The sequence below is a fragment of the Lacerta agilis genome, chromosome 16, assembly GCF_009819535.1.
Source record: "Lacerta agilis isolate rLacAgi1 chromosome 16, rLacAgi1.pri, whole genome shotgun sequence".
In the NCBI taxonomy this organism is placed as follows: domain Eukaryota; kingdom Metazoa; phylum Chordata; class Lepidosauria; order Squamata; family Lacertidae; genus Lacerta; species Lacerta agilis.
This window is the reverse complement of record NC_046327.1, coordinates 31,408,744-31,550,841: the sequence shown is the minus strand read 5'-3', so window position 1 is coordinate 31,550,841 and position 142,098 is coordinate 31,408,744. Positions and strand designations below refer to the sequence as shown.

General features: G+C 45.7%; 6 protein-coding genes across 8 annotated transcripts in view; 4 read left to right on the top strand and 2 right to left on the bottom strand.

Annotated features, from left to right (window-relative positions):
* ACP5 (acid phosphatase 5, tartrate resistant) overlaps nt 1–3,030 on the top strand; it is a 9,190-nt gene extending 6,160 nt beyond the window's left edge. Inside the window, exons 4-5 of the mRNA XM_033173585.1 lie at nt 147–492; nt 2,105–3,030. Of these exons, the coding sequence (XP_033029476.1) occupies nt 147–492; nt 2,105–2,347 (589 nt within the window). The 3' untranslated portion in view covers nt 2,348–3,030. The remainder of the gene's footprint in view (nt 1–146; nt 493–2,104) is intronic.
* Nucleotides 3,031–10,043: 7,013 nt separating this feature from the next.
* ELOF1 (elongation factor 1 homolog) lies at nt 10,044–16,745 on the top strand. Its single transcript, XM_033173175.1, has 4 exons — nt 10,044–10,137; nt 11,965–12,086; nt 14,559–14,629; nt 15,061–16,745. Exons 2-4 carry the CDS (start codon nt 11,971–11,973, stop codon nt 15,123–15,125), a joined length of 252 nt encoding a protein of 83 aa, XP_033029066.1. The 5' UTR covers nt 10,044–10,137; nt 11,965–11,970; the 3' UTR covers nt 15,126–16,745.
* A 6,818-nt stretch (nt 16,746–23,563) lies between these two features.
* Nucleotides 23,564–58,040, bottom strand: CNN1 (calponin 1). The gene is made up of 7 exons (XM_033173475.1): nt 57,918–58,040; nt 35,854–35,975; nt 33,311–33,377; nt 32,623–32,760; nt 30,184–30,294; nt 27,571–27,717; nt 23,564–24,172 (listed from the first exon to the last, which is right to left on the bottom strand). Exons 1-7 carry the CDS (start codon nt 57,978–57,980, stop codon nt 23,921–23,923), a joined length of 900 nt encoding a protein of 299 aa, XP_033029366.1. The 5' UTR covers nt 57,981–58,040; the 3' UTR covers nt 23,564–23,920.
* A 17,665-nt stretch (nt 58,041–75,705) lies between these two features.
* Nucleotides 75,706–103,499, bottom strand: LOC117060741 (TLC domain-containing protein 4-like). The gene is made up of 7 exons (XM_033173256.1): nt 103,290–103,499; nt 92,980–93,150; nt 92,356–92,445; nt 84,386–84,444; nt 81,122–81,216; nt 78,571–78,644; nt 75,706–77,381 (listed from the first exon to the last, which is right to left on the bottom strand). The coding sequence occupies exons 2-7, from the start codon at nt 93,132–93,134 to the stop codon at nt 77,090–77,092; spliced, it is 765 nt and encodes a 254-aa protein (XP_033029147.1). The 5' UTR covers nt 93,135–93,150; nt 103,290–103,499; the 3' UTR covers nt 75,706–77,089.
* A 3,454-nt stretch (nt 103,500–106,953) lies between these two features.
* ECSIT (ECSIT signaling integrator) lies at nt 106,954–118,086 on the top strand. Of its 3 annotated transcripts, none has more exons than XM_033173412.1 (8): nt 106,954–107,000; nt 107,902–108,112; nt 109,198–109,615; nt 110,568–110,791; nt 111,968–112,025; nt 114,395–114,543; nt 116,113–116,215; nt 117,576–118,086. In XM_033173412.1, the coding sequence occupies exons 2-8, from the start codon at nt 107,915–107,917 to the stop codon at nt 117,797–117,799; spliced, it is 1,374 nt and encodes a 457-aa protein (XP_033029303.1). In that variant the 5' UTR covers nt 106,954–107,000; nt 107,902–107,914; the 3' UTR covers nt 117,800–118,086. The 3 variants fall into 3 exon arrangements, with proteins under 3 accessions (XP_033029303.1, XP_033029301.1, XP_033029302.1); XM_033173410.1 differs by having other exon boundaries at nt 116,110–116,215; XM_033173411.1 differs by having other exon boundaries at nt 106,974–106,991; nt 116,110–116,215.
* Nucleotides 118,087–121,823: 3,737 nt separating this feature from the next.
* On the top strand, nt 121,824–141,530 carry ZNF653 (zinc finger protein 653). The gene is made up of 9 exons (XM_033173397.1): nt 121,824–122,149; nt 125,771–125,814; nt 129,135–129,344; nt 130,499–131,071; nt 133,165–133,348; nt 134,047–134,158; nt 135,371–135,485; nt 137,165–137,264; nt 141,195–141,530. The coding sequence occupies exons 1-9, from the start codon at nt 121,824–121,826 to the stop codon at nt 141,370–141,372; spliced, it is 1,842 nt and encodes a 613-aa protein (XP_033029288.1). The 3' UTR covers nt 141,373–141,530.
* Nucleotides 141,531–142,098: the final 568 nt, after the last annotated feature.

Below are 142,098 nucleotides of genomic sequence, written 5' to 3'. Positions count from 1 at the left end.
GAGCAGAGAGAGGGAAGTATTTAAACGTTTCCTGATGGTTCCCCCCCCCAAAAAAAATTCACACCCACACACCAGACAGCTGCTTTCATACCCACGGGGGGAAAATATACCTAGGTCCACATATCTCTTCCTCTTTTCGCTACCAGGCATTTCCCCAAAAACTACTACAGGCTGAGGTTCAAAGTGCCCGGCACCAACGCCACCGTTTCCATTGTCATGATAGACACGGTGACCATCTGCGGCAATTCGGATGACTTCCAAAATGAGCAGCCCCAGCACCCACAGGAACTGGGCGCGGCCCGCTCCCAGATGTCCTGGCTCCGCAAACAGCTGGCCAACTCTCAGGATGACTACTTGCTGGTGGCTGGGCACTACCCAGTGTGGTCGGTGGGGAAGCACGGCCCAACCACATGCTTGGTGAAGCAACTGCAGCCGCTGCTGCTGAAATACAAGGCCACAGCCTACTTGTGCGGCCATGATCACAACCTGCAGGTGAGCCAAGGAAGAGAGAGCCCCATCATCCTTGCTTAGAACTTTGCTCTTGCACACTTCCTGTAAAGACGATGCACCTTTTGGTAGATTTGGGCCTGGGTCTTGGGCTTCCTTGGGAAGCGACTGTTTCCCAGCCTCTGTTTCCCATCTGTAAAATGGGAAAGAATAATGAGCTTGCTGCAGGAATTGAGTGAGAAAATACGTGCTAAAACAGCCACAAGTGCTATTGAAAAGAGTGAGAAGGAAGTTCTTACTTCATGAACTGCGACTGTTGGGGTATTGCTCCTGATTTATGGCCTTTCCCCCTTCCTCCAGTTTCTGCCTCATAATGCTATCCCAACACCTGCCTTTTGCTTTTCATTGCACACTGGGAGAGCTGGTAGAAGTGGGGAAGCAGGTGGGCTCTTCACTAACTTCCCATCCCGTGTCTTGTGTCTTGAGAGCCAGTGTGGTGTAGTGGTTAAGAGTGGTAGTCTCGTTATCTGGGGAACCGGGTTCGCGTCTCCACTCCTCCACATACAGCTGCTGGGTTACCTTGAGCTAGTCACACTTCTTTGAAGTCTCTCAGCCCCACTCACCTCACAGAGTGTTTGTTGTGGGGGAGGAAGGGAAAGGAGAATGTTAGCCGCTTTGAGACTCCTTCGGGTAGTGAAAAGTGGGATATCAAATCCAAACTCTTCTTCTTCTTCTTCTTCTTCTTCTTCTTCTTCTTCTTCTTCTTCTTCTTCTTCTTCTTCTTCTCTTCACCAGCACTTCCCTTTGACCCCTGACACTTGCACCATGTGTGCATCTCCTGCTGCCACCTGATGTACCCTTTCCTCAACCTTTCTCGTCTTTTCCATTCCTTTCCTTCTCCCAACTTGGTATGTCTGGCACAGGTAGCTATTCCCTCTGGAGAGGAACTGTGCCATTTGATGTTCTGTGTAGAACTGAGCACTAAAAATAAAGATGTGCCCCTACAGCCCTGTCTCTTCCCATCTGGTAGCGTACCTTGAACATACTTTGTAATCATTATCTTTAATTGATTGATTGATTGAAATCCTATGCCGCTTTTCATTCAAATGAATCCCAAAGCAGCTTACAAACAATAAATAACAATAGCAAAATAGAGCATAATAGAACACCACAAGTACAACATAAATCATATAAGATCATTACAACTATTGCACCCCACTGCCTTTCCTTCTTGGAGCTTCAGCAATACTGAGCTTCTCACAATCGTTCCATGGGCTGGAAGTTGTACCCCTGTCTCTTAAATAAAAGTCTTTCACATATACAGTGGTACCTTGGTTCTCGAACTTAATCTGTTCCAGGAGTCTGTTGGACTCCCAAAACCGTTCGAAAACCAAGGCACGGCTTCCGATTGGCTGCAGGAGCTTCCTGCACACAAGCGGAAGCCGGATCAGACGTTCGGCTTCTGAAAAACGTTCGCAAACGGGAGCCGATTTGTTCGACAACTAAATCGCTCAAGAACCAAGGTACCACTGCAATGTTTTCCCCCACATGCATGGGCGGGGGGATAGCTAGACAACAACATGATGGCTTGAGACACCCAAAAGTTATGCGGTGGGTGATACTGGTTTGAGTCTGTTCCTCCCTCTTTCTTCAACAGTACCTGCAGGACAAAACTGGCTTGGGCTACGTGCTAAGTGGAGCGGGGAACTTCATGGATGACTCCAAGCAACACCTTCACGAGGTCCCTGCTGGATACCTGCGCTTCTTCTATGGCCACGCCTCTTCTCAGGGGGGCTTTGCCTACATTGAGATTAATGGCAAAGAGATGAGCATTACCTACATTGAGGCCAAAGGGAAGTCTCTCTACAAGACCTTGCTGCCCAGGCGGAGACGTTTCTGAAGATGAGACATCAGTCAGCATTGGCCTTGTATTAAATATCCTGGCTTGTAGGGGCACTGTTGGCCTGTCTGACACACACAAACAGAGCACTCCTTCCTCCTAGGGCTGAGAACTGGCATTTGTGGGGAGTGTAGCCATCGAGAGAGCTCTAACATCTCCTGTTTGTGAGGCATTCCTACTCTTCTGCACACCCCAAAAGACCCACCTGTATGAAACCGGTCGTGGGTATGTAGTTCTGTCTTCCTCCCAGTAGAACCTCATCTCTTCTGCATCCAAAGCATTCCTTTCTGAATGCTGCCTCTGAATCTTTGTATGTGGCTCCTGCCCAGATGTTAATAACATACCAGATCCAGAGTCATCACAGGGCTACTTAATCGCCACCTGGCTGGTGGCTACTACGAGCCTTTGAATAGTAAAAGTCATAGGTGTTAATTTTTCGGCATTTCAAAATTTTCAAGAATTGAGGAACAAACCATAGCGGGCAATGGTCAGAGATCTGCTCAGCTTAAATGAAATCCATACCCTTGCTCCTGGCCTTTGTTCCAACCATAGGATGAGGCCTCCATGCAGTCTTGCTATGCCCATTGCAGCTCCCAGAGGGCAAAATGAGAAAGGAAGAATTTAGAATTGCCACTTAACCCACCCCACCCCCAGAGCCTTTACAAGCACAAACACATGAGAGGTAGAAGAACCAGACAACACGAGAGGCCAGCCATAATTCGTTCCTCTCCTAGTACAAAAAGAAGAAAAAGCAGGGACTGTTCCCTCACTTACTATATAGCCCAGGCATAGGCAACCTTCGGCCCTCCAGATGTTTTTGCCTACAACTCCCATGATCCCTAGCTAACAGGACCAGTGGTCAGGGATGATGGGAATTGTAGTCCAAATCATCTGGAGGACCGAAGGTTGCCTATGCCTGATATAGCCTGTTCCTGCAGCATGGTGTCTGTAGCTGCCATGAACTTGCAGAATTATCTCAAGGAAGAATGAACTTTTGACTACTTAAGGTCATCGTTCTGAAACTCTGCTGGCTCATCTGTTTCAGGTGTAAACAGTGGGACTCAGCTAACTGTTTAGGGTTGGGGCTGAAAAATAACTCTCTGAGCAGTACACGGTGAAGCCGGGAAGTGTTTGGATGCAGATGACATTTGGATCTTTCCCCTTTTAACTTTTGAGGTACATGATTCTCCTCTATGCACCTCTTATGTAGAAATTCTGTACCACACAGGTAAGGCTTTGCAGCTGAGGTTTCCTCCTGTAGACAAACATTTCCTGTAGATCGGGAGATGGTGGCGATTAGGAAAGTGTGGGTATGCAGAACACCCAGACTTAAGCTCCTCACTTTAGTAATTTTATTGCCCAGCCCCATGTTCTTTCAAGACAGTGGACTTAATGATTCAGTCATTCATCCTATCCTGGTGAAACAACACTCTTCAAATGAAGAATGCCAGTATTGCTGTGTGTCAAAGGAAGAGGAGCTCTGTCTGCCTTCGAAACAGATTGACTATCAGATGATAAGTCTCTTTTCTGGATTTTTCTTCTGACTCTTCTGTTTTGTATTTGATTCTGCTCCAAACGTTAGTTGCTGTTATGCATTTTAAAGTCATTCACTTGCCAAGATGTTTATTTGCAAGATCAATGATTCTATGCAACCAGGATCCAGTTTTATTCTGTATATGGGCTCCTTAGGTTTGGTTGAAGAAAACATAGAATCTTCTAATGTTTCCTTCTGACTAGCTTTTCAATAAATTACTTTTAATACTTTTGGCTTTCCCCCCACCAAACTGAATTTCCGTAGGGCCTTTGTGAAGAACAGTTTGCGTGCCTAAGTTGTTGGTTTGTTTTTTTTAAAAAAAAGCTCAGAGTACTGTAGTTAATTCCAGATCTACTGGAAAACAGATGCTCCCCCCCCCCAATATCCTTTCACAGAGAAACCAGGACTCTCAGGGCCAGCCCTACTGTTAGGCAAAGTGAGGCAACTGCCTCGGGCAGCAGATGCTTTGGGGGGCAGCAGTAGCAGGGGAATATTATTTCAGCTTTAAAATATGGCAGTATATACAAGATAAATGGAGTCTGTGAATGGAGTACAAAACATGCTGAGGTACCATGACCTAATATTTCACTGTTAACACATAATAAAAGAAAAGTGGTGCCACATCAACATATTTATTTTACTAGACATAACCAGGGAAACATCAATGAGTGGCAAGCATTTTCCCCCACAACAGCGAGTTAGGCCTTTCCCCCTCATTCCTTTATCTCTGCTTTTATACAAACCATGTCTACCCTTTCTGTTTCCAAGGACATAAACCAAAGGGAAAACTGTTATTTTACATTTCAGCCAAATACTGGTGCCAAGAGACAACGGCTGCAGTGCAGGTGGGGGAACGAACAGGTCATAATTTGGCCTTTTAAATCTTTGAGTTTAAACAGACTAACAAAACTGAAGGTTTTCATTTCTGGCACACACTAGGCTAACAGCTTCATTTCTTATTCTTCATGAGCAGGATATATTTTTTTCTCCAGTCGTGAACATTCAGCTTTCATATTTATCAAGACATTCCAGACAGAACCAGGCTCGTTAGACACAGGACCTAATTCACAAATTAACATAAACAAATTCCAAAAGGGGGAGATACGTTATTTTGCTACAGCAACACCCCCCTCCCCAGTTCTGTGGCACTTTAGCATATGAATATTACGTATGTGTGACATAAACACAATAAAACTGTCAATCTTTAGGAGCCACATGACTGCTGTTTTTCCGGTTCAAAAAGAGCCGGAGAGATTAAGCACATAGCTGTCATGGCAGAAGAAGAAGTGAAGAATTTTGCAGTTTATAAAGATAGGTTTTTTTGGGGGGGGGACTTAAAAGAATCCAAGCAGATCCTGCTAGCCCTGGTGCCTCTGTAAGATAATGGTAAGATTGCCCACAGCCACACTGGCCCAAACGTCGTATCTGCATTGCAAAGGCTGTTACACAACTACTCATCCGCTGAAAGGTGGTTGTGTTTCTTCTGAAGCAAGCATGTCCTAAGAGGCAATAAATGTTTCCCCTTCAGAGTTGCAAATTATTGACCATTAAATCTGAATAGCTAAAGATGTGCAGGAACATACAAAGCTGCTTTATACTGAGTCACACCATTGCTCCATGTCTACACCAATTGACAGTGACTCTCCAGGGTATCAGACGGGGGACATTCCCACCCGTACTTGGAAACGCCAGGTCTTAAAATCCTTTGTAAAGGTTGGGTGACAACTGCTGGCTTTTAGGAAAGGACATAACACCATGGCTTTATATTCTGCCTGATCTAATATTTATTTACAGCATTTTTACCCCGCCTCTTCGTTCAAAGAGCTCAGTTTCTCTTCTCCCCATTTTCTCCCCATAACAACTCTGCAGAATTGACCCAGAGAGACCAAGGGTCACCCAGTCAGCTTCATGGGGATTTGAATCTGGGACTCTCCAGTCCTCATCTGATACTCTTAACTAAACCACATTGGTTCTATGACTTCAGTTCTGCAGCACTTGTAAACTTGTTTTTCAGTTTCTGGCTACTCTCAAGAGATACCAAAAAGGAAGAAGTAAGATGTTATCTCTCAGGAGCTGGCTTCTCTTCACCAGAGAAGTGCAAACGTTGAGTCACAAGGTTCTTCACTCCCCGTCTCAAGTTACCGTGTCATTGGGAAATTTGTTTTAAGGTTGCATATGAAAGATGACACAATAAGGGCATAAGCTTAAGTGTGGGGCCAGTAGCCTACAGTTCCCATTTTGGTTTTGCCAGCAGTGCTGGGAGCCTTCCTCAAAAGCTTGTAAGTGGGAACTGGAAACAAATGAGAGAGTGGCTGGTATGGCACAGAGGCAAAGTGTGTGAGAGAAAAACCAGAAATTCCTCAGGTGAAAACTCTGTATCTTAGTCATTAATGCAGGAGATTAGCACCATGTGGCCCAAGTATTTTATTTGAAGTTATCAGCTATAAATTTCTAGTGGGTGCCATATGCATGTGAACCCAGATGGAGCATGTGGGACACTTTCCAAAATGGCTGCAAGATGTGACAGTGAAAAATCCTCCCAGGAGGCCATAAGCCCTAACTATGCAGAATAGAACACCTCATTTCCAAGTGCCCCCCCCCCCAATAACCTCTGATGCAGATTTTTCAAATTTGTCCTATTACATATCATGTAATGGTTAGAAATGCCATCTATAGCATCTATACAATTATGGATTGTAGAGCAAAATAATCCCTTTCTTCAGCACCACCTGCAAACAACAACAACAACCATCAAATAACCCCCAAACCGGCTTCATATCTGAATATAAGATGAGCCCTGCTGGATCCCATTCAACTAGGTTGGCCATATGTGCTAAACGTGCTTCTAAATAAATTATGGATTGTGGAGTAAGCAAAGTAAATGTGATGCGAACACAGACTTGAGTCACAAAATAGGAAAAGCCTTTTGCACCCAGAAACAGGGTAAACATCAAGTACTATCAGAAAAAGACAGTATCAATGCAGGATGTCTGGGAGAATGAGAATGTCTCTGCCTGGAGCTGAAAAGATGAAAATGTTGCCACCAGGCAAGTCTCCATGGGGAGAGTGTTCCACAGATGGAGCAGGGGGAAGGCTGCTGCTAAAGAGGTTTGTTCACTCGTCATCCTCCCAACATCTCCTGGAAGTGCCTCCCAGAGAAGGGTCTTCAGATGATGATGAAGAAGAAGACTTGCTAGTTGCTTCTTACACAAAAATGGTCTCTAAGGGACTTACAACGTATTTACAAGCATAAGCACAGGTAAAAGTATTGTTAAGAAGTTTGCAGGCAAAGCTTCAGTTTTCACGTGTAGCCCTGAAACAACCCCTTTAAAATAAATCTTTCCATGCTTGAGACCTGAAGGCACTCCAGAATCTGGCACCCGAGGGTTAACAAGGACAACAGAGAAATCAAAAGTAAAACTTACTGTACCAAAGAGGAAATTAGCTTATTCAGCAAAACACCACCAGTAAACAGCACACTAACAATAGACTAAGTTCAAAAGAGTTTAGATTGACCTGAAGGGGGAACAAGAACCACTTGCCATAGCAGGGCCGTCTTAAGGAGATCTGCCGCCCTGGCGTGGCGATCCCTCCGGCGCCCCCCACGTGCCGCCTCTCCGCCGCCTCCCTCCCGCGCTTGCCGCCCCTGGGGGGGGTGGGCGAGCGGGGGATGAGGGGCGTGGCGCTGGAGCAGCGCGGGGCTCTGCGCGCCCTTCCAGGGCTTCCATTTCTTTCGCAGAATCGAGAGACGGGAGGGTCGGTGAGTGCGGAGCTGACTCTCTTGCCCTGGCGAGGAAGGACCCGCTTCCCCTCTCCGCCCGCGCCCCGGGCGCGCACACAAGAGCGGGAAGCGGAGAATCGCCAGGTCCGCCGAGTCCTCTGCGCCCGAAGTCTCCTCTTCTTAACGACCTGCTAATTTTATGGAGCTGAGAGTTTGTCGTCCTCTGGGGATTTCCGCTTCCCAGCCCGGTTTGGGTGCTCCCTTGCTCCGCCAGGCCGCTCGGAGGGCGCTGCTGGCGGGCGCTGTCAGTGGGGCTGGAGGGCGGAGGCGCCCTCCAGGTCATTGCGCCCTGGCGCGGTGCGCCACCAGCCCCAATGGACGAGATGGCCCTGTGCCTTAGAAAAAGGTTTCTCAGGGGACAATGGTAGTTTGAATGGTAAATTTTTGAGTGCTTTGGGGAAGTTTTCAGAAGAATGCAGGCGGGTCATTTTGAGGCAATGGCTGAGTGTAAAAGTTCATTTTTGCAATGGGTAGCTGCAGTCTCCCCTCTCACAAAATTGTAAACCCAAGACTTCATGCAAGGGCAGGGCAACTCAGGCCCAGCAACTATTAGACTCAGGGCTATCCAGTGGGGCCCAATTTGATGGAGTGGGGCACAACTTGATTTTTTTTGTAGGGCCCCAATTCACACCCAAAGTCTGCAAAATCTTATCGATATAAATAAAATCCATCTAGATTGCCTTGGTGCAGGGGCCCCCTTAGGAGCGGCCCGTGGGGCCCAAGTTGGCCCAATTGGCTTAAGGTCAGCCCTGATGAGACTGTGTAGGGGTTGGACTGACAAGCCCTGCACCTTCTAGGTCCCTGATGTCACCATTCAGAGTACAGACTCAAGGACTTGTAATGGAAACAAAGGGGGGCACTTATTGGAAAGCAGTTTTGTCACCTCTTCCCCCAAAACCCTGAGACAATGAGCCCAGCCACCTTTTATTCACAGTTGCATAAGCACTACACTACAGCATGGCCTGCACCCAATGTTGTTTTTGTACAATCCTGTTTGTCCTCAGTAACCAAAATATATTATCAACGTATACAAGCAGAAAAGTTGTTTTCCTTCACTTGCAAGGAATCATACAAAACAAAGTGGCACTAATAAAGAAACGTTCCATTGTGGCAACAGAAAGCAAACTAAAAATGCTTTTGCAGTTGATCAAATCTATCCAGCAATATCAAGTTATAGGAAAACTGGTGCTATTAACAGTAATCCTTCTGGTTGGTTAATTGGTTTGGCAACTTCCAGGCACATGATGTGTGATGCTAATTATTTCCCCCAAGAGTTAAATGAGAACTGATCAGAGGCAGCTACTGGAGAGCTATGAGATTCAGGTGAGGGTCAGATGACTTGTCAATCCCAGCAGGTATATAAGAGGACGACCCGGCCTGCCCAGCTCTTTCTATTCCCGTACATTGTCGCCCACGGAGCGCAACTATGCTCAAATTGACAAACAGGCATGTGCCATTCCCTCTGATGCAGATCTGATATATTGATGGGTGGGGGTGGGGTGGGTTTGCACATGTGCCTTCTTTTGTTCACTTCTTTTTATTTCGAGGCAGTGCACACCTATGTTTGTGGAACTGCAAACTGCTTAAGAGCTGCTGTGTCATGCCTGCCTGCGCGATTGTTCAGGCATCCGGCTGGTCGCCAATAGAACGAGGCGGTGGAGATGGACCTTTGTTGGTTTGAATGAACAGATGCAGTTCTAACGTTTCATTCATAACACATCCGGGTCCTTTTGTCGGTCGGCTTGGCGAATGGGTGGTTAGGAATACACACAGAGATATACAAGGGTTTACAGACTGACAGATAATGCGGCTAAACAGCGGGTTCTGTTCTGTATTACTAAAAATCTCCTCCTCTAGGGCGGTAGAGCTGTCCACAGAAATCACCTGGAGAGGGGGGGATCTTGGGATTTAGCATAGCTATGTGACTGCGGAGCATAGACCAGTTCCCCCAAAAATAACAGCTAACGCAGGAGTTCCTGTGCTTTCTAACTCTGCTCTTATTTTGTGAGGGGGATGTGTTTTGGGGATCTTTTTTCCAGTTTATATTCTTTTTTTAAAAAACAAAACACCTCAACCTGCCTTGCCTGCAACAGAAGGCTACTTTCTGCTGTTGTGCACTATGATGTTTTGCTGCAACCAGATATACAGTGCGCCTGTTTTCTGTTTTTGCTTTCCTTTTTCTTCCCCACTCGCCTCCTCAGTCAAAATCACTGAATCTTCCTTTCCATTCTTCCTTCCTTCCTCCTTTCCTTTTTCCACGCAGGCTTTCCCGAAAGGCGCGAACTCCTGTCTTCCAAATCATTAAGCCACGTCGAGCGACTCTACCCTTTTCACTATCTCTACGCCTTCCCAACCTGCCCTTCCTGAATCCGAGAAGCGGGGGGGGGGGAGCGTCGCGTTTCCCTTCCGGGTGGCGCGCCGGAAGTGCTGGTCTCTGTTAGAAACGAGGCCTTGTGGAAGTTGAACCGACCCCAGGTAAGGGGGAAAGGGAAGGTTGCAGGCGGGCCTCCGGTGTGGCGCCCGTAGTGAGCTTCGAGTCGGCGTTAGTTCCGGAAGGGGAGCTGCTTCTGGGCCCTCGAGGGCACGAGGGGAGCGCGGGAGGGAAGAGCAGCACCGCACCGCACCCCGGTCCCGAGTCGCCCGCCGCACCAAGCGCGGCCGGTTGGGCATGTGGGCACCGCTTATCTCGGCCCTCGCCTTGAACTCCTCTGCGGAGCTCTATGACGAGCGTCTCCAGCCCCACTAAGCGGGCAAAACCAGCCCAGCCCTTGGCCTGCTCTGGCTCACTTCTGCGAGATGCTCAGGAAGCAGACCAGCTTTCGAAACTTGGGTGTATAAACTAGGCGCCAAAGACCACCTTAGACCAGTGGTTCCCAACCTTTCCTTGGCATTGCCTCACCTAAGCATCTCTAAAATCCTGGTGCCTCCCCCTCTTGTGACATATAATTTTTTTATTCTTCAGAAAGTAAACTCAAATTCACGTGGAAGGAGCCTAAAAGGCTACTCACTGTTATTAGCACATTCTCGAATTGCCCCCCTTAAAAATCACATTGGGAACCACGGCCTTAAACCAAGGTTATAGTCGCCAGAATGGAATGTCTAGTTGCCATTTGGGGACAAGGCTGAAGTCTTTATTTTATGTGATAGTTCAGAGGACCACCTTGACCTAGATTGAGAGCTTTGGGAACTTAAAAGAAGAAAAGCCGCTCGATGCAGGGACAGTCCACATATTTATTGGCTTATACCAACCTCCCCTCCCCCCCCCTTGCAATGGTGACTGCCCCTTCTCAGGCTGCGCAGAAAAAAGAAAAGCGTTTCAGTTGCAGAAGTTCATTCCTGTTGTGCAGATAAAATATAACTCAATGCATTCCCCAGGACAGGGTACTAGTGTGTGAAAACAGTCTAGATCCAAGGATCCCCAAGCATGCAGCTCCCGGTGGTGGAGATGTTCAGGCGCCATCTTCACTTGTTGCAAGTGGTCGAAAGCCAGGTGCAAAATGTGCCTGGTGCCAGGCTGATTTCAAACACTGTACGCAGCCCTTCACACTTTATAACAGCTCTTCACTGTCCTTTTCAGGCCAAGGTGGCTGTTCAAAGGAGGGGGGGGGAGAAGGTTACAGGTGCCTTTTCAGAGTGCTGTAGTAGTAGTTGTAGTTATTTATACCCCAGTTTTATATGTATTTATACCCCACCTTTCCCCCCTAACCAGGAACTCAAGGGGGCTTACAGGAAAAAAGCAATCATTACGAAACAATTAAAAAATAATAGAATTAAAACTATATATACACGCAGGCATATATACTGTGTGTGTGCGCGTGCGCGCATGCAGTTCATTGCTGGGCACCACTCTGTAGTCAGTCCTGTTTTTGTTCCCTTCTCTTGATTATGGGGTGAGGTGAATGGGGGGGGGCAGTTAAGGAAAGCCCCTCATGTGGTCATGTTTCTGCGTCACCCAGTATGGTTGGCAGGAGAAAGGAGTGAAATCTCATAGAACTGTAGAGTTGGGAGGACCCACAAAGGTCATCTAGTCCAACCCCTCACAATGCAGGAATATTTTGTCCAGTGTTGGTCTTGAACCCATGACCTTGAGATTAAGACCTGCTGCCCTCCAGAGGTTGTTAATCTGCAACTCCCATCAATCCTTGCTAGAATGACTGATGATTGGGGTTTGTGTGTGTTGCCGTTGAAGCATTCTGGAGGGATGAAGTTGGGGAAAACCCTTTGACATGATAAGGGCTTTTGCTGAAGCTTCTTTTCCTGCCCCCCGTTCACATTTGTTTCTCCTTGCTTTGCATGCTATAGGCAAAAATGGGCCGTAGGAAGTCAAAGCGGAAGCCTCCACCCAAGAAGAAGATGACTGGGACACTTGAGACCCAATTTACTTGCCCCTTCTGTAACCATGAGAAATCGTGTGATGTTAAAATGTAAGTTGTGTAAAAACAAGAAGAGTGTGGATTAATGTTGTGCAGCAAACTGAAGCTTAATAGGGTGCAGACGTACATCCTGGCCCTCACAAGGGAAGGTTTAGAAAATAGACATGCAGGAGACATTTCTTTTTAGCTGGGAACAGAGACATTATTAGAACTGGGAATGGAAGAAAGGAAAAATAGCTGGTAGGCCAGCACTTTGCTGGTAGTTCAATCTGCTCATCTTCCATGTGTTACATTGAACACAGTACCACAAACAATGCCTCCAGAGCCAAAATACGAGAAGACTCAAGCTCCTTTGCCACCCCCTCTCCTATATTCAAGGACGTATGAAGAAAGTGTTTGTGGCGGAATTCGAAGGTTTTAAGAGAGAGTGACAATAATTAGAGGATTTTAAAAAATAAACCTAACAGGAACAAGACTGAAGCATTCAGAGCAACAAGTAAATGGTATATTTCAAGGAGTTGGAGAATTCTCAAGTGCACATAAAAAATATCCATTATTCGTTGGTTGTATCTGTATCCTGTATTTCCATGAAAAGGTGACCAAGGCAGCTAACTAATAAATACAATAAAAAAGGAAAAGGAAAAAACAAAAAGGCCAAAAAAAACCCCCCAGAGGTGAGGCTAACTGGGCCTCCTATTAGCAAGGAGTTCAAAATTGTGGGAGCAGCTACCAAGAAAGTCTTTTCTCAAGTTTGTGGGCAAAAGAATTATTAAATAAAAAGGGAATTGTATGAAGAGTACATTATTTTATTCCCCACTAAGCATATCATATTTTAATTGCAGAGGCCAACGTTTCTTCATTTCGAAGTACCGCTCCCAAATATGTCCTTGCTTGCTTTCCTTCATTGTTGGCATTGAAATTATTTTTGTACTAATGCAGGGTGGTGAAAATGGAATATTTATGCTTCTTGTGCTGCCTTGTTGATCTGGCCTTATGTTTTCCCAAGTCCCCAAGCACACGTTCACTGATGCAGAGGGAGCTCACCCCTGCTTTCTGCAAGCATTGGTGTTTCTCCTACTTTCCCAGGGAAAGCGGGATTGGAAAGCCATTTTCATCAGGATGATTCACAAATAGGCATGGTTTGGGTAACATGGTTTGTGAGCCAGATTGGAGCCCTGTGTGGCATAAGATTGGCTCTTGGGCCTAGAGATGTGAAGGCATGGGAAAAACCGGAAAAATTTGGGGGTTTCCCCCCCGTGTTTTTTCCCCTGAAGCCTCCCCCCCCCCCCCGAAAAATTGAAAAAATAAAAAATAGATTATGGCATGTTTTATTTTAACATGATGAATAAAATATTTTAAGGTAAGGGGTTCAAATATTTTATAAATCATTTCTAAAAAATATGTATGGTATATCAGATTATTCTAATTTCTGTGAGGACAAGCAAGTCCTAGGTTACAAACTGAACTCTCCAATGCAAGAACAAGATACATTTCTTCCTTTAGGACAGGCATGCCCAACCTGCGGCCCTCCAGATGTTTTGGCCTACAACTCCCATGATCCCTAGCTAACAGCACCAGTGGTCAGGGATGATGGGAATTGTAGTCCAAAACATCTGGAGGGGTGAAGTTTGGGCATGCCTGCTTTAGGAGGTGCTGTTGTCACCAGATAAGAAAAAGGTTTCGGTTTTGTTTTTGCATGCGTGTGGTATGCATTGGTTCTGTTCCTCTTCACTAGGCCTCAAAGCACTGGAAGAAAATATAGAGCAACAAAAAGGGCCTGAAAGTATATACTTAATTAAAGCTCAGAAAATGATTCTGATTAAATTTCGTGCCCATTCATTGAAACTTAGTTCCACTTCCTTCTTCAGTTCTTTTTATGTGGAGAGGAAATAGGAATAATTGTTACTTTTGGGGTTTTTAAAAAATTGTTTTGTGGAGGGTTTTTTTGTTCCACATAAACTAGTAAACAGCTCAGCAGATTGTTGCTCCATTTGTTACAAATACAAATAAATATTATTTTTAAAGTAAATTCTGTTTGTAATACCGGGTAATTGTTTGGATACACTATATTTTTAATATGCTAGTTGTGATAATTTTATGCCCATTGAAATTGTCCATAGTTATATTTTATGTTTCTAAAGTAACAGAATGACTTTCAATCTGGAAAAGAAAAAAGAAGTGCTAATGTAGCATTTTTTTCAAATTTTCTGAAATTTTCCATCCCCCCACCCGAAAAAAACCAGAAAAAAACCAAGCTTCAAAATTTCCAGAAATTTTACATCTCTACTTGGGCCAGAGATTTCCCCATCCATCCTGTAGGGAAAGATTTGTGGAGGGTACTTCTTATTTTTCTATGTCTCTAACTGAGATGACTGTAGGAATGTTTGTGCCTACCGCTCATTGCATGTGAAACAATATTCCATACCCAAAGTCATATGAATGGACCATCTTTTTCCTCTTTTCTGGCTTTCACTTTCTCACATGCAGGTACTTTTCAGCTGTAATATGTTTTTTGTGTTTCAGGGACAGGGCTCGAAATACGGGTGTGATATCCTGTACCGTGTGTCTGGAAGAATTTCAGACTCCTATAACATGTATCCTTTGAACTTCAATTCAGTTTTATAATATTTTATTCTCTTCCCCCATGTAGACTTGGCTCCTGCTTTCATGCCAGTAATTTGTAACCTAGGGTGTAATGCTTTCTGCTTGGCCTTGGCCTTTACATGTTTTATCTTACCCTGCATAAAGACCTGGAAATAGAGAGTTAGCATCAAAATTGATCAGACATGCTATTCACATACTCATAGCCTTGCCAGAGTGGTTAATCAGCTGAAACACCCCACTACCACAGATACTTGAAATCAGCTAAAGTTCCACTCTTGTACCAGTTTAACTGTGGTTCATAGAAGAAATCACTTGCAAGATTTAGCAGTGTTTCTGAAAAATAAACACATCCAAAACCAATAGTATTTTTAATGGGGGGGGGCACTCATGGTACATTCTTCCTTGACATTTGATCCTAAAGATCTTTCAGAACCAGTGGATGTTTACAGTGACTGGATAGATGCTTGTGAGGCAGCAAATCAATAGCAACTGGAGAGGAACTTGCCAGGAATTCAACAATACTTCTTAATTTGGGAGGGTGGAAGTTACCTGTTACATAATGCATTGGAGGATCCAACAAGTGGCTGGGAAATGTGACTCTTGTGCTGTTTGTTTCTATCCAGTAATCCTGTCCTACATATGAATATTATGGGATTGTACCCCTGGAATTAAGGGACTAAAAACTATAAGTAGGATCTGCGGTTTTGTAAACATACTGAGCATTGGGAATCTTGCTATACAACAATGCATTGGGTGCATTCTTGCCAAGGGCCGCTATTCAATCTCTGTTCACTTCAGTGGGGCTTGTGTGGAAGGAGCATCCATGCAAGCTCCTTTGTCGCTGGATATTCAGAGGTAGTCCTTGGGAAATTGCACACCTTGTTGCCATGGTTGAACAGCGATGCTGAGCAAACAAGAGTATACAGGAGCAGAACATGAAATAATCCCCCATCCTCTGCTTTAGTGACTCACTGAGTAGTAGACTTGGTCACTAAGGAAACATTTCTTTCAGTAGGTTGGTGCCAATTATGTAGGGGTGGCAGTATGTCATCTTTGGGTTCCTGAAACTGCCAGAAGAATTTCTTAGAATTCTTTCCCTACCATCATTTCTTCTTTTTTTCTGGGTGTTTTTGTGCACAGGATTCTTCTTTCCTTTCACAGGAAACAAAGCAAGCTTAGCTCCTGCCCAGCAGTTGAATAGGCAGGAATCTGACCTTACTTCTGACCTTAAGACTATGGGACCATCAACATGATGGGGGGGGGGAAATCACAACTCTTCCTTGATGCTACTGTTTTAAATGGGGACTCTTTATCCCATGAAAGAAGTGTTGCTTTATTTTAAATGACTTATTTAAAAGCCAATTTAGTAGCCAGTGATATTAACTGCGCTGGATGCTCCATAGGACTAGATGTGGGATTTTAATTGTACTTTACTGAGGAGAATTCTGCCTACATCACAGAGATTGTGCCGTCATCGGATTAATAGGTACTGGTGCAATGTACATAGGTGATAATTGAACAGTATATTGTAAAAGATCCTTCCAGTGTGTATGTTTTTTTTGTTTTGCTTTTTGCTTTTTATCCTTCTCACTGTGGTGAGCATGAACTCTGCTTTCCAGAAATGGATCATTTAATTGCCAGTTTGGCTTCCCTTTTCTTATTAGTCTTCCTAATAATAGAGTGCTCACAAAATATAGTGGTTACAGCAGCCACCACATATGATTTACTTTGGAGTGAATGGCGATATGGCAGAGGTTTAATTCTGAATTTGGCAGTCAGTGACAGAGGATTTTGCCCCCTTCTCACCTTGCCTTCCTCACTGTCATGTGGCCTTGAATCAGGAGGCCTTTTTGAGCTGCCTTGGATGGTAAAAGCAGCCTCCAGCTGTACATTCCCAAACAACCACTGCCGCTCTATCAAGTCCCTTGTCTTTTTAGATCTAAGCAGGAATTAATTCCACGGTCTATTGGACAGCAAATTCTTGTGCCCTTGTATGTAAATAATGTCCAAGAAAGCAGGAACCCACTTGTTTTAAATGTATTAGAGGAGCCTCTGCCAGTAACTGAGTAATTATCATCCCCTTTAAATAAAGTCCATAATGGAAAAGCATCTGTTCAGTGTCTTCTGTTACTGCTGGTGTTGTGTTGGGTCCCACGTTAATCTTTTTGGATTGTATGAAGTCAGTGCAGCTTTTTGTGTTAGCTGCTTCTGTGATAGCAACGTTGTGTTTGTCTTCGGTTTTGTAATTGCTGCCCATTTTGAAGAAGACAAGAGTGCCTTAAGATGTGTGCTTGGATACTCTTGGCTGTTGCATCTTCAGTTCCCTGGAAGCTTACATGGGTAAATTACCCTCTCTCAGCCCAGCTCCATTTTACATGGATGCTGTGGGGCTAAAATACCATTCTGAGCTCTGTAGAAGAAAGAAATCAAAGAACCACAAGGTTGAACGACCATTAAGGAAACAGAGCTTTCTGTTGGAGTGGTCATTCCACTAACAGTAATGGTGCAAGCTCACACTGAACTTCCTAGAAGTCTATTTTAATGCAGAACTCTTATATACCTGTCTTGGTCAGGGAGGCAAGTTTTTTTGGGGTGGAGTTCCTTAAGAGCTCCACAGGCAGTGATGAAAGAAAAGACAAGCAGGGAAGGTGAAGCCTAAAAAATATATTATTGGGTTCTCTCCTGTTTGCCTTGGGGAGACCAGCTACTACTCAGGTCCTACTTCTCAGCCAAAGGAAGAGTCGACTGAAGGGCCACTGAAACAAGTTTTAAGGTGGCACCGTGGCCTTCCACCTGGCCTTGAAAGGAATGATGCTCTGTCCACATTTTGACAAGTGGCTAAAGACCACATTTAGTAGCTGACTCAAGCTGAAAGAAAAGCCTTTTCCCATTATTCTCTGTAGCCCTGCATCACTTGGAGAGCACAATTCTTGCTACATCCTATCCTGTCTTTTTGCTGCGCAATACCCAGTCATCTACTCATCTATCGAAGCTGGCCATCACACTTAACTTGTCTGGTAAAGATTATTATGAAATTATTACTTATATCCTGTCCTTTGTAAAGTAGCATGACTTCTTGAAGCTATCTTCCCCCCCCCCCCCATTGACCTCGGCAAAAACGGAGCAAATGGCTGCATTCCAGGCCAAGGCGAGAACATCAGAGTACCAGAATGGAGTGTTTGTGACAAATCAGCTGACTGGGCTTGTTTGCTGTGAGAGATTAGACTGAGTAAATAAAACCTGTTGGGACTTTGCACAGTGTTCTAGGGTAATCAGGGCTCCCAGACAACTAACCCTGTTTTCTCTGTAACCTTTGTACTTTCACAGGGTCACCTTGCTTTTTGAATAAAGGTTGTAGGACATGTGGCATGGAACAGTATGACCAGAGGTCTCAACCACCTTTTTATTTTATGTTTGTCAATTTTTGTGTTTGACTTGTTCTGTTGGAAGCTGTCTTGTCTTAAAGGCGAGGTAGAAACGTGTCAAATATGTATTGGCTATTCACCTATTTGGAGGTCTGCTTGGGGAATCCAATCCATTTTGGATCCAATGGCTATATAATAGAAACTGCTGTAAAATTAACAAAGTACCCTGTAGGTTTCTTTGACATGGAGAAAAGTATTTGGATTTGTTCATGCAAATACAGGTGTTTATGTGCTCCTTGCTAAGTTCAGGTAACTCACAACTTGCACATTCAGCTTCATGCAATTTAAAATAAAATAAAAGGGGGCAGGTGTCCAGGGAAAAAAGACCTTGACAATCCCACCCATCACTGAACCCAATGTGCTTTGACTATACACACTATCCTCAGAATGTAATCTCGTAAATTGTGAGTCGCCTGTATACTGTATTACCTTTTTATCCTTTTAAAGGGTTGCCATGTTTGGTCACTTGCAGCCAGTGGAATGGAGATGGTTGTCTAATGGTCACCAAAGGATCCTGAATAAGCTTCGGAGACATAGAATAAGAGAGGTCCTCTTGTAGATCAGTAACTGGTTAAGAAATAGGAATCAGAGCAGAAATAAATGGACAGTTCTCCCGATGGAGTCAGAAAGTAGAGTTCCCCAAGGGTTCTTATTAGCACCTGTGCTTTTTAATTTGTTAATACATGGTGTAGAGTGAGCAGTGAGGTGGCCACATTTGCTGATGATACCAAATTGCTAAAAGAGCTTAAAACTAAAAGATTGTGAAGAGCTCCAAAAGGATCTCTCCAAACTGGGTGAATGGGCAGTAAAATGGTAAATGCAATTCAATGTAAACAAACTGATGGTGACTGACCAGGAAGAAGGCGTAGGGTTGCAGTGGAAAGCTCAATGAAGATTTTGATCCAGTGTGAAAAAGCTGAATTCCGTGCTAGGGGTCCATTAGGAAAGGGATTGAAAATAACACTGCAAATAACATAATGCCATTAAACACATCTATGGTGTGACCACACTTGGAATACTGTACAGTTTTGGTATCCTCACCTCAAAAATAATATTGTAGAGCTGGAAAAGATTTCAAAGAAGCAAAATTGCCAAGGGAAGAAAAGCAACTCCTCTGTTGATGGCTTACAACATTTGGGGCTTTTCAGTTTAGACAAAAGTTGAATAAGAGGTGTAAAAAGTTGTGTACAATTTGGAGAAAGTGGGTAGAACTTTATCTCCTTCTGCAATACCGGAACTTGGAGCCACCCAATGAAGATTGGATGGAAGGTTCAGGACACGCCATGGAAAGTACTGATGCATAGTTAAACTATGGAACTCACTGCTACTGGGAGGCAGTGATGGCCACCAACTTGGATGGCTTTAAAAAGAGGATTAGAACAATTTGTGGAGGAAAAGGCTATCAAATGGCTACTAGCCACAATGGCTACACTCTGCCTCCACTGTCTGAGATAGTGTGACTCTTAATGGCAGTCGCTGGAAATCACAGGTGTGGGAGGAGCTCTTGTGTTCAGGTTCAGCTTGCAGGCTTCCCATAGGCACCTGGTTGACCACTGGAAACAGGATACTGCACTAAGTGGGCCATTGGCCTGATTCAGCAGGCACTTATGATCTTACACCAACCCATGGACAGCAAATGAAACATAACTTCCCTTATTTTGTATAGTACTTATTTTCTGATACTTGTTTTGATTTTGTCTGTTTCCAGAAGAAGATTCTAAACTGCTCTAGATCTGCACAAAGTATAGCTTGAGCTTACATGCTTTATTTTTTTGCAGCATAGTAATAACCCCTTTTTTGTAGAAATTTGAATTTTCTACTTAAAGCAGAGGCTGCCCATTATTTTCAGGTTTTCTCTAACTACAAAGGCTAGAAACATTTTAAAATGACAGCCCATTTGCCACATGGATTTTTATGCCATTGAATGTGGTACAAATCACTGAATACATTCATAACCATGCAGGCTTATTATCTCTCATTCTGCATCGTCAGCTGACTGTTTTCCATTTGACAGTAGACATTTGCAAAGAAACACAAGCTTTAAACTGAGTTGGAAGAGAGCAGAGTCAAATCTAGTTTAGCACTTTAAAAATTGCCTTTTTTTTTACATGAATTTGCTCGTAGAAGGTCCCCCAGGCTCAATACTCTGCATATACTTGGGTACCAGAGTTTGCAAAGTCCTTTCTGCCTGGAGGTCTTAGAGATTCCCTGTAAGCCAAAATAGGTTATTCTGGACTAGCTAGACCAAGAGCAGTGGTTTTCAACCAGTGTGCCATGGCACCCTGGGGTGCCTTGAATGATGGTTGGGGGTGCCATAGGCAACACTGGCCTCTGTCCCTCTTTCCTTCCCTCCCTCCTCTGATGCACTCTTGCATCTTTGCCTCCCATAGGCTTGTGGGGCTGTTTGTTGCAGCAGCTCTGGCTACAAGCTGCCCAGGGGGTGCCTCCCAGGCCCCTGTGGAGCAGTGTGAGAAGGCACCTCTCTTTGGGGCAGGGGAGCACAGCCCAGAGACCAGGGGCGGCAGCTGCCCGGAGGACCCCCAATGAGAAGGGAAAAGAGAGGAGGCTGAAGGAACCCTCCACAAGGGTGTTTGAAAAAGCATGAGAGGCTACCAGCTCCGCAGGCAAGGGGTGACATAACTGGTCTCCTGAGCCCCACAGGGGCGCCGCAGAAAGAATGTACCTATATACTCGAGTATAAGCCGACCTGAATATAAGCCGAGGCACCTAATTTTCCTACAAAAACCTGGGAAAGCTTATTGACTCGAGTATAAGCCGGTTCACCTTTGCCGCTGTGGAGGAGGAGGAGGAGGAACGAGCAGCCTGAAAGCAGCCCTTTGGGCTGCTCCTTCCTCTTCCTCCTTTGCCGCTGTGGAGCTCACCCCGTCGCGGGGATTCGAACCGCCATTCTTCTGATCGGCAAGCCCTAGGGCTCTGTGGTTTAACCCACAGCGCAATGTTCCCTTGTGTTATACAGAGAAGGCTGGGATCCTGTCCTGTTTAAGCAGGAGCCAGGGAAAGTGAGCACCTGTGGGGTTTTAATACTTCCTTAACTGATAGGCTTTCTGTCTTCTGGGGTCTAAAGTTTGCATTTATGTGAGCAGTTCAGTAATGGAACAAGCTGCCTGGGGAGAGTAAAGAACCGCCGTTCTTGTACGCTTCTTAAGGAATAGTTGACTGGGGTGAGCGGGCGGCGGTGGCATGAGCGGAGAGAAAGGGCTTCTTTCTCCCCGCCCCCCACCAGCCACTTCACTCGAGTATAAGCCGAGGGCAGCTTTTTCAGCGCAAAAAAAATGTGCTGAAAAACTAGGCTTATACTCAAGTATATAAGTAGTTGGTCAAGGGAGCTGTGGACTCAAAAAGGTTGAAAATCTCTGACCAAGGGATAAGGAAGACCTTCGATCATATTAGAAGAAGTGTTTTTTTCCCTTCTTTTTATTGTGCTGCAGTGAAATTTAAAAGTGGTCATTAGCAGAACACAACAAAAAAAAAGTTTCAGAGTGGGTTTTCTGCTCAATATTTAGAGTATCTCTGGCCCCAGTGAGAGAAGCGAGGGGCAGGGGCAGTATTTAAAGACAGAAGCTGCTTTCATTGGCAATATAGACTTTGGCATTTCCCCCAAATGTTGGTTTGTAACAAGTATCTGGTATCACATACTAACTCCAGTGCTAATCAGTGAGCAAGTGTCCCACGCCCCCCGGCTAAACACTAGATTTGCCACCGCAGTTAGTGAAGCCAGAGAGCTTTTTCCTGTTTTAACTTGGATGCCACGCAGGTAGATAAGCACCCCAATCCTTAAGTGAGACTGCTGCTATGTTTGGACAACTCATCTAATTGATTAATCAAATGCTTTGGTCAGAGGAGATCTGTTGGGAAATTGCTTTTAAATGTAAGTGATTATAAATCCCTAGGTGGTGGCAGTGGGCTCCTTATAAGAGCATTCCTCCTTGGTCCTCACACAGGTGGAAGTAAAATAGAAAATTCTTTCCAGTAGCACCTTAGAGACCAACTGAGTTTGTTCTTGGTATGAGCTTTCGTGTGCATGCACACGAAAGCTCATACCAAGAACAAACTCAGTTGGTCTCTAAGGTGCTACTGGAAAGAATTTTCTATTTTGTTTCGACTATGGCAGACCAACACGGCTACCCGCCTGTAACTGGAACAGGTGGAAGTAGTGCTTCTGAGATGGCTCCAGCTATGACACATGCAGGCGTCACTACAAACAGTGAATACTCCCCCCCCCACCCCTTTCAGGGCTACTGTGATATATGCAAATTTATGCAAGTTTAAAATCCATGCAGTTAATCGATTACAGAGTATTGAACTGGATGACAGTGCTATCACAAGCCAAATTGACTTGTGTAAGTAAATTCAGTGGGATTTATTTTGGTCTACGTGTGGTTAGGCTTATCTCAAAACTGGTTTTGGCTTTATAGCAGGTGATTCATTTGTCTTCATTTGAAGCATGTGAATGTTACTGAATAGAAGCATTTTATTTTCAAACATGAATTAGTCCCACAGCACTTCTGACAGCCTTACTGAAGGCTGTTCATGTTCTGTACCTCTGGAATTTTAAATTTATTCTCCAGAAAGTGTGTAAATGCGCTTGCAGTGCATGGAGTTGCTTTGATTTCCGTTATTTACTATGAAATTGGGTGTGTGTGCAGGAGATAAATGAGACTGATGGCAAGGAAGTGGCTTACTTGATAGGAGAACCACTGATAAACAAGAGGCATTCAGGAGGAGGAATGGATAAGTTGCCAAGCATTTCTGGGAAGTTCCAATTTCTGAGCGCTAGAGTGTTTTTGTAGAAGTTGCCTGCATAGTAGAGCTTAGTCAAGGACCATTAGGAATAGAAACTTTCTGTCTCTCTTTTTTAGTGAAGACTAGATTACTGATAACCTGTTAAATTATTTTCCAGATTCTCCCTGAAGATGTAGAAGATGAATGGCCTTGGTTTACAATTGTGTGTAATTCTCACCAAATGACCTCTCACATGAATCTTGGGATAACTTCAGACACTGTGAACATACCCCTTTACCGGTTAGATGCGTCCAACCTCCTCCTACAGTCTCCCTCCGCAGTTCACATACTCTACCTAAATACGTTCCGTTTCCAGGAAGCCAATGGCTGATTCAGTTCACCGGTGCTTTTCTACAAACTATTGGTATTTAGGAAGCAAAAAAACCCTTGCAAAGTAGGAAGGTGGGGGGGGGGGGAGCTTGCCAATTTGCCCCCCTAATCTGATTGTAGACAGAGCAAGGCAGATGATGGGGCTTGTACCAGAGCAGCTTCTGTTATGGTACAAAAAAAGAGTGCAGTAGGCAATATGTTCACCAACAGAAGCTGTGCCTTTGACTGCCTGCTTCTGCCTTGACCCAAAACAGCAGCAGCAGGAGCTGCCACAAGCCACAGGGAAGAGATGACTGATGGCTCTTGTTCAGGAAAGAGAAAAGAGGGAGAAATCAAGAGTGCTCATTGCCTCTCCCAACCCATTAGATTATTATTATTTTTTTACTGTAACATTCCATCCTAGCGGCTTTGAGCCACATCAGTGCATGCTTAAAAGTAGTGGCAGTACGTCATACATTAAATAAAGCGTGAAAGGGATCGAAGTGAAGCTTTTAAGGCTCAGTGGTGGAGACTTGGAGGGGAGACTTGGATTTGGCATGGTTTGAGGAGTCTCTAGTGAGCTGGTTAGCAGTTTGGGGAACCGTCTGGATCTTCTTATATTCCCAGGTGAAAATAGCCACCTGATGGTGGATCTTCTGTTTGGGAAGTGCCCCCCTTTTTTTTCTTTTTCTTTTTTTAAGTGCTGGTGTCTCTGTTCTATGTCCGTCCCATGATTCCTGCTGGCTATTCTGAGTTGTAGAAGTTATGATGGCTGTGGTTGTACTGGTCCTCATCCTCTCCGATCATGGCATAGTGGGGTGTGAGGCAGTACTTGGAGTCGTAGACCTGCCGCGGCAGCCCATACACAGTCATGCCCTGCTGCGATGCCCCTTTGTTGCTGCCCATCTGCAGGGAGATGTTCTGGGTGTCGCAGTGCTCCATGCCCAGGGCGGGCTCAAAAATCTGCCGCTTGGTTCCAGGAGCCGTCATGCCCGCCTAGGGATGGATATGGGTGGAGGAGGAAGGAGAAGAGAGGAAGTGGTGAACTTGGGAGTGTAAAACGTCTTAAGGAGAAGAATGGAAAGCAGAGCTATCTTCGCATGAGGCCCCCTTCATACCCTCTCTGCTGGCACAGTGGTACCTTGGTTCTCGAACAGCCTAGTTCATTAACAACTTGGAAACTGAACTTCGCAAACCCGGAAGTGAGCATTCCGGTTCTTGGATTTTTTTTGGAAGCTGAACGTGTCCTGAGCTTCCGTTTTTAGTGTTGTACTTCCGCTTTTAGAGAGATCAGGCTGATTGGAGCAGTGGGGAGAAGCATCCCAGCTGCTTTGATAAGAAAGAGAGAGAGATCTCGAAAGATCGCTCTGACTGGGGCGGTGGGGAGAAGCGTCCAGACAATGCTCTGAAGCCCAGCTTCTTTGACGTGAGAGGGAGAGGGAGAGAGAGAGAGATCTGGAAAAATCGCTCTGATTGGGGCGGTGGGGAGAAGCATTTTAGGGGTAGTTTTTCAACAGCCTGGAACGTATTAATCCGTTTTGCATTGCATTATATGGGAAAGCGCGCCTTGGTTTTGGAATGTTTTGGTTTTGGAACGGACTTCTGGAACGGATTAATTTCGAGAACCAAGATACCACTGTACTTAGTTCAACTTTATTAGTGCCAATGGGATGCCAAGCAAAAGTTTGGTTTTCCTGTTTGAACATCCCTCATCTTCCTCTCCTTGCATTAAGGCTGAGCTTATTTGCTTTCTAGGACAACAAATGCCTCATATAGCTCTTCTGAGTTTACCTTGATCTTCCAGGGAACCTAAAAGTACTCATGGAACACTTTTGAGATTAGCAGTACCTGCTTTCTGGACTACACTTATGAGGAAAGAACAAGCTAGGACTTGTTTACTGGCTATGGTATCTTCTTGAGATAACTGCCCCCGCCTGGCCTGAAGTTTCTTCAACTTCAGCTCACATGTTTCCGAGGTTGCTGTAAGACAGCATTTCAAAGGAAGGCAACTGGCTCAAAAAGAATCATGGACTCTTTTGGAATGGTTTATCCCGGGTTAAATAACCCAGTACCCAAAACAGCAGCAGCATTGTCTCTTCTTGGCAGAGTACCCTTATTTTTGCATTATGCCTAAAAACCTAGTTGTACAAAAGTGCTTAATGCACAGTAATCTATGAATGGCCCACAAGGGGGTGTTGCTTAGATCCCACAACGGATGCTCCTTGCTCTTGTAGACAGGCAGTTATATATAAATAGAGCCACACGCTCCCAGCTGTTCCCAGAAACTGACTTCTTCTTAACACCGCTGCTGTAGTTCATTACATCTGTGACATTTCTAAGAACAACTGCAGTGTGCCTGTTGTACTTCTGCCATAGTGGGGATAATCTGGTGGTGTTCCACTTGGTGGGTTGAGCATGCAAAAGATGCTGCCTTTCCCAGAGTCATGAGGGTTTTTTGTTTTGTTTTTACAGAGGAGGAGAAGAATGTAACCCAGCAATGCAAAATATCTAATTGGGACCTTGGGCCTGTCTCTTGAGGAATTTACTTACTGTGTCTAAATAGGGACGCGGGTGGCACTGTGGTCTAAACCACAGAGCCTAGGGCTTGCCGATCAGAAGGTCGGCGGTTTGAATCCCCGCGACGGGGTGAGCTCCCATTGCTTGGTCCCAGCTCCTGCCCACCTAGCAGTTCGAAAGCACGTCAAAGTGCAAGTAGATAAATAGGTACCACTCCGGTGGGAAGGTAAACGGCATTTCCGTGCGCTGCTCTGGTTCGCCAGAAGCGACTTAGCCATGCTGGCCACATGGCCCAGAAGCTGTACGCCGGCTCCCCCGACCAGTAAAGCGAGATGAGCACAGCAACCCCAGAGTCGTAAGCGGCAACCTAACGGTCAGGGGTCCCTTTACCGTTACCTTTACTGTGTCTGAGGCTATTTTATCATCTCTTTCAGGTGCCATCAACTTTAGGCCTTGTGGCCACATTTGGAATGTTGAGAGAGTGCTCTGGGTATCACCTTCTCTGCTTCTTCCCATGCTCCCTCAGGACACTTTCCCTTACACCTGACAAAGAAATCACACCCACACCCACAATTTATTTTTCCATGGGGTCTGGGTAGAAGTTAGATCCAGCAGAGTTAAAACATACTCTTAAATTTGGATCCTACCAAAGCCACAATCAAAACAAACCTTCCACTGGAAGATTGCATAGTGTGTGTGTGTGTGTGTGTGTGTGTGTGTGTGTGTGTGTGTCTGTTTATATATGTATATATGCACCACAAAAACATGGCTCCTCATGGATTCTTTTTCCCAAAGAAGGACAACAAAGCCACCAATAAATTGCAGAATACATCAGTTGGTACAGAGGTGACCTGTGATTTGATGGTGGTTTTGAGAATCTCTTACAGATCCATGAGGATTTGTGCCTTGTATCCTTGTGAACCATGGAAGCACAGGGAGGTACTGGATCTGTGATTTTTACAGTGCAGCCAATAGAGACAGATGTGATCTGTGATTTGGTGGTGGGTGGGCTGGGTAAACTCTTGGGGAAAAGATGTCATTTCAAGAGAATACATCTTACTGGATCCAACTTTTGTGAGTGCACCTTCTGGTTGTCTGGCACTACATTCTCCTGATTCCTGCAGCACACACTCTTTTGTCCCCTGGCCAGTTCACCCACTGCACCCTCGGTGGTTCCCTTTTTCTCTTAAAAAGATAAAGGTAAAGGGACCACTGACAGTTAAGTCCAGTTGCGAATGACTCTGGGGTTGTGGCACTCATCTCGCTTTACTGCCAAGAGAATCGACGTTTGTCTGCAGACAGTTTTTCCAGATCATGTGGTCAGCATGACTAAGCCGCTTCTGGCAAAACCAGAGCAGCGCACGGAAACGCCATTTACCTTGCCGCCGGAGCGGTACCTAGTTATCTACTTGCACTTTGACGTGCTTTCGAACTGCTAGGTTGGCAGAAGCTGGGACTGAGCAACGGGAGCTCACCCCATCGTGGGGATTTGAACCGCCAACCTTCCAATCGGCAAGCCCTAGGCTCAGTGGTTTAGACCACAGGGCCACCCGCGTCCCTACCTTTCTCTTAGTTGCTCCAATTCCTAGGGTTCAACTGCCCGGATGCCCTCTGAGCCTTGAGAAGCACATAGAGCTAAAAGAGGGAATGGGAAAGAGTGGCACTCTTTCAGAGAGTCCTTCGGCTCTATGAGCTTTTCAAGGAGGAAAAAACTAAGCTCCCCTTGCCACCTCATGATGAAGGGGGCAGGGGGCAAGGAATGTTGCACAGATACTTCATTGGCACCAGGAGAAGTCCAAGACACCATTGCATGGAGCTGGAATACTAAATAGTCAACACACATATTTTTTCTTGTCGTCCCCCCCTCCATTTCTTACCTGGCTAGCCCCCTTGTTGGTTCCCATCTGTAGACTGATTGTGGCTTGATCTAAAGGTTGGTCTGTGCCCAACTTGGGGTCATAGAGGTGCCGACGTGTGCCATATGCTGTCATGCCCTGCTGGCTGGCAAACTTGTTGGTGCCCATCTGGGAAGCAAAAACAGTGTTGACAGTTACGACTGGTCGTTCTGTCTCCTCCAAGTCTCCCTAGAAGAGTGGTCCCCATTCAACTACCCACAGATGGAAAGCCCCAACCCTACCCTGCCACTTAGACAATGTAGAATTCCATTTATTTCTGGTTCTGTCACAGATTTCATCTAGATTTCAGGAAGATCTTACAGCTGGGGGGGTTCCTGTAATCTGTTCCCATCACATTCCTGTAGATTATGTCTTGAACAGCCTGGCCATATTGCATCTGTAGGCAGTGTAAGGCTTATTTTTTAAATAATAATAATAATAATAATAATAATAATATGATTTTTATTAAATTTTCTGTTTTACAATTTCAGATAAAACATTTTACATACTTAAGATATCAATGACTTCCCTTCATCTCTTTCCATGGTTCATTTTGCATATTTTATATCCCTGCATATTTTACAAAAACTATACCAATTGTATTTCTACTATTACATCCATCAAAACCTTTTTACACTGTTGCATTTGTCTTAATGCTGCCAGCGTTTCCAGCTGTACACAATTATTTCCCATATATTCAATAAATGTTTTGTTCTTCTTGTTCTCTTATTCTGTATGTTAATTCTGCAAGCTGCGCATATTCTGTTGGCAGCTCTGTTGGCAACTAAAGTTGACAGAGTAAGGCTTCTTTTCTTGGGCCTCTGTGGTTCTTAGCCTAGTTTTCTGCTCTCTTTCCTATTTTGGCTAATAACCCTTATTATAACCCCTGTTGGTACCCGTGTTCTGCTATTTTGTGGATTTGACCCTGTTTGAATTCCAGCGGAAATAGTAGATTTAAGAATATCAGTAACATGTTGCAGCTGCCGCTTCACAGCAATTTTGAAAAAGAGGGAAATCCCTTTCCATTTATGCCTTTTTTTAAAAATAGTTGTTGTTGTTTTTAAAAAAAGAAAAACCACACACGCTGCTCAACCATGTTAAAATGATGAAAATCTATTGATGTGAAATTCCAGAAAATTACCTCCAGAAGAGCTACGGAAGTTACATTTTAAGTTCTGCTCCAGTAAACATTGGCAATGTTCACACATAATGTGAAGCCAAAGTGCTTTTGAACCTCCTCAAATCTTTTGTCTCCGTGTGGTTTCGCAACTAAGTCAAGGTGAGCCCCCTCAATGTCGGGCTTCATTTTCTCTAACATGCCTAAACTAAGGGTGCCATATTTCATAAAGTGAAAGTCCGGGGGGTAGGGGGGAAATGTTGTTTTTAGTTTTGCCCAAAGTTTTTGAGCTTTTTCTTTTTTCAAAATCTCAGAAATTAATGAAGTTTTTGAGCTATTTTTAAGGAAATCCACCAATATATACACTTCCAGGCATTTAAGCGATTCCACCCAGGCGCTGTTTGCGATGGCTGAATGCCGGCTACGTCCTGGAAAATCCAGACGTATGGCAACCCTACCGAAACCCCTATTAAAAAGCATCTTTAGTATCACCTTCTGCCTCTAGGTGGCAATGCAGTGCTCATAAGTCAGCTTCCCGTACTGTACATTTGTGCTATCATCTGTGTCTTGGAAATGCTCAAGTTGGATGCAGAGCCGGCCCATCCATAAGGCAGGGTTAAGCAGCTGCCTCAGGCGGCGGAAGTGCAAGAGGCAGCACCTTGCCCCACACACCCTGCTGTCACTGTTTCTGCTGCTGCTGGGACACCCCTCTCTGTCCGAGTTTCAGAGAGAGGGGGGTGTTCCAGGGTGGGGTGGGGTATTTGCAGCAGGAAGCGGCACCATTCCATTTCGCCTCAGGTAGCGAAATGGGACAGGCTATCCCTGGTTGGATGCATTGAATCTGGGAGCCTCTACCTCCCCAAACTCCTGCTACTTCCTGTGACTTGTGGCTGCATCAGATTTTCAGCCAGGGTTGGCATGACCAGTGCCGGATTTACGTATAAGCTAAACAAGCTATAGCTTAGGGCCCCACTCTTTTGGGGGCCCCAAAAAAGTTTAAAGGGGAAAAAAACCTGGATGTACATTTCCAAAATATAAGATAAAAAACAAATAAATTAAAACCTACATACAGCAACAGTGTTTTGTGTTGTGTAGGCTCTTATGATGTACCGGTAAGTACAGGCCTGCTAGCCTGCTCCCTAAAGTATCACCGGTTTGCTCATTTCTATATATAGGGTGCCTACATTCTGCATGGCAACATGTGCAAATGGCTTTAGATACCTACTGTATTAGGTCCATAAATTACCATATAGCATATATTCAACACAAGAAACAGCAACAATTTGTTGTTGACAAAGGACAGCTGGACATATAAAGGGCCCCATTACCTTCAGTAGCTTAGGGCCTCATCAAACCTAAATCCGGCCCTGGGCACGACTACACTAATGATCATTTGGGACACCCTTGCAGTCCATTCATCTTCTGTCGGGGAGAATCCCCTACTGGTTAAATAAGCAGGAAGTTCTGGAGTCACATACCTGCAGCCCGATGATGTTCCGTCCTTCCTTCAGCTTTTCAGGCAGGAATTTGCGCTGCTGTTTCTCAGCGTATTTCACGCCCATGTTCACCTTGATGCCTTTCGTCTTGGCCTGTAGGAAAGCAAGAAGCAGAAGCCCCTTCAAGTTTTGCCCTTGCCCTGTTGTTGTTGTTCAGTCGTGTCTGACTCCTCGTGACCCCATGGACCAGAGCACGCCAGGCACCCCTATCCTCCACTGCCTCCCACAGTTTGGCCAAACTCATGTTAGTAGCTTCGAGAACACTGTCCAACCACCTCATCCTCTGTCCTCCCCTTCTCCTTGTGCCCTCTATCTTTCCCAACATCAGGGTTTTTTCCAGGGAGTCTTCTCTTCTCATGAGGTGGCCAAAGTACTGGAGCCTCAACTTCAGGATCTGCCCTTCCAATGAGCACTCAGGGCTGATTTCTTAAGAATGGATATGTTAGATCTTCTTGCAGTCCATGGGACTCTCAAGAGTCTCCTCCAGCACCATAATTCAAAAGCATCAATTTTTCGGTGATCACCCTTGCCCTGTGCTAATGCCTAAAGGCTAAGATGCAACTTTGTGCTCTCAGGTATATAGCAGAAGCTTCCGCTTTTCCAAGAGTGAGGAGGGCTCTGCTTTGCACTCTAGCTGAGACCAGCAGGCGGCTTTCCTTGCTCAGACATGCCGGGCTTATTGTAGCTTGGATCAGACCGGCCAAGCCTCAGCACTTAATTTTGAAGAGGCTTTTCTTAAAACGAGAGGTGGTCACCTGTCCTAGAATCTCTGTGCCTTAAGTTCTAAGAGGGTGGGAATAGGCTGTGAGTTACAGTGCAGCGGAGGAAAAGCTCACTTTATATCCCAGGACTTAGGATCTTATATTGCAGACACATTCTGTGGCTGAGCCTTGCTGACAAAACACACCACATTTTCCCGTGTATTAGACGAGGTTTTTGGACTCAAAAAAAAAACTGGGGTCGTCCTATACACGGATAGTGGCGTGGGGGGAAGCTGCATGCTGGTTGGCGCACGTTCTAGGGAGCGTTTCCTGCAGCTGCTTGGAGGGGAAGCTGCATGTGCCAGCCAGCTGGTTTGCAGGCACGCAACGCCCCCCCCATGCCGCCGAGGGAGGTGTGCACTCTAGGGAGCGTTTCCTGCAGCGCTGTGGAGGGGAAGCTGTGTACTGCCAGCCAGCTAGTTCGCTGCCTGTGCTCTAGGGAGCTTCCTGCAGGGGAGCGACTGCCCACTTTGCCAACACCCAGCAACGGCCCTCCTGGGGTGATGGCATGTGTGCAATTCCCCCTTAAATAAGCTCGGCAACTTTGGGCCATCTCCCCTCACTTTCTTTAAATTTACTCTCCCAAAATAGGGGGTGTCTTATACATGGGGGCGTCTTATACACGGAAAAGTACGGTAAGCTCTAGATATTGAGATGAGAGTTTCCATTGCCCACCAGCTGTGAGAGAGGAAAATACCGGTCAGCATTGCCCTTTAAGGGAAAGGGTCAAACGCTGAGCAAACTTAACAAGCGCGGGCTAGTGCTCAGCACACAGGTGGCGCTGCTAATTCATGCTGCTGCCATCTAGAGCTGGGAGATATATTAATATATTTTCCAAAACCGGTTTGAAGTCCATATCGTGATATCCATTTCATAGTTTTTGACGTGGCAATGTATTGCGAATCCTGGGGAGTGGGTGTGTGCAAAAATCACAATGTGGGGGAAACCGTGAAGCCAGCCAATGCCTCTACATAGCTCCATCCTCATTTCAGACATTGTGATATATCAGTACAGCCATACCTTGGATCCCGAATGCCCTGGAACTCGGACGTTTTGGCTCCCGGACGCTGTAAACCCGGAAATGATTGTTCTGGTTTGCAAACGTTCTTTTAGAACCAGAATGTCCAATGGGGCTTCCGCGGCTTCTGATTGGTTGTAGGGGCCGCAATTTGGTTCCCAAACGTTTTGGAAGTCGAACGGACTTCCAGAACGGATTCCGTTCGACTTCCAAGTTACAACTGTTATATTGCAATGTTTAGCTGGTGATATATCGCGAAGTTGAAAACCAGCTCTATCCTTATTTCAGACATTGTGATATATCAGTATATCGTGATGTTTAGCTTGTGATATATTGCAATGTTGAAAACCAGATATCCCCCATCCCTACTGCCATCCCATATTGAATCAGAGCCAGTGGCAGTGAGAGCCACAAACTAAGGGTCTCCTATTTGAATCTTATCTTAATGAACTCTCCAGGTGGCCTCAGGCAAGCGACTGTTCTCTTGACTCCATATGCAATATGGGGATGGTGTTGGCTGAAAAAAATTACTGAGGACATCTTTGTGAAACACTTTTTATCACTCTTATTAATTGCTGCTTCATCACCGCTGCTTGCATTTTTACTAGGAAAAGTGGGCAGCTGGGGTCCCAGGCCACTTACCATGCTAGCCAGAGCAATCAGAGTAGACTGGACTTGGGTGTGGTTTGTGTTCTCAAAAAGGTCGTTGGCTTCAAAGCTGTCGTGGGGCTTCACTCCATATTTTGTGATTGCCTTAATGAAGTTGCCAATGTTCTCCAGCTGCAAAAGAGGAGAGCCCATTGAATAATCCGCCGGGTCTTTTCTTACCCTAGCGTGCTTTTTCCAGGAGATGACTGCCTTCCACAAATACCCCATTGGCAATGGACAGTGGCATTGGAGCCGATAGATCTGTGGCCATGCAGATGTTGCTGGAGTCCCAACTCACATCATTCAGGGTCACATATTCCCCTTGTCTGGAGAGAGCACCCTCTTTTTAGCTCAAGCCCTCTCTTTCCCCCACACATGCACATACGCTGCTAAATCAAGGCTAAATCAATGGACAAAAGTCAAAGAGCAAAATGCGACTGGGGCACGTTATTTTGTGTGATCGTGCAGAAGCCTTTTGTGGGAGATAAAGCTGATGACCCTACAGAAAAAGCTTGGCCAAGGAACTCTTAATGCAGAATTTGCTGCCCGGTCCATCATTAAAGTTGAGACTAAGTTTTTTAATCAGTTCATCCTTTTCCACTCCACTTTCCAAAGCAGGATTTGGAGAGGCAAACGTAATGAGGGATACATGGATTAGCAATGAATTAGAGGGAATGTTTACCTGGTGCCAGTTCTGTGTGGACTCGTTCACCTTCCTCACAGATCCAGGTTGGAGTTTGTTAATAAGGCTGAAAGACAGAAATGGGACACAGAAGTTTATTTCTTAAGTGTTGTGTGTGCTGCTCAGTGTAAGGATTACTGAATGTGCCGTGTGTTTCTCCTTCAAGACTTCCCAGTCTGCAAGTCTTTTGATGCAAGAACACCCTGTGTTTTGTTAAGTGATGGAGTGCACCGTTTCTATATACAGGGAACCTCTGTACAGTCATACCTTGTGTGGCGTTCCGCTCTGGTTACGGACTTTCAGCTTACGAACGCGGCAAACCCGGAAGTGTTTACTTCCGGGCTCGCCGCCCGCGCATGCGCAGAAGTGATCTGCGTGCTTCGTGCATGCGCAGACGTGCTCGATCACACTGCACACATGTGCAGAAGAGGCGCTCCAGTTCTTGACTTTTCGGGGTGAGAACGGCACCCCGAAACGGATTAAGTCTGCAACTAGAGGTACCACTGTATAGAAAACAGCTTGTATATGCAGCAGCCCTAAAATGTATTTACATGACAACCAGCGGAAAGAATGCTCCTGGTTATATAGAAACACTGGGGTGATTCCTTATGGTAGAATTGGGTAATGAATACGGATGCTTTTCAGTTTACAACTAGATCCTCTGGATCAGATAAAGGTTTGCATGATCCATTGCTCAAGCTGCAAGGTGATGGTTACAAACATATATATATATACTATACACACACACACACACACACACACACACACACACACACACTATAATAATAATAATAATAATAATAATAATAATAATAAGATGCACAGCAATCCTATTCAATTGCTGTATTATCTTCTGATATGTTCTTATTTAAAACAAGGCAATTAAAATCTCTTACTACTCACAACAAAAACCAGTTGATGATTATTGCTGAATTTCCCCATTTTTAAGTTGTTGTTTTTTCTTTCCAACTATCAAACTATCTTTAGGAGCAAGACAAGTTTTTAAAATGATGCTAGGGGGAAATAAGAGCATGGCAGGTGTTGCTTTAGCCTTCTAAGTTTGAGTGGTGTTGAGCTCATTTGTTAGAGGGGTTTTTAATTTTTTTTAATATTCAAAATGATAAATAGGTAAAGCAGTCTCAAGGAAGGAAGGCAGGAATGAGTCCACCTCTCTGCCAATTGGCTTGGCTGGGGTGGTGAGTAGGATTGCCAAACGGCCAGGGGAAAACACCAACCATCAGCTAGGTTGTTTGACCTCTGGGCTGGTTGCCAGAACATTTTATGTAAAACCTGCCCTGAAAGTTTTTATGACAGCTGCACTTTTTCTGTAAAATCCATCAACATAATTTCTGTTAGTTAGGGTTGCCATACATCCAATTTCCCCCAAGATTCCAATAGTGAAATTTGATATCCCGCTTTTCACTACCTGAAGGAGTCTCAAAGCGGCTTACATTCTCCTTTACCTTCCCTCTCCCACAACAAACACTCTGTGAGGTGAGTGGGGCTGAGAGACTTCAGAGAAGCGTGACTAGCCCAAGGTCACCCAGCAGCTGCATGTGGAGGAGTGGAGACACGAACCCGGTTCCCCATATTACGAGTCTACTGCTCTTAACCACTACACCACACTGGAAGTATTAAGAGGAGGCTCAAATGTGTTTTGCAGAGGCCAGGATATCACAGGTAAACAGAAGGGTTAAAAAAGGGGAGCAACTGGGCAATTGGCACAACTCTGCTGCTTCTGCTATTTGCACACTTTTTGCCGCTTACAGAGGAAGTCAACGCTACATTAAAACAAATGGCCCATCAGTGGAAGCACTTCTGCGTGCCCGACAGAACAGCCTCCCTCTCCTCTTTCCATGTGCTGCTGTGTGGGTGCTCTCGAGCCCCCTGAGCCAATTGGGAGGGTACTGGGGCACACAGGGATGGGGAGCCCCAATGCACTAGTGGAAGTCCTTGTGCCTTTGCACAGGCACTAGTGGAACTAGGGAATCAGCTATACGGAAGCCAAAGCGCACGGAAACGCCATTTACCTTCCCGCCGCAGCAGTACCTATTTATCTACTTGCATGGGCGTGCTTTCAAACTGCCATGTTGGCAGGAGCTGGGACAAAACAACGGGAGCTCACTCCATTGCGGGGATTCGAACCACCGACCTTCCAATCGGCAAGCCCAAGAGGCTCAGTGGTTTAGACCACAGCGCCACCCGCGTCCCAAGATTATAGGGTGTGCTCCACAGGGGCAGCAGATCCCAGTTACCTTAAGCGTGATGGCCTGAGGCAACTGCCCCACCTTGCCTCATGGGTGTGCATTACTCAAACCCACTATGAACTCTCTTAAACTGTTGTCTCTTGCCAGCGTTGGGCACCTTTTTCCTGTAGGTTACATACTGCTTGGTCCTGTCATACATCTTGTCTTATCATAACAACAGCTGTGGGTTCTGGGTGCCAGAGTGTGGGTGGTGATATTCTTTGGTGTCCACCCTTCAAAAAAGCACCCGAGACTCTTGGAGGTTACCAAACATGCCCCCCACCCCTAGCTCCTTACTCGCAAAGGATGACTCCATCTTTCAGACTTTCCATAAAGTTGTCCCCGATGCGCTTCCCGGTCAGCTCCTCAATCCATTGCCGCAGTTCGTGCTCCTTCTGGGGATCGTATTTTTGCGCTAGCTGTAGAAGAACAGAGTATTTTGGAATTAGGTCCAATATCTGGTGAAGCTCCAGTCGCTAAAGTGATGCTAATGTCCAACCTTTCGATCATGTTTGAATCTGCAGATGACAGCAGACCTGGAAAGCCTTTTTTAGCAGAAGGCTGCAATCTCCATTTCAGAGAAGGGCCTGTTAAGGCCCGCAAGAGATTAGGAGAATTAATTGAGGATAAGGCCGTCGATGGCTACTAGTGATGATAGCTACATATTATGTTCAGTATCAAAAGCAGCATACCGGTAGCGCTGAATGCAATAGGGAGTAAACAGCAGCAAGAGAAGACTATCACCCTCACGATTCCTTCTTGGGGGCTTCTCACAGCCAATCTCACAGGTGATCACTGTGGGAAGGAGCAAGGGAGGACCTTGGTAATATGGCACCCGGCGTGAGGCCTAAATTTGACACACCAACAGCCAACCCTTAAGCTGCGTTCCCAAAGCTGGCTAAGCGAGGTGCTTGGCCTTGGGAACGAGGTGCAAGACTCTGGCAGGGTCCTAGAGCCCTCTCAGCTCCTTCTCAAAGCTGGACAAGAGCTAACTAGGCTTTGGGAGGGAAGTGGGAAGGTGCCTTCTTGGCTCGGCAACCTGTGCACTGCCCTAAATCGACCTCTGGAAACAGAATGCTGGACTAGATTTGCCCCCTTTGGTCTAATCCAGCAGGGCCTTTAATGTTCTTAATTGGCCAGAGGTGGCCTCATTGTTTACTCTGAGAATTAAGGTTCATGTACAGCTAAGGAGTAAAGCAATTTGGATCACAATGAAGCATTATGGTCTAGATCTGCTCATTTTCATCACCAAGGAAAGGCAAAATATTTGCACAACATTAACAAATCAATATTGCATGCAATATTACATCCAAATGCACCAATTTCTGCCTTAAATTGTGCTATCTGCACTCTTTAATTCTGAACTTCTTAAGTATGTTCAAGCTAGTTTCCATGTGGCAACAAAGAATTGTGAAACTGAAGCTGCCTTTCATTTCTTTGTTAATTTTTTATATACAGGGATTTCCTGCTAACATGGGGGTTCCATTCATGACCACCGTGTGAGTCGGTCCATTTCATCCCAGTTCACCCCATTCTGCCCCTGTTCCACCTCTCTTTCAGTGCGAAAACAGTGTGCACATCAGCGGTCATGTGCTTGCTGGTCAGGCACAAGTGGGAAGGTGCCTGTAGGCGCGCGTGCGTGCGCGCACACACACATCTTTCAACAATGGGGTGCAAATTGTTTGGTATGTTGGTTGCACTTCTCTTCTTTGGAATGCGTGGAATTTTCAGGGGTGTTTAACCTCATTTGTCTCCTGAGAAATCTCTATGTGGGTCAAGAAGCTACAGTTAGAACTGGATAGGGAACAACTGATTGGTTCAAAATTGGGAAAGGAGTACGACAAGGCTGTATATTGTCTCCCTGCTTATTTAACATATATGCAGAATTCATCATGCAAAAGGCAGGACTGGATGAATCCCAAGCCGGAATTAAGATTGCCAGAAGAAATATCAACAACCTCAGATATGCTGATGACACAACCCTGATGGCAGAAAGTGAGGAGGAATTAAAGAACCTTTTAATGATGGTGAAACAGTAGAGCGCAAAATATGGTCTGAAGCTCAACATCAAAAAAACTAAGATCATGGCCACTGGTCCCATCACCTCCTGGCAAATAGAAGGGGAAGACATGAAGGCAGTGACAGATTTTACTTTCTTGGGCTCCATGATCACTGCAGATGGTGACAGCAGTCACGAAATTAGAAGACGCCTGCTTCTTGGGAGAAAAGCAATGACAAACCTAGACAGCATCTTAAAAAGCAGAGACATCACCTTGCCAACAAAGGTCCGTATAGTTAAAGCTATGGTTTTCCCAGTAGTGATGTACGGAAGTGAGAGCTGGACCATCAAGAAGGCTGATCGCCGAAGAATTGATGCTTTTGAATTAAGGTGCTGGAGGAGACTCTTGAGAGTCCCATGGACTGCAAGAAGATCAAACCTATCCATTCTTAAAGAAATCAGCCCCTGAGGCTCCAATACTTTGGCCACCTCATGAGAAGAGAAGACTCCCTAGAAAAGACCCTGATGTTAGGAAAGATGGAGGGCACAAGGAGAAGGGGACGACAGAGGATGAAATGGTTGGACAGTGTTCTTGAAGCTACCAACATGAGTCTGACCAAACTGCTGGAGGCAGTGGAAGACAGGAGTGCCAGGCGTGCTCTGGTCCTTGGGGTCACGAAGAGTCGGACACGACTAAATGACTAAACAAATATGTGGAACCAGGACAAGGCCAATGATGGAAGTCCAAAAATGTGGTGCCATTACAGGCCCACCCCACCAACAGAGAAGTGGCACCAGCAAGATGTCACAAGATCTTACCCAAATCTCGTGATATCTGGAGAGAGCTCCACAAGTTCTCACTGGAACCTGCCACCGCTGCTTCATGGGTGCCAGCATGTAACTCAGGTAAGGAAGGCTTCAGTGGGGGTAGCACAGCAGCACCTTTTAATTTCACTGCAGGTGGTGAAATAGGGCACCCCACCCCCAGACCAAGTTGTAGAGCTGGAATTAAGAAAGGGCTCTTCTTGTTTTCTTATTAGTTTTGAATGCAAGCTGTCAAAGACCAGATTTGGACATAACAAGTCAGAATTTGTCTTCAACCATGGTTTGATAGGAATGGATTTGCCTCTCTCTGCTGCCCTCATACCACATAGGTCTCTTATTCTGCTCCTTGTGTGTTTGTTCTCTCTTTTCTATACCCTCTCTCTAGTCAGAGTCTTTGTTTAAAAGAAAACCAAGGTTTATTTCTGGCTTGCTGATCATAGTGGGTTGAAACAAGGCAAGGCATAATATAGCTTTTTGAGATGTGCCAGGATGGGAGACTGGGAGCATGTTCATGAGCAAACCACATTTTAAGACAAACCTCACTTCTTGTGATGTACAAACCTGGCCAATATCCTTATTTTCTGCTACCCACCCCTGGTAAAGTATTGTCCCAACGATGTATGCGTAAGATTGCAACCATGGTTATCTTATCATGGGATGTGAGGAGGATGACAATGCCTATTCCACCAAAGGCTTTGGCACTGTGCAAGCATGTACAGATAAGGCTGCAAATTCCACCAAACTTTTTTTTAAAAAAGTTAATGGTAAGTTTGCCAACAACACATTCTGTTTCTGAAGACAACACAGAACAAACTGTTGCAGACCTAATGAATATAGTGTTCAGCGAGCCGAGCAGAGCTTGCAGGAATGTGTAGTGGTGTCCGACAGGGGGATGCTCTGAGAGTGATCATTGATAGCGGATATTACCTGACCTGAATGCCTCTATTTTCAAATGTGTTGGACTGTATGTTAATGCCATGGAAACTTATACCGACCATAGAAAGCAACGAGTCACCAGTGTTTGGGTTTTTATGTACCTCTGGGAAAAGCAACCTTGGCGCCAGCTTGCCTCTTTATTTGGAAATGTGCTTGCAAACCAGGTCCTGGCATTCCTTCTAAGGGCTTTTTCAGCCCCCAAAGCAACTGGGGTCTTGGATTCTACTGGCCCCATGGGAGTGTGCTGCCTGAGTGACAGGAGAAAGCTTCCAGGAGTTTATGATCTGCTGGTTTGTGAAAAAATCCATGACGATATTTCAGCCGCTCTCTGCCAGCCCAAGAGGCCAGATGATTAAGCCATTAAAACCAAAAACGCTGCAGTGACAGTCATCTGTGCTGCCCTTGTAGGATTTTTATTTTTTTAAAAAACAGGCAGGACCACAGGTTTCATCCCTGCTTCATCCTGGCAACCAGCACATGGAGAAATCTCATGCGGTTTCTCTACCTGGTCCCAAAAGGGATTCCAAAGGATGGTCCAAGGGAAGGGAATCCTCCCTCTGCTAAAAAACAAAAAAACAAAACCAGGAATTTGTGGAAGCTAATGTACCAAATGTGCACGCAGAAAAATAAGGTCTTCGTGACCTATTTGTAATATAAGGCCCCCCATTAGGAACCCCCCTCAATCTATTGTGCTGACTCTGCATCCTTCTTATAGTTAGGCTAGATATGGTGCTTCTGGCCGTCAGCTCCTCTTGTCTTTTGGGGTCTCTTCCCACACAGTTTTCGAGTCCTCCACCAAACCCACACAGTTCCTTCTTTGGTGCCTGGGTGAGCTTTACATTCCTTCCCCTTAGAATATGAACCCTATTTCATGGTTATCATGAAATCATCTTTCAATCATCACAGCAAGGGCTCATCACTTGTGCTGTGCCTAGAGAACATGGTTCTGAGCAGTTTTGCGCTTGTCCCAAGCTTTCTCAGCACAGACAGCCTGGGGGGAACCAAATTGCCATTTGTTCCGATTGAGTGATAAAGAGTGATTTTCTCCTGGGGTGGGTGAGAGGGAGAGGGAGATGGAGAGAGAAAGCTGTGAGCTAAGTGTGGATAAGCCCAAATCAATCAATCAATCAATCAATCAATTCTTTATTATGGTCACCGACCAGCACAATAAATTACATCATCAATATTTAATTTTTTTGAAATAAACTAAAATAACTTGTCTGAAAGGGATCAGTCATCCTTTGCTCCTTATTTTATATATTAATTATTTACTATACGCTATAAATTAAAACGAAGCCTGTCTGGCTCTGATCAGGAGCTGATTTGAATGCCTCCTGTATAGGCGCACCGAATTCTGATAGCATTGGTGCAGAATCTTGCCACCATTGTGGTGACCTTTGGGTTAGAGCCTGAGAGGAGCCATTTTATTTGCAGTTCTTCAGATCGTCCAGGTAACTCGTCAAATATCTTTAGGGTAGATTCATTTCGGAGGTCTCTATAAAGGGAGCAACAACAACAACAAAATACATGGACGATGGTCTCTATTTCTCCAGAATTACACGGGCAGAGTCTGTCTTCTAGGGGGATTTGTCTATACTTCCCATATAAAACTGCTGACGGCAGAATGTGGAATCTGGCCAGAGTGAATGCCCTTCTGTGAGATGGTATCTCTAGATGGGTTAGGTAATCAGCTGGAAGTGCCAAATATCTTCGTTCTTCCGGTATTGGAAAAGATGGAACTTTATTTACTGTAGATCATTTTGTCTCTCGGTGTCAATTATCCTCTGTTTGACTATATTTTTGGCTGTATTGTAATCAAAGGAGATGAGGTAAGTTGGGATAAGCCCAAACTTGTCCAAACAGTGGCAGAGGCTTCACCTGTCACAATATAGATTGTATTGGTTTGGTTTGGTCCATCTTAAACCCCAAGAAACTGAGGAAGAGCAACCTGGGTTATATATCCAGATGTAACAAGTGAGTGCTTCTCTCTTTCACGCCAGACTTTCCCACTGCTCAAAATCTTCTCTGAGCTTCTTTTTGGCACATAGTGGGGCGAAGTTTCAAATGCCTGTATTTTCCTTCTCTTTTTTTAATAGGAATTTATTAATTTTTGAAAAAATACAAGAAAAAATAAGCTTACAAAATACAAAACACTACAAAACTAAAATACAAAAACAAAACCTAGCAAAAACAGAAAAAAACATTTATTCAACTATACTTATCTAGTTTATAATCTTATTTTGGGACTTCCTCACGTCCTCTCTTCTGCGTTCATTTCAGATATACTGTAGTAACTTTATAACTTATTTAATTTCCTCTTCCTCCAATATTCTTAATCCTTATCTATCATCATATATCCATAAACTTATTCCTAACAAATTAAACATAACACCATTCTAACTTCTTACATCCTACTTTCACCGTATTTTCCTTCTCACTAGGTTTAATTCAGTGGGAAGAAAGGGGGGCCAGGATTTGTATTAGAAAAGTCTTCTCGTTCCCTCTGTGAATTTTTGATCCAGATTGCAGCTTCCTGCAGCTGCTGTAGGTTACTTTAAAACAACAACAAAACCCACAGTGACTTCAGGGCAAGCATTCCTATGACGTAATCTGATCGAAGCCAGCCAATGCAGCGGCCATCCACAACGATTTTGATTTGGGGAACAGCTCATTCTAATACAGCAATCCAGTGAGGAAAATCTAATACAGTATTTCCTAAGCCCTTCTAGAGATGGCAGGACTCTGAGCATCTGACAACATTCTGTTCTGATGGCTCTCATCCCTTGCTCCTGGCCAGTTGTTGCAAAGGCTGGAGAGATTTGCATTGAATTTTGTGGGGATTTCTGCAGGCTATAGGACTCTCCCAACCTGCTGCTGTTTCACTGCCTCTAGATTTTCCCTCATAAGCTAGCTGTATTGGTTGAGCGCAGGATCCAGTGCTTGACAGAAACAGGAACAAGGGTTGTGTGGGATTTTGTGTAAGAATCCTGTGGCAATGCAGGAATCTCAACGACAGCATCCATGGCAGATGGCCATCCAACCATTAAATATCTAATATATATGTTAAAAGATATGTGCAAATGCAGCCTGAGAATCTTATATCTAACGCTTTAAAAAAAAAAAAAACAATTTCGCATTTTACAGTTGAATCACAAATCTAAATTTGCACATCCAATTTAAAACATCCAGTCCTCATATCTGACTTCCGTTGTTGTAGAGATACTGATGGAAAACATAGACCTCCTGCACCGTTAGCAGCCTCAACTGCCTGTCACTGATTGACTCCCCCCCCCCACGTGTTCTTCCTCGGGTTTTGTTAATTTATATGTTTTGTTGTAAAATGGAAAATGATAAATAAAATTATATTTTAAAAAAGAGAAGAGTGGCTGGAGGAAGGAACCAGTCAAAGCAAGGCTGATCTTCCTTTTCCTGTTTCAATCACTTGCAAGGAGGTGAGGAGGACCCACAACAAAAGTGTGTAGCAGTTTTTTAAAGACTTTAGAAATTGCCTGACCCCTTAGCCCAGGGGTAGGCAACCTAAGGCCCGCGGGCTGGGTGCAGCCCAATTGCCTTCTCAATCTGGCCCATGGACAGTCCGGGAATCACCGTGTTTTAACGTGAGCAGAATGTGTCCTTTTATTTAAAATGCATCTCTGGGTTATTTGTGGGGCATAGGAATTCGTTCATACACACACCCACACCCCGCCAAAAAAATATATAGCCTGGCCCACCACATGGCCTGAGAGATGGTGGACCGGCCCACAGCTGGAAAAGGTTGCTGACCCCTGCCTTAGCCAAAGCCCAAAGGCCACCCAAAAGCATCACAGAAAGAGATTGTCTAGAACAGAAATTTGAGAGTGTGGCTGATAATGTGTGCTGATTGCCTTGTTCTGGGCCGTTCTTTTGAAATGGCAAATAACCGAATTCCTGGAACCATTGTCCCAGACCTCCCCTATTCATACACAAAATATGCTCTTTTGACTGGATTTGAAGGACTCGTAATTGAAAAGAACTATTGGGAAGGGGTTTCCCAAGATGTGTCCTTCAACTGCAGAGACAATATTTGGGATCATTTAAGAGAGTGGTTTCGGGATTGCTCTCTTGTACTGTTTCAAACATGTTGTTTATGTACTTAAGTATGTATGTGGCGCTGTGGGTTAAACCACTGAGCCTAGAGCTTGCCGATCAGAAGGTCGTCGGTTCGAATCCCCGCGACGGGGGGAGCTCCCGTTGCTCGGTCCCTGCTCCTGCCCACCTAGCAGTTCAAAAGCACGTCAAAGTGCAAGTAGATAAATAGGTACCGCTCTGGCAGGAAGTTAAACGCCGTTTCTGTGCGCTGCTCTGGTTCACCAGAAGCGGCTTAGTCATACTGGCCACATGGCCCGGAAGCTGTACGCCGGCTCCCTCGTCCAGTAAAATGAGATGAGCGCTGCAACCCCAGAGTCGGAAACGACTGGACCTAATGGTCAGGGGTCCCTTTACCTTTACCATATGTGTGTTTACCTTGTGCACTTATGAACAGGGCTTTTTTTCAGCCGGAACTCATTTCCGGCACCTCTCAGGTGGGCGCCATTGCAATTCTAAGAGAATGAGGGAGGCATTCTAAGGACACAGCTAGGTAAAGGAAAAGGGACCCCTGACAGTTAAGTCCAGTCATGAATGACTCTGGGGTTGTGGCGCTCATCTCGCTTTACAGGCCGAGGGAGCCGGCGTTTGTCTGCTCTGCAGACAGTTTTTCCGGGTCATGTGGCTAGCATGACTAAGCTGCCTCTGGCAAAACCAGACCAGTGCACGGAAACGCCGTTTACCTTCCCACCACAACTTTACCTATTTATCTACTTGCACTTTGACATGCTTTCGAACTGCTAGGTTGGCAGGAGCTGGGACCGAACAACGGGAGCTCACCCCGTCGCGGGGATTCCAACTGCCAACCTTCCAATCAGCAAGCCCTAGGCTCAGTGGTTTACACCACAGTGCCACCCGCATCCACAACATTTCATTAGGAACACTGACACCAGAGCAGAGCACAGAAACGCCGTTTACCTTCCTGCCAGAGCAGTACCTATTTATCTACTTACACTTTTGGGGTGCTTTCAGACTGCTAGGTTGGCAGGAGCTGGGACCGAGTAACGGGAGCTCACCCCATCGCAGGGATTCGAGCCGCTGACCTTTCTGATCAGCGAGCCCAAGGCTCAGTGGTTTAGACCACAGCTGCAAATAAATGTTTTAAATGTGTTGTAAAGTGCAATATACAAATGTGACACTAGATGGCAACTGTGAGCTATGACAAATTCAATGCATTTTTCAAAATGTTTTTTTTTTAAAGTACTTTCACAGAATTTTTTTAATATGTGTGTAGATTCCACCATGGTGAGTTCCAGCACCTCTTTTTCTAGAAAGATAGCATTGGTTATGAACATTCATTTTTAAAAGGTGAACAGGAATGTGCTCTGAGAGAGAGAAGAGAAAGACTTTTGAGGACATGCAGTGAGTCAGAGGAAGAATTTAACAGAGAGATCAGGGCTGGAATGTCAGCCTAATCTCCTGGCACTGTATCCAGAAAAGGAATTTATAAACCAGAGGTACTACTGATTCCAGGCCCTCATCCTTGGTCCCAGAACCATGCCTTTGCCATTAGGAGCCTGAGCACCTAGACCAGGGGTGACAAACGAAAGTGGACCTTCAGATGTTTCCAACTCCCATCAGCCCCAGACAGCATGGCCAATGGCCAGGGATTATGGGAGCTGCAGTTCAGTAGTGACGTAGGAGCAGCTTTTGCATTCATGGCAAGCAGGCTGCTCAGTTTTGTAAACGGACTGCCTGCGTTGGATCTCTGAGGTGCTCTGATAGCATTGCTCCTCTCCATTCTTGGTACTTGGCAGTCCAGGCTGCAGCTGTGAGAGAGAGGGAGAGAGAGAGAGAGAGAGAGAGAGAAAGAGAGAGAGAGCATTCTTTGGGCCCTCTCTCTGGACGTGAGGCAGCTTCATACCTTCAGCTAGTGCCAGGGAGCTCTGCCAACCCAAACAGGCTGTGTCCCCTCTAGGAGGAATTCACCAAACTTGGGAGAAAAATGGGGGATGTGTCCGTCCCAGATCCGCAAGGATTTATCCCTCTGCTGGGATGTTTCAAAGACATAGTGGGCTAAGCAGGGCTTTTGTGTGGACATTTGGCTAAACACTAAGTGTTAGAAGTGATGTTAAGATTCCCTATTTATTTGTTTTATCTTCTTGGAGGCTAAGCCTTACCAAAACGTAACTCAAAAGCCGTGAGCTGATTGTTACATTTGCAACCAGGGCCTAAAATAATGCAAGTGAGGTGTGTATGGTTTTTTTTTGGGGGGGGGGACCTTTCCCAATACTGATAAGCATCTTCACTGTTTTAATATTTGGTTTGGAACTCTAAAGCATCATGCCTGACCATTTTGTTAATGCTCCCCCCCCCCACTGTACGCTGCTTAAAACCCTACAGCTAGCTGTTCGCAAAACAAATAAGAAAAAAGGTTAAAAAGCATTGCCAAGCATTCTGATTTTTGCACCGTGAGAAGTGGCTTAACTGACTCAAGTGTGTGAGTCAGCAGGAGTTCTTTGTTCCGCAGGCGCAGCTGAGACTGTAAGAGTTCTTCAGGATATATCACATAGGTAGCGTTTTGATGTAATGGCAGGTAACCCAGGTGGCTGCCGGGGTGCACTCAACTAGCTACTTAATAGCTGGAACAAGGAGTACCAACAATGTACAGTATTGTCATTTGTAATGTTTTCCGTATTGAACTGCATAACCGGCATTATGTGGACATTGAGTTTGTGGGAAACTTAGAGCTTGCATGTCCATTCAACAGACTGACGTGTGCACAAGTAATTGTGACATCAATACCATAAAAATAAGTGAACACTATAAGCAGGGGTGCCAACTTGAATAAAATATTGGGGGAGCCAGGTAGCAATGCCCATCCACCTAGGAGTTGGCTCCTACCATAGGGTTGCCATATGTCCAGAATTTCCTGGACATGCCTGGAATACTGCAGTCGAAAGCAGCGTCTGGGCGGAAATCAGAAAAATGTCCGGGGGGAATCCGGACATATGGCAACCCATGTCGGCAGTGTCATTTTGGCCAAATTTTGCTCAACAACTTTTCACATTTTGAAATATGTCAACCCTATCCTATGCACAGCCCATATTAGAACTGCTAGTGGTGGCTGGAGCTCCATTGGGCCTGGTGCCCAATAGTAGGCAGAGGCAACAAATTCTAGTCTTGCCCCCATTGTCCTCTCTTGATACCCGGAAAAACACTTGAGACTAAGGAGGAGAAGCCGACAGGTAGTTGTCATCCCTTGGACCAGTTCCAAGTGAGAAAGGAGGCAGGTGGGAGCCGGCAGAGAGCAGGCTGAAGTTGGTGGGGCAGTGCCCATCATAAAACATACAGATATTGAGGTTAACCCTTTATTCAAAGAAACACCCCTTCCTAGTAGGTCTTGCCCCAACGAAGCAGTTGCAAGGACCAAAGATCCCCGTCTTTCCACTGCTCCCTGTGATGGCCATAGCTGTCAAGTTTCGGATTTGAAAATAAGGGATCAGCAGCCTCACCTATCCCGGGGACAGTCACATGGCAGTGGTGGGCGCAGCCAGAAGCAAAAGTGGGCGGCACTGGTGTGAACGTGTGCAGTAGGCTTACTGTATTTTGGAAACGCTGCCCGTGGGCTACGGCGTCTGTAAGCGCGGGAAATGGCTCCCGCTTGCTTTGAGGCTGCAAGGAGGTGAGGTCTTCCCAGTCCCTGGCCAGCAGGGGGAGGGAGAGGAGCTGCTTCCATGGAAAAAACGGAAATTAAAGGGATATAAAAAAATAAGGGATAGCAGTGGGAAACTGCTTGAAATAAGGGAGATTCCCGGGGAAAACGGGATACTTGACAGCACTGGTGATGGCCTGGAACCCGGGCTCGGACTCGGAGCCGGAAGAGTCGCAGCCTGCACTGGACCCTCCGCCTGGGACATCGGCTGAACCAAGTCTGGGGCCTGATTCTGAGGAGCCTCAGTCTGCACAGCCTCCCCTGCAACAACTCAGCTGAGCCGAGTCTGGGGCCTGAGTCTGCCTTGGTTCCAAGTGCAGGGGATACCTTGTTGCCATCAGCCGGGGTCGTCACCAGCAGCTGGCCCACTGCCGGCTGGGGCTAAGGCGGCTCCTGGATCCTGTAACCCACCGGCGTCTCCTGAGCTGCAGAGACTCAGGGCTGATAGAAGGAAAGACCTGAGTACTCGTAGGAGGAGTGCTCGTCTCCAGGCGAGGCGAGGGAATGAGTCGCCAGGGGATCAGGGCCGTCCGTTACCCCGTTCTATATAAAAAGAAGCCAGACCCCGCCCCGGGTTGTGGAAGCAACATTGTTGGTTGCTAGATCCTGCCAGTGTTCCTGCCTTCGACCTGCCTTGTCTTCCCTGCCTGCACTCCTGACCTGCCTCAGTTCCTGACCTATGTACCTGCTCCTGACCTCACCTGACGCCCTGCCCTGCTCCCAGCTTCAGCTACTTTGGACTGTATCTACCCTGAACCTATGAACCACGGACCGGACTAGGACTTCGCCACTTGGGTAACCCTCGGGACCAGCACACTCCCTAAGTCTCGTCCTTTCACGGGACCTTCCCAAGCAACCTGAGATTTATCCACATTGTCTGTCTTGGGGAAGGACCTCTGGGAGACCAGCGGGGAGGTGAGCTTATTGCAGTGGGGGGGGGAGCAGGGAGACTTCCTGGATTCTTCAGCTACTTGCCTCATCTCTGCCTCTTGACCCTTGCCCTCTCCAGCCTCTGCATCTGCCTCTGATTCTGGACTGCTCTCTGCCACAGACTCTTCCTGCTCACCATACCCTGTTATTTCTTCAGCTTCCGACACCTCTTCCTCCCAGTCTGCTCCCTCTTCTCCCTCTGACCACTCATTGTCGTCCCACCATTACTCCCCTGGAACTGAGCCTTCTACCATTGGGGGCTCCCCTGAGGATACCCTAGCTGGTTTCTCCCATCGCTCCTCTGCATCCAGCCACTCCATGACAGCTAATTTCTCTGACCATAGTTTATGGCCAGCATTACGTGTGAACAAGGTTAACTTGTTCCAAAGCTGAACAAATCCCAGGGGTGTCGAAAACTTTCTACGCCAGAGACTGTTTGGTCTATCCCTGTGCATAGATTGATCAGTGGTGTGTGTTAGTGTACTTCATCCCAGTTCTCCCTCTACATTATCTGGCCTCTTTAGTCCCTTGAAATCTATGGTTTTATGATGTGCTGCAGTTGCAAGAGGTCAGAGGTGAAGGAGAATGACATATTATTAATGAACCAAAAATCTCTTCTAGTATTTGAAGGTAAAAGGTAAAGGACCCTTGGATGGTTAAGTCCAGTCAAAGGTGACTATGGGGTTGTGGCGCTCATCTCGCTTTCAGGCCAAGGGAGCCGCTGTTTGTCCACGGACAGCTTTCCGGGTCATGTGACCAGCATGACTAAACCGCTTCTGGTGCACAGAGGACCGTGACAAGTGCCAGAGCGCACGGAAATGCTGTTTACCTTCCCGCCACAGTGGTATCTATTTATCTACTTGCATTGGCATGCTTTTGAACTAATAGGTTGGCAGGAGCTGGGACAGAGCAACAGGAGCTCACCCCGTCATAGGGATTCAAACTGCCAACCTTCCGATCGGCAAGCCCAAGAGGCTCAGTGGTTTAGACCACAGTGCCACCCATGTCCTTGAAGGTACTAGCAACCTTCAAGAGGCTGAGGGTGCTTTCTCGTGACCTGTTTACTGAGCATTCACTCAGACATGTTTGCAGGGAGGTTAGGCAATGTTGGGGCCATTTAGTGAGCGTTCAGGTTGACATGTTAGCAAAGAGGCTAGACCGTGTTGCATCAAAGCAAGTGTTACCCACACTTTCCTGTCACTTTCCTTATTGCAAACAGTCCAATCTTTTAGAGAAGGACATTTGTTGGGTAAAAGCGCCAGTAGGTGATTGAATCCCACCCCAAAATACTGAAAATTATAATAGTCTGGAACTGCTGCCAATCAGTTTGGGCACCAACTGAAAGCTAACGGGACAAAGCACATTACGTCCTTTGTTTGGAGAGGTGACCTGATTTTTCTGTCATAGGAGCTTTGGACTGATGCACAATGGTTGGCTCAGACAATCAAAACACCAATAATTCGCTGCACTTAGGAGCATCACAGCAGCGCCATCGCTACAGGAGGGGGAAGCTGAGGTTTTTGCCCTGGGTGAAGCCTCCAGAGGGGCATCATTGAGGCTCACAGCCTGTGTGTGTACGCAAATGAAGAGTTTGGATTTGATATCCCGCTTTTCACTACCCGAAGGAGTCTCAAAGTGGCTAACATTCTCCTTTCCCTTCCTCCCCCACAACAAACACTCTGTGAGGTGAGTGGGGCTGAGAGACTTCAAAGAAGTGTGACTAGCCCAAGGTCACCCAGCAGCTGCATGTGGAGGAGCGGGGATGCGAACCCGGTTCACCAGATTACGAGTCTACCACTCTTAACCACTGCACCACACTCGCTCTCAATGCGCATGCAAAGAGGCAAAATGGGTCTTTATTTCAGTGCAAGCTGAAATGAAGCCTAGTTTCACCCCATACCCATAGGCATAGCCAAGGTTGGCCTGGGAGGGGCAGCTGCCCCCCCCAGCAATAAAAAACATAGCTAACTGAGATTCTGCCCCCACCACCAAAAAAGGCCTGCGCCCCCCCCAAAAAAATTCCTGGCTACGCCCAGCCTACATCCCAGAGCTAAGAGGAAAAATTACAGTGAGCACCCAGTCTTGTATGGTTAGGGTCACTTACTTGAGCTGCACATGTAATAGATGCTTAGAACATGGGTCGGCAACCTAAGGCCCGGGGTCCGGGGCCGGCCCAATCGCCTTCTAAATCTGGCCCGCGGACGGTCCGGGTATCAGCGTGTTTTTACATGAGTAGAATGTGTGCTTTTATTTAAAATGCATCTCTGGGTTATTTGTGGGGCATAGGAATTCATTCATTTCCCGCCCCCCTCCAAAATATAGTCTGGCCCCCGCACAAGGTCTGAGGGACAGTAGACCGGCCCCCTGCTGAAAAGGTTTGCTAACCCCCTGGCTTAGAAGGTTCTTTTCTCCGTTTCTGCTTCTTTGCAGCCTGAATGATTTGCGCTGGTTTGCAGAATGCTTATCGGTTCTGATGAGAATGGGCTGGGATTGTAACAGGAACTCTTTGGAAATATTTGGATTGCTAGGCTCTGTGCTATATCCGCTATCCAGGCCCACTTTTGTCCAGGAAACTTTGAAGCAAGTGCTTGGACTACGTAACTTGGATGCAACCATCAGGCCTGGTACTGACAACACAGCAGAAGCAGGAATGCACACGAATGAAGGGAAGTGCTTGCATTAATTCCATCAGAATTCGCCTTGACCAGCCTATAGCAGTTGCTGGATTTTTACCACTTCAGTGAGAGCTAAGCATAAGATGCATGAGTACAGGGCCTTTTGTGTCGTCTCCTAATTTGTCCTTTTCCCCCGCTTGTCTTTCCATCCCTTTCCCCCCACATTCTCTCATGGATGTGTTGTTGCTTATTATCCACTGTTATGGATTTCAGAGGGAACAATGAGAATTTTTTTTATTTGGGACCACAGAAAGCTTACCGGAAAGGCTGCCTAAATATGAGCTGACATATCCACAGCACATATCACCCAGAACAGTACCGTATATATAGCATAACACAGAACAGTAATTTGCATGTTGAATTCTATATGGCAGTTAAAAAATCTCTTCACAAAGATGCATGCATGCTATTCTAGTTTCCCGTTTTCTTATGACTAAAACTTTAGCAAAAAAATGCTCTTTTTAAAAAGTTGCATTTGAAGACATTTGTCGTATCTGTATCTTATTCTTTCCTGGGAGGAAATTACTGCACATGGTTTCTGTTATGTATTGAAGTTCTCACCCTAGGCCACTAGGGGTGTGTGTATATAGTTTCATTCTGCTGCAGTTTTCACTCAGGTCCGCTTATGCAAATGAGGAATTGAAAAGTGACGTTCAGGGATTGGGTAACTACAGAAAGTTGTTACTGTTGCTTTGTAGCTGAGTTCTATATAAGCAGGCTGCTGAGGCCTTCAGCTCACTTCTGTTCCAGCCTGAGAATAAACAAGAGCTGCTTGGAAATCACTGTGTTGTCTGCTGTGTCCACCCACAACGTAACAGTTTCCCTATTTTATCCCTGTTTGATCTTTACAACAACCCTGTGAGGCGGGCTAGGCTGAGAGAAACTGACTGACTGGTTCAAGGTCACTTCATAGCTGAGCAAGGATTGGGTCCTGAGGCACTCTGGGTCGAATCCAGTACCCTCCCCACGAAAACCACATTTGCTTTCTGTCAAACACACACATTTAAAAGGATATGAAAAGTAACGGACTAGACCAGGGGTAGGCAACCTAAGGCCCGGGGGCCAGATGCGGCCCAATTGCCTTTTAAATCCGGCCCACGGATGGTCTGGGAATCAGCGTGTTTTTACATGAGTAGAATGTGTCCTTTTATTTAAAATGAATCTCTGGGTTATTTGTGGGGCATAGGAATTTGTTCATTTCCCCCCCCCCTTTCAAAATATAGTCTGGCCCACCACATGGTTTGAGGGACGGTGGACTGGCCCACGGCTGAAAAAGGTTTCTGACCCCTGGACTAGGCTGTAGCCTGCTTGTGGAGCTGCATTTGAAGAAGTGAAGACAAAACCTTGTGCAGCTTTCTGGCTCTTTCCTTTTGTGCTTAATAATCTGAAGCTATCATAGGATGTTCATGGGACATTGTCTTTACAGGAATCCATTGTCATGGATTACTCTGTGTGTTAATCTCTGCTTCCAACACAAGAAGGCGAAGCAGGATGGGACAATCTCTGTGTACAGCTTCGCAGAAACAAGCAAATAGCTGTAGTCTGTCATGCCCAGAGCAATGCAAATTTTGCCTTGGAAAATGTTTCTCCAGCTTCCCAGACAGAATGCCATGGTAGCTCTCAAGCCTTGTGCTTCTATGAATTGGGTCTGGCGGGACAGAAGAAAGGGATTCCAATCTGCGGTTGTATTCTGAATTAATGCCACTCCATGCAGTTTGTGCCAGTAGCTCCCTGCCCCCAAACAAATTCCAGGCTATGTTTAGGGCTTCTTTCAGGAACTGGAAGTTCCTCAGTAAATGTGGCTGATTTTAGGTTGCCAGTTTGGCAAAGGTAGAACCCCTATTCTAACTTTCTAATGTTTATTCCAATAATACTGGGTTCTTCGTTCTGGCCCTCTGGTTTGCAGAGCAGCTTCCTATGACGTCTCTCTATGCAAAAATTAACATTCTTCCCAATCTCCTTAAGGGAGGAATGTGGGTACAACTCTTACCTCCCTGGCAGATAGAGGTCTCTTGCTTTCACCTGAGAACCAGAACTGCTCTGTACGCCCCCCCCCCAGCAATCCTATGCCCACATTCCAACACAGGTGCTCTCTGTGCACTACAATCACCAATTGGACCCCCAAAATAAGAACCACGTGGATCCCCTGTCTGATATCCTACTGGGAAGGCTACTCACTTTGTTCAGGTCCTAGCCTCTCCTCTCAGTCTCTTCTTTTCCAGGCTAAACATACCCAACTCCCTCAACCATTCCTCATAAGGCTTGGCTTCCAGACCCTCAATCATCTTGGTCAACCTCCTCTGCACACATTCCAGATTGTCAATATCCTTCTTAAACTGTGGCGCCCAGAACTGGACTCAGTACTCCAGATGTGGTCTGACAAAGGCAGAATAGAGAGGTACTATTATATCCCTCGCTCTGGACGCTATACGTCTGTTGATGCAGCCTAAAATAGAAGTGCCGGTAGCTTTTTGTGCTGCTGCATCACACTGTTGACTCATCACACTAAGCTTTGTCGTCTACCAAGACCCCAGACCCCTAGATCCTTTTCACTTGTACTGGTGGCAAGTCAGGTGTCCCCCCACCCAATTTCGTTTACAAAACTAGATTCACTCTCCCCACATCTAGTTCCCACCCATACTGCAAGTGTTTCTATTTAAGTTGGAGGAAAGCTAAAAATATTTGCTTTTGTAACCAAGTTTGCTCTCTGCATCTCACCAATGGTCACCTCTTCATTCTGCTGGAAGAGCTCTGTGCAACTCAAACTTTTGTTCGCAGACTCCCCATATCAGCTGGAAGATGCACAGCGCGTGCTTAGGATGCCAATTGTCTCACTAGAGGGAGGCACTGTGCTGAAAACGCTTTGTTTTCTCATCCATGGCTTTCCAGCAAATGGTAACTGAGTCCCCTCCCTAATATTTGAAGAACTGTGGCTCTCTCTGTTGTCCCTCTGCTAGGACAGAGGAACTGTAACTCTGTCTTTTGTAGGAAACCATTGATGGTTTGCAGGAGCTTGCCTGCCAAATCCTGTCTCCCAGCTTCTCCTTAACAGGTAACTCCCATCCTGCAGGAAAGTTTGTTCTTGTATCGCAATCCTCACTGTTCCAAAAGAACTTTCGATTTTGATGGCTGTGGAGGAGGTCCCTCGGCCTGAGGAATGTGTTTGTTGGGGTGCGTGTTTATGGCAGTGGTGGTGGTCTCCCTCACCTGAGGTCTCGGGGCAGGCATCCTGCCGCTTGCCAGATGCACACCCTGCCAAACTATGCCTTATATAGAACCAGCCTATGAAGAAACCCCAAAACTGACCATATATGGTGAGTCTGTTGCTGCCCAGACTCCCGCAGCAGAGTGCGAAGTGCAGTCCAAGTCGGTAGCTGAAGAATTTAGCTGTGGAAGGAGGAGGAGGGGGAAGAGACCGGCCTTTTGCTGGAGCCAGTGCTCTGGTGAGCCCTGGAGGATGGAGGGTGCAAGCAGAGAAAGCCAGGCCATGTGGCGAACGGGTAGGAAGGTCTGTATAATCGGGGGCAGCCCCAGACATTTCAGGAAGATACGAAGCTCCCTTAAACCCATCGGTCCATCTAGCTCGGCACCGGCAGCGATCCCGCAGTTTCAGACAGGAGACTTTCACAGCCCCACCTGGAGATGCCAGGGTCTGAACCTGGAATCCTTTGCACGCAAACTGAGGGTGCTAAGGAGGCATTCTTGAGCCACAAAACAGCGCCTCAAACTTGCAAAAGCACCATTTGTATCTCACGGACGGGTGCCCCTAAAAAGCTCCCTGTTGTAAATCTGGCCCGGCCCTAAGACTAACGGTCTTTAACACGGCCATGAACAAGAAACTAGCTAAGTTTATGGGAGCAAAAGGAAGATTCTATACATAAAGCACTGCCCCTAAAGCTGTAGGATATTGAAAGGCCCGTGGCGAGCAGAGAGCCAATCCACTTCACAGATTAGCAGGTAGTACAATCCTTGCCAAGCCATGACACAGCGGCCACTGCTAGGGACGGAGATGCCCTTGGCATTCTGTTCTTAAATGTATTTTATTGATATTTTTAAAATAACATGGAATAACAACCACCACATCCAACCCTACTCCCTTCCCACCCAAACAACCCTCCAAACACAGGTTCCTTATGGGAAAACGTTGTTCCAAAGTGTCAGGTGCGAGTGCCATTGTGAATGACTGTCCATTGCATGTGTATGAAAAGGATGCCATGAGTTAATCTTCAGAGTGCCAGCGTCCATACTTTCTAACTCATGCCATTTTGATGACCGAGATGTAAAATCTGAATGGCACCCCCCCTCCCCACTGATTAACATGGGGGCAGGGGCACAATCCAGTGGTAAGTGCTTCTGCATAAGCCTTCTTAAAATGAACAGACGCTGTGTGCGTTCAGTTTTGCTAACCTTGCACAGGAGAAGCTCCTGCTGGAATTTGCCTCATGCAGAATTAGGGAGAACAGGTGGGGTCCCTCACAAAACCCACAAGCCCCATTCCCAGTTCCCCTCTTTTAATCAAACATGCCCCCATGGCTTTCTTTAAAAACCACAGTTAAAGCACCCAACGAAAGCAGTGGCCCAACATGGCCTGTTCCCCATTCTGTCCCCCTTAGTGGTACCCCAGGCCTGTCACCCAAAACTGCTGCCTCTTTGTGCCTCTGGAGAAGAGTCGTCTTTCCCGACTGCTGACACACCTCAAGTGTATACCCTGAGGAGCGTCTCCGCTCCCATCGTTCAGCCCGGACACTGAGTCCAGCTCCGAGGGCCTTCTGGCAGTTCCCTCACTGCGAGAAGCGAGGTTACAGGGAACCAGGCAGAGGGCCTTTTCGGTAGTGGCACCCTCCCTGTGGAATGCCCTCCCATCAGATGTCAAGGAAATGAATAAATGCACAACTTTTGGAAGACATCTAATGACAGCTCTGTATAGGGAAGTTTCTCAGGATAGATGTTTTGTTATGTTTTTAATATTTTGCTGGAAGCCGCCCAGAGTGGCTGGGGAAACCCCGTCAGATGGTTGGCTAATAATAATAATAATAATAATAATAATAATAATAATAATAATAGAAGTTCTGTGACCACCTGCTGGTCAGCTCATATTATGGCAGAACCGCTTATCTCAGGCTGAACCTCCTGGCCTCTGACAGTCTTAAAACACGCAAGGTGCCATTGTTGGAAGAGAATCCTCTCCCCAAGCATTAACTGGTCTGATCCTGGCCCTCAGACAGAATATTTGTGGGGAAGGGGCCTTAAAGATACATTAAGGGTGAGGAGCAGCAGGCATCACAAGCCCAAAGTAAACCAGCCGTAAAAACCTCTCTTTCATCATATGAATTGTCACTGCTGAAGGTGCCACATAATACCCATTTTCCACAGGCATTTAGTGTGTCAGTTTGGAACTCCCTGCCTATTGAGATCAAGCAGGGATCTTCACTGTACAGTTTTCAGCACCTGCTAAAAACACTCTTGTTTAGACAGGCCTCCCCTGGTGCTTAGAAAGCTGAGGTAATTTTAATCTGCTTCAGTATTTTAACTTCAGTGTGTTTTAAAATATGGTTGTGAATTTTTCACAAATTTGTTTCTTTATATTTTTGTAAACCGCTTTTTTACAGTCAAGTGGTGTAAAAATAATAATAATGAAATACCGGTAAGTAAGTAGGATAAGTAATCAGGGTTGCAGTCTCAAATTGTACTTATTTTGGATTAAGTCCCACTATGTTTTGCTCTCACCTACCCTGCAAGGAGAGAAAATGGAAAAGGTCTTTTGCCGAAGGTAGACTCCAAAATCTAGAAACTGTCATTGGTAAAGAGGGACCTCTGGAGAAGGTGTTCCTGTAAGTTCTTCCCATCACGGCTGCTGTGATAGTCTTTTGTCATGAGTGGTTTAGGTGGTGCCAGACCAGGGGATTGGAGTGGGCATTTTCAGATGTGAAACGTAGACTACAATCCTATGCCCATTTACCTGGAAACAGACCTCATTTAATTCAACGGAACTTGTTTCCAGACATGTAGAAGGGAGTGCTGCTAATAGGACTGCAAAAACTCAGGTTACAGATGCTTCTCTTCTGTGTGAACAACAACCAGGCATGAGAGAGACTTCCCATTTGACTGTGAATGCCTTTATCTTACCAACACTTTCTTATCTGTAAAATGGGTAGAACAGTTATCTTCTTCATAAGGAAAAAAACAACCATGATCTAAGGTTGTTAATTATGCTGACCTAACCTGTCCTAGTCTCTTTCTTTTGCCTGGTTCAGGTGTGTGAAACCTTTGGCCCTCTAGATGTTTGCTGAACCACAAATTCCATCAGCCCCAACAAGCATGCCCAAAGGCCAGGGATGATAGGAGCTGGAGTTCAGCAACATCTGGCAGACCAAAGGTTTCCCCACAGCTGGTTAGTCCATCTGTTCTTCAAAAAGGCAATGGAGCAGCTAAGAACGCGAGCAGGGCTGTGGCTGGTTCAAATCTCACTTCGGTCACAAACACAGTAGGCAGCCATAGGCAAACAGCCATTCTCCCTGCCTCAACACCTCCATCTTCAGTGTGGGGAATATAGTACTGCCCTAGTAAGCAGGGCTGTTGCAAGGACTGCAGAGTCCGAGGGAGGGTGAAGGACTTGGGATGTTTGAAATGTGCTATACGAAAGTGAGGCTCTTCGATGCCTGAATTGATGGATCTCCATTGCCCATCATCTGTGGTACTTATCCCACCCTCTGCAGGTAACAGGATTGCCCCAGAGGTCATCATTTGAGTTTGCTTAGAGCCTGCAATTAATTACTTATTGCCATTGTTTCAGAGCGTTTGTTTCCCCCCACCCATGTCCATTTGGGGGGGGGGGATTAAAGAAAAGGAACAGACCACATCAAATAAAAATCCCGAGAACAGAAACAAAACAGAGTTGCCATCTTAAAAGCGGTTTAGGTGTCCGTTTCTGCTAGTCCGTTCCAAAACTTCCCACGGCCTTTTTCCTGAAGCCTTGCGTGGTTTTAATCTTTGCCTCTGCCTTCCTACCTGGACATGTCGTCACATCCGCCCTATTCCCTTCTCCGAGTGAGTAGGTGCCCTGAAACAAAATGCCCTGCTGCCCTGTGCAGTGCTGATGTTATTAGATTTGTAATACAACAGGCAGCAGTCCCACTCCATTAGATTAAGAAGAACCTTACAACTATCAGTGCTAGGACACCCCCCCCTCCAAACCAGGCATTGTAGATGTCCTTACCTTATTCTTGACTTCAGCTGACATGCCATAGGCTGGGCCCCTGATGAAGTGTGTCGCGGACATGTTGCACACGTGCTGTCCTCTGTGCGGCTTGCTCTCTCTGCGTGTGGTTTGGTGCCTTCTTGGTGCACGGCGTGTCTGCCTCTGCGCTGCTTTCCCTGCAACTTTTAAAAACTCTTGGCTCTCTGGCTCTCCCCCTCCTCCTGCCCAAGGGGGAGTCCTTCCATTGGCCAGACAGCATGGCCAATCGCCACCTGCCAGGGATGCTGATGTCAGCCTGTTGGTATTAAGAAATGATGGTGTCATTTTTTCCACCTTGGGGGGCTTGGGGGGCATCCAGTTCTTCTGCTGACTCAATTCCCTGATGGATGCTTTAAATATTTACAGAAGCCCTTGTCACTTCTGAGCATGTGAAAAGAGGGGAAGGATCGGGCTGGCAGAGCATCCCCCTGCCCACAGCTCTCCCTCCCCGGTGGTAGTACAACCTCCTGCCTCTTTTACTCATTAGTTCTGTCCCCTTTTTCAACCTGGCGCTTCTGTGTGGCTCTTTCTCCTTTGCCTCACTCTTCCACTCCCTCCCTTCCAGCATCTTCCCCAAGGAAAGCCTCTGCGCCACTCACTTTTCCTTTTCATGCATCAAAACCCAGAAAGAACAAGCTAGAAAAACAGCCCAGTCATCCAGAGGGCAGCAGCACTTCGCTGCTTGGCCAGGCCTCCCTGACCCTTTCTGCCCCAGCTCCCTTTGCTTTGTCATCTTCTTTGGCTTTTGAGTCCCACCTCGTGTTGCTCTGGTAGCTGGCGTTGCTCCTTTTCCTTTTCGCAAAGAGCTTTTGCAAACTGTCGGCACGAAACGAGAAAAGTTTAGCTCTGTACTTTTTTTTCCCCCCAGAAGCAGCAGCGGCTGCTAAACAGACCTGTCTCAATAAACTCGAGGAATCTAAATAGACAAGAAAGCTTTGCAGAATGAAACTACTGTTCAGAAATCAGGCATGGGAAGGGAACATTAGACTGTACAACTTACCATGATTTGCTGAAGCCACCAAACCTGTACAGACAATGGTGGCAGCTAGCCTGCTGCATTTCAAGGATGAGCAGATTTTGAGATGTTATCCAGAGACCAGAAAGAATATTTAGCAGTGTGCAGCAGGGGAGAAGGACTGTCCCCAAGTTTAATAAACCCTTCTTCATTAAACTATATTAAAGAAAGAACATATTCCCCCCCCCCCAGAATACTGTGTCTCAGTCACATCTTCCTACCAGTTCCCAGTCTCTTGACACGGATGTGAAAAGGCTAACAGAGCAGTTCAGGACAGTTTCGGCCTAAGCAGTTCAGTTGGGCCTCAAGGTTGTCAGATTTGGCATAAACATCAGGTGGGGCAGCTGTTTCCAGCTGTGCTTTGCCTTTTAAAACTCACTGGTGGGAGTTGGGAGAAATCTTGTTGGGGCCTCCCCATGCCACAGGCATCCACAGAGGCAACTTTGGATTCAAGGATAACCATCTGCCACAGCAGACTGGGTTGTGTCTGGACAATCATGGTTTCCCAAGCTCTTGCTGGCTGGGAATCTGCCTTGATGACTTCTAACCTTCACACTACTCCTAAAGCTTTGTCTACCTGTTAGCAAATCTTGTTAAAGAGCCCTAGAGCTTTTTGTCCCGTCCCTCACTTCCTTTGAAGTTCCCGATTCCCAGCTTGTGCTTCTGGAGTGACCTCAAACTTTGACACGGTTGCAAGAGAGTTGAGGTCCTTTGCCAAACAAGTGCAAATAAAGCTGCCCAGCTGCAGCCGCAGCAGCTTTCAATGATCTCATAATTCTCCTCTTCCTTCTTTGTGAACTGAAATCATCATGAACCTGGTTCTGAAGAATACATGACCCATGCTGTCTCCGTAGTTGGGCCAGAGACCAATCTGTGGGTAGAAGGCAACCCGTTCCAGTGTGGACCATGAAAGGGAGAGGGACCATTCCTGCAGGAAGCGATGCTAGAGGGGTGTGATTGCTGGGCAAAATGTTGTCTGAGGCCACTAGTATTGCTCTCTAGCAGAAGGGACTTTTTGTGTTTCAGGGGATCATTGATCAGTGGCGTAGTGTGTGTGGGTGAGAGGGGCAATTGCCCCGGGCACATATTTTTTTTTGGGGGGGGGGAAGCGCATCAGTTTCTCTCTCCCTGCTGAGAAGACCCTTCCCCACCAACATTGCTGCCAGCGCTGCCCAGCCCTGATAGGAACCATTTCCAGATGGGGCGGGCATGACTCTGCTTCCTTTAGGGGGACAGGAAAGGAGGTAGGGAGACCACAGTGGCCTCTGCACCCTGTGCTAGTTCTCGTGCCACTCCTCCTGGGCTGCACAAGCTTCACTGCCGGGCTCTGCGGAGCAGTGTTGCTTCTGCCAGGTGGGTGACATGCATATGTCTGTCTGTGCTCCCCCACCCCTGGCTGCTGGTCCCAGGGCTAGGTTGGTGGTGGTTTGGGGGCATTGGGAGTTGTACGTCACCTTCTTTGCCCCGATCACTGGCAACCCATGATACACCACTGTCGTTGATTGAGCACTTGCTAAAGGGAAGAGAAAGAAGAAACCCCTCGGCAAACAAATAACCAGCCTGGAATTCTTTTGCAAACTTCTGACTTTTCAGTCCTTGTAATGTTACCGTAGGATAAACTCTCACAGTAATTGATACAAGAATTAATAAACAATGAAATATAGTCTTGTTAAAATATTGCAGTGCTTACTGCTGGGCTTACATTTAAACTCCACGAGTTTCTGGGATTTCCTTTTACAAACTCAATAGCCTTCTTTGCATCTGCCAGATTCCATCATCCCTCCTCTTCCAACTGCTGTGAAAGTTTCTGGGATCAGAAACACCCAGAATGATTTACTGTTGCCTATTAATTTATAAAGCATTTTTAGCAGGCAAAATACTTAGTTTGCCACACTTGTAAAGGAGAACTTGGTAGCCAATCTCTTGCCACCACCACCCCCACCCCCATTTTAACCAATACCCAATCTCAATCTCTCACTTGTAAAAACTTAGCACCCTCCCCTTGAAACATGCTTTATGGAGCATCATAAAGTGCTGTTTTATTTGTTCTTCTCAAACTGAGTCATAGTAATTTCAATTTTACAGACAGAGGAACTGAGACCTAAGGCATTCACTGAGGGCATGCATAAAAATCATATAATCTGAAATGAGATTGAAGTCCAGTAGTGCTGAGATTCTTACATTGTAGGGGGTTGGACTAGGTGACCCTCCAACTCAGCAATTCTATGATTCGTCCCCATGCCACATTGGTTCTGAGTTTCTCTGTGGTTTCAAAACTATAGGGTGTTAGGCCCCACACTATAACATGCAAATATTCCCCCCAAGTCACTCAGTGCTTTATTTTCCATCTGTTTGTGAACTGACTTTCATACTCACAAGCACAAGAGGCCCAACACCTGCCTTATGGAAAGTTTTCCTGCTTTGCAGGTTTCAACAAAAGGAATGGGAGCTTTTTTAGTTTAGAAAAATGAATCAAAGAGGTGACATTATGGAGATTTATTAAGCGATGCATGGTTTGGAGAAGATGGAGAGTGAAAGTTCTCTTTTACAACGCTAGAAGTTGCAGTCACCTAATGAAATGTTGTGGACGCGGGTGGCGCTGTGGTGTAAACCACTGAGCCTAGGGCTTGCTGATCGGAAGGTCAGCAGTTCGAATCCCTGCAATGGGGTGAGCTCCCGTTGTTCGGTCCCAGCTCCTGCCAACCTAGCAGTTCGAAAGCGCTTCAAAGTGCAAGTAGATAAATAGGTACAGTTGTGGTGGGAAGGTAAACGGCGTTTCCATGCCCTGCTCTGGTTTCGCCAGAAGCAGCTTAGTCATGCTGGCCACATGACCCGGAAAAACTGTCTGCGGACAAACGTCGGCTCCCTCGGCCAGTCAAGCAAGATGAGCGCCGCAACCCCAGAGTTGTTCGCAACTGGACTTAACTGTCAGGGGTCCTTTACCTTTTTTAATGAAATGTTGTAGCAGCAGATTTGGGACCGTCAAAAGAAAGTTCTTTACACGATGCATGTAATTCAGTGTCACAAGATGTGGCAACCAGTGGCTTTAAAAAAAGATTAAACGAAGTCACAGAAGATGGATCTATCACCTGTGGCATGATATCAAAATGGCGGCTGCAGTGCCAAACAGCATCATACCCTCCAAGTGTCCTGATTTTCCGGAATTATGAAAGCCATTCCGGCTTCTGATTTGGTCCCGGACTGTCCCTATTTCCGCTGCCAGCGCCACAACTACCGAATTCAGTGAGGAGGGTGAGCCAGCACTTCTCCTGTGTGGTGGCGGCAGCAGTGGCGGTTGCGAGGGAGAATCCTGTTGCCTCTCCATGGTCTCTCCATGGCCACTGCAGCTGGCCTCTTCCCTTGGGCAGCTCATAGCAGCCGCTGGAAAGGAGGCAAGGAGGAGGAGGAGAGGCTGCGGCTATCAAAGCCCAGCCCTGACACCCCAGCTCTGAGGGGCAGGCAGAGGGCAGGGCTGCCCTGGATGGGTAGAAAGGGGGAGAAGAGTGGAGCACAAGGGGTTTTGTTGTGTTTTTTTAACAAAAAAAATGTCTTGTCCGTCCATGTCTAATCTTGCCACTTTCTATAATTTATTTGTGTGTATTTTTATTTCTCTAAATCTATCAAAGAATAGCATAAAATAAAACTGGATTAAGGGGTTTTATCAGGACAGTGGAGGGTGTGTGTGCTGTGTCCTATTGTTGTGCGGTGGTGGCACTCACCCTTCTTCTTATAGGAAATGGTCTGTGGGTGGGGGACAAAAATGTGGGGGGTTGAGGAGGGACAGTTGGAGGGGCAGTGAGAAATGTTCCTATTTTCATCTGAAGAATGTTGGAGGGTAAAAAGTTAAAGGTAAACGTAAAGGACCCCTGGATGGTTAAATCCCGTCAAAGGCGACTATGGGGTTGTGGTGCTCATTTCGCTTTCAGGTTGAGGGAGCTGGCATTTGTCCACAGACAGATTTCCGAGTCATGTGAGCAGCATGACTAAACTGCTTCTGGTGCAACGGAACACTGGGACAGATACCAGAGCGTGTGGAAACACCATTTACTTTCCCGCCTCAAAGGTACCTATTTATCTGCTTGCACTGGTGTGCTTTCGAACTGCTAAGTTGGCAGGAGCTGGGACAGAGCAATGGGAGCTCACGCTCCATCGTGGGGATTTGAACTGCCGACCTTCCGATCGGCAAGCCCAAGAGGCTCAGTGGTTTAGACCACAGCACCACCCGCACCCCATGTTGGAGGGTATGCAACATGGAGAGTATATTGCTTTCTCGTGCTGCTTGCGGACCTCTGGGGAATCTCTGGGTGCCCTGCTCTTGGAAACAGAATGCTGGATTGGGTCGGTCTGACCCAACAGAGCTCTTACTACATTCCTGTGTGCTTAAAAGTCTCCTCTTCTAGTTCAGCAGCGTGGTGAGAGAATTAGGAAATCACATTAAACCAACCACAGAGCTGCAACAGAAAGGCAGTAAGCGTGGACGACACAGTAGATCTGGAGAACCATGCTAGGTCCAACTTTTCTTTAACAACAAAAATAAATCACACCTCAAATGCATGTTAAATTTAGCTGTAGTTCTCTGCCTTGACTCAGAGATCCCCCTTTCCACCTGCTGATGCGGACGATACTGAATCAGAGATTTGAAAAAAAAACTACTTATTCAGTGTTTCCCAATGCTTTGCAGACTTGTGACACACAGCGTAGACATTTGGCCTTTTATCTCACAGGGCTTTGTCAGCAGACAAAGTCACCTTGAACAGCAGCTGCCAGGCAAATATCCCCCGCTGCCTATTGTCACCGCTGACTGACAGGATCCACCGTTGCTTCTTACTACTGAAGTAATTTTCCTTTTCTTGCTTCCTTTAAAGTGACTTAAAAATTAATTCTGATGTCACACTGCATTTTATCATTGTATATTTTTATGAAGACAAATTGAAGATGGAAGTCTGAGGGGACACACTTTGCTCTGTCAATAACACTATTCATTTATGGATTTTGCTAGTTGGCTAAAGCAAAGGACTGTGGAGCTTTGTTCCTTCATCAAGTTCCCAAAACTGAGAATATTTTATGCAAAGGCTTATATTCTGTGGAAAGGTGATGCTGAGGGTTCAAATCTATCCCTTGAAAACAGGGGTGTCTGCCAGCCCTGCTGCTACCTTCTCCCATTTGCCATCTCCCTGTGATTTCTTCACTTTCACATTCAGAGAAAACGGGACCGCTGGATCAGTCTTTCCACACACACAAAAATCTTCCTTGGCTGAAGGGGGGGAAATGGCCCCCCACAAGATGTTGTTTATTTGGAATTGCAAAATTGAAAATTTAATTAAAATTATTTTAAAAAAATATTTTTTTTTTATAAAAAACTTCCCTATATTCCCTGTAGTGATGTTTGGAAGTGAGAGCTGGACCGTAAAGAAGGCTGATCGCCGAAGAATTGATGCTTTTGAATTATGGTGCTGGAGGAGACTCCTGAGAGTGCCATGGACTGCAAGAAGATCAAACCTATCCATTCTGAAGGAAATCAGCCCCGAGTGCTCACTGGAAGGACAGATCCTGAAGCTGAGGCTCCAGTACTTTGGCCACGTCATGTGAAGAGAAGATTCCCTGAAAAGACCCTGATGTTGGGAAAGATGGAGGGCACAAGGAGAAGGGGATGACAGAGGACGAGATGGTTGGACAGTGTTCTCGAAGCTACCTACATGAGTTTGGCCAAACTGCGGGAGGCAGCGGAAGACTGGAGTGCCTGGCATGCTCTGGTCCATGGGGTCACAAAGAGTCAGACATGACTAAACGACTAAACAACAAAAATACAGGGCTGCCTTCAGATGTATTCTAAAAGCCAGATTGTTCCTTATTACCTTGACATCTGATGGGAGGGCATTCCACAGGGCAGGTGCAACTACCGAGAAGTGCTTGTGTTTACCTTTCCTGGCTATTCCACAATTCAGCTTTATTGGATAACCCCTAGTTTTACAAGGGAGATCCAATTTCTTCAAGACATATATAATTTTATTCACCTGTATTGTGTCCCCAATTACTCACCGCTTTTCTACGCTAAAAAGTCCCATAGGGAAGTTGATACACCCAACCGTTTTGGTTGCCCCTTTCCAGGTCTACCACACCTTTCTGAGGTGTGACCAGGACTGTACACAGTGTTTCAAGTATGGGTGGGCTGCAAAAGTAGATTTGTATAATAGCATTGTGACATTGGTGTTTTTATTTTCAGTAGCTTTCCTGGTGATCCGCAGCAGGGAATTTGCCTTTTCCACAGCAGCTGCAGACTCACTCATTTGTCTTTTAGTACCAACTAGGGATGCAGCAAATGTTTTTTTTTTTGGGGGGGGACATATCATTCACTCTCAATTTCCCCTTAGAAAACTGTGCCTAATGGTTACCTGTCCCTTGGGTGCTGTTGCAGGGCGCAACCCACCAGGAATATTTCTTGATCTCATTGAAATCCAGCTCTTGCTCAAGTCTGGTTCACTTGGCTGCTGCTTTCACAGCTGAGGTTCCCAATGGACTAAATTCAGAAATATGAATGAACTAAATTCAGAAATATGAAAGACAGTGACAGCTGGCTCTGAAGTCTGAATAAGGCTAAAATATTGGGGAGGAGGGTGATTCTTCCCCCATATACACATATACAGTACCAGATCCCAAAATCTGGCAAAGTGGCTATCGTGCGGGAAAACCCTAAAACGTATTCCCACATCTAACATTATTTTAGAGTAAAAAAACCTAGTCTTTTACATGGAAAAGTACAGTATATCACGAAGCATAGGGTGACTTACAACAACAACAAAATAATCATAGCATAAAGGTAAAGGGACTCCTGACAGTTAGGTCCAGTCGTGGACGACGCTGGGGTTGTGGTGCTCATCTCATTTTATTGGCCGAGGGAGCCGGCGTACAGCTTCCGGGTCATGTGGCCGGCATGACTAAGCTGCTTCTGGTGAACCAGAGCAGCGCATGGAAATGCCGTTTACCTTACTGCCGGAGCAGTACCTATTTATCTACTTGCACTTTGACGTGCTTTCAAACTGCTAGGTTGGCGGGAGCAGGGACCGAGCAACAGGAGCTCACCCCGTCACAGGGATACGAACAGCCGCCCTTCTGATCAGCAAGCCCTAGGCTCATTGGTTTACACCACAGCGCCACCCGCATCCCATAATCATAGCATAGCAGCCGCTTAAATAAAATGACAACATTGACCAAGATTCCCTTTGCGCAGAATTGAGCATTTTGTAGGGGCTTTTCCCTATTTGCTGAAAGTTTTAAAGGAGCAGAAGCTGTCGGCCACCCCCATTTCCCAGGGTTCTGGCCTTGGCAGGCTCCCTTCCTCCCATAGCAGCTCTCAAGAGGTGGAACAGGAACACCAGAACAACTCGCCAACTCTCTCCCTAAGTCCTCAGCCATTTTTACATTTAAAAGTGGTGGGGATTGGGAGAACCGATCATGGATTTTGGCCCATAACCAGCCATATTTGGGGATTTGGGGTATGTACTGCAGGACAAGAATTCACCCTACCCCAAAATCAAACATTTTTGTTCTTTTTTATTATGAATTTTCTTTTATTATAACAAATTGCAAATAACGATTATCCAATTTTACATTTTCCAATTCCCCCCCCCCCCCGTGACTTCCCTCATCTTCCCTTTCTGGTTTGTTACATTGTTGTCTTCTGCATATTAATATACTTTAAATGTTACTACATTGTCTTCCTTCATATTTTACTTGAATAAAGTTGTGAATGTTTATTCAAAACCTGCCAATGAGTCCATTTCTTTTTGTTGTTTCTGTAGGTAAGTTGTAAAAGTTGTAAAAGGTTGTAAGTTGTAAAAGGTTCCCATTTTTTTTAAAAAAGTATCTACTGTCCTTTTCATGTAATTTATCTGTTAACTTTGCTAATTCTGCACACTTAATCAGTTTTTCTTGCCATTGTTCTTTCGTTGGTACTTCTTGTTGGTACCAACTTGAGCTAGTAGATTCTTGCCACTGTTGCAGCATACATAAATATTTTCCATTTTTCTTTCGGCAATTCTTAGCCTGAAATGCCTAGCAAAAAAGCTTTTGGATTGTTTTTTATTGTCATTTTAAACATTTTTTTCAGTTCATTGTATATCATTTCCCAAAAGTTTTTAACAATTTTGCATTCCCACCACATATGATAAAATGTGCCTTCCTTTTCTTTACATTTCCAGCAGCTTTTTGACCCTGTTCTGTACATTTTTGCCATTTTTGCCAGTGTAATATACCATCCACACATCATTTTCATGTAATTCTCTTTCAGCAATATGCAGTCCGTGAATATTAAACATTTTTATTCTTGATTAGGTTTCAAATCCCTTTTTGCTATCATTCATCTCTCCATGTAGTTTAGATGTAATCAAAATGGATCTCCAGCTTCACATGAGTTTACTGCCACCGCCACCCCCCAAATGGGAACAGCATGCTAGAACCACAAGGGCGCCAGGTGGGAGGTGATGCTCAAACAACACCTGCAGCTTCCAGCTGTGTGTCAATGTTGCAGAGGATGCTGGGTCATCCCAGAGCAACGTGACGATGGATACTGAGCCCCAGCACCATTGCAAGACATTGTGGGGTGCACCCCTTGGATTGCCTTCTTCTTCTTCTTCTTCTTCTTCTTCTTCTTCTTCTTCTTCTTCTTCTTCTTCTTCTTCTTCTTCTTCTTCTTCTTCAGCATCCCTAAACACATTCCTGCCCCAATGAACCATTTGAGTTGCTTGTGCAACCGTGCCAGGCACTGATTGTACAGCTTTCAGAAAGCTGCAATGTTGGAGCAAATTGGATGGAGGTGGTTTTTCTCACAAGCTGTTTTCCCCCCTGCTTTAAAGGCTTCTCAAGGACACTGGTCTTGCGTTGCCTACCCATGTGCCTGCATGTGGATAGTCGTCACCGCTACCCTAGCAAAGCTGGGCTAGTAAAATCTAAGACCTCTGGTTCAAAGTCCCCTCCCTCACAACTTTTATTATAGAGCAAAGAACTGAATGCAGGAATCCTGCCGCAACTCCACTCCCAGAGCAGGCAATGAAACAGAGCGTTGTCTCCCTGCCCCTTGCTCTAACTGCTAGCTCCCACACCCCTTATCAGTTCTACTGAAGGTTTTTTTAAAAAAACTATGCAAGTCTGAAAGTTACTGGCACACAGCAGAGGGAGGGTGGCGGCTTTCATTTATCTCCGCGCTGCTATAACTAATGAGCCAAACTTCTGGCTGTAGCGGATTGATTCCTGCTCTTTACTTGCCTTATAAGTCCAGCCTCCTTCCTCTCCTGCTTTGCTTTTTGTCCCCCCCCCTCCCCTTTCCCTCGGCTGTCCATAAATCTGGTAACAATCAGAAGCGAGCAGCAGTGGGCCAGTGAGGCAGTGCAGGCCGGAATGAGGGAGAGGGGAGTGCGAGAGGCTGTGAGGGTGCCAGGTTCCACAGTGCTTTTATAAACATGTTTGCCTTAAGCCAAGCGGTGAACATTTTCAGACTTTATATGGGAAAGGAGCAGAGAAACGGGACCTTTCAGGATCCGTGGGGCTCCCAGTCTAAGGAGGGTCGGGGCATCCTATCTGAAGCCCCACCCCTTTGCTATTCCTCCTCAGGTAGGAGTTGGCAGATGCTGTGAGTGGCAGTGGACACACAAACACACACACACACACACACACACACACACACACACACTTTGAGTGCCACCCCTGCTCATATTTTTCAGGCTGTCTGTTTACCTAACCATGAACTAGAGATATGAGAGGCTCGTTGGTATTTGTGCTGAGGCACAGGTGACCTTTTCTACAATCTTTAGCAATTAGCCCTCAAAGAATCCTCCTGAGAGTTGAGAAAAGAGCCCTCTCTCCTCTGAACCCCAAAATGGTCCACTAGGTAGCCTTGGGCACACTGCTTGTCATCTCTCCTCAAGTGAGCTGCTGCTACCACCTAACCCTCGGCCTCCGGTAAGAGCTGTTTGACCGTGGAACAGATTCCCTCAGGAGGTTGTGGAATCTGCCGCCGACATGCATGCCACTTCCGGCCCCGGAAGGGGGGCAGAACAGGCTTACACATGCAAAGACCCAGAACGCAATCCCTGCAGAAATGGGGAGTTGCCTGTATAACATAGAAAGCAGGCAGCTTTGAGAATTCAACAAAGTAAAAAGGCCCAGTCTGGCAAGGTCACTTTTCTCTTGCTGGAAACTGGGGGTGGGGAAAACCTGAAGGGCAACCAATCAAGGACCCGAACCAATGGATTCAAGGTACAAGAAAGGAGATTCTGACTAAACATCAGTATGAACTTTCTGAAAGTAAGAAAGTTTCTGTTTGACAGTGGAATGGACTCCCTTGGAAGGTGGTGGACTCTCCTTCCTTGGAGGTTTTTAAGCACAGGATCACTGCAGATGGTGACAGCAGTCATGAAATTAAAAGACGCCTCCTTCTTGGGAGGAAAGCAATGACAAACCTAGACAGCATCTTAAAAAGCAGAGACACCGCCTTGCCGACAAAGGTCCATATAGTTAAAGCTATGGTTTCCCCAGTAGTAATGTATGGAAGTGAGAGCTGGACCATAAAGAAAACTGATCGCCAAAGAATTGATGCTTTTGAATTATGGTGCTGGAGGAGACTCTTGAGAGTCCCATGGACTGCAAAAAGATCAAACCTATCAATTCTCAAAGAAATCAGCCCTGAGTGCTCACTGGAAGGACAGATCCTGAAGTTGAGGCTCCAGTACTTTGGCCACCTCATGAGAAGAGAAGACTCCCTGGAAAAGACCTGATGTTGGGAAAGATGGAGGGCACAAGGAGAAGGGGACGACAGAGGATGAGATGGCTGGACAGTGTTCTCAAAGCGACTAGCATGAGTTTGGCCAAACTGCCGGGGGCAGTGAAAGATAGGTGTGCCTGGCGTGCTCTGGTCCATGGGGTCACGAAGAGTCGGGCACGACTGAACAACTGAAGAACAACAACAAGCACAGGTTGGAGGGCCACCTGTTATTGATGTTTCAGTTGAGATTCCTGCATTACAGGGGGCTGGACTAGATGACAATTGGGGTCCCTTCCTATTCTGTGATTCTATGATTCTTGTTGCAGTCAATGAAAGGCATGCTTATTAAAAATTAAGGTGGCTGGGTTAAGCAGGTATGGAACAAGTTCTTGGTAACAAAGGTGCCATGGGTATTGTTGCTACAGAAACTGTGTCACACACTTGCATCACATTTAGATGACTTTCTACCTAGACACTTACACATGCTGAGCTTCTTTTAAGGATGCGCTCTATGAAAACGAATGGACACATTATATTCAAGGCCAGAGTGTGAGGATCAACCAGCATTGAGTAAATGGTTACTATGGGACGCAACGATATCCAGAACAGTGCAAAGTTAATACCTTCAGAATTAGCCAAAGCTATTTGAGTTGCACCCAAGTAGCAAGTGATCAAAGGCACATAAACTTAAAGTACACTATCTATGTGTGTTCACTCCTTACAGAACGAAGATAGAGATGACGTATAGATCTGACTGCACACTGTCATCTGCAGGGCAAGGCTACAGCTTTCTCCCAATGTCCAGTGAATGGAGCTAGTGAACCACAAACTTGCATGCCTGTTGGAGAACACATTTTGTGTTCCACTTGCATGCCAAATGGTCTCCTTTATTACATTTGCCATGTAATGCTGTGTAGTACATGTTGATTCAACAGTAAGTTACAGTGTGTTCTGCAAAGGATTGCAATCTATGCACAGACAATTTGCTCCTCATTTATGCAATTCAAAGTCTTTGCCTATATATTCTATAGTGAAAAGTTGGAGAAACAAAAGTGCAACGTGTCTGAATTTAAGGGCAGCTTCTGGTTCTCTGGGGATCTTACAGTAAAAAAGGGGGGCAAATGAAACAAAATGATAAGTACTAAGTAAACCTTTACTATACTAACTCTTCACATGTGTTGATAAACTCACTAATAAACTTAGAATGGCACAAGGTAGAAAATGAAAGGGCTCCTTTATGATAGAGTGGTACTGTTTTATTACATAAACTGTGAATAATGTTTATAAAGGACTTCATATAAACATTTTTGGCTGGTTTGACTATTTTTATGTTATCTTTTGCAGACCTCTAGGACCTGGATATGTGAAGTGAACTTGAACCGATGCACACTTTCTCAGAGAAGGTGGCGGGGTAATTTTGTTGGTTTGTTTGCTTCCATTTTCAAATTCTATATTCATATTGTTCTGTACTATAGTAACCAAATAAAATATAATTAAAAACAAACAAACAAGGTAAACCTAAACAACGTTTTTGGGGGGAAGTAAGGCGTGATCCAAGTCACATGGCCATTTTTAAGGAAGAAAATTCACCAGAAGGTAATAATTTTCAGGATGTGGGAGCTCACCCCATAGAGAGGTGTTCATAAGATCACTTCACCATGTGAAAACCGAGGAGAAAAAGTCACAGCAGGGTGACAATTGTGTAACTCTCACCCAATGAAATTGGTAAGAGCACATGGCTTCCTGTTTAAGACCCAAGATTCTGTCCTAGTCATCTCCAGTTAAAGAAGTTGAGGTAGCCAAGCTAAAAGAACTGCTACCCAGCCAAGAAGGCATTAATCCATCAGACCAAGAGCTTAATGAAGTACAAGACATGCCCTTACGACTTAGCTGTGGCCGGACTGGGCCCAACAATCTTTCAAACGAGCCCTTTGGTGAGCTTAATTTCAGGTGGCCTATGTGGTTTGTTTCACATGTGGTACGAAAAGTTCAAAATGTGTCAATATCTCAGGAACACAGCACATATTTTATATCTATGGCAACCTCTGGTCCAGAAAGGCTAACAACAACAACAAAAATCTTTGCCGGAGATTTTGGCAAGGCACTGTCAGTAGACTGTAGTGTGGTAAATGTGCCATTGGTCCGTCCTTGATGTCTAGGCAAGTTTGCATTGTTCCACAATGTGGCATCCACATAGTTAACACCAGTAGCTTTCAAAGCTCATTGTGTCACTTGGCACATGCAGCCACACCAATTCCTGAGGGAGCCTCTGAGAGTTTAATTTTTCCTGATGATGTGAGGCTAGGATGCGTGGAGGCTGAATCAGAGCTCCCTCCTCTCTCCTGCCCCCCCCCCCCGCCGAGTGCTGTATCTTAACTAAGAATGAGCATTTCCATTTATAGAACCCTAGTGGCTGGGCTGACGTCACCGCCCCATGGGCTTGGTAAACACTGTGTGTGTGTGTGTGTGTGTGTGTGTGTGTGTTTGTGTGTGTGTGTGTGTGTGTTGCTTCGTAGACTAGAGAACAGAACTGCTACTGGGTTGCTACTGCAGCATCCCACTTGGCAGGGCTGTGGCTGATGTTTAGTGCTCCAAAAGATGTGGCATCCATGGCTCATGGGTAGAGATGGATGAGGAGTGAGATCATTGCTTAGAGATCTCCCATGTAAAGGGAAGGGAACCCACAGGGCTGCCCTAGAAGCAAGAAGTCCCAGCTGGTTCAGCCTGGGAGACTGTTCTGTTCCTTTGCACTTCTGCGAGTGGCAGCAGACAGGCCTGTGTGCAAGAGCAGAGCATGATGAAAAGGTTATGACAGCATGAGGTAGGCTAGGCTGACCTGAGTAATCCAGGGGTGTAGCTGAGAAGTGCCAAATGTGCTATCCGGATTGTTAAGGTATGCAAAACACACCAACCGCCCTGTGTCCAAGCATTATTATCATTATTATTATTAAGCTTTTCCTGCAGAAACCTGTTCTTTAAAGCTGAATTGGAGCAAACATCAATTTGCAAGTCCATTGCCATGTTGCTTTCCAAGGGAAGATCCATGATTGGGCAGCACTAAAAATTTCTGGGTCAACTGTATTTTTACAAAACAAAATAAAAAATAAAAAATTCCTTCCAGTAACACCTTAGAGACCAACTAAGTTTGTTCTTGGTATGAGCTTTCGTGTGCATGCACACGAAAGCTCATACCAAGAACAAACTTAGTTGGTCTCCAAGGTGCTACTGGAAGGAGTTTTTTTATTTTTACTATGGAAGACCAACACGGCTACCTACCTGTAACTGTATTTTTACAACCAGACATAAACCAGTAAGAAACGTTAGGTCTCTGACTGGTTCCAGGACAGCATTTCCTGAAGGACAATGAGATTGTGTGAAGCACTCTGAACAATCAAGTACCATATAAATCAGGGGTGCCAATTTGAATAAAATATTGGGGGAGGACATGTAAACCCCACCCCGCAAGATCAATCATGTGACACAGCAAACATACACCACCTGAATGGCAATGCCCATCAACTTTGGGGTGGCGGTCCTCTCAAATATTTTATGGGGAGGGGGGCAAAGGGAACTCAGTCCCAAGGAGTTGGCTCCTCTGATATAAATGTAGTTGCTGCTGTTACTTATGCAGAACTTTTAGCTGAATGACTCCATCGCTCAAAAGCTTTGCCAGCTACTCAGACATAAAGCGTCGTTAGCGAAAGCTATCCCTTTTCTTCCTTTGTATATTATCCACTCTAGGAATCAACTTGGCCAGATACTGCATCTACCTACAGGTAGGTAGCCGTGTTGGTCTGCCATAGTCATAGCAAAATAAAATAAAAAATTCCTGTCTGGTGACTTCCGTTTCAGTGTATCTGAAGAAGTGTGCATGCACACGAAAGCTCATACCAAGAACAAACTTAGTTGGTCTCTAAGGTGCTACTGGAAGGAATTTTTTATTTTATTTTGTTTTGCATCTAGCTGTTTGTTTTGTTTTAAGACAGGGGTGAGCAACCTTTTTCAGCCGTGGGCCGGTCCACTGTCCCTCAGACCATGTGGTAGGCCGGACAATAATTTGAAAAATAAAAATGAACTAACTCCTATGCCCCACAAATAACCCAGAGATGGATTTTAAATAAAAGCACACATTCTACTCATGTCAAAACATCAGACAGGCCCCACAAATAAGCCAGAGATGCATTTTAAATAAAAGGACACATTCTACTCATGTAAAAACACGCTGATTCCCGGACTGTCTGCAGGACAGATTGAGAAGGCGATTGGGCCGATCCAGCCCCTGGGCCTTAGGTTGCCTACCCCTGGTTTAAGAGCTATTCCTTTTGTTCCTAGTTGCTTCTGACCATATACCCTTCCGCCACCCAGTTTCTAATCCATTTGTAGACACCTCTCTCAATAGAAGCAGCTGTATACATTTTTAAGTGCAGTCTTCCAGCTGCGCAGGAGGCCAGGCTGGGCCTGTTGTTCTTGGGTCCCGGACACATTTGATCTGAGGTCATCTCAGCTTCCCAGTTATTTCGATGTCCATGGCTCACTACATCAGGTGTATTACTTGAGAAACACAGGGGGAAGCACAGTGGGAAGACGACTTCAAGGTCGAGCTATCCATATACGGTACAGACGTCTCTGCCAATAACATGCCTAAACTAAGGTTGCCGTATTTAAAAAAGTGAAAATCCAGACACAAAAGTTGTTGAGCTTTTTAAAAAGTTTTGTCCAAAGTTTTGTTTGAGAGCCAGCGTGGTGTAGTGGTTAAGAGCGGTAGACTCGTAATCTGGGGAACCGGGTTCGCGTCTCCACTCCTCCACATGCAGCTGCTGGGTGACCTTGGGCTAGTCACACTTCTCTGAAGTCTCTCAGCCCCACTCACCTCACAGAGTGTTTGTTGTGGGGGAGGAAGGGAAAGGAGAATGTTAGCCGCTTTGAGACTCCTTCGGGTAGTGAAAAGCGGGATATCAAATCCAGACTCTTCTTCTTCTTCTTGAGCTTGGGGGTGCCATACATCCAGATTTGCCCAGACATTAAAGTGTTTTCCACCCAGGCACTGTTTCCAATAGCCAAATCCTGGCTATGTCCAGGAAATTTCAGATGTATTGCAGCCCTAACATCCACCAAATGCAACACACAAACACGCATACACACAGAGACAAGAATTAGTAGAGGAAACAAAAATTTAATAAATTAATCTTATTTATTATCTTAATGCTCACTGATTCCAGTTAATAAATGGAGGTTAGAAAATTAAAAAATGCTGCATAGTTGAGGATTAAACCATCTGAACAGCAGAGAAAATCAACAACAGAATTTCCACTGCTTGTATTTGTGGCATAAATTTGTTCACAGTGAAATGATGTATGCCGGCAGCTGTACCCTTACCACAAACTGGAGGGTACTTTTCCAGGGTGATGCCGAGTGCTCGGCGAAGCATTTTAAGGCACAGATTTGGGAACAATGCTTTAACAAGCTTCTTAAAAATTCGCTTGCTCTCCTAGCAGCCAGGTAGAGGAATGGTAGAAGTTGACCCAGAGCATATAAATTCTTATTGAAGTCTACCCCAAGACGTTAAGCACCTGGTGTTGGTATATTTGGTCCAGCACAACCTTAGAGGCACAGTCCCCAAGGAAAGTCTCCTGTGCAAACCCACATAAATTAATGGGGGCTCCATTTCAGCTGGTTTAGCACAGGTAAACTTCCTGCCCCCCCCCCTTAGAGATGGAATAACTGTTCTGGCTAGTGGTGTGTGTTTGTGTGTGTGTGTTGGGGCAGGGGCAGGGGAAGATTCAGCACCAGAGCACAAGTAAGGAAGTAATAGCATCAGTGCAGAGAACCTTGCAAACAGAATGCTAAACCCTTGACAACTTGTTGTAAGCACTGTATCATCAGAATGTGTGTGCAGGGGGGCAGGAGAGAAGCAACTGTACTTCTGCTGTTGGTCCTTAAGGTGATTCAAAGATACAAGCCACACGGAAACCCACCTGGGCCATTCTCACCGTTACATCTTAATTTCACTATGAGTGACCACAGAGGAATGGGACACATCTATTTCCCATGTTCAGCAGCAATGTGACGCTCACAACACAAGATCTCCACAGCTGGGGCCTTGCTGTCACAGTTTGCCATGCACACAATGCGGGGGTTTTTTGGGGGGGGGGGGAGGGGGGTCATGAGCCTGATCCAGCAAGCTCTTCTTATGTTCACATGTGACACATGACATTACCAGTGAGTGCTCATGACTTTTAGGAAGCCATAATCCAAACTGCTGCACTCAATATTACGACTGACGTGCAACAGAATATTGCAGTATTGTGCTGGAATTGATGCAATTTTCCCCTTAAGAGGGATGCTGCCTCAAGGAGAGATGCCTGGGTTCAGAACGGAAGCCAACACCTGTCGGGGTAGTTCTTGTGGAAGGTAACTGGGTCCGCCCCGCCTGCCCCCAACAAGCTCACAGTTTGCTTTGATCTAGTTCTGCTCAGGCCTTTTTGTGTCAACCTCTTTGCTTTCGAGCTCTCAGAACAAAAGCGAGCACAGCCAAGAGTGTCATGGTTATGCCCAAGTGAAGAGTTATGAAGCCTTGTTTTGCTGAGGACAGCGTTCTGAGGAGCCTGGTATGAAGGAATGTCAAGTTCCACCCAAACCTGGTACAGTGGAAACACCTTTTTCCAAACACTGTCTTCCAGTATTTACTGCTGCCATCCAAGCACTGAAAATCCTCCATTTTCAGTGCCTCGCTTGACAGTTTCCTCCTCTATGCATTCAGCCTATTTCATTCTCCCAACATACTTCTATAAAAGAACCAGGAGCCATTGGGCAAAGTGGCAGAACGGTTTCCATTCATCCCTTCTCTCTTCCTCCAAAGTATCCCTCCAACAGAACCAGGCCCCTCTACCCTGGAGGCAATGGTGCATATTTTTCCTTGACATATAGCTGAAACAGGGCAATGAGCTGTTTAGACGCACTGTCACAGTCTAAGCCCGAAGCCACAAAAACCAGGCAACTGCTGGTCCAGCTATATCTCTCCACACCCACCCATGTGAGCCAAAGGATATTCCTGGGCTTCACACACACACAGAGAGAGAGTTTAAACTATACATTTAAAAACATGTTAGATGCCCAGAGAGTCCATCCCCAAATCTGAGATGGATGTTGTTCTCCAGTTGCTCATTCTGTTCAGGGTGGCCAAGATGACGGAAGAAAAAACAAACAAATGCTCCAGATGTGTGGATCCAGGGTTGTCTGCCTGGGCCAAGGGGATGGTCAGAAGCAGTTCCTATGGCTACTGGCTTCTAAGAGTATTAGAAAGGGGAGTATCCAGCGTGGTCCAGAAGTACTTAAGAGTCTCTGTGTTCCTGACCAAGTACTGCCCCGTTCTCAACATCCTCATGTTGCCTTGCGAGACATGGACCGGCAGACGGCTCGGTAGAAGCCCCGGGTGATGCGATACATCCAGACCATATTGAGTACTTCCAAGGCTAGGCTGGGCCCGATCCAGGCCAGCTGTACACCCAGGCCCAGGCGCTCATACTCAGGAGTCCCATACCAGGAGTAGACTTGCATGTAATAGCTGGGGATGACGGCAATCCGCACCACAAAGAAGACCACCATCATGGCCAGGCCGTTGGCCAAGACGACCCAGGAAGAGCGTGGCCAGCCAACTGCATCCAGGAACCACCTGAGGTAAAGCAAAAGTATTGTGTCAAGTGTGTGTGTGTGTGTGTGTGTGTGTGTGTGTGTGTGTGTATAACACCCGGGGGGGGGGGCTGCCCTGGAAGATGCCACCCCTTCCTTCCACCTCTTAGAATAAAGCAAAACCACCGACCTCTAGTGAGGTATGGGGAACCAAGCATTCAGCAGCATTAAATCAGCCATGGTTCTCCCAGATAGAACGATGTAGCAGTTTCTTGAGAAGTGAGCTTTGAATGGGGTCAGTGCTATGAATTCAAGGGGTTGCCCTCTGCATCCCTTGTTAAGCTTCACTGGTTGGTGGAACACAGGGCCACCCATGGTAATTCCTCTAGGATTAAGGGATCGGGGTGAGCTGAGCTTCCTTAGTGGTGGCCATGCAAAGGACTTAAGATGTTGACTGGAATAATAATAATAATAATAATAATAATAATAATAATAATAATAATAATAATTTATTCCCCGGCCGCTGGGCAGCTCCCAACAGAATATTAAAACCACAATAAAACTTCAAGCATTAAAAACTTCCCTGAACAGGGTTGCCTTCAGATGTCTTCTAAAAGTCAGGTAGTTGTTTATTTCCTTGACATCTGATGGGAAGGCGTTCCACAGGGAGGGTGCCACTACAGTGGTGCCTCGCTAGACGAAAAACTCGCTAGACGAACGGCATTCGCTAGCGGAAGGCTGCCCCTCAGGACGAAAAAGTCAATGGGGCTGCCTCGCAAGACGGAAAAAAAAAAATTTCGGCGCGAAAACCTCCGCGCTGCATTGTTGCTTCGCTAGACGAAAAATTCGCTCTACGAAGACACTCATAGAACGAATTATTTTCATCTAGCGGGGCACCACTGTACCGAGAAGGCCCTCTGCCTGGTTCCCTGTAACCTCATTTCTCGCAGGGAGGGAACCGCCAGAAGTCCCTCGGAGCTGGACCTCAGTGTCCGGGCTGAACGATGGGGGTGGATACGCTCCTTCAGGTATGCTGGGCCGAGGCCGTTTAGGAAGTGAGGGGCTTTACTGTGTCTCTTTGTGAGGAGCCTGGAGAACAGCTGCTTTCCACAAGCCTGTTCCTTTTGCTATGAAAGGATATGCAGACCCACATTATCGAATGGATGTCACAGGTTTGTGAAGGAGCCCCTGAAACCATAAAAACCCCTGACTTACACCACCAGAAAACTCACCGCAGGTTCACGAAGGGCGTGGAGAGTTCCGAGAGGAGACGGAAATTGGCAAAGTAGGGCAGCACCCCACGGCTCTATGGGGACAGAAAGAGAAACCCTGAGATGCTGGCCTCACTGTTCCCCAAGACAGTGCCAAAGGCCTCGCTTTTTCCAGTGCCAAAAGATTCAGGCAGCTCTCAGGTACCAAGCAGAGAGCCCAACCTCCCTTTCTCTCAACAGCAAGGAAGCCAAGCAGAGAAAGTGTTAGAGAGCAGCAGAGTAGAATACCAGTACAGCCAGACTCCTTGGTGCCAGCCACGCCTTGGTCGCTGGGCTTTTCCATCCTGAATGATGCAAAACAATTTCAATGTCCGTCCATCCATCCATCCATCCAACAGGACCCTGCCAAACCTGTGCAATAGAAGCTGGTCTGCAATACCTGCTCCTTTGTTTTGTGTTCCAAATACGTGAACTGTAGCAGTTCAGCAACACGACTAGCATGCAATACGTGAGCAACTTTACTGGGCTGGGTTGCAAATCCATCCAAGCAGGTCCCTTACAAATGCCTAATTGCATGTCAGAAGACAGGCACAATCTCATGGGTCCTTTTCCTGCTCAATCCCCCTTGAAACGAATTGAGAATTTCAGGGACGTCTGTTTCAGGAGGATTATTGCTCTAGCTGACTCCATTTGCTATGAAGGAGCAGGCTGGGCTGTGCACAGGAGAATGACCACAGGGAATTCAAGAGTTAATGCTTTCAGGAAAGAGAAAGAGCCAGAAAGGGCAAGGTAACCAGCAGTGGGGGCAGGAGACCTCAGATGTGGGCTGAAATTATATTAATCTGGGGTAAATGGCGTTGGGGCCTGACCACCCTCTAAACCCATTTACTAGTAACACAAACTCTGCTACTGATTGTGAAAAAACCTCCATTTCATTTACCAGGACTAGCTTCCAAGTATGAGAAGATTGCAGCATAGCCTCATCCATGAGAGATGGTGGGCTCTTCTTCCCACTGAATTCACAGGAGTTGCTTCCATGTAAGTGTGCAAAGGATTGCTGTTACGTTAACCTCAAGGCTCAATGTGATGTCAACGTTTTCTTATCATTTTGAATCCAACATGCGATTGTTGTGTTTTAACAGTTTTAATTTTATGCTTTATAATTGTTTGTTCTACTGCATATTTTAAGCAAGCATGATTCAACATTATTGTGCATTTTAATAATGGACTGATTTTATAGTTGCAAAGTGCTCAGAAGCCATTTTGGCATATAAGCAGCATGTAAATAAATCTAGAAGGCAGCCTATGTTATAATGGCCATTTTGCAGATGAGGTAAGGAGTCGTGAGGAAACACTACTTCCTCCAAGGTTGCTAAATTAATCAATGGCTGAGCAGGACAAGCACAACTTAGAAGCACAAATGGATTCCTTCACCTCCTCATTCGAGATATGATAGGCGACCAGTGTCTACACTTTCCGGAAACAGTTGGCGATATTTCTCTTCTGGTTTTATCAGCTGAATTAATGGGTCTTCCCCACGAGTGTTAAGGCTTTTAGTCTTGTTTTAAATGTGCTTGTTGTTTTTGAGTTTTTCATTATCTCATGTGTAAATCGCCTTAAGACTGTGGTTAGGAAGCTGATTAATAAATTAACTGTGGTGATGGCGGTTATTTCTGGCGAGGGGAAAATAATTCCACCATTTCACAAAGAGCTCAGTGATGGAATAAAAAGTTAAACCCAGATTAAAAAAAAAAAAAACCTTTTACATTCCCCTCTCCTCTTTAATGTGACATACCAATGCTACTTCTCATTATGCTTCCAAAATGTCTGTCCCTCTCCCTTCCTAGCACATCTTGTTCTCTCAACCAAGGATGAATAACTTGTAGCCCTCCAGATGTTGATGGACTCCGGTTGTCCTTAGTCCCACCCAGCTTGACTGAAGGTCAGGAATTATGGGAGTTGTAGTTCAACCATGCCTGGAGGGCCACAGGTTCGCCATTCCTGTTCTAGACTGTGAACCCACAGGCAGGGACTGTCTTCATTTCCATACAACACCTTTTTAGGCTGCAATCCTGAACACACAAATTAGCAGGTCAATCCCATTTAACTTAACGGGACTTATTTCTAAGTAATCATGCTTATGGTTGTTCCCCATGGCATGTGCTCTCTGTCTCTCTCTCTCTTAAAAAAAAAAAAAACCATTTTAAAAGTTCCTGGAGCATGGGAATGAAAAGTAAATCAGGAGTTCTCAGACATATGGAAGTTCTATTTCTCAGCCAACTGATCATTGGAAGCGGAGAGGGGAAAATTTCAGTCTGTGCTATGCTAATTCTCTTCATTTTCCCTGGTCCAGATTTCAGACCATGTCCTTTTTTGCCCTGATGACAGCCGGTTTCTGTGGACTGGGATGAAGCGAGGCAGCAATGAAAGCTGTAGAAGAGCAGAGTGAAGCAAAGGGATTGAAGAAGAATGGGGTTTTTTTCTTCTTTTTGAAAGAGAAACAAGAATGAAGAATAAGAGGAAACCTCTCCCCCTCCCTCCTCCCCAATAGCTAAAGGACTCTGGAACTAACCAACACGTATCCATAAGCGTATAGCGCTGCCAAGTGGTGGCAAACGAAAAGGGAATCTCCCAATGTCCTCCAGTACCGCACTAGCAGCAACAGATCTAGAATTCAGAACACAACACAACATACGCACAAGGACGGTTTACTGGGAGATGAGCAGGCAGGAAACAAGGTTTAAGCATGGCTAGTTAACAGAGCAAGGCCGACATGTTTCCACCCCTGACCCCGTGATTCTTCTTTTAACAGCCAACCTGCAGGCAGAGATTTAAAAGGTGAAGATTTAAATGGGGTAGGAAAAAAAGGTTTAAAAGGTCAAGGACTCCTGGACGGTTAAGTCCAGTCAAAGGTGACTATGGGGTTGTGGCGCTCATCTCGCTTTCAGGCTGAAGGAGCCGGTGTTTGTCCACAGACAGCTTTCCAGGTCATGTGCCCAGCATACAATGGCTGAAAATGTAGTGAAAGATTTACTGGAACACTCTTCTAAAACGCCAATGTTCCTTCAACTAAGCCATATGATAAATGGAGCCATGTATAGAACATATTACTGAATACATAATATAAGATAAAATGTTCACGCAACTGAACCATTCAGCAGTAGGTTGGGTATTCTTCAAAGATGTACATCTTTGAAGAATTCTACCATCATTTCACCATCAACTATTTGTGAACTTTTTGGTGGCATTAAGATTTTGTTGCCATACCCAACCTACTGCTGAATGGTTCAGTTGCGTGAACATTTTATCTTATATTATGTATTCAGTAAAATGTTCTATACATGGCTCCATTTATCATGTGGCTTAGTTGAAGGAACATTGGCGTTTTAGAAGAGTGTTCCAGTAAACCTTTCACTACATTTTCAGCCATTGTGTGGTGGTTTGTTGTTTATGGTCATATTATCGCCACAGTGATACTTTATGTTGTTCATGTGGCCAGCATGACTAAACCGCTTCTGGTGCAACGGGACACCGTGACGGAAGCCAGAGCGCACGGAAACGCCATTGAGCTTCCCACCGCAGCAGTACCTATTTATCTGCTTGCACTGGCGTGCTTTTGAACTGCTAAGTTGGCAGGAGCTGGGACAGAGCAACGGGAGCTCATCCCGTCGTGGGGATTCGAACCCACCGGCTAGTAGCTTTATGTCCATCTGCCAGCAGTGGCACAGGAGAGTGTTGGCAGTCTGGGCCCCAATGTCAACTACTCAGAAGCATTCAACAATACAACCATTAAAAAAAATTGCACACACAAAAACCATTACACTATCTTTACATTGAGACATTTACCTCCCCCCCTCCCCCCCTCACACATTTCCTACCGCTGACGAAATCTAGAAACCTTATATCAGGGGTGGCCAACCCCCAAGTGACTGCGAGATACTCACAGAGTTAAAAACTGGCAGTCAAAGTTGTTGAGCTTTTCTTTAGGAACAAAAGCCCTGTTTTTTAGGTTTCAGGTGAAAGAGTTGTTGAGCTCTTTTTTAGGAAGCAGGAAAGCCCTGTTTTTTTGGGGAGGAGGAAGAAAATCTTGACCTGTTGGGGGGAGCCAGTGATCTACCAGTGATCTACCACAGATGTCCAGTGATCTACTGGTAGATCACGATCTACCTGTTGGACGTGCCTGCCTTATATAGTCCCCATCACATCATAATAATCCTTTGAAATACAGAGGGTGTTTCAGCCTTCTTCCAGAACTGAGCGTGGATCCCAGTATTTGGGATGAGCTTTCCTCATCCCGAATAACTCCAAGAACTTTGCATCGTCCCCACTATATGCTCCTCTGCCCTAGGGGCCTGCTTCACCCTGGATCACAGTTTTCCAGCAGCTATGCCTTTTCTCTAATGACCTTGACAAAAACCGGAATGTGAATTTCTGCAAATTAAGCCTCTCAGAATGCCATAAACAACATATTGGTTGGTTTTTTGTTTTTGTTTTAATTGGCTAACAAACCCCTTCCCACTGCATCCACTTATTATTATTATTATTATTATTATTATTATTATTATTATTATTATACCAAATGTGGATAATTTTGGTTACTTATAAAAATTATAAATAATTTTATTATTTATACCCCGCCCATCTGGCTGGGTTTCCCCAGCCACTCTGGACAGCTTCTAGCAGAATATAAAAACATATTGAAACCTCAAAATGTCAAAAACCTTCCCGCTAAAATGTTTTAAAATGTCATTGGGTTAAATACATACTTTATCTCAATATACACATTTCTAAATAGATGTTATCCTAAAAGACACATTTTTAATATGCCGTGGCATGTTTCTAGGTAAGGACTGAATTGCAAAACTCAGAGAAGTGCAAAATCAGAAAGATTGTTGCATTCTGATCTGGACTGGGAAGTGTGGATTGGGTCTGCAATGGAATTCAGAGGAACTCTGCGCTACATGATAATTTTTGTGTGTTATTGGATTGACATAACTTGTGATTTCCATAGTTTTGTCTGAAGGCACACGAGGCCATCATTCACTTCCTGGATGAGAGATCACTTGGGAACTGCATGTTTGCCACCTTGGGAAGAAGGATATGGATGCAAGTAGGTAAATAAAAACTTTACCAATGGGTAACTGAGAAGAGTGAGAGTGAATTGATGGAGGCTGCAAGAGACTCCCTGGCAGAAGAAGTGGGGCTTCAAATTCACTTCTCACAGAAATAAATTGCTGGATGAAATTCACCAACCGGCAGCAAAAAAGAAAATGCTCTGCTGTACATCGCAAGTGATTGTGTACTTTTTTTTTAATTATTTAGACACTTTTTATTTCACTTTTGCACCTAAAAGCTGCTCAAAATCACTTACAGTGAAGCTACAGATAATCACAATAAATAAAAACAATAGATAAACAGTACAACAACAAAATAAGAAACATAAAACAAGCAAACGGCAGCAGATAACACACACCAGTGTTTTTTTTTCCTACACAGCCTCAGCTGCAAAGCTTTTCTTCTTTCTGGGCAGTCCAAACTTCCCTTTCACTATGAGATGGGAAGTGGGGAAGCACAATCTCCTGTGTTTTGTTTTAGGGTGATTCTTTGGGGCGCAATCCACTGGGAATGCCTCAGTATAGAAGCACCTTTCCTGTTCACTTTAATGGGTCTTGGGTCAGGGCGAGATATCCCCAGTGGCATCTGATGGCAGCAGGCCAAGGAATAGAAAGGGAAACTGTGGCTGTGGTGAGGGGAATGGCAAGCTTCCCCATAAAACTTCTCCTCCCAGCCTTGGCCTTTCTAGCCTGCCCAATGAAATGGGGGACATGATACTTACCATACAGCAAGTATCCACACGTGACAGCTATGTTCAGCTTGACGAGCCACGGGTCTCCCCTGCAAAGAATGAAAGAGTGGAAGAATGATTAGAGGTGAGGGATCTGCTTCTGGGAGACGGATCTACCCTACTTCAATAGGTGCCAGTTTCTTTCTTTCATGGTGTTAGATGGAAAAGACCTCCCTCCTGACTCTGTAAGAGAGGTTGGGCAAAATTTGACTGTCTGCTACAATGCACTGTGGGTGTATCCAGATCAGCAGTCTTTCATACCGTCTGCTTGCAGAAAACACACACGAGGCCTTTGCTTTGCTCCATCACCATGAAACATCTTCAGGTCTTTCTTTCTTTCTTGCCATGCTTTTGTATTTTACATGTTTGGTTTAGACTAGTGATTACAAACAACTAGCTGGGATTGGTAAACTATGACCCTATATACCAGGGGTTGCCAACTTGTGCCTGAAAAGGCTTTCACTGGTGCCCCAGACTCTTGAGCTTTCATTTTTTTAAGAAGAATGTCTCTAGTCCTACCCCCCACCCCCGTGAAGAAAGTTATGAGGCAAAATGTGCAGGCACCTTCTTAGAAATTTCATTCGAATAAGAATGAATGTTGAGTCGCTACCTTCAATATTTTTCCTGGTACTGAGGAATGCTCCCTGTTCCATAAACAGCATCAGCATCTCTCTCTCTCTCTCTCTCTCTCTCTCTCTCTCTCTCTGTGTGTGTGTGTGTGTGTGTGTGTAAAACCAATATTGTGCGAACTCCACAATCAAGACCAGCAGGACATAGGTGACTTCCCATGGAAAGTGTAAGGTTGTTAGGGGTGACTTTATCTTTAACACTGAGGTCCTCCTCTGAGGGTCTTCTGCTGGTTCCTTCCCTGTGAGAAGCAAAGTTACAGGGAACCAGGAAAAGGGCCTTCTCGGTGGTGATGCCCGCCCTGTGCAACGCCCTCCCACCAGATGTCAAGGAAATAAACAACTATCTGACTTTTAGAGAACATCTGAAGGCAGCCCTATTTGGGGAAGCTTTTAAGGCTTGATGTTTTTATTATGTTTTTAGATATGCTGTAAGCCGCCCAGAGTGGCTAGGGAAACCCTAGGGCAGGGTATTAATTAATAAATAACAACAACAATGTGTTATGCTGTGCTCCCCATGGCAGCCATTTTGTATTATGGCAAATCCTCTCCCCACAGAGCTCTCTCAAAATCTGAAATGCACTCACTGTTCCAAAAATGTTGGTGACTAGTGCTCTATATAGTGTCGAGCTACAGCATTTCCCCTCATCCCTCACCATCTGCCATGCTGGTAAGGACTGATGGGACTTGCAGTCCATCACCTTCTGGAGGGGCATAGGATCCCCCTCTCTAGATGAGAAAGGCGTTTGCCTTTCTAGGGAATACATATAAGAGCAGGAGTGGAAAAGGGGTTAAGTGGCTGACCCTAGGCTGTCCAATAAACAGAGGGGGGAGGAGCTAGGGGCAGCTGAAGGAGTCAGTTAGAGTTAGAGAGCGGAGAGTTAAGGTAGTTGATGAAGAGCTGTTGATCGAGGGAGTTGGTTGGTGGGTGGTGGTTGATTGTGAGGGTTGGTGGTGAGGTATAGTGGTGAGCGTAGGCAGGGTTGTAACCATTATCTTAAGTTGTTGAAGTTTTTAAATAAACACTTATTATTTTGTTTAAAATTGCACCCTGACTGTGAAAGTTATTACCAGGGAGGGGATCCTGGTTGGTGGCAGCGAAGCGCGTGGTGGCACAGGGATCAATAGTCCGTCAAACGACCGGGGACCCTGTGTGATCGCCACAAAACTGGCGGCAGCGGCGGGATAAGATCAATACGCCGGCAGGAGACATCAATAAGCCCGTGGAGGGATATTGAAATCGTTGTGCCTGTTCACCACAAAATTGGCAGAAGCAGCTGGGGTTAAACAATACACCTGGAAGGGGAAGGGTAAATCTGTGAAGTGATAACCTAGCCCGGGGGGTGTAGTTGTGGTTACCCAAGGACGCTGCAAGGCTAAGATAACAAAAGGAGAAAAGAGAGCTCACAAATCTGTTCTGGCAGGGGGTTTTGACTTGGGGTCTGAGGAAGTAAGCTTAACGGGTAGAGAGAAGACCCATAGCAGAACTTTGAGACCCGAGTCTGGAGAAACCTAGCCAGGGGGAACAGTGCTGAGAGGAGATTTCTCTTATTTTGTTAATTTAACTGTCAATCCTCAATCACACAATATGCCACCTAAAAAGACAAAGAACCCTGTGAGGGAACCAGCTCAAGATAGCTCTGAAGGGGAGGAAAATGGGAATCCTCTGAGGGAAGAGCAGAGCTTAGAAGATGTCACTAATATTTTACCTGAGGCGAGAGAGCCACAAGTTTCTATAGAATTAGAAAAGTGGAAACTAGAACAACAATATAAATTTGAATTAGAAAAAGTTAAGGCTGAACAAGAATTAGAAAAAGAGAGAATTCGAGCTGAGAGGGAAAGTGAGAGCGAAAGAATGCAATTTCAGTTGGAAATGAAGAAACTAGAATTAGCAGCAATGGAGAACCAAAACAATAGTAATAACGCCAGTAGTCAAACAACAGGGAAGGTAGATTTAAAGCGATTCCCTGAGTTCAAGGAGAAAGATAGCCCAGAGGCTTTTCTGATATCATTTGAGAGAGCCTGTAAAGATTTCCAAGTGAAGGATGAGGAGAAAATGGTGATCTTAAGGGCTAGAATTAGTGGGGTACTGGCAGAAATATACGCCCAAATGACAGAAGAACAGTCAACAGATTTTGAGATGTTTAAACAATTAATTTATACGAGGTTTGGAATTACCTCAGAACAACTAAGAAAAAAATTCAGGAGTGTGACAAAGTTGAGAGAAGAAACGTATGCTCAGTTGGGGGCAAAAATTACAAATTACCTCAAAAAATGGTTAGAGCAGGAGGGTGCGGATTCAATTCAAAAAATCAGAGAGGTTATTGCGTTGGAGCAATTTTATGCCACCATAACTGGGGAGCTGAAATATCTTGTAAAGGAAAGAAGTCCTAAAACCATTCAGGAGGCAGCAACCATAGCTGACCAAATTAATGAAATTAGGGACCATGGATTTGATAGTCCAAAATTTGGCGGGAAATTGTGGGGGAACCCCAGAAACCAATTTCAATATGCTAAAGGAAGCTCTTCTCCGGCAATGAAAAAGGGAAACATACCACAGTCAAAAAGCCCAAGTGACGTGGGCCAAACTAACACCCATACCTCTGAGGTAAAAGAAAATAAATCTAATTATACTGGGGGAAGAGATATGAGGTGCTGGTCGTGCAACAAACTGGGCCACAGAAGCTTTGAATGTAAGACTGGTGAACAAGTTAAATCTGGGAGCACAAACACTCAAAAACACTCTTATTGTATCCACTCAGTAGGGCAGGGTGAGGCTAAGCAGGTTGCCACGGAAACCGAAGCTCTAGCTAGGCCTGAGACAGAGGAGATTCCTGAGGCCTCAGTAATACACTGTTACTTGATTAAACAGAATGATTTGCTCTTGAGAAATTCTGGAGAAAATATTTGGATTGAAAAGAAACAATATCTAGGGTTAAAAGATACCGGATCCCAAATCACGATTGTTCATCCTGAGGTAATCAGTCCCGATAAAGTAATTCCAGGAAAAACTATAGAAATAAAAGGAATCGCCAAAGAGCCAGTTAGACTCCAAATGGCTGAGGTAAACATTAAGTTACATGACTGGAGTGGAAAGTGGCAAGTGGCCATTTCAGAGGAAATCCCCACTGCGGTGCTTATCGGTTGGGATCTCCTGGAGCATGTACAGAGTGCGTTTGTTATTACCCGCTCCAAGGGGGGCCAACTGTCAACTGATACTGAGGGAAGCGAAACAGTTGCCAATGAGGGCAGGACTCAGAGTCCTCAAGTTGAAACTTTGAGTGAGCCAGGCTTCCTAATACCTTTTAAAACTACTCAAAAGACTAATTTCTCTCAGGAACAAAAGAATGACATAGGACTAAACAGCTGTTTTGAGGCAGCAAAATCTACTGTTCCATTAACCCCTGATTGCCCAGAGAGGTTCTGCCTAGAGGAGGGGCTGTTATATCGTGAAGCCCTTAGCACACCTTATAAAGGGGGAGGAGGAAACTGCAGGCAACTAGTGGTTCCTCACATGTACCGAGAAACTATCATGAAGCAAGCCCATAATAGTATTTTTGGGGCACATATGGGGATAACTCGGACCAAACGAAGAGTGGCACAAAATTTCTATTGGCCAGGCATGGGGAAGCAAATTAGAATGTATTGCCAAGCCTGTGAGATTTGCCAAAGGCAGGGATCAGGTCAGGACAAAACCAAGGCAAAACTGTGTCCTTTACCTGTAATCTCCACACCATTCCAGAGGTTAGGACCCTTGCCTAGAGCGACCAAAAAGGGGAATGAAATGCAACTAGCCTGGGAGGAACCATCCCAAATCGTGTCCAAAATAAATAATGCAAACTACCTTATCCAGCAGGGGGATGAGGGGCGCAAGGTAGTTCACGTAAACATGATTAAGCCTTACCAGAAAACTGAAAGCTGGGCTCTCTGTGCTATCCGAGAGGACCCAGAAGAAGCAGAAATACCATGCTGGGAGGGGAGAGGGGAGCAAGAATGTAATATACAAGAAGTTAAGCTAGCCCCTACCTTAACCCATTCACAGCAGGAGGAAATAAGAAACATCCCACAAAAATTTAAAACGATTTTCAGTAATACTCCAAGACTAGCAAAAGGGGTAGTCCAACACATTGACACCGGGATTGCAAAGTCTTGTGATTTCATATTTGTTATGCCGTATGATGAACAGAGTCAGATGTGGTCGCAATGCAAAGCCAGAGCCAATGCTCCATATAACCACATCATAATGGAATATGAAAAATACATTCACATGGGCATTAATCCAAAGAAGATTGTGATGGGTGTTCCATGGTATGGCTATGATTATACCTGTCTAGATTCAATTAAGGCCCATGTTTGTTCAATTGCAAACGTTCCTTTCCGAGGGGCTCCATGCAGTGACATGGCAGGACGTCAGCGCCCATATAAAGTAAACATTGATCTAGTAAACAGTTTTATTTCCGGGATCCTGTGGGATGAGGAACAGAAAGCCCCATATTTAGAATGCAAGGTCTTTATATTTGACATTGGGGGGCAGGCCTGGAAAGTTTATGACTGGTCACATATTACCACAGTGGTGATTTTTGGAAAATATGACCCAGAGCTTATGGGTTACGTCCCTTCAAGAGGAGTCAGAGTTGTTTTAAAAAGTGACCTATCTGTGAGATCAGTTAGAACAGCTATTCAAAGTTATGATAAGACATTCATCAGTTGGAAATATAGAAAGGAAAACATACTGAAAGTTATAGTTGCCAGGGTGTCCCATCAACTTTCTATGAAAGTGAAAGTGTTTCCTACACTAGAGATTGTGTGGTGGGAAGTTGGGTACCCTGCTGCTCATACAATACAAATAAATGCCCAAGATGAACGTGGTTACACAGCATTAACGTGGCCACCACGTCAAAGACATAAAAAAGTCGTCTTCAAATTGTTTGAAGTGGGAACTGATAATTCAATACAGATCAAAGATGGACTGACAGCAAGGGAGATTGCTAACAGCAATAGGCAATCAGAGCTTTTTAATCTACTTTCATTAAGTAAACCCATGTGTCCAAAAAGCTTCAGCAAGCTGACTAAAAAAGCAGCTTTCCACAAACTTCTGAAAGCAGTTCCCAATGAATTAAAAAGCCAGACAACTAGTTCTAATGCAGTTTTTGAGGACTTGGATACGTTTGCACAAGGCATCGAGCTTCAACACTTAACAGAGATCCTGAAGGAGAGAGAGGGTGATCCAAGAGAGCTTTTGACCCTGAGAAACAAAGACTCTACACAGATTGGAATCCACAATCGTTACAGACGCATCGACTGCAGGGATCGAAGTGGGACTGTGTCGTATGGAGAAGGAAGACAACTCGCATCCCATCACGTGTGGCAGAGAAAAGACTGGTGCCCAGAGAAAGACACTTCTTGTGGCGGTTAAGGACAATAAGGAGCGTGAAAGGATCCTGGACATCATTGCAGATGCCTTATCACGAAGACCCGAAGACAAAGATTAAAATGGACAGTTACACATTTTCTTGAAGTTAACTAAAGGTTTAATATTGCATGATCTATTGTATATAATGTGGGAAAAAACAATTATTCAGCCAGCATAAGAGGAGGAGTTAAGGTTAGTAAACTTAGAAAAATGTTTGTTTGAATTAAGGTGTCACGCAGTTTGATCAGGAGTATAACTCTGTCCAGTTATCCCTCCTGAATCAAACTTATTTAAGGGGGGAGGTATGTGGCGTTTGCCTTTCTAGGGAATACATATAAGAGCAGGAGTGGAAAAGGGGTTAAGTGGCTGACCCTAGGCTGTCCAATAAACAGAGGGGGGAGGAGCTAGGGGCAGCTGAAGGAGTCAGTTAGAGTTAGAGAGCGGAGAGTTAAGGTAGTTGATGAAGAGCTGTTGATCGAGGGAGTTGGTTGGTGGGTGGTGGTTGATTGTGAGGGTTGGTGGTGAGGTATAGTGGTGAGCGTAGGCAGGGTTGTAACCATTATCTTAAGTTGTTGAAGTTTTTAAATAAACACTTATTATTTTGTTTAAAATTGCACCCTGACTGTGAAAGTTATTACCAGGGAGGGGATCCTGGTTGGTGGCAGCGAAGCGCGTGGTGGCACAGGGATCAATAGTCCGTCAAACGACCGGGGACCCTGTGTGATCGCCACAGTAAGCCGCCCAGAGTGGCTAGGGAAACCCTAGGGCAGGGTATTAATTAATAAATAACAACAACAATGTGTTATGCTGTGCTCCCCATGGCAGCCATTTTGTATTATGGCAAATCCTCTCCCCACAGAGCTCTCTCAAAATCTGAAATGCACTCACTGTTCCAAAAATGTTGGTGACTAGTGCTCTATATAGTGTCGAGCTACAGCATTTCCCCTCATCCCTCACCATCTGCCATGCTGGTAAGGACTGATGGGACTTGCAGTCCATCACCTTCTGGAGGGGCATAGGATCCCCCTCTCTAGATGAAAAGGAGGCTGTGTCTCCAGCAGTCTCTCTCCCCCTCCCCCATTCATTGTTGTTGAAACTGTGTAAAACACACCCATGGGTCTTTAAGATTTCCCCTCACATATTACAACTGGATTGGTGTAAACTAGACAATAGGAGCTAGTTGCTTCTGTGGGAGAAAGAACAAAAAAGAGAGAAGTTGTAACAAGGTAGGAGCAAAACCTGGTCTTTCCCCAAGCACTGACAACCCTGATGCCCGTGACTGTGGTCTCACAACCCTCAGGTTGAGGGCTGGTCTGGATACAGCCTTATATTACCACAAAGACGTACACGGCTAATATCCCACATGTAGCTGGTGAATGTAAGACTGAATGTAAGCTGACAGTGGGCTGCTGCGTGCTCCAAGACGGTGAAGTCGACTAGTCAGGGTCACATATGTGTTGGTGGGAAAGGAACAGAAATGCCGGGGTGCTGAGCTTTAGGGATTCACTTAGCCAGCCCCACTCAGGAGCAATGTGAGGCTAACTGAAAGAAAGGCATGGATATGTGCATTGCAAGCAGAGTGGGAGGGAGGGGGATATGGCTTGGGCAGCAACATAAACACCTCTTTAGGCCCAGTGCCAGCCCTGGCCCAGAATCTGTGCCCGCCCCCTCCCGCAATCCTAAATCTCAAGGAACACAAGGGGCTATTCTTCCCCGACACAAAACAAGCCTTCATGCCTTCCTAGCACAATGTGTCCCACCAAGCTCACATGCACCAGTTCTTCCTCCTTCTCCTTCTCTCTCTCTCTCTCTCTCTCTCTCTCTCTGGGGAGGGCAGACTGACAAATCTACACATGCAAGCCTGGACAGCAAAGTGGTCAGAGGAAGCGTGCGAGCGAGCCAGGAGGGCCTTTCCCTCTTACCAGATAGGGTTGGCATTTACAGCATCGTCAAACCAAAGGATGCAGAGGCAGAAGAGCCCGACTATCACAGCATGGAGGGTGGAGACACATCTAGGGAGGAGGATAGGACAGGGTTACCCCATGACTGCAGTGCTCGTGTCATATCCCCTCCCCCCCGGCATGTGCACTCATGTACACATTCACATCTCTTTCCTGCAAAGCAAGCGATGCTCCAAGGCTTCTCACATGCTAAGGGGGCGGGTGGGTTCAGGGCCGTCTTACCCATAGGGCTCTAGGGGCGCAGGGCACCCGGGTGCTGGGCTCTCAGGGGCGCCTGGCTGAGAGTCCGGGGCCCGAGAGTCTGGGGAACAGCGTACCCGTCGGTCGGAGTGCCACAGCGGGCTCTTCTGCTGTGGGCGAGTTCGGGGGCGACCGAGCCAGTGAGATGCTGAGGTGGCCGGCCGGCTCCGCCCTCCTGCGTGCCTGGGACTGGGCAACCTGGAGGGGGGGTGGATCTTTGCACCCCGGCGCCACATAGGCTTAAGACAGCCCTGCTGGGGGTTCTTCCGCTGAACTGGCTGAGAGTGTGAGAGAGAGCTGCAAGACTCTCTGCATCCCCTCCCCGCACCACTTAAGATACTATACCTGGAATTCCATTCGTTCTGCTTGACTGATGGAAGGGTGGAATATCTGGAACTCAGCGAAAATGATAACTGTGGGCTGACAGCGGAGAAGAAGAATTGGAAGGCCACAAAGCTGCCAGCCACTATACAGTAGCCCATGCGGGTAGAGTCCTCCATTGGTTCTCAGCAACACCTGCAAGAAGATGAACGTGTATGGTGTGTATGTGTGTGTGGAGAGTTTGGGGGGCTACAAATTCACTAGAATCATACTTCGGAGGAAATAATATCTGCACTTGACACTAACTTTGACCATGATCTTGACACTGAATAAAAGCTTATTAAGTAGTTACAGAATCAATACAAGTACTTTATTACGGTCGACGACCAGCACACACACACACACACACACACACACACACACAAAAAGACACATACAGAATCAATAATAAATGCAATTTAAAATTGATCTGAGATTTGATCTAAAAGGGGTTGGCCGTATTAAAATTAAAGTACCATATATACTTGAGTATAAGCCTAGTTTTTCAGCACACTTTTTGTGCTTTAAAAGCTGCCCTCGGCTTATACTCAAGTCAACCATTCCTTAAGAAGTGTACAAGAACGGCGGTTCTTTACTCTCCCCAGGCAGCTTGTTCCATTCCTGAACTGCTCACATAAATGCAAACTTTAGACCCCAGAAGGCAGAAAGCCTATCAGTTAAGGAAGTATTAAAACCTCACAGGTGCTCACTTTCCCTGGCTCCTGCTTAAACAGGACAGGATCCCAGCCTTCTCTGTATAACACAAGGGAACATTGCACTGTGAGTTAAACCACAGAGTCCTAGGGCTTGCTGATCAGAAGAATGGCGGTTCGAAACCCTGCGATGGGGTGAGCTCCACAGCAGCAAAGGAGGAAGAGGAAGGAGCAGCCCAAAGGGCTGCTTTGGGCTGCTCGTTCCTCCTCTACCACAGTGGCAAAGGTGAACCGGCTTATACTTGAGTCAATAAGCTTTCCCACATTTTTGTAGGGAAATTAGGTGCCTCGGCTTATATTTGGGTCGACTTATACTCGAGTATATACGGTACATTAAAGTTAATAATTATTGCTTTAAAAGAATAAATTTAGAAATTAATTAAAAGAATCAGCAATTCAGATTATTATAATACTTAAATCGAAAGAAGGATCAGGAGCCACCTAATTGTGCGGACCGAAGCTTAATAGCGACAGCACAGAACTTTGCCACCGCAGCTGTGACCTTAGGGTTGGCATCTGAGAGGAGCCAATGAGTATAGAGTTCTTCGGGACATCCAGGAGACTCACATAATAGCGGAGAGATAAGTTCATTCCACAAAGCCCTATAAAAGCAGCAACGGAGAAGCATGTGGTCTGTAGTCTCTACTTCTCCGGAGTCGCATGGACAGAGTCTTCTTGGCCTTTTGGCTAAGATCAAGTGTAATCATAGAATTGTAAAGAAAAGGTAAAGGACCCCTGGATGTTTAAGCTCAGTCATAGGCAGCTATGGTGTGCGGCACTCATCTCACTTTTCAGGCTGAGGTATCAGGCGTTTGTCCACAGACAGCTTTCTGGGTCACGTGGCCAGCATGACTAAACCGCTTCTGGCACAAGGAGACACTGTGACAGAAGCCAGAGCGCACGGAAACACCGTTTACCTTCCCGCCACAGAATTAGAAGGGACCCTAAGGATCATCTAGTCAAACCCCCTGCAATGCAGGAATATGCAGCTGTCCCATAAGGGGATCAAACCTGAAACCTTAGCATTATCAGGACCACACCAAATGAGCTATCCAGGATTAACTGACCCATCCAGGAGTCTGCCGAGGCCCAGTAAATTGACAAGTGGTTTGCCAAAAAAGAAAGGAAGGAAAAAGGTTTGAGAACTGCTACACTAGGGGCAGGTAGCAGGAGAAGTATTTTTGGTCTCAAAGCCGCATAGCAAAAGGCACTGAACTGCTGCCTGGGTTAACCAATAAGCTGAAACTGACACGGGGACAAAATAGAAGAAGACGCCTTCACCCCAGTATGGCTCCCCTTTATCACACACACAGCCCAACAAGGCAATGACAAAAACCCACCAACAGCATACAAATCAATAAGGCTAACCTGATCCAAAACACCCACCCACCCCACTCACACATGAAAACAAAGACCACCACAGCCAACCACAAATGAACAACCAAAACCTCTCTCACCACCAAAGGAACACAAGCAAACAGCAGAGAACCTGCACAAGCAACGCTGACATCAAACCCTGCATACTGTATATTCTGGCGTATAAGACTACTTTTTAATCCAGGAAAATCTTCTTAAAAGACGGGGGTCGTCTTATACGCCGGGTGGAGAATCTGCGGTCGAGTATATCTCAAACTCTATATTTTAACTGGAAAAGTTGGGGGTCGTCTTATACGCCCAGTTGTCTTATACGCCGGAAAATACGGTATATTAAGTAAAATAGAAACATCGTCACCCCACCCCACCTCCACCTACCTTTTCCCCCCCCGTCCACCTCTTCCCCCCTTTTTTCTTCCCAATGTCTCAACAAATGAAACTGATTTGTAAAAATGTAACATGGGAAAAATATATACGAGAGAGACATTGCACATTGTTTCGCAAATCAAGAAAATATTTAATAAAAATACATTAAAAAATAACAAAAAAACTGCTGCCTGGGTTGAGAGCAGTAAAGGGTCGATTACACACAGCCCAGTCTCTCCAGTTTACTCTGCCATAGGCAATATTGCAAATGACTCATAGTCTCAAGCTTAATGATGCAGCCACAGATATGGAGCCGGTCCTAGTCCGTCCCATGGATCTGCAATTTTTGCGAATTGCAAGGCAGGAACATTTGGTTATATGCTTTGCTATGGCACATATATTCCCACTGTAAGAACAGGTTGGGAGTGCCCACTACTGGGCTGACAATTCACTGCATGGACCAAGTGGCGATGGTGGGGAACAAGTTAAGTCTCTGATATATGGGGCAAAGTTAGGCTTGGCCAGTGCGTCATAACACCATAAGGATCAAGCGGCTGCATATGGTGTAAAATGCACGATATAAAATATAGGAAGCACAAGTAGCACAACTATGTGGCAGCTTAGGAGGGATCGGGTGTGTTATCTAAAGGAATTGCAAGAAGTATGCCAAAGGGATAAGCTTCACTCCATCTCCCACAGGGGTTTATGTACCCGGGACAATCTAAGCAGCAAGTGACAGGCGAAACTTTCAGAGGTGGGAAGATGTCCTGAAGACCCCCCACGTAGAGAATATAGGTAAGATAGCTGGTGACCTCCAATTGGACGAGGGGTTCAAAACGCTGGCAGAAAGAAGTAAAAGGGGAATCAGGCAAGACAAGAGGGGTCCGTAAAACTAATGAGATTAAGAAGACCAGGCAAGAAAAGAGCCTCTAAAACAGGCACCCCCAAACTCAGCCCTCCAGATGTTTTGGGACTACAACTCCCACCATCCCTAGCTAACAGGACCAGTGGTCAGGAAAGCTGGGAACAGTATTCACAAAACATCTGGAGGGCTGAGTTTGGGCGTGCCTACTCTAAAATGTAAAGGAGGAAGATCCGGGGCAAAATGGTTGGAGAAAAGGAAAACAGGATATTTCTTAATATCCAAAATGCAGAGTTTGGGTGGGAAGACCTAAAAATGGAGAAGAACAGTAATTTTGGTTAGCAAGAATCAGCCACGTTAAAATGCATAGAAAACAAACCTGTTGCGTCGAGAGCAGCTGGCAAGGGTCAGGAGACTTTCTCAGCTGCGCAAGAACAGGAGCAGATGAAGTGAAATATACTGTGGAAGTGAGCTTGGGCTTAGGATAAGTGAGGTGAAGGGAGCTAAGAGAGGGAGGAGCGAAGGAGTGAAGGGGAGAGGGGGCTGAAAAACTGAAGGAAGAGGCAAAGGAAAGGAAGGAGAGATGAAGGAGGGGATAAGAGGCAAAAGGTTCCAGAACTGACTGAATAAGAGAGACGAGAAGGCTGATGGAGAGGTGGAAGAAAGTTGCCTCCAGGCTGCTACTATTTAGCAGAAAAGAGTCAAATGCATACTGGAAATTTAGGTTTGCATAATTAAAGTGGCTTAAAGCAAATCCAAAAAACAACAAAAAAACACACAGGCTTCATGCAGTTAGGAAATTGATGGCAAAATGCACTAAAAAGTGTATGTTCATGACTGACGGATGGGAAGACCTTTGTGCAAACAGATTTGGGTGAATGCTCGATAAAGAACTGACATTATACAACACCCGTGTAAGTAAATCGGGTTGAATGCTCAATAAAAAGATTGTCTGGAGCAGCCCTTCTTTTCACAAGATCAAGAGTGTCACAATGCAGAGAGAATTTGGCCAAAGGTAGCTGCTGAAAGAAGTTGTGTGGAAAGAGAATCTGGGGGTACCAGGCTGGGTGGTCAACACGAATGTAGAAACTCCCAAGGAGGAAGAGAGACAGGAGTATTATCCGAGACAAAAAGGTGATTCTCTCAGAACGAGAGAGAAATGAGGAGACAGGACTAAGGGGTCAGCAGACAATAGCTTCAAGAGGATGGGAGCAAATAAAGAATTTTCACAGAAGGAAAATAATATGTTAACATATATGTGTGTGTGTAGGAAGGAGACTAGGGCAGGCATCCCCAAACCCGGCCCTCCAGCTGTTTTGGGACTACAATTCACATCATCCCTGACCACTGGTCCTGTTAGCTAGGGATGATGGGAGTTGTAGTCCCAAAACAGCTGGAGGGCCAAGTTTGGGGGTGCCTGGACTAGGGCAATTGGGAGTCCAACTACCAAGTTGGGGGGGGTGGGTAGGAGAGCTGAAAATAATGCAAATATATTTCTCATTCAGCAACCAATGTGCCCCTTTGGTAGGACATGAAACCAAAGGGGTGCATTGGTTGGCAGGCATGATTTTTTTTCAGCTCTCCTACCCCAAATATAGAGCTCTGTGTGTTGGAAGGAAAAGTTGATGATGATGAAAGTTTAGCCAGCTAGAGGCAGAGAAGCAGCCTGATGGCTACTAAGTGCCCTCCAGTAGCTGAACGCATTAACTTGTTTTACCATCTCTGGCCAGGCTGTTAAATCAAGCTTGCTAGGCAGAGAGAGAAATCCTATCAAATAAGAGCAACTTTTTAGAGAGCATGCTGCCCCATACCAACTTGTCTGTCTCAGAACTCACATTCGTTCCAAAGGAATCTAGAGCACATGATCAGTCCATGCACAGCACACGCCAGGTATCTGCAATCGCACCGCTATTCCTTATCAACCAAAAATGTGGCATGGAATACACCCAATATTCCCCTGCAGCTCCACACAGCAGAATTAAATTGGTAGTGTGGTAGTCATGTTGTCCTTCCAAAAAGCATGCCCATCAAATAAGGGCAAGAGTGTTCCTCTCAATGGATTGGCCCAGGTCTCCCTCTCTCCTATCTGGCTCCTACATTTGGCAGTTCTCTATAGCTTGGTGTCAGACCATTAGCTTGCCTAGTCCAGTCCACTACTTTTCTCTCCAAGGTACTGGGGTCTTCCCCAACTCTGCTGTTGGAGCTCCTTTAAGTGGAGATGTACAAGGTGCTATGGCACGTATATAATGCAGAGGCGCACCCCAAATCATATGGAAGCTAAAGCCTATAGGAAGAATGCTTCATGTGAATGAAATATGAGTGTCAGAGTGCGCAGTCCTGAGCTAGATGACTAAGGCAGCTCCCTATGCTCATATGGCAAGTGTATTTGAGAACAGCAAAACACTTGCCAGGTGTTCAAAAACACATGCTCATGTTGGAAACCAGAGGAACATGAAACTGCCTTGAAACCAACGTTTGTGTTGTTGCAGCATGAGGAAAAGGGCACCTGCTCTTGATTCACAGACTTCCAATGGGTGCAGGATTTCTAAACACGCCCCCCAACGTCCACGTATGCAGAGGTCACACAACTGCACCTGGTCTCTGCAAACTTCTCAAGGGCATCTTGCACAGAGATCTGGATGCAGAGCAGAAATGTGTTTGGCTGGCTTTATTTCTATGTTTGCTGGTCTGGACTGAATTGTTTGATCAAGGTGCATCCTGTTCAAAGCCCAGATTCCAGGAAGGAGTTGTAAAGGCCTGCCACAGGACAGGGCAGCTGGAGATTAAGGCTGCAACCTTATGCACATTTAAACAGTGACTACTCACAAGTCCCATTGGTTTCACTGACGTTTATTCCCATACTAGAGGATTGCACCCTTAAAGGTAAAAGGCAAAGGGACCCCTGACCATTAGGTCCAGTCGTGTTCGACTCTGGAGCTGCGGTGCTCATCTCACATTACTGGTCGAAGGAGCCGGCATACAGCTTCTGGGTCATGTGGCCGGCATGACTAAGCTGCTTCTGGCGAACCAGAGCAGTGCACGGAAACGCCATTTACCTTCCCGCCGGAGTGGTACCTATTTATCTACTTGCACTTTTGACCCTTACTTGTTAGCAACTCTCATTTAATTCAGTGGGGCTGACATCTGAATAAACGGACCCATGATTAGCTTGTACAGCTACTTTACGACAAATCCGTGAGTGTGGTCACAAGAAAAAACAACCTTGAACTGGTTCCAAAACAGTACAACAAGGTGTGCTGTTGACTACCCAACACATGTCTGTTCAACCTTTCTCTGACTGCCCCCTCATTGAAAAAAAAGTCAAGCAAGACCAACAGCTTCTCTAGGAAATCTGTTCTGAACTGAACCCAAACCAACCTCCTTGTGATTCATGGCCATTGCTGCTGTTCACATAAGGAATGGCTGTTCCCCTCTCTTCTTTCTGAAATCCTTTAAAATATTTCTGAAAAAAACAGCCTAATCTTGCCCTCTTAATCTTCTTTCCTCCAGGCTAAACATCCAGAGTGCCTTTGGTCCTTCTTCCACAGCAGGGCTGGCATCAAGGGTTGGAACTGCTGGACTCCTTCAGAGGCTCATGCCTGGACCAAGGCTTCACTGCCATTCCCAAGGTATTCCATCCTGCTGCTGTTGCTCCTTCTTGCTGCCCGTTCCCCTGCCCTCATTGAGTGAATAGGCAGTGATGGATAAATGGATGGATGGACAGACAGACAGACAGTAGTAGTAGCAACAGCAGCAACCTCCACTCAGCTTGCCTTCTTCCTCTGGCTTGCTGCGCTGAATTGACACGAAGAGGACAAATGAATGGGTACTGGCAGCAACTACCAGGTGGCTCCACTGAGGAACATCTTGCTCAAGGGCCCCTCAAAACCTGAAGCCGCTACTCTTCCATAGGATTTGTCTTCTGACTCAATTATTCTCAAAATGCTCTCTTGCAAGACGTGCATCTTCCACCTGTGGTTCTCTGAACTGAAGACCCCTCCCAGTCAGTTTGTGGGTCACACCAGAAGTGGCACTGGAGTTCCAAGGTTAGAATGCTCAAAGTTTTTAAAAAATAAAATAAAAAAGCAGTTGGGGAGTGCTAATCCAGAGTAGGGACCACAGGGGAAAGGGGTGCAACCTTATGAACATGTCATTCGACCCAACTGGACAGACGTACAGGCACACAAGTGAACTGCTCTGCAGCAAAGAGCACACAGTGTGCAAAAGGTTCTTGCTTTAATCCCTGGCATCTGAGGTGATGGCATAGCTTCATACAAGGCAGTTTCTTAACTAATTTGCCAGCATCCTGCTTCGAGTTGTGTTGCTAGCACTGAATTTTGCAACAGATTCGTTCTGCTTCCCAAATAATTGCAATGAGGCTCATACAAGTTGACCACCACCACCACCTACGCATCTCCCAAAAGGTTTTGCAGTTTTCTCTCTTTACCCGACACCCTCTGTGTGCAAAACACGTCTTCTACCACTAAGCCATGGGTATCTATACCCCTGAATTTGAGCGGAGGAAATTGGTGTAGTGCTATGGCAATCATTCCATCAATAGAAGCTTTTTCAGCTTGCCGTACGAAATTATCCTCTCTCTTAGCTCTGTGTGCTGTTTTTTTTTGGGGGGGGGGGTCTCCCGACACACACACCCCAAGCCAATTTAGAGGAGCACAGGGGGAGAAGAGGAGAGAAAGCCCCACTGTGCCAGCAGAATTTCTTGCATGAGCTTCCACTAGTTAACAGTGTTTCTCAAATTTGGTTCTCCAGCTGTTGTTGAACTACAACTCCCATCACGCCTAGCCAGCAGGACCAGTGGTCAGGGATGACAGGAGTTGTAGTCCAACAACCATTTAAGCAAGTGTGACACTAGTCAAGCCCAAGGGATATGACAGGGCCATTCTTATGCATATTACACCACATATGCAGGTCCCTATGTCCTGGGGTGGTTTTGCTGTGATCAATTGAGATGCGGAGCCATGCAGTTCCAAGAGACAAGCGGGATTGTGAGCATGCCTCTATGCCATATCCAAGCCCGCATGCCTTCCAGCTGCTGTTCAGGTGTGCCATAAACCCCTGCATTAAGATTTTTCACAGGTGAGGGCCTGCTTTGCATACCACCTTCCCATGAAATAAAATCTAGTTTTAACTGAAGTACTGGTCCAACTACTTAATGGTGTAAACTGCTGCTGGTTTTTTTTTTTTAATCTGTTTTATCTGAATTGCTCAGCTCAGCCATGCACTGTTTCTAGGTTGCTGTGTTTTTTTTTTAATGGTTTGCTAATTGCTTTCAGTTATATTTTATGGTTTTAAATGTTTATCTAAGCCACTATGGGAGAGCTTTGCCATCAAAGGCGGCAGTATATAGATATTGCAACAGAAATAAATAAATAAAAGCAAAGCACACCTGTTTTGGCTATGGCACTTCAACTGAGGAATTCTCTCCTTCAGTACCACAGCACATGCCAAGCTCTCGGCTCTCTAGTCAAAGAAACGCAGGAAGTAGGGTTGGGGGGAAACTGATGTGCAAGGTTTCAGAGAGCTGCCGCCAATCGAGGTAGAATTCTTAGCATTGTAGACAACGGCCTGACTCAGCAGAAGGTAATTTTTTACCATCACAGTACCTATCACCTAATAACCTTTGGAATTTCTTCCAGTCTTACAGGTCTCAGATGAAAGTTTTAACCTGTGCGATTTGCCTTCGTATGTACACTTCAACAGGTCGGCTTAAACTTGTTCAATCGTCGACATACAGTCCATTTCTGTGCATGCCCCAGCCCAGAAGTAAATCCCACTGAATTAAAAGGCTCTTACTCCCAGGAAATTGTGTCTAGGACCACAGCTTAAAGCAGGCATGTCCAAAGTCCGTTTCGGGGGCCTAAGCTCAAGAAAGGTCAACAACTTTGGCCCTTTGGTCGGCCCCCACAGCCCTTCACTTCATCAAATCTGGCCCTCTTTGAAACAAGTTTGGACACCGCTGGTTAAAGCTAAATATGTAGGTTTAAAACCTACACATGCTGCTGGCTGTTACAAAGCAAGTTATCTTATTTACATTTCCAAAGGATTCCACATATACTGTATAGGGGAAAGCATGTTCCACCATACAACTGCAGCAGTAAAGTTATATTTTTTCCTAGAAAATATACTCCCTGTGCCTCTACTATATAGGACTTTACTTGCTGGAATTGCTCTGTTAATGATGCTCTGAAACACACATGCAGGCAAAACATACTCGGGGCTTCTCCCGCCCTCTTTGAGGCTGCGGATCCCTTTGCCACGAGACGCGTCTCCCTCTTGCCACGTATTTGCCACATAGATAGTAATTCGCCCCCAAGGTCCCAGTTCACTAGAAAGGTCGAGGCGCAAATTCTCCGGCTTCTATTCATTCAAACGGGATGGGGAGGTTAGGAGATATTATCGCGGAACCAGAGAAACATGCCCCCGGGCCGGTGACAGATCGTTAACTGGACCCCCTAAGAGGAGTGTGCTGGATCAAGCCAATGGCGCCCACCTAATCCAGCATCCTGTTCTCACAGTGGCCAACCAGATGCCCATTTTGGGAAACCAGCGAACAAGATCCGAACACGAGAGACCCTTCCCGCGGTTTCCAGCAACTGGTATTCAGAAGCACAGCTGCCCCTGTGCCTCCAGCTGTGGAGGAGGCGGAGCACACAGGCCCCCCGCCAAACCAGCCACCGTGGCCACCGGTAGCCCTCGACAGCCTTCTCCTCCACGGAAATGCACAGCATGTCGCTGCAGCGCTTTGGCTTCCTTGCGCAATAGCGAGAGAACAAAATGTCCTTCGCTTTAGGGGAAAGGGGACTCTGCTTCAGCCTGGATTCCCCGCTAAACGCTGCCCATTCGAAGCGGGACCTTGGCGACGCCTCATCCCCAAAGCAGGACGGTTGGCGACGGACGGAGCCTCTCCAAAAGCCGCCTCTTCTCCTGCCCTGCCGGGGTGAACAGCTCGCGGGACCCACCTGACACCCAGCCGAGCCCCTCCAGCTCCCGCTTGCCCGACGTCCGAGCTTCAGTCCGGCCGCTTGCAGCTCCCCGCCTGCCGGGATCTCGCGCCTCAGCCTCCGGCGCCGCCGCCGCCACGCGCAAAGGCGCACGCACCTCCCTCCGGCCGCGCCTGCTGCTTTGCGCAGGGACACCGAGACGCCCGCGACGCGGCGGGGGCCCCAGGCAGGCGACACTCCCCCCCCCCGCGGTTCCTCCTCCTCCTCCTCCAGCCGGACCACAGGAGGCCGGCGCCGCCCCCCGCCCCCGGCCTCCTCCAATCGGTGGCCTCCGTGCCGCCCTCGCTCCCGCCCAGATCCGCCCCGCAGACGCCGCGAAGGGGCGTGGGAAGCGGGCAGACCAAAGCGAGCGGGGGCGTGAGGTTGTTGCACCCGGCCGGGCGCGCGGTGCCACGAACCCGGAGAGAAAGCCGCTCCGAGGCCAGCCAAGTCAATCAGCTACGGCTGGTGTTGTTTTATTTTACTTTACCAGCAAATAAGCCTCCCCACGCAGCTTGTTAGTAGTAAATCCACAGCATGAGTACCAATTATTATTATTTTTAAATTTTATTTATACTTTTCAGGTTTATACATTTCACTAATTTTACAATCATTTGAACATTTCAAAACTTGACTTCCTTCCCCCTCTTACTGCGGTTCCTTAAATTTATTTTTTAATATCTTCTGCATATTCAAGTTAGCTTAATTTGCTCACTTATTCATCTATGTACTTTAAATAGTCTTTTCAAACTGCCAGTAATCCTGCCCATGTTATCTGATTACAATGTATTTGTAAATATTCAATAAACCATTTCCATTATTTTATATCAAAGGTTGTTATCTTGATTTCTTATTCTTCTAGTAAGTTTTACCATTTCTGCATATTTCATAATCTTTTATATCCATTCTTCCTTTACTGGGACCTCTGCTTCTTTCTGTTTTTGGGCAATCAACATTCTTGCCGCTGTACATGAATAAGTTTCTATACAGTTTCGGTAGTTCTGTCCCTATAATTCCCAAAAGGAAGGCTTTGGGTTTGCTTGTTTGTTGGTTGGTTGTTCAAATGATAAAATGATATATAATGAATTGAAATGATAGATAATGAATGTGAAAGGATGCTTAAAATAGCATAAGTAGCAATTATAAGGAACGGGCTTAAGAAATACAGCAAACAGCTTGGCTCCCAATCTGCTTGCATTGCAATGCGTTGCCCTCTCGTACCTAGACAATGTCCCTCGGGCATTTATCTATCTATCTATTTATTTACATACTAAATTACCTTTCCACCAAGAAGCTCAAGGTGGCAGACATATTCCTTCTCCTGCTCCTCCCCATTTTATCCTCAAGGCAACCCTGTGAGGTACTTTGGGCTAAGAAGTGACAGGCCCAAGGTCACCCAGGAAGCTCCCCTGGGGCTGAGCGGATTTGAACCCAGGTCTCTCTCCATAGCTGTCAAGTTTCGGATTTGAAAATAAGGGATGAACACCCTCACCTGTCTCAGGTACAGTCCATGCTGTGGTACAGGCCCCAGGCTACAAATTAATTTACACCAGGCTCCACACCATCATCTTCCCCCACATTCATATGTGGGATTTGACTGGAGTAACACATGAGTGGAAAGGTTCGCAGTTCCACAAACATAGGTGTGCACTGCCTCGAAATAAAAAGAAGTGAACAAAAGAAGGCTCACTAAGGGGGCATTGCTAAAAAAATGTCAACTTTGTAACCAGAGGTTCAACTGAATAGAATCTGAATCACATGTACCACAAGGCCTATGCAGCCTCAACTTAAAGTGGCTCCCGGTCTGGCTTTCTACAGGCCCCAACTGACTGCACAAACCACATAGGCATTTTCCACTATGTGGAATACCATAGACTCCTCACAGCGGCTAGATTAAATGTCCTCGAATCTGCAGTATTGTGGGGAAGGTATAGGGGAGTCCCATACGCCCAGAGAACTTGTCATTGTGCCCTGGGAGAGGTAGAGTCCACTGAACATATTCTCCTGAGCTGTCCTTTCTATACAGATTTCAGGCAAAATCTTATATCCCCACTTAGCTCTCTATCCAGACAGGTTTTATATTTGTTGAATAATGTTACGGGAAAAACAGCTTCCTTGGTGGCCAAATTTCTTTTTCTAGCTCTTAAGCGTCGTAAGACTAAAATTGATTGCATTGACATGGGTTTATCTGTATAGCTTCATGTTAGTGCTGGCTATGTTTTATTCTAAAGTTCCTCTAGATGTTTTAATTTTGTATGGATAAATGTATTTTTTTCTGACTGACGGTCGAATAAAAAGAATGATGATGATGATAACAAATTAAAAAATTGTCCAGTAGCACCTTAAAGACCAACTAAGTTTGTTCTTGGTATGAGCTTTCATGTGCATGCACACTTCTTCAGATACCACTGATACCAAGAACAAACTTAGTTGGTCTCTTAAGGTGCTACTGGACAATTTTTTATTTTTTAATATATTTGTATTGCCCTTTATTCCTGGGGTAGATCTTCAGTCACCCCTTCTTCCCTAGTGCTGCTGGTGATGGTGGTAGGGTCAATATTGTGGTTCACCTCAGGTGCCAAAATGTATTGGGCCAGCCCTGCCTCAATGGCCAAAATAACAAATGAGAGAAAGGAGAGGTCCTTTTTTTTAAAGACCCTTTTCGGGAGAAGTGTTTTATATCATACAAAGTTGGATTTTGGGGTGTCAGCTTGTAACCCTAGTTGGGTTTATAAAACTTACATACGCTCAACAATGTTGCAAAAGAGACTAGCTGGCTTGGAGAACTTGAACATACCTTAGGAAGGAAAAACAAAATCAAAAATTCTTTCCAGTAGCACCTTAGAGACCAACTGAGTTTGTTCTTGGTATGAGCTTTCCTGTGCATGCACACTTCTTCAGATACTCAGTTGGTCTCTAAGGTGCTACTGGAAAGAATTTTTGATTTTGTTTTGACTATGGCAGACCAACACGGCTACCCACCTGTAACTGGAACTTAGGAAGGAAGGTACACACCTGAAGGAATCGGTGACAAAATTTGCAAAAGGAAACGCCCGCAAAGCGAGATTTTGATGTGCTTGGCTTGAAATCAGAACTTTTCAGAGACTTTACATTTTAACACTAACATTCGCAAGATTGCTCCAAACGATTGCGCGCGAAAACGTGTTGTTGTTTTTTATATTTGAGAAAGGGAATAAAAGATCGTTGCATTACTTGTGATTGCGCAATTTAAAATAAGTGGAGAGCTTTCCAGTTTCGTGCAGGATACCTGCTTTAAGAAATTGAAGTTAGCCATTTTTTGGGGTGGTGGTGGGGGGGAGAAGTTCGTGTGCGTGCAAATAGGTAGCTTGGACTAGGGCACAAAATAAGCCTGGCACCAGCACTGGGAACTTCTTCCCTCATCGCTAACCCAGCATTGCATGCACCTTGCGGGAAAAGCGCAGGGGTATCTTGCCGCAGCTGAATTGGGACCCCTTCGGGTTGCGGCGCGCGGGGCAGCATCGCCAATCGCGCAGGTCCTAAGGAACCCCAGATTTCGCCGCTCGCTCCCTCGCTAGCCTCTGATGCGACGCGAACCAGCCGCTTCGTTCAGGGAGGAGCTTGAGGCCCCGCCCTCTCCTGCTGATTGGGCAGCTTGCGAAGGCTACGTCACGCGGGGAGGTTTCAAGATGGCGCTGCCCGGTAAGGGAGGTCAGTTGTGAGTGAGGGACTACTGGGTAGGGGGGTGGCTCCGGGGAAGGAGAACGCTGGAAGCTCCGAATAGTTGACAGCCGTGGCGGTTATCCCCATAGATTATGTCCTATCATGTCATTACAGGGTTGTTGTTTTGAAGTAATGTGTGAATGTCAGACACGTGGTTGTGATCACGTGTGTTGCAGGGGGATTCGTATGTGGCAGCCCTCCCGCAGAAACTGACCTCAAGTCTCAATACCCCGATTTTTAAAATGAGAATAGTGGTTGATTGCCTTGCACAAGTGAAGACCAGCCTTTCTCAACCTTGGGGTCCTCCAAGTGGTTTTGGGCTACCAACTCCCATCATCCCCAGATAGCAGGATAGTCAGGGATGGTGGGAGCTGTCATCCAACGACACATGGGGAACCCAAAGCTGTGGGAGACCCAGTTTAGACTGACCTGTAAGTGGAAGGGTAATGATAACGGTAGGAGCTATTTAACTGTCTTTGAATATGCCTGTCCGCTGGGTTGCTTCCTCATATTATCAAACTTGGTCTGTGAATGTCCTGTGGCTCCTCTCGGGAGGGGAGGCAGTAAGGTAAATACCAGTAAATAAATAAATTGCCCCAGTTAGCTTTGAATAATGGATATAGTACACTAATGAATTCTAGCTGTCTTCTAGCAAGGTGCCTAACATATCAAGCTACCTACACGTGGCTTGTTTAAAGAGGGGTGCATATCAGATGGGAAAGTTTTGTACATGTTGGGGGCTGGCATGCTGTCATAACAGAATGTAGTCTAGCTCTGACTGTAACTGTGGTAAATGAGAGTAAAAGAAAGTTTATATCCCAGTAACTTTCTTATACTACGATCTCTGACACTGAGCAGATTTCTGTCCTTCCCAAACTCTGTGTTTCAGGTGTAGCTGATGGATGTGGGCTGTAGCCTTTTGTCAGAAGCAGCATTTTGCTGTGTTTTGCTACCCAGTTCGGGAAAGACAGGCCGCCGCCATGAACTGCTTGTGGACATTACTGCTGGCCCAGAAGCTCTCTGCTGGAAGGGGCACTCTGCTGATGAAGGCTACTTCTAAGAGGGATCTTCGCCAGCTGCTGAGAAGTGACTGTCTCCAGGTAAAAGTGTATTTCAGCAGTTCTCTTTTGCCTTCTTGAAGGTATACTTCAGATTCACAGAAATCTGTGCCTGTTCCTAGGTTCAGGGTTAATATGTTTTGGGTCTGATACCTGTCATTCTGTGAAGTTTCCTGACTCCTAACTCTTTGGACTTATCCACGCTTCCCTTTTGTCCACGCTTTCTAGACACAGGTCTGCACTTTTAAACTCAGATTTTTTTCTGCCCTGGAGGTTTCCCCACTAAAACCCGCTCTTTAAAGCTGAAGCACAACAAACAGCAATGCAGGTTTACTGCGGATTGCTGCTTGCTCTGATTCAGTGGTAAAGAGTGGGTTTTCACAGGGAAGGTTCCAGAGCAAACAAACAAACAAAGCACCCAGGCATGGAAACTTAAGTGTGAATCGTGCCTGGAAAGCAGGGTGGATAAAAATCAATGATTTCAATCAATCAATCAGATTTTTAAAAAAATTTAAATTGGCTTTTTAAAATAAAATGCTTTTCGAGGGACAATCTTTCTAAAGATAGTTTTCTATTTAAATTACATTATAGTCCAAAGGCAATTCATCAGGAAATAATGATTTTTTAAAAAAGTTTTTCATGTGTGCTAAAACTCAGTCTAAGGTTTGTGTTTTGTTTTTTTAAAAATCATTTAACCACATCAGTTAGCAAACATGGATACATGTGCTATAATGTTATTGTTTTAGTTAAATAAATGTTTTAAATTGTTATTAAGGAAATGATTATTTTTCTCCTTCCAATAAAATACAGCTGAAAAGTTGTCCAAATATAAACAGTTAACTTATTACACCTCACAATAGTTTCATAATTATCTGTCAATGTATTTCTAATAGTATAACCAAATCAGTAATTTTTTATATAACTGTAAAAACTACTCTGAAAATTTATTATTCCAAAAATGAAACCTTCATCTGGCTGTAAATATTAAGATTATACCCGCAAGAATGAGTCTTTCTGTAAAAAAGAGATTTAAATCAAATCTTACTGACTAAATCAAATCCACCCTGCTAGAAAGAATGGAGGAAAGGTAAGTGTGGCTAAGCCCTTTGTTTGTTTCTCTTTCTTAGAACTCCAGAATGGGTACTGTCAGGCGCATCCAGGTAAGCACAGCACTTGGCACTACCACCCCTCCAAAGGGCGATGGAGACAATGACAAAGAATCCACCCAACGAGCCTTGGTGACTGTTGAAGATATCTTTGAGAGCACCACTGTAGCTGCAAAGACTAAAGCCACGTTTCAGGAAGCTGTGGACATCTTCTGCAAGCGGGACATTCGCCACAGGGGTCATGTGGAATTCATCTATGCAGCGCTGAAGAAGATGCCAGAGTATGGGGTAGAGAAGGACATTAACGTCTATAACAAAATCTTGGATGTCTTCCCCAAGGAAGTATTTGTGCCTCGCAATTTCATCCAGAGGATGTTCAATCACTACCCTCGGCAACAGGAGTGTGGTGTCCAGGTGCTTGAGCAGATGGAGACCTATGGTAGGCATGCAAGAGGGTCAGTCGTTTCCAAGGGGTGTGTTTGTGCTGTGATCAGCGTTTGAGACTCCTAGGAGTTAGCTGAAGAACACAGCAATAGTTTTGCGCTGCAGGAATCTTAAATATTGTCAACATGTAATGGGAAGGGAGCTATTAGTGAAGCGATATACATGTATACATTCTGTATTTATGATGAATAATTATGCACATCTCAAAGCTACCCTTTACTGGTCCTATAAAAGAAACAGTTATTTCATCTAGTTTCTTGTTGTTACTCCTGACAATTATCTGGTTAGCAAATCAGTATTAATTTTGGTAGTACTTGGATTTTATTTATTTCTGTTTGATACCGTGAATGACCTTGAGGGCTTAATGGTGGGGAAATGGGATACAAATCGTGGAAAGGTCAGGGGTGGTGAGGACATATAAGTCCCTTAAATGGTGAAAGGATGGACCTTTCCATCAGCCTAGGGTGATCATAAATATTTTCAAAATGCCGCATAGGTTTTCTAAATAATCAGCAGAGCCTGCTGAACTAGTGTCAAACATTGCCATCCGAACAAACATAGCTGGAGAACTTAGCAGAGAGATTTTCCTTCACTTCAAAGAGTCCCATCTTTTTACTTTGGAGGGATTATGGATAACATAGTGTGATGGTATGGAAACCACACATGGCCCAGTGTAATTCTTTATAGTGTTAATGTGTGGAACTGGAACATTGTGGGGCGAGAGTGGTGGGGAAGTGGCACTTGTGTCTCATAGTGAGCTCTGAAGGACCAAGCAGTATAGAGATGTGCCCTAAAGCTGCAGCTTCACCAGTTAAAATGTTCCCCCACTGAATCGCTAAGTATAGCCTCCAGTCCGAGGTCCAGACACTTGGGAGTCATATTTAGTGAGTGGGGGAAGGAGATCCTGCCACACTCATCACAGGCTTGTCGTTCCTCCTGCTCTGAAGGTATCATGCCGAACAAGGAGACAAAGTTTCTGCTCCTCCGGATCTTTGGGGACAAGAGCCACCCTGTGAGGAAATACCAGAGGCTCATGTACTGGTTTCCTAAATTCAAGCACGTCAACCCTCACCCAGTTCCAAATCCTCTGCCAAAGGACCCAGTAGACCTGGCAAGGCTGGGCCTGCAGAGAATTGCAGCTGACCTGAGTGGCAAGGTTACCGTATATCAGGTAGGTTGAGGCACTCTGAGATCCTGGCAGTGCAAGAGATCCTCTGCTCTGCAGCCTGAAATGATGATAGCATTGCGAGGGAAGAACGGAAAGCTGTATCAGCTCATCTCATTCCAGCACTGGTGCCTTTGGATGAGGTGCCCCTACAATTGTGTGCCAGCGCTTCCGAATTCTGTAATAAGAAAACACAGAATCTTGCGAGTAGGGATCCTGGCGTTTTGTAATAAGTACATCCCCATCTCTTTCTGTGCAGCTGGATTCCTCAAACTCGGGCAGACCATTGGCATTTGTGGTGTACCAGGCTAATAATGCAAGTCCAGCCCTTTGGGCACTAAATTTGAAAAAAATAAATAAATTCAGGAAGCATTTGCAAAACGTGTCTTGGCGAAGGAGTCTATGTCTTGTTTCTCCCTCCCGGGGGGAAAAATTGCTGTGTGTCTGCATCACATTGAAACCAGTGAGACTTGAGCATGTTATTTCAAAAGGGTTCGTTAGGCTTTTTCTAGTTTACACCTTTTATTTGAAGCACGCTGGGGTTGTGTGAGAATGTTTATGGTTTCATTTTTTTAAAAAAAAAGTTCCTTGTCAGTCTGCTTACAAAGGGATAAGGAAAGCAATGCAGCCTGTATTCCTCTTCCCCTGATTTCTTAGTGAGAAATAAACCTGCTCCATTCAATGAGTGTCAAGAAACTGAAGTCTTAGGCACCATTTTTTTTTAATGTTAAATTTAATTATATAGCTCTGTATTTTATTCTGGGAACCGCCCTGGGATCTCTTGATGAGGGGCGGTATATAAATTAAATTTTTATTTTATTTTATTTTTAAACACATTGGATGACTTGTGTTTTTAGGTTTTCCTGTTTCGTACTGACTTGGAAGCTTCACCCACTCTGCTGATATTTCCGCATCCCCAACCGCAAAATACCTGGCTGTAATCCTGCTGGATTGGCGGTGGAATTCCCCCCCCCCCAATTGACTGCAGAATTGGAAGTTTTAAAAATGTCTCTGTTAATTTAGAACTTGTAAACTTGGGGTTTGGCTGTTAAACACTTGATTTGTTAGAGCAGTGATGGCAGACTGTTTGTATAATTCCTGGTTTCGGGGGGGGGGGGCGTGGCGTTCTTGGCTTGGGGAGGAAATGGCCAATTAATAATAAAGCTATCTTGATGTTTTCAGCTGCCCCATTCGGAGATTTTGGACTCTGGAAAAACAATTGACCACCCGCATATTGTAGGTACTTAACCCCTTTGCATTATTCCTTTATGTTGAGTGGATAATCGTTGTGTTCTGGAGCTGAAGGGAGCAGGCAAGCTATAAAGGAGGCAGAAATGGAGGCACTCATAGGGCTATGGTATGCTTCGGTTGAATTGGGTTGCGAAGAGCAGGTGTTTCTGGTGTGAATTATGCTACCCTAAACTTTAACTCGGGACGCGGGTGGCGCTGTGGGTTAAACCACAGAGCCTAGGGCTTGCTGATCAGAAGGTCGGCGGTTCGAATCCCCGCGACGGGGTGAGCTCCCGTTGCTCGGTCCCAGCTCCTGCCCACCCAGCAGTTCGAAAGCATGTCAAAAGTGCAAGTAGATAAATAGGTACTGCTCCGGCGGGAAGGTAAACGGCGTTTCCGTGTGCTGCTCTTGTTCACCAGAAGCAGCTTTGTCATGCTGGCCACATGACCCAGAAGCTGTACGCTGGCTCCCTTGGCCAGGAAAGTGACACGAGCGCTGCAACCCCAGAGTCGGACACGACTGGACCTAATGGTCAGGGGTCCCTTTACCTTTTTAATCCTTAACTCAGAATGGAACAAAGGGTGGCCCAGCCAAAGTGTTGCCTGTTGTCTTCGTACAGACTCTCACTTGACTCCTTGGGCTGTGTGATATCCTTTTATGCACTGAGTGACTTCTGTATCTTGAAGGGCATGAAATTCCAAAGCTTGGGAGGGTAATAAATCAACTTTAGAATTGTCATTATTTATTTCATTTCTGTACCACTTTGTAGTTTAAAAAAATCTCGTAGCAGTTTGCAACCTACATTAAAACATGAAATAAAAAAAATCCAGAATAAAACATTACTGAAGAAAGTCAAGTGTACATTCAAAGCAACATAATTTTAACAGGAAACTAAAATATTATCTTAAAGATTTCAAAATAAAACATTACAGAAGTCAACTACAGAATGCACATTTAATGCTGCAAAGTTAACAAAAAAATTATCTTAAACATTTCAAAAGAAAACATTATCAAAGGAAATCAAATATAAAATGCACATTTAAAACAGCATAATTAGCAAGAGAATAAAGTATTATCATAAGCATAGAACGTAGCTGCTGCTGTTGCTGCCATTCCTGCCAATGGAGGTCCAAGGTTGATGGTGTCTGTGGAAGCTCAGGCTCAGTGACCTGAGAGACAGTCAAGAGCAGGGGTCAGCAACCTTTTTCAGCCGTGGGCCGGTCCACTGTCCCTCAGACCTTGTGGTGGGCTGGACTATTTTTTTGGGGGGGGGGAATGAACGAATTCCTATGCCCCACAAATAATCCAGAGATGCATTTTAAATAAAAGGACACATTCTACTCATGTAAAAACACGCTGATTCCTGGAACGTCCGCAGGCTGGATTGATAAGGTGATTGGGCCGCATCCGGCCCCCGGGCCTTAGGTTGCCTACCCCTGGTCAAGAGGGTCTCTGGCCTCTTCAGCAACCTCAGCGTTTGTAGCTGGAGTCAGGGCCACATCCTCCCAGACCAGGTGGGAAAAGGCCAACAAGGCAGGGAGCAGGCATTCAAGATGGTCATTATCATCATTTACATGCATCCCATGTCTCCACTTCTTACTGCTATGACATTGGACAACTTAACACTTGGGGAAATCCTTCTAAGCCTTCTAGCTATCTCAGCGACCTCTCTTCTCCCACTGAACTAGGAACAAAAACCCAAGTGAATACAAAATTCTGTGTGATGGCAAAAGCGGTGTGTGTTTTTAAAATTAGTTTTTATTGGGTTTTTTGTGTTACAAAGCAAACAGATAAACAGGGAACAGAGCCTCTGTTGTCTCCACTTTCAATTCATAGGCTTTTTCACAGTTTGTTTACGTTTGGTGAGAGACATTTTTGTCATAGACATCTTACAGTTGGGGGGGAGAGATGGGGGTATTGTTCTTTCATCCTATTGCAAAAGTGCTGTGTTAAGGAGGGGGGGGGGAATCAAGTTTACAAAATTTCTTCAAACTACAATACTTGGCCTACCAGAATACTTTAGTAACAGTAAGCATGGTAAAGAGCCACGAAGGGAGGGATGGGCCCAGTGTTTGGTTATTGGTGGAAATAGTTTTAAGAGTCTTGGGTGTAGAAATCCCATCCTTTGACCTGTAGGAGTCCTGCCCAAGTTCTTTGGCTTCTGCTTCCATCTCCCTGCTTTCCATTCTTCATCAGAAACAAAAAAAAGCCACGTGGTGACTCTTTGTTATTGTTCAGTTCATAACCAGATGTGCATAGCGGACCCACCTTTCCCTCCAGTGAAACCATGTCCTTTTCAAGCATTATTTTTGATATGACTGTGATACGTAACCATTGGTTTATAACCTTTTCCTTTATCTATACTTTGCCCCTTCTAGGAATCCAGAGCCCTGACCAGCAATCGCTCCTGGCTCAGCACAATACAGACAGGCCTGTTTTTGTTGAAGGCCCCTTCCGCTTGTGGCTTAAGGAGACGTGTGTTTATTACTATGTGCTCAGGGCAGAGCTCTTGCCTCAAGAAGAAAGGGTAAATGGCCTGTCCTTTCTCCCAACTTCCCCTTTGAAGGCCTGTTGGAGGACCTATAAGATCACTATGCTGAAGTGCTTCAGCAGAAAAGGAACTTGCCTTGGGAAAACAGAGTTGGGATAGTACTGTTTGTATGTCAGACCTCACCTGGAATACTATGTCCAGTTCTGGGCACCACAGTTCAAGAAGGATACGGACAAGCTGGAACGTGTCCAGAGGAGGGCAACCAAAATGGTCAAAGGCCTGGAAACGATGCCTTATGAGGAACGGCTTAGGGAGCTGGGCATGTTTAGCCTGGAGAAGAGAAGGTTAAGGGGGGATATGATAGCCATGTTCAAATATATAAAAGGATGTCATATAGAGGAGGGAGAAAGGTTGTTTTCTGCTGCTCCAGAGAAGCGGACATGGAGCAATGGATTCAAACTACAAGAAAGAAGATTCCACCTAAACATTAGGAAGAACTTCCTGACAGTAAGAGCTGTTCGACAGTGGAATTTGCTGCCAAGGAGTGTGGTGGAGTCTCCTTCTTTGGAGGTCTTTAAGTGGAGGCTTGACAGCCATCTGTCAGGAATGCTTTGATGGTGTTTCTTGCTTGGCAGGGGGTTGGACTGGATGGCCCTTGTGGTCTCTTCCAACTCTATGATTCTATGATTCTATGTTGTTTCTTGGGGAGAGATGGTGATATGTCTGTGGGTTGGGGAGGTTGGTGATTCAGAGCATTTAAAATGGCTAATATATTCCTAGTGCTTTAGACTTTCTGCAACTTAGAAAGGATTTAAGAAATGGTTGTAATCTCACTCGAGGCAGCTTTAAAGGAAACTGGGTATTGGGTGCTTTTGCTGAATTTAAGGAACCAGACAAGATAGTCAGTGGGACTTTTCAGAAATGGAACACAACATTAAACAAATACTGTATTAAGTCTAGTCCTGCTTAATCAGCCATCTCTACATTTGTGTTCACTGCATGGTGGAATGTGCATTGAATATGCACTGCAGCAACTACAGCCAAAAGTGTTAGTGCATATAGCAGCAGGAAGGAACAGAAAGCTGGGCATCCAGAGAAATCTTTGCTGTGTGGGGAAAAGAGGGTTTCAACTTGCAGGAGCAGAGGAGTAACAAGGAGCCTGACTTTGCAAACTTAGTTTAACAAGGAAAAATCTTGTGATCTAGAGAAAGCAAATGGGGAGTTGCTGCTTGCTTAATGCAGGAACATCCACTCTCCTCATAATACAGAATACTGAGAGGGCATATTTGAGGAGTTAGACAGGTTTCAGAAAGGACAGTTCAAGCACTGCCAGTCGGTAAGGTTTGGGCTGGGCAAGCTGACCATTGGAAGTGAATGAGAACGAAACATATCACTCTTAAACTGCACTGTAGTATCCTCAGAAGCATCTGCTGTGCATGGATATGGTATACACAAGTAGGCCTGATCCTGCTCTTCTAGGGAATATGTCTTGTTGGGGTGTGGGTGCTAATTCGAAACGCCAGGGCTAGTGTTCTTTGCAGCTAGGTCATTTTGTTGGCTATGAAAGTAATACAGTCTCTCTCTCCCTGCTTCTTTTCACAGAAGGAAGAAGTGATTGACCCAGAAAGGAATTTCTACTACCCTATGCACCTAGATATTGATCTGGAACGGGATCTTTGGGATGACTACGAATTTGACATAGATGAAGGTAGTTGTTGTAGTTTTTGTGGGTATTCTTTTTTATCTTTAATGTGGCAGAAGCGCTCCAGGGTAACAGGAGACAATCTGGGCCATTCCGTAAGAATTTGCCCTGCTGGATCAAACCAGAAGCTCGTCTGTTCACACAGTGACTTAATGAGATGCTTACTGGAAGCCTATAAGCAGGGCATGAGTGCAACACCACTCTTCCTACTTGTGAGTCCTTGCAACTGGTATTCAGTGGCATACTACCTGCAACACCATCGGGGCGTAGCAAGGGGGGTGGGGTGGGGGGCCGCCCGGGTTTCCATAATGGAGGGGGTGACACATTATCAAGGAACAATTATTTTTTGGGGAAAAAATTTGATTTTTTTTAAATATGCCTGCTCTGAAGGTCTTATCTTACTGTACTAGGGATTATATAGCTATATATGAAATTTCATGCATATCGGTTAATATCTTGACCCTCCTCCATCAAAACAGCTGTTCACTTGGCTGTTTTCCTATGTCATGAAGGCTGAAATTTCAGTTCAGAGAACACTTACTGTTCCCAAGCCTAACCCTGTGGAAAGCCATCTAATTAGACTTTGAGAGGTTTTTAGGAGGTAATTTAATTATTGTTTGATTTTATACCAATGTTATGTATCTGGTGTTAGCCACCCTGAGCCCGACTTCGGCCGGGGAGGGCGGGATATAAAAAATAGGTTTTTTATTATTACTTATTATTCCTTTGTAAGAAAATATGAAATAACATAAAACCATTTTTGCAGGGGGGGATTAATGGGGGGTTGACAAGAAATTTCGCACCGGGTACCACCTGACCTTCCCATGCCTCGGGTGGGGGGTGACAAAAATTTTTTTGCCCCCGGATACCAATTTACCTTGCTACGCCCCGGAACACCATCACGACTAGCTGTGCTTTCCATGAATTTGTCTAATGGACACCTTTAGCTTATGTTTCCGACATCCTCTGAGCTCATCTATCTTGGAACATGGTGTTGATTGGGACGTTGTAGACTTGAAAACAGGAGCTACTGCTAGCCGTGCAAATTCCTCCCTTTTGTGCACAGGAGTATTCTGTTGAAGTTGCTCAACTGCTAATCTATGTTGGCTCAGATGAAAAGATGGGGTCAAATTCCACACAGACTCCCATGCACGTGGCACTGCAGGAGGCTACAGTCTTTGATTGGGCAGCGGCTGGATAAAGAACAGACCTAGGGATGTTTGGATTCTCAAGTCTGGTTGCTGAGTGGGGCTTCTCATTCTACACAATGTATGCAAGATCACTGCTGAGATTCTTTGCTTTCACTTCTTTTTTTTTCTTTTGCTGTTTCAAATTAATGACGCTGTTCTTTGTGTTTTCCCTGTAGTTGAAGAGGGCCCTGTATTTGCCATGTGTATGGCAGGGGCAGGAGACCAGGCCACCTTGGCCAAGTGGATTGTGGGTCTTCAGAAAACAAACCCAGTTTTGCGTCAGACGCCGGTTGTGTTCCGTCTCACCCCTGGGCCCCGGGAGCTACAGTCAGGCACCAACTTGGATGACGATAGTGAAGAGGAGATGGCGGAAGCTCAACGCCTCAACAGGGATCTTTGAGCACGTGTTTTAGTTTTCAACAGAGGTCTTTAATTTATTGAGTATAACTTCATGCTTGTGCTTTGAATCCCAGGATGCTAGTGCAATCATTCCTACAAATGATCGGAGGAATTTTGGGTTCAGTCTTGATTGCTTGGTTGCAACCTCTTCTCTCAGCTGCAACACTTAACACAGAACATCTGTGGACAGAGTTGACAGCTTTGTTATAGCAGCAGCAGAGGAATGTTGCACCTCCTTTTGGACAGCTTCCTCCCCCAGATAAACTTTCAGATCAAGAATGCATACTTCTAAAAATCACTGCTGTCCTTTCAGTTGTCTGAGAGGCTGCAGTGAACTTCCCTATGTTCCCTTCTGTGGCGTTTTCTTTTTAGAAATCCACTTTCCTTGAGTTCTTCCTGATGGTTTCGTAGCAGCGTTTTCAGTGACAGAGCCTCCATTCTTTGACTACAGTTCTTCACTTCCTTATCACTGCAGCCCTGGCGGTTAGAGGAACTGAGTTTTTCTTCCTTTCATTGACCTGATGCTGGAATTAGAAGGTTTGGTACTCAATGAGTATTTGCCTGAACAGTTGGTCAGTGGTAAGGATAAAAAGTATGTGGGTTGTTTTTCCTGATGTGATGCTGCTTTTGTACCTCCCTCCCTCCCAGCACCACTGTCTTTGTGTAATATATGCTAGCATTAAAAAGAAAGTCAAATGTCATGTGTGTGTAGAATTTAATTTAAATTTCTAATACAGGTATCACTCCCACTTAATGCGGGGGCTATGTTCTGGGCCCCAGCACACGTAAGTGAAATCGCGAAAAGTGGGGAGCACCCTCTAAAAAGTCTGTAAACACTCATTTTTTCCTGCTCTCCTGCTGTCTCTCTTCAACTAGAGTTGAAGCTCTGGGGCCAGATAGAGGTGGCATGGCTGCACTACCCTGCATGTTGGCTGTTTGACAGGGATGCTGAGCAGCCTAAACAAAGCCCTGCTGTGTCTCAGGTCTTTTCTGGACTTCCTCTGCCCTTACTGAGCTCCGGGGAGGGTCTGCTCGTGAGTCACGAGGACTCCCCCACTCTCTCCTGCCATTTCCTGGTATGATTCTATTTGTTTTATTATTTCCCAGCACCTCACTTACACACGGTCCTGCGTGAGTGGAATGTGTGTAAATGCCTGTACAGTCGTACCTTGGAAGTCAAACGGAGTCCGTTCGAGTTCCAAAACGTTCAGAAACCAAATTGTGGCTTCTGATTGGCTGCAGGATGCTCCTGCAGCCAATCAATCAATCAATCAATTTATTTATTGCATTAGCCCTATGGCCATAGCACATAGTAATAGACCACGCAGTAGCCTGACACGATTATGCAAAGAATACAACAGATACAGTTAAAACAATTGGAGGTAAAATCGTACTGGATAAAACAAAATTAAAAGCACTAGCAGGCGTGACGACAATGTCTATGTTGGGAATATACATAAGACTAAGGCTAAGGAAGTTGGCCAAAAAGGTGGTCCTGAGTTTCAGGGCCTATAATATGTAGATGGCCACTCCACGTGAAACCAAGGGGTTGGTAGATATTTCATGCGGTCATCGTCCCTGGCGATAGTCGGCGGGATTAGAGGGAGAAGCCTAGATCTTATTGAGGCATATAGTGGGCAGTAGAGGAAGAAGTGAATAAAGTCCTCTATCTTTCCATTGTTGCATGGGCAGAGTCGAAGATCCAGAGGGGTATTGGAAAATACACCCTGTAGGAATGCTGTGGGAATGGCATGAAATCGAGCCAGTGTAAAGGCCCTTCTTAGCGTAGGATTTATCAGATCACTCAGATAGTGGGCCAGAGATCTAACTGCCTTCACGCGAGGGAACCACGTGGAGAGTCTGGCCGCATTAGATAGTTCCCTGCAGCCAATCAGAAGCCACGCCGGACGTCTGGCTTCCCAAAATCATTCGAAACTGGAAACACTCACTTCCAGGTTTCAATCATTCGGGAGCTGATTTGTTCGGGAGCCCAAGGCATTCGAGATCCAAGGTACGACTGTAGTTGTTAGTTGAGCAAGGCTTTTGACCACAAGCAAGTGACCCTAATACAGAGTCACTTCCGTTTCAGTTTTCAGAAAACTCCACAATATGGAGTAAGAATAGTGGAAGAGACCCTAGGGATCAATGAACAAGAAGCCACACAAGTAAAAACCCCATTGTAAAGCAGCAGCTCCAGCCCCAGGAGAGGAAAGGACATTAATTTAATATTCAACTGGATAAAAGTCAGATGTAGACCTTAAGCTTTTATATGAGCATGGATGTCAATTGTGATTTATTACTTTATTTAATCAAATGTATATATCGCTTGATTGTAGAAAAACCTCCCAAGATGTTTACAAAAAGAATAAAACAAGAATATTTTCAGTAAAAACAGTTTAAAATAGCTATTTAAAACATTCATAAATGGATAATTTGTGGATCCTGCGGACTGAGGCAGTCGTCTCACTTTACCCCGCGGGTAGGCATCTCCTCAGCAGCCCCATCCCCTTAATGCAACCTCTTGGCAAATAGGAGGCATTGCTGGTCTCCCCCAACCCTTGTTCCCAATGGAGCTCTTCATTCACTCCTTCCCTGGCTGGGAGGTGCCATTTTGTGGTTCAGGAGCAAAAAATGTCTTGTGCTGGCTCTGATTCTTTATATTCTTCCACCCTCGTTGACCTGTGTTTGCAGCGCTAGGGCACAAAAACAGCCCTCACACCTTATGGAGATTGCAGAATTTACAACAGCTGTTGCAAACATTCTGTAGTCTGGAAATATCATTAAAAATTCAATTTTCACAGGAAAACGAGACCCATCAAAACTTCTCGTTTTGCAGGCCCGGGGGGGGGAGGTGTGGCAGGAGAGGAGGAGGGCAATTATAAAGTAGCAGTGTTGATTTAAAACCCCAGATACAATTACAAGGAAATAGTAAAGATAAAGGTACCCCTGACCTTTAGGTCCAGTCGCGGATGACTCTGGGGTTCCGCGCTCATCTCGCTCTATAGGCTGAGGGAGCTGGCGTTTGTCCGCAGACAGCTTCCAGGTCATGTGGCCAACATGACTAAGCCACTTCTGGCGAATCAGAGCAGTGCACGGAAACACCGTTTACCTTCCCTCCAGTGCGGTACCTATTTATCTACTTGCACTTTGAGGTGCTTTCGAACTGCTAGGTTGGCAGGAGCTGGGACCCAGCAACAGGAGCTCACCCCGTCACAGGGATTCGAACCGCCGACCTTCCGATCGGCAAGTCCTAGGCTCAGTGGTTTAGACCACAGCACCACCCGCGTCCCGTCTACAAGGAAATACTTGGATACAATTATAAAAGTAGAGATAGGGTAAATTCAGGAAATAGGGTAATGGGCATTGCAAGGAAGAAAGAAAAATGCTTTATTTGACAGAAAGCGGGGAAGGGATTCGAAGGAGGGGAATAACAGGAGAAACGAATTAAAAGGAGAGCAGACTAAAAGGCAAAATTGAGGAAAAGGTTCATAGGTCTCTTAGGTCATCTTCATTTGGTTTATTTGGTCTTGGTTTTCAGCTTCTTTAGCTATTTTTCTACATCAGTGTTCAATGTTACAAATCAAGCACGGCTATGAGTTGTTTCTTTTCCAATGTATTTCTTTTCAATAAAAGAATAGGTAGGTGAGAGCAATTCCTCCCCCCCAAAAAAGTGTGGCCCAAAAAAAGTTTTGAGAACCATTGCCCTAATGTTTAAAAAGGCAGCAAACTGCTGACCATGATAGTTTAAAAAATAACAAGCCTTGACACGCACACAGATTCGAAATCCAGCTGCTATTTTCATTTTCCTGGTTTTTGTTGTGACTACTAAATACCCCACCTTTCCTCCTGGTGGGACTCAAGGCGGCTTACATACTGTACGGATTAACTTCCCGCCCATTTCTCCGCCTCCGTTTGGGAACCCGGAAGCGGAAGAGTTTGAGCGGTTGGTCGCCTTGGCGCCAACGCCATCAAAACGCGCCGAAGCCCGCTCCATGACAACGGGGCTCCTTAGCTACCGGACAGAGATGAACGACTCTGAGCCTGGCCCGGCCACAGGCGAGGAGGGTGGCGGCAGTGGCAGGGAACCCGAGGAGAAAGAGGAGGAAACCGCTGCCGGAGATGGAGAAGCGGCACAGGGTGGCCGGAAGGCTCGGGGTAGGCCGAGGCTCACCGAATCCGACCGAGCCCAGCGGCGCCTCGAGTCCCGGAAGAAATATGATGTGCGGCGGGTCTACCTGGGCGAGTCCCATGGGCCCTGGTTGAACCTGAGGCAGCGCAGCGGCTGGAGCGATGCCAAGCAGGCCGCTTACTTGCTGGGACTGGAACGGGAGCGGCAGACCGGGCTCCGCGGGTGAGAAGTGGCGGGGAGAGTGGGGCGCGGGGTTCCATCACCCACTGGGCAGCTGGCAGCAGGGGCATCTGCCGTTGCTCCTGCTGTGATGTGACACCATTAAATGCTGGTGGAAGGTGGCCTGTCTCTCTCTCTACCGTATTTTTTCGTGTATAACACGCCCCGGTGTATAAGCCGCCCCCTATTTTTACGGGCTCCAATTTAAGAAATCCCCTCCATTCACTATCTGTGTATAAGACGACCCACAGTTTTTCACATAATTTTTAAGTAAAAAACCCCCCTAGTCTTATACACAGAAAAGTACGGTAATAATTTTTATTTATTTTCAATTACAGTCCAATAATATCCTCATTATAACAATGGCAAATACAGTTACTAATACAAATCGTTCAAATACCAAATTATATCATTTAGGTGCCCCTCCCCCACGTGCTAGATTTGATGGCTTGACAATTTTATTTATTTCTGCGTTCCAAAATCTTATTCATTACATTCCAGTCAAAATAATAATCCCTTATGCAACCGCTGCAATATTAATAACTTCTATTCGTGTGGACACATTAAATGATTTATAGAACTGCGAGTGAGGGAAGGTGGCTGTTCTCAGTCTGCTCCAAGGAGCTCATCCTCTCTCTTTCTCACATTCTTTCTGAGGGGAGGAATGTGGGTATTTAGATATTTATTTCACCTCACATTCTACACAAGGGGGGGGGGATGTGAGCCTGCCATTTTTTTCCTTTACGAGGGACTCGAGGCAGGATACAGGTTAAAATAAGAACAGGTAAAACATAGAAAAATAGCCTCCAAACTTTTTTTTAAATGTTAATATATGCATGCAATCTATTACATCATCAAATTAGGGTGTATGGGGAGGGATAGTACACCTTGAAGGGGGGGGACACACGTTGTGCTCCTTCTGCGGTAGTTTGTCCACCTTTGGTCCCCACCTTCCACTCGGCTCTTACCTGTGGCTGCCAGAAGCTATCAGCATGTGACAGCAGCCACACTGTGGGAGATGGCTTCAACTGGCTGGCTAAACCAGGTGAGGGTAGCCAATGGGCCTCAATCCCTGAGTTATGCACTTCCACTGCATGTGAAGACGGCTTCAGCAGATGGCGCGGATGAAACCAAGAGTGGGGCCCGTGCTCAAAAAGGTGGTTTCTGCACATGCTGTAGATGGGCGTGAGGGAAAGATGGGACTCGTCAACCTGGGAAGGCAGCCCATCTAGGAGAAAGAAAACTCTGATGCTAAGGCTCCGCTGCCTTGCGAGATGTCTTCAAGAGAAGGAAAGGCTAAGGTATGAACACAGAGTGGAGTCCCCAAGACAGTTGGCTGGCGCCTTGTATGCCTACTTCCGGCAACTTCTGCCACCAACTGGTGCTCTGCTTTTCTTTGGACCACACCAGCAAGGCCAAGAGGGAGCTCTTGTCGTCCGGGTAGCCTAGGACCTCCGTACACACACCCCTGGCCACCTTGATGTTGCTAACGCCACAGTTTGACTCCCGCCACCCAGGTGCACTCCATTGTCTCTCGAGACAGACGGATGCCAACATGAACAATTAAAACCTTGCAGGAGATGGTATTTCTGAGTAAATGTGCTTGGAATCACAGTCATGTACCTTTGAAGGGATAGGCAAAGAGCATATATGGAGGAGTTACCAGGGGCGTTTCTAGCCCCTTGGCTGCCCGGGGCGGGAAGCCAAGAGGCACCTCTGGGGGTGGGGTATCGCGGCGTGTGCGTGCGTCATGATGCCATGACACACGTGCAAGCGTGACACCCTGCTGCCGGGGATGCCGGGCGGCGGCTCCTGCCTCCACAGGGGGAAAAAAGGGAAGCATAGCGGGCGCTTAAGCACGCCCGCTTTGCTTCCCCCCCCTTTTCCCTTTCGGCCGCTTCTTTCGGCACTGGCTGGGCTGCGGCTCCGCAGCCCAGCCAGCGCCGAAAGATGCTGAAAGGGGAGAAAAAAGGAAGAAAAGCGGGCGTTTGAACGCACCTGCTTTGCTTCCTTTTTTCTCCCCTTTCGGCCGCTTCTTTTGGCACGAGGGGCGGGCCAGCGAGGAGGGGGCATCACGCTTGTCGGCGGCATGACGCCTCCTCCTCGTTGGCCCGCCCCTCGCACCGAAAAAAGCCGCTGGGAGGGGGGGAAGGGAAGCAAAGCAGGCGCCTGCTTTGTCTCCCACTTTCCTCCTTCCAGCAGCTTTTTTTCTGCGAGAGGGGTGGGCCAGCGAGGAGGGGGTGTCATGCCAGCGACAAGTGTGACGCCCCCTCCTCACTGACCCGGCCCTTGGGCAAAAAAAAAAGCCACTGGAAGGGGGGAAAGGCGGCATGCCCCCATTCGGGGTCCGCCCGGCAGGACGGGGTACGGGGGACAGCTAAAGTGTCACCCCCCTCCCCTGGAACCCGTGCCCGCCCCCCCTTGCTCCACCCCTGGGGGTTACTCTTCTGCTTGCTACTCAAACTAGGAATATTGATATCAAACTTCTGTTTAACCATAGCTAGTGACTTCATATATACTGGACAGGTGGTGAGGATAAGATGAAATTCATTAATGGTCTTGGAGCGAATTCTGAAGTGATGAGGGCAGCTTTTTCAATATCCGTTTGGTTCCACAGTCAAGTTATCACAATAGCATAAAGGTAAAAGTAAAGGGACCCCGCGGACAGCTTCTGGGTCATGTGGCCGGCATGACTAAGCTGCTTCTGGCAAACCAGAGCAGCACACGGAAACACCATTTACCTTCCCGCCAGAGCAGTACCTATTTATCTACTTGCACTTCATGCTTTCAAACTGCTAGGTTGGCAGGAGCAGGGACCGAGCAACGGGAGCTCACCCCGTCGTGGGGATTCGAACCGCCGACCTTCTGATCGGCAAGCCCTAGGCTCTGTGGTTTAACCCACAGCGCCACGTGCATCCCAATAGCATAGTGAACACTATTAGAGAAAGATCTAACAGAATCAACACAGGCAATTGCCTAATGTAAAACTTTTTTTAAAATCTCAAAATTTTCGGAAATCTCAAACAGAAAGCTTGAGACAGCCGCTGTATTTCTCTGCATTAAGAGACCAGAAATCATATTTCATAGTCTTCATCTGAGCTTAGATGTTAAGAGGTCATAATTATGATTAAGAAATCAATGCATTTGTTGGTGTTCTTGATGGGATCCTCCGTTTCCCAGTGGTAGTGATTTCTGTGGCTGAGGAAACATGATTAAGATGATTGAATTTTTTTGTACTTTAGCTCTTGACTTCCTGAGAGGGACTGAAGAGCAAAATGCTGATCTGACTCTTATCCTGCAGGGAGGGGTTACTGGCTTGTTTTTGGTTTATTGTGTATTTTGTGTTCTCATTTTGTATTTTTATGTTGTAAACTGCCTTGTGGCCTTTGGATGAAGGGCAATATACCAATTTAATTAATAAATAAACTCTATCTATCTATCTATCTATCTATCTATCTATCTATCTATCTATCTATCATCTTCAGAGTCTCAGTTATTTATCTTGCTTGGGACCATTTGAAAATCATCTCCTTTGGATTAGGCTTTCTTTTAACAAACAAATAATAGTATCCACTTCTAAGATTCTGAGTGCATGTTGTGATAGGCTATTACCTTTTCTTTCAGGAAGCTTTGGGAGCAGATGCCTTATGAGCCACAAAGGAAGAAAAGTATGTAAATATGTTTGTTGTGGTGTGTTTTGCTTGCTCTGTTACATTGGCTGAATTGTTTTCTGAGCAAAGAACAGGAACGAATGACTGCAGCCATGTCTAGCTCACTGTTTGGAGCCCATGCTACCTGCTGGTCAAGGGTGTCTGGTGACAGGTTGAGACTTGAGGATTATAAACCTTGGAAGTCCTGAGCAGGGAAATGGAGCTTGTTCAGCACAAGTGTGTGCCAATGTCAGAAGCTAGTGAATTGCAGTGAGTTCTTACTTTCCGTTACTTGTTACTGCAGTAAACTCTGCAAATGACAGATACAATACTGTATTCCAGAAAGAAATCAAAAAATGAATTCTGATAGTATTTCTTAATAGAGTAAAATTTCACCGAACCAGCATAGAATCATGTTTTCCATGCGCTTGCAGATTCCTCTATTGGCTGGTGCTCAATGAAGTTTTACTCACCCGTTGAAATTAATGAACACGTGTGAGTAGGTTCACTAATTTCAGTAGGTCTACATAGAATATTTCCCATTGATATATGGCTTCCAGTTTTCAAAAATAAAATAAAAATTCAGAATCCCCCCACTTTTAACCAAATTGCATTTGTTAATTTTGTTAAGCAATGCTGTTTATATTTCCCATAAAGTTATGTTTTTGCTGGGATGTTAGCATTTCCCATAATCTCTGTTTTTGCTCACTGAACTCAAAACCCCAAACATGTATCCTTCTTGGCTTTAAGGTCCTTTACATGATCCAATAAAAGAACCCAAGGAGTTGGATGGTATATTATAATCAATAATCCACCTTGCTCTATAACATTTGTCCACCTCTGTTTAATAGCATAAAGTTGACACTGAGATAGAAATACAGTAGCTACACCTTCAGTGTGTAATGCCCCCTTCTGTTTAACTGTTCCTGCTTGTAGCAGGGGTGTACCCAGGATCAAAACTAGGGGTGGGGGTGGGCAAGCCATGGTCGTTCAGGTTGTGACATTTCAGCATGGAAAGGCGAATGAAACCAAAATTTTAGGAAAATTATATATAATTATAGCAGTGCTTTATTACTGTAGTTATTACAATTATTTGCTTGAATTTTTTTAAAAAATTTTATTCTAGTTAGTTACATGTCTTATACCAGGGGTGGCATAGAAAAAATCAGAGCAGTTCACAACAATTGTATGTAAAGTCATAGAATAAAAACTGTATAAAAATGTTAAAATCAGAAATCAGCCAACTATTGCGGAAATATATATTTAACAGTAGGCCTACATTGGCCTGACAGATTAGAAAGGTTTTCTGCAGACATTTAAAAATTGAAACAGAATGTGCCTGGTTTGAATCTTCTCTGATTATAGTAGATGATGGCTGTATACAAATTTCAAAATTTATTTGAGGCGAGTATGCTGACAAATATCTCTTTATATTTTGCATTAATTAAGATGTCTAATGTTAGAGAGGCAAATGCCAAGCTGACATAGATAGAAAATGTGGAACATTAACCGATGTTCTAATCCTAAAATTGTGTGGTTCTTCTTTCTTTAAAAACAAAAACATAAAAAAAATTCTAATGCTGTGAAACGGCCTTAGAAAATTGTGTGATTTGAGAAATGCTGCATTAGACCTTTTATTTGCCCTAAAGATAGCTTGGCACATTGTTCTCATGCTTCAAAATTACCATGGGAACCAAAAGGAGTAGGTATTTCGTTTATTCATTTACGAAAGCTTGAAGTCTGTATTCTAGACCTGTGAGTTGCTTGCCAATAGTTAACTGTGGGGTGGTAGATGTTCTCTGTAGAATGTTTTGGGCCAAAGAAAGGGCTGACAGCAAAATGGGTTATTATTGAGAGAAGTGCTGATATCCAGAGTTTGGCAGGATGATAAAGTATTTATCTTTCTGTTAAAGGTAGGGATGACTTGTTAATCAGGCCATGACATGTGGCTCCTTCTGTCAAATGTTGCAGCCTTCAAGGAATTTCTCTCATTCCCATTAAGTTTGTGTAGCCTTCAGACAGAGATGGCCACAGGAAGTATTTCACAGAGGATTCACGTTTGTAACTAGAAATGTGCAACTAGAGATGTGCACTCCAATATATTGTTGAGGTGCTTGTCTTGCTTTACAGTCTTACCTTGGTTTTTGAGCAGCTTAGTTCCTGAACGTTTTGGCTCCCGAACGTCGCAAACCCAGAAGTGACCGTTCCTTCCAGTTTGCGAACTGTTTTTGGAAGCCAAACATCCGACGGGGCTTCCGCGGCTTCTTGTAGCCAATCAGAAGCCGCGATTTGGTTTTTGAACGTTTTGGAAGTTGAATGGACTTCCGGAACGGATTCCATTCGACTTCCAAGGTACGACTCTACTTGTTGCTCCAAGACTACCAATGTTGCAAGGGAGACCAGGGAGCGTATCTTGGCTTAGCCGCTGCCGCCGCCTGCGATATGGAAATATCTCACAGAGGTGCCTGTATGGTACCCCACATTTTATTGTCATTAACAGTGCAGCCTGTGGTATGGTAATAAACTGGTATTTTGATGTGGTGTTCAGTTATATTACTTTAAAAGCTTCATGTTCAAGAGGTGAGCATGTAAGTCTCAGTATCTTTGAAGTTAATTTATTTGAACTAAAATGACTTTGTTAGGGCTCCTTACTGCCTTCCTTGAACATAAAATGAATGAGTTACAGGTAGGTAGCTGTGTTGGTCTGCCATAGTCAAAACAAAATAAAAAATAAAAAAACTAAGTTTGTTCTTGGTATGAGCTTTCGTGTGCATGCACACTTCTTCAGATACACTGAAACAGAAGTCACCAGACCCTTATATATAGTGAGAGAGTGGGGAGGGGTATTACTCAGAAGGGTGGTGGGAATGGGTGATTGGCTGATAGTGTGGAAAACCTCTCACCTTTAGCCATCTCACCCCTTGCCTTTTCCTGTAAGACCAATTGCAGTCATTAACAGTCGTCAACAGGTTTTCCACACTATCAGCCAATCCCCCATTCCCACCACCCTTCTGAGTAATACCCCTCCTCACTCTCTCATTATATATAAGGGTCTGGTGACTTCTGTTTCAGTGTATCTGAAGAAGTGTGCATGCACACGAAAGCTCATACCAAGAACAAACTTAGTCGGTCTCTAAGGTGCTACTGGAAGGAATTTTTTTATTTTTTATTTTGTTATAAAATGAATGAGTATTTAATAAATATTACGTGGGTGACTGCTGGATTCTTTCTTCAGGGGCTGGTGTCGTATGCTTATTATTTCGATTGTTTGAAGGGACCTTCTGTTCTCTGCTTCTCAAACTTACGTTCTCCTCCTCCTCCCTAACCCATATCATAAGGAAGAAGGCGGAATGTGAACTGCCTGAAGAACATTGTAATCTGGTACGAAGACCACAGAAACCGCTGTCCCTATGAGCCCCATCTTTCAGGGCTGGACACCACCTTTGAGATGTACACAACAGCTGTTTGGCAGTGTGAAGCCGGACACTGCTGTTTCCAGGACCTGCGCTCGCCTCTTAAGCCACTCAGTGAGAATGAGTGTGACAATGGTGAGTTTTTGAGATATCTGACACCTTCTGCTGTGACCTAAAGGCTACTAGCTGCACTCATGGGGGAAAAAAAACAAATTTCTACTAATCACTGCCATATACAGTACAGCCAACTGTTTTTAATTGTGGAATTCCAAAAGTATTTCAAATGTGGCAGCACCAGGGGTTTTTTTTTATTTCAGTGAGTTTTCAATGAAGATTGCGAAAAGTGTTTTCTGACTGTATTGGCTGCTTTATTAGCTATTTGACTCCTGGTGGAACAGCCAGGGCCAGATATAGGTTTGATTAGGCCCTAAGCTACTGAAGATAATGGGGCCCTTTATATGTCCAGCTGTCCTTTGTCAACAACAAATTGTCACTGTTTTTTGGTGTTGAATATATACTATATGGTAATTGTTGGACCTAATAGGTATCTAAAGCCATTTGCACATGTTGCCATGCAGAATGTAGGCACCCTATATATAGAAATGAGCAAATCAGTGATATTTTAGGGAGCCAGCTAGCAGGCAGGGCCCATTACTTACATCATAGGAGCCTACACAACACAAAACCCTGTTGCTGTATGTAGGTTTTATTTTATTTGTTTTTATCGTATATTTTGCGAATGCACATCCAGTTTTTTTTCCCTTTAAATTTTTTGGGGGCCCCCAAGAGAGTGGGGCCCTAAGCTATAGATTGTTTAGCTTATACGTAAATCTGGCCATGGGTACAGCATCCAAAACAGAGTATTGTTTGTATTCTTCTTGGAGTAAAGCATTGGTTGGGAACATAGGATGGAGATAGTTGCACCCCAGTCACCTTTCAGGGAGATTAGTTTTTTGTTCGTTTGGGCGAGTATTGGTTGCAGGGGGGAAAGGCAAGAATATGCATGCATACTGATGGGGTTTTGGTCCCACAATGTCTAGAATTGCCAAGGTACTGCATCTGTGTGAAGAGGGTTAGGCCTTTCCAGAAAAGGTGAGTGTGAGAGCAACTGTAGCTAGGGTATTAAAAATAGAAGTACTTGTTATACTTTCTTGTATGTTACAGAATTGTGGGCAATGCTGTCAATGGAGAGAAGGCTAATGGGGAACTTAGCGTCCGAGTTTGTCCTGCTTTGGTGGCTATTGAAGAAACCCCCTTCTAATTTTCCTGTTCTCGTTTTACCACTGCAGCTGGAAGCTCCGGGAATTCTGGTGAGAGCTCCAGCTCTGAGGCAGAAGAGCAGCCAGAGAGCCAGAAGGCCAAGCCCCAGGTGCAGCAGCCATCAGAAAATAAGGAGGGTGAAAGTGCCAGCGGGCGTATCACTCAGGATGGCACCCACAATCCATCTGAGCACCATATTGAGAACCTGGCAGCAGAGCAGGCTTCTGGCGTGTGCCACAATCCACCCCTCAGTGGCCCACAGACCATGGAAACTGTGGCATGCGTACCAGTGTCCGTGCAGATGAGTTCGGGCCATGGGACTCCTTTTGAGAATGTGACTCAAGAGACACTTAGTGAAGTGGTGGCTAGCTGCCCTGTGCAAGATGTGATGCTGGGCTCACAGGTAATCATCATTGCTGGGCCTGGCTATGATGCCCTCACAGCCGAGGGAATCCAGCTGAACGTCACCAGCACAGGAGGAGAGGAGCTGCCCTGTGCCATGATTGAAGGTGTGGCAGCTTATGCTCAGACGGAGCCTGAGAATGGACAGCCCAGTAGCATGGAGGCCCTGGAAAGCGTGGAATACATCGAAACAAAAAAAGGTAGTTTCTGCCAGCCGCCTGTTCTTGAGTGGGCCAGGTGTTGCCAGAAGGTGCATTTCCACTAAACTGCCTAGATGTGACCTGGTGTGGGAGTGGCAGTTCCTGCTGTGGGTGAGGGAGGGCAGGATTCTCTCCCAGCCATTCACCTCCAAAACCACACAAAATATATTCTAAGTGCTCTGCTTTTTATGCTTATGAATCTGTCTCCTGGATCTTCCCAACAAGTCTCCCCTTTTAGCTCTGCTGCTGCTGCTGCTTCCTTCTGTAATTAAGTTTTGTAAGAGGCAAACCTTACAAACCTTAGTTCAATACTTCGCTCTCCCTCGTAGCGATTCTACAAAAGCAGAGTAACAAAGCCCATGGTTTTACAGCTATGGCATGAGAAGCCTAGTTCGTCTCTAGGAGCTGGATTACAAAGTAGCCTGAAACGACGTCTTCTGTGTCCCCTGACCCCCCGATGCTGTGCTGGCGCCGGAAGATGCAACTCCCCCTCTGATTGCCTCTGGCTGGTGTTGGTGGGTCTCTGCCCAGCATCCCTGACCCTCGGCTCCTCCTCCTCTTCCGCAGGAGAGAGCTCTGGCGATGGGCTTTGAGAGGTGTCGGATGACAGCAGTGGCTGGGGCTCCCTGTACCTGAGCAAGACCTCCTCTCGAGAAGGTTCCCTACCCTGATCCTTCCCACTAGCAGGATCACCTTCCCCGCGAGGAGTACTCCCGCCCTGGCTCTCTTCACGAGTAGGACCCCCCCCGGGGGGGCTCTCCTTGCGAGGAGAAGGCAAATCCCTGACAGGAGGCATACAGTAGCCTGAAATATTATGTCCAAACTTAAATAGATCATCTGAACAGTAGCACATGAAAATAGGAAGGTATGTGTTTTAACAACTAATCCAGAATGCGGCTGCTAGACTGGTGATTGGGAGCGGCTGCCGAGACCACATAACACTGGTCTTGAAAGACCTATATTAGCTCCCAGTACGTTTCTGAGCACAATTCAAAGTTTTGGTGCTGACCTAAATGGCCTCGGTCCTGTATACCTGAAGAAGTGTCTCTACCTCCATCTTTCTGCCCGGACACTTAGGTCCAGCTCCGAGGGCCTTCTGGCGGTTCCCTCACAGCGAGAAGTGAGCTTACAGAGAACCAGGCATAGGGCCTTCTTGGTAGTGGTGCCCGTCCTGTGGAATGCCCTCCCTTCAGATGTCAAAGAGATAAACAACTACCTGACATTTAAAAGACATCTGAAGGCAGCCCTGTTTAGGGAAGTTTTTAATGACTGATGTTTTAAAGTACAGTGGTGCCTCGCAAGACGAAATCAATTCGTTCCACGAGTCGTTTCGTATTGCGAAAATTTCGTCTTGCGAAGCACGGTTTCCAATAGGAATGCATTGAAATTTAATTCCCATAGGAATGCATTGAAATTTTCGTCTTGCGAAGCATGACCATAGAAAAATTCGTCTTGCGAGTCACCTAAAAAAACACAAAACTCTTTCGTCTAGCGAGTTTTTTGTTGCGCGAGGCATTCGTCTTGCGAGGTACCACTGTATTTTTAATCTTTTGTTGGAAGCCCCCCTGAGTGGCTGGGGAAATCCAGCCAGATGGGCGGGGTATAAATAATAAATGATGATGATGGATTTGTGTGTCTTATCCCTCAAGCATACCTATGTTTGCCACTTGTGCCCCAAAAGCAGAAAACAGCCAACCTTTGCAAAGCTTCTTTATCTAGACTTCTTGAGGCCACAGGTGTGACAGTGTGAGTGGTTATTTGAAGTAAGGTCTCATGCAAAAAAAGGAGGTGTGTACTTTTGGAGTGGGCATGTGGTAGTTGTTCCTTTCTGCTTTCCACCATTGGGCCCCTCCAGCCTCTAGGCCAACCCCAGAAAACTGCTCACAACGCCAATGAGCTTCTGGCCTGTTTAGAATTTTGTTGCCATTCCTGCCCAAAGATTCCTGGAAGGAGTGCATTTTAAGCATGACTGGCCCTTGGCTAGCTCCTCTATTTGCCCACCCCCCACCCCCCGGCTCTGTATAACCTCTGGAATCTCCAGGCAAAGGGCTCCAGCATTCAGAATTGTAATGTTGTTTTGTGATTGCCGACAGAAAACGAGGAGCTGCTTGAGCTCAAAAAGGAGGAGCCGCAGCCCCCGACAGAAATAAAGACACCCTGTGACCCAGAGCCAGCCCCTGAGAGTGGGGGGCTGGAACCAGAGTCTGAACCTGAGGAGGAGACAGATGGCAACAACATGTCCTCCGTTATCTATGAGATTCCAAAGGAACCTGAAAAGTGAGTGAGCAGCAGCAGAGGATTGTGGCCGTTGTGTTCAAGGGGAGGGAGTGGCTCTGGCTCCTGGACTCTGCTTCTCCCGGGAAAGTAGATTGTGGGAAATGCATTTCTTCTGTCTCTTAAAGTGTTGTGCATGCAGTTGTGCCAACCTTTGGGAATCCTGCTTACCTCCCCAGTATTGCTACTCATTGTTTGGATGTTTAATGTGAATATTTAATATTTTGCCATGTCACCACTGCAAAAACTCTGTCTGTGTGGTTTAATTATTACACTTAACAAACGTGTGGATTTACCTTTTCAATTAGATTAAGCTGGTTAAGGTGGTTATGGCGAAATGGAGAGAGAAGAAGCTGTATCATTTGAAGGAGCTCTATACTTGATTTTTTCCCACCCAAGCCCTTCCTTGGTCCACTTGCCACTTGTTTCTGGATTGTTTGCATTTTCATACTCTTCTTCGCATCTATGAAATTGAAGTTTTCAGGATTTGGGAAATTCACTTTGTTCTATGATGCATAGGAGAAGGTCCCTGAATTTGAGGGACCTACATCTATATGTAGAGCACAGTGTGATATATAGGTAGGAATTGGCTCTGAAGTTTCTGATTTCAGTTTGGTCTCCTGGGATGCAAGGGCAAAAGATACAGCGGTTATGGGTCCTTGCAGGCAGCCTTAATTCTATTTTTCTTCCTTTAGGAGGAGGAGGAGGAGGAGGGAAAGGAGCCATGTGATGGATGCAGATGGCATGCTGGAGGTGTTCCATTGTCCCTATGAAGGATGCACCCAGGTCTATGTAGCACTTAGTAGTTTCCAGGTACAGGCCCCACCCCTGCATTTTATTCTGTTCCAAGTTGGAGAGGGTGGCAAATAGCAGAAGTAGCAGAGTTGTGCCAATTGCCCAGTTGCTTCCCTTTTTTAACCCTTCTGTTTACCTGTGATATCCTGGCCTCTGCAAAACACATTTAAGCCCCTTGAGCTTCCTCTTAATACTTCCAGTGTGGTGTAGTGGTTAGGAGTGGTAGACTCGTAATCTGGTGAACCGGGTTCGCATCTCCGCTCCTCCACACGCAGGAGCAGGGGCGTAGCAAGGGGGGCAGGGGGCGGTCCGCCCCGAGTTCCAGGGGAGGGGGGTGACACTTTGGATGTCCCCCCGCCCCGCAGGGTGGGCCCCGAACAGGGGCATGTCGCCTTTTCCCCCTTCCAGTGGCTGTTTTTCGGCGCGAGGGGTGAGCCAGCGAGGAGGGGGCGTCAAGCTTGTCACTGGCATGACACCCCCTCCTCGCTGGCCCACCCCCCCCCCGCCCAAAAAAACTGCTGGGAGGGGGGAAAGGGAAGCAGAGCAAGCGCTTTCCGCCGTTTTTTTTGGCTGGGGGGCGGGCCAGCGGTTTTTTTTGGTGGGGGTGGGCCAGCGAGGAGGGCGTGTCATGCCAGTGACAAGCGTGACGGCCCCTCCTCGCTGGCCCGCCCCCCGCCAAAAAAAGCCGGGGAAAGGGGGAAATTCCCCCTTTCCGCGACATCCACATGCGTCGTGCCCCTCCCACGGGGGGTGCCTCTGCATCGCCGCCGCCCCCAGCAGCACAGAGGCTTGCTACGCCCCTGCTCTGAAGTCTCTCAGCCCCACTGACCTCACAGAGTGTTTGTTGTGTTGGAGGGAAGGGAAAGGAGAATGTTAGCCGCTTTGAGACTCCTTCGGGTAGTGATAAAGCGGGATATCAAATCCAAACTCCTCCTCCTCCTCCTCCTCCTCCTCCTCCTCCTCCTCCTCCTCCTCCTCTTCTTCTTCCTCTTCCTCTCCCCTCCAACAAAGGACTTGTAGGTCCTGAGCATAATGTTTTATGGACTTGATGGGGCATAATAAATGATGAGGCCCTTTTCTCCAGGCCCACTCGCTAGCTTGTAAGCCAGCGAAGGCTCTGAGTGACAAGGAGGATTATTCTAATTTAGTTTAGGATTCATCTCTTTGTAAGAGCTTCCCAGTATTGTATCTTCAAGGAGCCGTGTTCATCCCATCTCTTTCTTTGCACAGAACCATGTTAACCTTGTTCACCGAAAAGGAAAGACGAAGGTGTGTCCCCACCCAGGTTGTGGCAAGAAGTTCTACCTGCCCAACCATCTCCAGAGGCACATGATAATTCACTCAGGTATGTTGCTAGTTCCAAGGGCTCCTTGGATGTGATGCAGCTATAAGGCAAGGCTCTCTGCTTCTGTATCCTGCCTCAGAGGAGTTCTTACTCCTGTCAGCACATAACCACAGTCTTCCATAAATTGATGTAGTTGGGTACATGTGACATCCCAAGCTTGCTCCTCCCGTACTTGCGATATCCTTTAAATCAAAGTCTGTAAGGCGTCTCACATATAGAGTGCTAGAGATGCTGTGACCTTAATGGCAGAGCGTGCGGTCTCAGCATTACTTAGCACTGCACTTGCCGTTGGGACCAGCGCCTTTTCAAGTTCCCCTAGGTGCTCATCGTATATTGCTCCTTGTCTGCTGTCTCCTACACTGTGCTACTCTTTGCCCCATCCCCTACGGGTCCTGGCAAATTGGGTCTTGTCTGTGACATATAACAGGGTTACCAGACGTCCCCGGTTCCTGGGGACAGTCCCCGGATTCACCAATCTGTCCCTGGGATGTCCCCGGATTTTAATTAATGTCACCTGATTTATGCCTGGGGACTTCCGGCGAGGCAACATGGCAGCGAGCAGCACCGGAGGTCCTGGCCACTTCAAAGTTTCAGCCAGCCAATTCGCGGGGGGGGGGGGGTGTATTTATTTATTTATTTCCTTGATCAACGCTCACCCCGAACTTGCGCAGAGAGCCCACGGCGCTCTTCTGCTGCGGGCAGGGGCATAGCTAGGTAAATTGGTACCCGGGGGCAAAAAATTTTTTGTCAACCCCCCCCCCCCAAGGCATGGGAAGGTCAGGTGGTACCCGGTGCGGATAATTTCTTGTCAACTCCCCCATTGACCCCTCCCCCGCAAAAATGGTTTTATGTTATTTCATATTTTCTTACAAAGGAATAATAACAAGTAATAATAATAAAAACCATTTTATTTATATCCCGCCCTCCCCGGCCAAAGTCGGGCTCAGGGTGGCTAACACCAGATACATGACATTGGTATAAAATCAAACAATAATTAAATTACCTCCTAAAAACCTCTCAAAGTCTAATTAGATGGCTTTCCACAGGGTTAGGGTTGGGAACAGTAAGTGAAGACCAGCGAGTGCCTTTACTCGATCTCTCTCCCTGCCCCCCAACCTCTTTTCTTTGGCGTTTGTGCGTTTGTAGATGCGCTTCTCTGCCTGCCTTGTGTCGAGGTGCACGCCCGACAACTTTGGGGTTCCCCCCCCCTAAAAAATGGTTGAGAACTCTGGGCAACCTTTTTCTAAAACAACAAAGCATGAAATTTAATTGATGATAATAATAAAGTGTCCCCGGATTCCTTGAAAAAAAAAAATCTGGTAGCCATAACATATAAGCATGTCACTCTCTTTACCATACAATCTCACAGTGGGTTACAACAATCTAATATACAGTTATAAAGACAGATAACACCATCCAGTGTTTCTCAAACTTGGGTCACCAGCTGTTGTTGGACTACAACTCCCATCATCCCTGACCATGGATCCTGCCAGTTTGGGATGATCCAACAACAGCTGAATGTTTGAGAAACATTGGCTGAAGTATTGAAAAGTTCCCAATTGAAGGAACACTAAAAATTCAGCAAGAGATGGGTGCTGCCTGCTCAACCAAGGACCTTGTGGGAGGCAATAGGTCCCAGGTCCCCAGGCTGTACTGACCTGTTCCTTTCCTTCTTATAGGAGTCCGTGAATTTACCTGTGAGACCTGTGGGAAATCCTTCAAGCGGAAGAACCACCTGGACGTCCATCGCCGAACACACACAGGAGAGACACCTCTTCAGTGAGTGACCTGGAGTGGGGGCATGAATAGAAAGCTGGGATGAGCCTTTCTCTAGCGCCTGACCATTAGGGTGAGGTCTCCGGCATCTGCTTGCTTTTGCCTTCCTTGGGAGTGGTGGGAAGCTTGGTAAAATAGATCGTGGGGGCAGTGTTTGCTTTTTGTGTTCTCCCGGCCCTGACTAACTTAATAGACTACAGATGAAAGATAGGGCTGATGATCCATTAACTCTTAAAGAGAAGAGAAGAAAGAGCTTGCTTTTTAAATGACTTGGGTTTACAGAGTGGCATGTCTGGCCCAGTGAAGAAGAGTTTGAAGAGTTTGGATCTGATATCCCGCTTTATCACTACCCAAAGGAGCCTCAGAGCGGCTAACATTCTCCTTTTCCCTTCCTCCTCCACAACAAACACTCTGTGAGGTGAGTGGGGCTGAGAGACTTCAAAGAAGTGTGACTAGCCCAAGGTCACCCAGCAGCTGCATGTGGAGGAGTGGAGACGCGAACCCGGTTCACCTGATTATGAGTCTACCGCTCTTAACCACTACACCACACTGGCTCTCATCTGAGGGGATGGGGGCGAGTAGCAGCAGCTGTGTAGTGGTCTCACAGCACCACAAGTGTGGTTATGCAGCAACACAGCATTCTACCGAGATAAAGGGCTTGAAGGGCCAGAGTAAATCCTAACAAGGTGGGGAACGGAGCATTGTTGCAAGATGGGTTGGAGTTTCTGGTCCCTTGTAGAGGACATTCATGAGATTTTAAAATAAAAGAATATTTCAGTTGTGCCTTGGTTCATGAACACCTTGCGACTCCAACGTTTTGGCTCCTGAACGCCGCAAACCTGGAAGTGAGTGTTCTGGTTTGCGAACGTTCTTTGGAACCCAAAAGTCCGATGCGGCTTCTGATTGAGTGCAGGACGTTCCTGCAGCCAATTGGAAACCGTGGGTTGGTTTTCAAACATTTTCGAAAGTCAAACGGACTTCCGGAATGGATTCCATTCGAGAACCAAGGTACAGGGGTGTAGGAAGGGGGTGGGGGGTGGGGGCTGTGTGCCCCGGGTGCCATCATGGAGGCGGTGACAAATTATCAAGGAACAATTACTGCCCTACGAGGGCGGTTCATAAAAAAACATTTTTAAAAAAATGTCTGCTCCAAAGGTCTTATCTTACTACACTAGGGATTATATAGCTATATTTGAAATTTCATACATATCAGATAATATCTTGACCCTCCATAAAAATAACTGTTTACCTGGCTGTTTTCATATGTTGTGAAGGCTGAACTTTAAATTGAGTGGAGCCAAAACACAATCCATCCTGTAGATTTAAGTATATGTCCACAGTCGCCTACTTGTTATCAGAGGCCCAGAATCCGCATTCCTTTGTAAGAAAATATGAAATAATGTAAAACCATTTTTGCAGGCAAAAAAAATCAATCAATCAATCAATCAATGGGGGGGGGGTGACAAGAAATTTTCCACACCGGGTACCACCTGACCTTCCTACGCCTCTGCCAAGGTACGACTGTATTGCTAAATGAAACCTGAGCGAACCACGTAATCGTTATTACAGTATCTTTTGGTATTAATAATTTATTGAAAGAATTTCAATTATAAAGAAATAAAGCGATACAGAGAAAAGAAAAGAAGTGAGGCGGGGAATGAGCAAAAATGTGTAGAAAGAAACAATATACAAAGATAAAATTTAATATAGTCCCATACATTCTTATATAAATAGACCTGATGTTATTATCCTAATACATATGTAGATATTAATAGCCTACTACATTTTTTTATAAATTCGTTCCAAATGTTGTCATATTTACACAAACTAAGTTTGCATCTATAAGTACAGTGGTGCCTCTGGTTAAGAACGTAATTCTTTCCGGAGGTCTGTTCTTAACCTGAAACTGTTCTTAACCTGAGGTACCACTTTAGCTAATGGGGCTTCCCGCTGCTGCCGCCGCGCTGCTGCTGCCCAATTTCTGTTCTCATCCTGAAGCAAAGTTCTTAACCCGAGGTACTATTTCTGGGTTAGCGGAGTCTGTAACCTGAAGCGTCTGTAACCTGAAGCGTCTGTAACCCAAGGTACCACTGTAGTTTGTTCATAAATTGTGAGTGTTGTTGCATTGTCAATCCACTGACAGAAGGGGATCATATCTTTTTTCTTCCAGTTCATCAGTATCAGTCTCCTGGCCACCATTAGGGCAAATAGAATCTATTTTTGTTGTCCCATTGTTAATTTCCATACAGCAGGTGTATAGTTCAAAAAAAAAATCTACGCTGAAAGTTTTAGCTTTTCCTGCACAGTCATAGTTATGCAGTTCAGTATTTTCTTAGTAAGTATAGAACACTTTGCAGTCGTACCTTTGTTGTCAAACAGAATCCATTCCGGAAGTCCGTTTGACTTCCGAAAACGTTCAACAACCAAGGCGTGGCTTCCGATTGGCTGCAGGAGCTTCCTGTATGCAGCCAGAAGCCGCGTCGGACGTTCGGCTTCCAAAGAACGTTCACAAACCGAAACACATACTTCCGGGTTTGCGGCGTTTGGGAGCCAAAACATTCAACTCATAAGGCATTCAGCTTCCAAGGTATGACTGTACAAGCGTATGTTTCAAGGAGACATTGTCCTTACCATATATAGAGATATACAAGCCTAATGGAGTCCAATAGATTATCATTATTACATTACACGGGCAACGCATTGTAATTATATTCAGAAAATGTGCCTTAAGTGCCTGATTGAGGGGAGGCTTGCAGTTCTATCACATGGCCTTCTACGAAGGGCAGTGCTAGCTAAAATCTGGGGCTGGATTTAAGCAATGAATTAACCTGAATGGCTGTTTCCTTTCAACCTGGTTAAGAACGTAACGTTAAAGGTGCCTTGGAGAGGCAGCACAGAACGGTCTCTGGGTATGATAACAGTCCCTCCTCTTGATGGAAACTGCTGGCAAAAGCTCCCTCTTGTGGACATGGCTCCCCCTTTGGCCTCTAGGCCAAAGCAAACAAGATGAATTTTAACAGGGAGAAATGTAAAGTACTACACTTGGGCAAAAAAAATGAAAGGCACAAATACAGGATGGGTGACACCTGGCTTGAGAGCAGTACATGTGAAAAGGATCTAGCAGTCTTGGTAGACCATAAACTTGACATGAGTCAACAGTGTGATGCAGCAGCTAAAAAAGCCAATGCAATTCTGGGCTGCATCAATAGGAGTATAGCATCTAGATCAAGGGAAGTAATAGTACCACTGTATTCCGCTCTGGTCAGACCTCCCCTGGAATACTGTGTCCAGTTCTGGGCACCGCAGTTCAAGAAGGATACTGACAAGCTGGAACGTGTCCAGAGGAGGGCAACCAAAATGGTCAAAGGCCTGGAAATGATGTCTTATGAGAAACGGCTTAGGGAGCTGGGTATGTTTAGCCTGGAGAAGAGAAGGTTAAGGGGGGATATGATAGCCATGTTCAAATATATAAAAGGATGTCATATAGAGGAGGGAGAAAGGTTGTTTTCTGCTGCTCTAGAGAAGTGGACACGGGGCAATGGATTCAAACTACAAGAAAGAAGATTCCACCTAAACATTAGGAAGAACTTCCTGACAGTAAGAGCTGTTCGATAGTGTGGTGGAGTCTCCTTCTTTGGAGGTCTTTAAGCGGAGGCTTGACAGCCATCTGTCAGGAATGCTTTGATGGTGTTTCCTGCTTGGCAGGGGGTTGGACTGGATGGCCCTTGTGGTCTCTTCCAACTCTATGATTTTATACATCTGAAGTCAGACACAGTAACTGGTTGACACCCATTCTCTGATTTTTAAGGGTGCTATGTGCATGCAGTGTGAAAGTTTGGCAGCAAGCAGTGGTGGCATATTGCCTTGCCTGTGGGCTCTCTGCTGCTGCCATGTTCCTAAATGCAGCGAGGTGATGATGGCTTCTCTCTACAGGTGTGAGATCTGTGGATACCAATGCCGGCAGCGAGCTTCTCTCAACTGGCACATGAAGAAACATACCTCAGAAGCCCAGTACAACTTTACTTGCGAGCACTGCGGAAAGTGCTTTGAGAAATTATATAGTGTCAAGTTCCACAAGCTAAAGAGCCACCCGGATCACAAAGCTACCTGATCCTGACTATGAACCTCTTTATTGATTGCCCCAATACAGGTTCCTAACCAACGGAGGGCACTTCTTGCACATTCACAGCTGGAGATGTGATGTGTGCTGCCTGCAGCAGAGGGTTGCATCCCTTCATCGGTGTGTTGTGCACAGCTTTTTAAGAACAGGTAGTGACAGACTCCAACAAGTTTTAGTTCTGTTGTGCAGGTGTCCTTAGGAATTGTTCAAAACAGCATCAAATCAGCTCATCCTGTAACTGGAGATTGTGGTGCTACAGCTGTCCTATCTCTCCAAGGGAGTTGGGAATGATGCTGTATAAACAGACAAGAAGAGTCTTAGCCAATTAAACTACCAGTACTTTGTTTACTTCTAAACAGCACCTTTGCTTGTCTGGCAATTTGATGCTTGGTTTGAGGGTCTATTCGCCTACTACTACTTACAGAGAGGCTGACTTCACTGGGAAAACTATATTGGATTCATATGACTGGTTTGTATCTGTTGACCACAATTCAAGATTACTCTTCGGCTGATCTGAATTTTTTGATGCATTCTAGTGAAAGGTCATATCTTGCCAAAAGTAGGTTGATAAGAAGAGTCATAAATCTGCTGTTGGAGACGGCCTCTTCCTTATCCTTCAGGGCTCTTGCATTGGAAGGCAAGCCAGATTGGAAAGGTCTTTGCGTGTGTAAGCCTGTTCTGCCCCCTTCCGGGACCACAAGTCAGCGGTTGTATTTC

Coding starts and splice junctions, on each gene's coding strand:
- CNN1 (XM_033173475.1), bottom strand. CDS start 57,980: ATGTCCGCGACACACTTCATCAGGGGCCCAGCCTATGGCATGTCAGCT. Junction 32,761..33,310: donor CCACACAGAACTGGCACCAG/GTAAACATTCCC, acceptor CCTCTTTTGCAG/CTGGAGAACATTGGCAACTT. Junction 27,718..30,183: donor GGAACATCATCGGGCTGCAG/GTATGTGACTCC, acceptor TTTGCTTCCCAG/ATGGGCACCAACAAGTTTGC.
- LOC117060741 (XM_033173256.1), bottom strand. CDS start 93,134: ATGGAGGACTCTACCCGCATGGGCTACTGTATAGTGGCTGGCAGCTTT. Junction 92,446..92,979: donor CAGAACGAATGGAATTCCAG/GTATAGTATCTT, acceptor CCTCCTCCCTAG/ATGTGTCTCCACCCTCCATG. Junction 81,217..84,385: donor GTGTGGATACTTGCTGTATG/GTAAGTATCATG, acceptor TCTGAATTCTAG/ATCTGTTGCTGCTAGTGCGG.
- ELOF1 (XM_033173175.1), top strand. CDS start 11,971: ATGGGCCGTAGGAAGTCAAAGCGGAAGCCTCCACCCAAGAAGAAGATG. Junction 12,087..14,558: donor AAATCGTGTGATGTTAAAAT/GTAAGTTGTGTA, acceptor TTTGTGTTTCAG/GGACAGGGCTCGAAATACGG. Junction 14,630..15,060: donor ATTTCAGACTCCTATAACAT/GTATCCTTTGAA, acceptor TTGATCCTAAAG/ATCTTTCAGAACCAGTGGAT.
- ECSIT (XM_033173410.1), top strand. CDS start 107,915: ATGTGGGCTGTAGCCTTTTGTCAGAAGCAGCATTTTGCTGTGTTTTGC. Junction 109,616..110,567: donor TGAGCAGATGGAGACCTATG/GTAGGCATGCAA, acceptor CCTGCTCTGAAG/GTATCATGCCGAACAAGGAG. Junction 112,026..114,394: donor TGACCACCCGCATATTGTAG/GTACTTAACCCC, acceptor TGCCCCTTCTAG/GAATCCAGAGCCCTGACCAG.
- ZNF653 (XM_033173397.1), top strand. CDS start 121,824: ATGAACGACTCTGAGCCTGGCCCGGCCACAGGCGAGGAGGGTGGCGGC. Junction 125,815..129,134: donor TGAGCCACAAAGGAAGAAAA/GTATGTAAATAT, acceptor CCATATCATAAG/GAAGAAGGCGGAATGTGAAC. Junction 135,486..137,164: donor GCACATGATAATTCACTCAG/GTATGTTGCTAG, acceptor TCCTTCTTATAG/GAGTCCGTGAATTTACCTGT.